This window comes from Lutra lutra, chromosome 6, assembly GCF_902655055.1.
Source record: "Lutra lutra chromosome 6, mLutLut1.2, whole genome shotgun sequence".
In the NCBI taxonomy this organism is placed as follows: domain Eukaryota; kingdom Metazoa; phylum Chordata; class Mammalia; order Carnivora; family Mustelidae; genus Lutra; species Lutra lutra.
In genome coordinates this window covers 108,239,147-108,383,325 of record NC_062283.1, presented here as the reverse complement: position 1 = coordinate 108,383,325, position 144,179 = coordinate 108,239,147, and positions in this window count along the sequence as shown.

Below are 144,179 nucleotides of genomic sequence, written 5' to 3'. Positions count from 1 at the left end.
ATTAACAAATATTAATAGATCCTTTAGAATTATCTACTTGCTATTTGGTTGTAGATATCCAAATCAGTTTCAGGTAGAATAAATGAGATTGTTTTATTTTTTAGTTCTTTATACAAGGCATTCAACTGTAATATTATTCTGAATTGTAATATGTCAAGTAAAAAAGCTCTTCCTGGCTGTCCCATTTTGAGCAAATCACAGTATCTGAGCCTTAATTTTTAATTTTTTGTTTAACCTAAGTGCCCACAATGTTTTAGGTAGAAGATTAGTTCTGGGGATACAGTAATACACAAGACAAAGTCCGGGCTCCCATGGAAGTTAAAATCTAGTGGAAAATGAGGAATAGAAAAATGAGAATAATACTATTTGCCCCATAGTGAAGCTTTGAGGATTAAAACTAGATAGTTAACATGAAACTGCTTTGTCAACTCTATAAAATTAATGAAATACTGGATATTATACTAGAGTTCAGGGTACTTTTAAGAATCCTGTGAGAGGAAGTATGAATGTATTTATACATAGTATACTTATTTTGAAGATGAAGCAGAGCAAATATGTGACCTCCCACAGGTCTGATCATAAGCTTTATAATTTAATTAAACATTATGCATTGCATTAAATTGCTCAATATTTGTTTGTGTTATGTAGCTATTTTAAAAGATGAAACTGAGCTTTGGAAAGATGATATAGTCTGCCCCAGGTCACACTCTTGAAGGGATACAACTGGGCTGGAGCCTAGATTTTTTAGCTCATAGATTCATGCTTTCTTACATTCTGTAAACACTGAACACTCTCGCCTATCCTATTGATCTTTATCTGTTCTTTTTAACATGCATATATTTCATTACTACGTATGCCTATGGGCCTCTATACTTTGCTGAGTTGACAGAACAGTCCTGCCCCAGGACCCAGAAGCAGGCTGGGTGCTGTCCACACACATTGGATCTTCACAGTTTGCCCAATGGGGGTAATAGTTTTGTAGTCCACCTCATGTTCATGTAGTAAAACATCAGTTGCTGTTCCTCATGTTTCAAAAATGTTCAGAACATTTTTGGAGCATCAGCTGTGTGCGGAAGTCTGACTTAGGTGCCTTTGAGAGAATAGAAAAGAAATGGTAAGACTGGGTCTCTGTTTCAAGGAACCCAGAGGCAGGGTATTCCTCAGCCTTCTTGCCGTGACCCCTCACACCAGAAATGCCCCAGGGAACAAGGTCTTATCATTTACTCTGGGTGGATCATGGCGCCAGAGGTAGTAGAACTGGCATGACACCATTCACATTAAGATCTGGATTAAGCTCCTTTAGAGAAAACAAACAAATGCCAAAAGAACAACAATAACAAACAAAAATAGGGCAGTGGGGCATAGTGTGTCTGTGTGTGTGTGAATATGTCTGCAATTGTGGTTAATCCCTCATTGTCTATCAAGGAGATGTGTCCAGAACAATCTGACCCAAGCTGTCTCCTATTTCCTAAGTCTCCCAGGAGACAGAAATCTCTGGAAACTTCCCAGGTTTCAGTGTTCAACAAGCTGAGTTCTTTCTGAAATCTATAACTACACCTCACATTAAGCACTCAGGTACATTTCTTTTTGTTCTGTTTATCATTTCCATATATTTATAAATCACATAACTATTATGCCAGTCAGTGAGCTCTCAGGAGGTAAAAAGGCTATAGAAAACAGTCAGGGTCCTTGCCTTCATAAAACTTAAGGATGTTTTTCTGGGGATGCCTGGGTGGCTCAGTTGGTTAAGCATCTGCCTTTGGCACAGGTCATGAGCCCAGGGTCCTGGGATTGAGTCCTGTTATCAGGCTCCCCACTCAGTGGGGAACCTGCTTCTCCTTCTACCTGCTGCTCCCCCTGCTTGTGTTCTCTCTAAATAAATAAATAAATAAATAAATAAATAAATAAAATCTTAAAAGAAAAATGTTTTCCTGTGTCAAGTATTTTGTAAGACTATTTTTTAGAAATTGCTTTCCCAAATTAACACATTAACTAAAGGAAAGATAGCAAGAGCTGTTACCATTACATCTACTCATTCATATGAGGACCACTGATGCAGAATATAGATGATTTTCTTATTTATTTGGACTTCAGATGCAGAGAAAGCTGAGGTATTTAGACTCTTTAGTTCGTGACACACTGTGTCTATCAGTCTTTGTGAAGCTTCTCTCTTGAAATACTACTTTTCCTCCATCATTCAGTCATTCATGAAATCTACTCTTATTCCCACCTTTCTACCATCAATAGCTGTTCTACCATATATATTCTTGGATATGAACCTATCCTGGAAGAATATAGAATGCTCTTTGCTGAAAGTAATAGGTTTTCAGTTAATACACGTTGTTACTTTATATATTTTTTCTTTTTTTTTTCATAATCAAGGTTACATTTTAACATCTATCCATGTTGTTGGATATCCCTGGAATTCAGTGCTCCTAGCTGCTACATAATATTTTATATTATTCATCCATCTTCTCCAATTTATTATTTCACCTCTTGATGAATGTACAGAGATTGCTCCTACCAACTTGTTACCACAAACAACAGTGTGATGTGTAGATCTTCATAAATGTCTTTCTGTGAACCTGTGAGAGTGTAGTAAGAGTATATCCAGGAAGAAGATAGTTGAGTCACCCGGCATTTGCATAGACATTTTACTGAGAACTGAATGGTGGTTCTAGTTTATGTTATACCACGGAGTATGAGCTTTCTTCAGCAGCATCCATACTTTTGCCAACACTATGTACTGTCTGATTGTATGGCTCTTGCAAATCTGTTCAGTGTAAAGTGGTAAATTTTGTTGTTTCTGGTGTGAATTTCTCTGATCAAATATGACATTCTGATATTTGTCAACCAGTCAGATTAGACTTCTGCCATTTTAGAATAATTTCTTGACTTTCTTATTAATGGGTAGAAGTTTCTTGCATATTCCAAATCGATCTTACGTGGGTTTAGAAGATACAATTATCTTTCCTCCATCTGTCAATGATTTCTGTTTTTTGTCTTAATTTTTATGTATTTTAGTATGTTGATTTTTTTTCCCTAATGATTTATTTTTTGAGGATTTTGTTTTAATAGCCTTTCTTCTTACCAAGATAAGCATTTATTCTATATTATCTGCCATTTTTTTCATGGTCTTTTCTTCCACATTTGTTTTTAATTTGGTTAGAGTTCACCATTAATTACCAAAGATGCAATTTTACTTTCCTCCACATAGTAAGCCAGTTTCCACAAAAGCACATAGTGAATCATCCACTCTTTGTGATGCCACATCCATTATACAGAAAGTTGAATTATATATTTGAGTTATTTATTGAGTTTAATTTTGTATTAATCTGTTTTTGTGCCAATAGTATATTTATGATAATGACTTTAAAGGTGTTTTAATATCTGGTAGGATGGATCTCTTTTTTTGCCTCAAATATTCACTATAAGTTTTAAAATCACTTTGTCAAGTTTGCCTGCAAAAAAACCTAGCCATGACTTTTTATTTTAAAGCTGCATTGAGATATAATTGACATACAATAGCTGCACATATTTAAAGTATAAAGTTGGATCAAGGGTTTGTATATAGGGTTGTATATAATCGTGACCCCAATCAAAATAATAAATGTATCCATCTTTCCTCAGCATTTCTTTGTATGCCATTATCATCACTTTCCTGCTCCCTACTACCCCTCCAACTTTCAGGCAATCACTGATCTGTTTTCTATCCCTATCAGTTAGTTTGTGTTTTTTAGAGTTTTAGAAAAATGGAAAAGGAGAAAAAATGTAAAAGAAGTCCAGTACGTACTCTTGTTTTGATGGGCTCTATCACTTAGCAAAATTATTTTGGAATTTCTCCTCATTGTGTGTATTAGTAGTTCATTCCTTTTTTATTGCTGGGTAGTATTCATTTGTATAGATATACCACCAGCTGAAGAACAACCACCTGTTGAAAAATATCTCCACTGTTTTAAGTTTTGGCTTTTATAAGTAAAGTCTTTTTGAGGACATAGGCTTTAATTTCTCTTGGGTAAAAAACTAGAGTGGAATGCTTAGGTCATATGGTGGATGTATGTGTAAATTTCTTAAAAACTGCCAGACAGATGGAAAAAGTGTTACTCGATTTTACATTCCCACCAGCAGTGTATGGAAATGACTTTGATTTTGCAACAAAACTTTATATTAAGTCAGAAAAAATTAACTGATCTGACTGTTCAATCAACTCACCTTTGAACATCTTTTCTTCCCTCCTGGATTTCTTTTATGTCCTTGAACAGAGTTTATATATTTTTTACTGTAAATAATTTAAATTTTCTAGCCATTTTAGGAGTTTTGTTGCATAATATGATACTTTCTTGTTGGCTATTGCTGACATAAAGATAAATTTTTTAAATTGACCTCATAACTGGCAACATTACTGAACCCTAATGTTAATTATATGCCTATTGATTTTGTTTGGAGTCCTGTGTAGGACTCTACATCTACATCTACAAATACCTATTATAACTTCTTTGTCTTATTGTATTTGTGAAGACTTCTTTTGTTTTTATATTTTTGGTAAATAATAACAGGCCATCTTGACTTATTCTTGGCTTTCATGGCAGTATTTCTAAAACTTCCCCTCTTGCTTTTGTAATTCGATCTACTTTTGGGGGGTAGATTGTCTTTGTTATGTTAAAAACATTCCCATCTATTCCTATTTTTGAGTTACCTTTAAAAAGAAACTATAAATATATGCTGAGCTTTATTGAATATTTTCTGTATTTATTAAAATAATGATATGATTTCCTGTTTTTTTCCCAGGGATAAGCCAAATACCGGGATAAATTTTCTCATGTTAAACCTTGAATCCTTAGAATTATTTTTAATGTTCTATTGGATTTAGTTACATAATATTTTATTTAGAATTCTTATACCTAAGTTCACAAGTAAAGTGAGCCTATATTTTCTTGATTTGCTTTTATCTTATTTTAGAGTTAAGATTTACTTTTGCAATACATTTCATTCAAATTTCTAAGGTTAAATCAGGCAGAGTTCCTTTTTTTTTCCACAATAACTTGTATAAAATAGGGATTTTCTGTATCTTTCTCTTTTTTAAAGATTTATTTATTTATTCCAGAGAGAGAAAGCAAGTGTGCATGTGGGGGAGGGTGGGAGAGGCAGAGGGAGAAGGAGAGAAAAACTCAACCAGACTCTGCTCTCCAAGGTGGAGATGGATTCTACCACTGTGAAATCACAACTTGAGCCAAAACCAAGAGTCAGGTCACCCAACCAAATGTGCCACCCAGCTTCTCTGGGAGTTTCTTAAAAGTTTAACAGAACTCGTCTTTTAAAATAACTAAGCTTGGTTCAACTAGAGGTGGGAAAATACAGTTTTTAAAATCATTTTATGTTTGTAGAGATTATGTGGCTTTCAATATTTTAAATTTCTTTTTGTGCTAATTATGATAGTTTGTTTTTGCAGAAATGTATCCCATTTTGTCTGTCCTTTCATATTTATTAGCATAGGTTCATTTAGAACATTCTTTTGTGATTTTAAAAATCCCTATAGTTATCTCTCTTTTTTTTGTATGAACTTGTTTATTTATAGATTTTTCTATTGCCATTGGTCAGTCTTACCAGAATTTTATCATTTTGATCTTTGTAAGAGCCAATTTTAGTTTTATTAATCTTTTGTTCTTGTTGATTATTCCATTAGTTACTATTATTTCTGTTTTGTGTTCTTCCTTCTTGTTTTTTCTTGGGAATTAGGATGGCTTCTTTTGGAGGGGGTGGCCTACTCTGTTGTTCTTTTACTAGGTTCTGTGTTGATGTTTGAACTTACTGTTTTGAGTTTTAGTTTATGATAAAAGCTTTCGATTATTTAAGTTTCCTGTGTCTCACAAGTTTTGATATATAGTGCTTTCTTGTCCTTCAGTTCTCCATTTTACATATTTTCCTTGAAAAGTCCTTTTTAACCTAAGATTTATGTTGTAGTTTTTCTCCCCACATAAGTTTCTAGCTTATTTTGGTGATCTCTTGTTATTGATTTCTGATTTTGTTGCATTAGTGTCAAAGAATACATTCTGTTTGAACTGTATGAAATTAATTCTGCATAATTGATTTAGGCTTTACATATTTCCTAGTACAATCTTGTGGAATGTTTTATTCTCAGAAAGAATATATTTTAACTTCTGGGAAAAGTGGCAGAGTAGGAGGACCACAAGCTCACCCTGTCCCACAGATACAACTAGTTAACCTGCAGTTGGTGGGTGTGGTGTTGGCCAGCTTTGCACTGGTGTTCTAGGGGAGGGGACCTGCGGCTGCTGGGACTGAGGCAGGCCAGGCTGGAAGGGGCGTGATGTAAGTAAGTTAAAAGTGAATACTGGTGCATGGGTGACCATATTTATGCTGAGAGTCAGGGAGTGAAATGGCACCTGCCAGTTCCTTTTCCCGGAGGAGTCTCCCAGGTAAATCTGTCCCTCTGGGACACATTCTGCAATTAGTAAATAACTCTTTCTTCTATATGTCCCAGGCATTTTTCAAGCTGCTGCTTCTGTACTATATATATATATATATATATATATATATATATATATATAGTCTATTTGATGTGCTGTCTTTTTAAGGGTGTGGACTCAGTTTCTTTTTGCCCCCTGATATTTAAAGTTTGAGGCTTTAAGCCCTGCTGGTTGTAAGAACTCACAAAATTTGCCCCCTCTGGTTATCAAAGCCAAATACTCTCGTGGTTTGCCTTCCCTGTGTGGGCTCCCCAATGTGAGGGTTTATTTCTTTCCCCTCTCTGTGCCTGTGGCTCCCACCTGCAGATGGCCCACAAGTCTGATTACCTCCCCACTGTGTCTCTGCCCTTCCCATCCTCTTTGATGTGGCCTCTTCTCTACATTAAATTGTGGAGTTTGTTCTGCCAGTCTTTGAGGTTATTTACACTGATGTGTTATCCAGTGCCACTGCAGTCACTGAGACCAGTCACTTCCCACAAAGGGCATGCCCACCTATATGTGCTTTGCAGAACATCTCTGGCGGCCTTGGCCTTGGCAGCTCTGTGTCCCTTGTGCAAGAGGACTGGTACACACAAATTGCAGGCACTGCACACCCTACCAGTGCAGGCCTTGCAGAGTGGCCCCAGCCAGCCCTGTCTTGGTAGTGGAGGCATATCTCCCTCTGGCAAAGGAACAGTACCACCTTGTTAAAAATGCATGACCTGCCCACTGCTTTTAAGAGCAGGAGACATAACTGATTTTTCTAACAGACATAAACAGACACAGAGAATTAGATAAAGTGAGGAAACAGAAAAATATGTCTCAAATGAAAGAACAGGACAAAATCACAGTACAAGACCTAAATGAAATGAATATAAGTAATATGCCTGATAGAGAGTTTAAAGTAATGATAGTGAAGATACTCACTGGATCCAAGAAAAGGGTGAAGGACATCAGTGAAACCTTAACAAAGAGATAGAACACACAAAAAAGAGCCAATTAGAGATAAATAACACAATAAATGTAACTAAAGACACACTAGATAGAATAAAGGGCAGGCTAGTGGAAGCAGAAGAATAAATAGAAACCTGGAAAACAGAGTAATGGAAAGTAATCAAGATGAGCAGGTGAGAGAAAAAAATTATGCAGAATGAGGATTGACTTAGGGAACTCAGTGACTTTATCAAGTGTAATAACATTCACATTATAAGGATCTTAAAAGAAGAGAGAGAAAATGGGACAGAAGAGTTATTTGAAGAAATAATAGTTTAAAACTTTCTGATCTGGGGTAAGAAACAGATATGCAGATCCAGGAGGCACAGAGTTCCCCCTCTCCCCCAAATTCAACCCAAGAAGGTCTACACCAATACACATAGTAATTAGAAAGGCAAAAAGTAGTGATAGAGAGAATTTTAAAAGAAAGAAAAGAAAAGAAGTCAATTATATATAAAGGAAACCCCCTAAGACTATCAGCAGATTTTTCAGCAGAAACATTGCAGGTCTGAAGAGAGTGGCATGATATATTCAAAGTGCTGAAAGGAAAAAAAAAAATCTGCAGCCAAGAATACTCTATCTAGCAAGGCTGTCATTCAAGATAGAAGGAGAGAGAGTTTCCCAGACAAACAAAAGCTGAAGGAGTTCATGACCACTAAACCAGCCCTATAAGAAATGTTAAAGGGGGTTCTTCGAGTGGGAAGGAAAGACCATAAGTAAGAGTTTAAAAAAAAAAAAAAAAAAAGGTAAGAAGCACAAAAGCAATAAAAATAGGTATATCTATAAAAATCAGTCAAGAGATTCACAAAATAAAAAGATGTAAAGTATGACACCTTATACCAAAAGCACAGGTAGGGGAGCAAGGAGTGAAGAATGTACTCAAACTTAAGCAGCCATCAACATAGACTACTATATGCAGAAGATGTTATATATAAACATAATGGTAACCACAAATAAAAAAAAGTAATAATATCCAAAAAAATAAAAAGAAAGGAATTAAGTATATCACTAAAGAAATCCAACTTATGGTAAGAGAAGAGGGCAAAGGAAGAAAGGAACAGAGAAGATCTACAAAAACAAAAATAACAAAATGACAATAAATATATACCTGTCAATAATTACTTTGAATGTAAATGAATGAAATACTCCAATCAAAAGACATAGGGTGACAGAATGGGTGAAACAAAAAACAAAAAACAAAACAAAAAAAACAAGACCTATCTATATGTTGCTTACCAGAGATTCATTTCAGATCTAAAGTTACATGCAGATTAACAGTAAGAGGATGGGGGCGCCTGGCTGGCTCAGTGGGTTAAAGCCTCTGCCTTCGGCTCAGGTCATGATCCCAGGGTCCTGGGATCGAGCCCCACATTGGGCTCTCTGCTCAGCGGGGAGCCTGCTTCCCTTCCTCTCTCTCTGCCTGCCTCTCTGCCTACTTGTGATCTCTGTCAAATAAATAAAATCTTTAAAAAAAAATAAAAATAAAAGTAAGAGGATGAAAGAATATTTATCATGAAGGATGTGAAAAGAAAGCCAGGGTAGCAATACTTCTATCCGACAAAATAGACTTTAAAACAAAAACTGTTAACAAGAGACAAAGAAGGACTCTATATAATAATAAGGGACACAATCCAAAAAGAAGACATAATAATTGTAAATATCTATGCATATATCATGGGAGCACCCAAATACATAACACAGTTAATAACAAATATAAAAGAACAAATCAACAGTAATAAAGTAATAATAGGAGACTTTAACACCCCACTTACATTAGTGGACAGATCATCTAAACAAAAAACCAACAAGGAAGCCATGGCTTTAAATGACATACTGGATCAGATGGATTTAATAAATATATTCAGAATATTCCATCCTAAAACAGGAGAATACACATTCTTTTCAAGTGTACGTGGAACATTCTCCAGAAGCAGTCAATATTAAGGCATAAAACAAGTCTCAACAAATTAAAAAAGATTGAAGTTATGCTGTGCATCTTTTCTGACCACAATGCAATGAAACTAGAAATGAACCACAAGGAAGAATATGGGAAGAGCACAATACATGGAGGCAAAACAATATGCTACAAAACAATGAATGGGTCAACCAAGAAATCAAAGAGATCGAAACATACACGGAGATGAATTAAAATGAAAATATGACAGTCTAGAATCTTTTGGATACAGCAAGAACGGTTGTAACAAGGAGGTTTATACAAATACAGCCCTACCTGGAGAAGCAATAAAAATCTCCAATTAACAGCCTAAAGTTAAACCTAAAGGAGCTAGAAAAAGAACAAACAAAACCCCAAACCAGCAGAAGGAAGGAAACAATAAAGATTAGAGTAGAAACAAATGATATAAAAACATTTTCCTAGGTATGTCCCCTGAGGCAAGGGAAATAAAAGCAAACATAAAGTATTAGGACTACATCAAAATAAAAATCTTCTGCACAGGGAAGGAAACAATCAATGAAACTAAAAGGCAGCCTACTGAATGGGAGAAGATATTTGCATATGACTTTTCTGATAAAGGGTTAGTATCGAAAATGTATAAAGAACTAATATGCCTCAACACCTACAAAAGAAATAACCCAATTAAAAAAAAGGGTAGAAGGGGTGCCTGGGTGGCTCAGTGGGTTAAAGCCTCTGCCTTCGGCTCGGGTCACGATCTCAGGGTCCTGGGATCAAGCCCCGCATCGGGCTCTCTGCTCCGCAGGGAGCCTGCTTCCTCCCCTCTCTCTCTGCCTGCCTCTCTGCCTTCTTGTGATCTCTCTCTGTCAAATAAATAAAATCTTAAAAAAAAAAAAGGGTAGAAGAAGACTTGAACAGACATTTCTCTGAAGACATACAGATGGCCAACAGATATATGAAAAGATGCTCAACATCACTCATTCTCAGGGAAATGCAAATCAAAACTACAGTGAGATATCACTTCACACCTATCAGAATGGTTAAAATCAAAACATCAGAGACAGTTGTTGTGGAGAAAGAGGAATCTCTTCTCTGTTGATGGGAATGTAAATCGATGCAGCCACTGTGGAACCAAATACAGTTTCCACAAAAAATTAAAAATAGCACTATTCTTGATCCAGTAATCACACTACTGGGTACTAATCCAAGAATACAAAAATAATAATTTGAAGAGATACAGGCACCCTCTGTTTATAGCAGCATAAGTTATGATAGCCAATTTATGGAAGCGACATAAATTAACATAAATAGACATCTATCAATAAATGGATAAAGAAGATGTGGTATGTATATATACAATGTAATATTATTCAGCCATAAGAAAGAATGAAATCTTGCTGTTTGTAATGACATGGATGGACCTGGAAGGTGTGATGCTAAGCGAAATAAGCCAGTGAGAGAAAGACAGATACCATATGATTTCACTCATATTGGAATTAAGAAATCAAACAAATGAACAAAGGCAGAAAAAGAGAAAACAAAAACCAAACTCTTTAGTTACCAGAGGTGAGGTGGATATAGGGGATTGGGGAAAGGGGAAGAGGGTTAAGAGTATATTTATCTTGATGAGCACTGAACTAATGTATGGAATTGCTGAATTGCTATATTATACCCCTGAAACTAATATTACACTGTATGTTAACACTGAAATTAAAATAAAATTAAATTTAAAAAGAAATATGTTTCTCTGTTTATTAGCTGTTTAACCTATTGGTAATGCTACTTGTATCTCATTTTCTTTATTTGCTTGATCTATCACATTCTTTTTTTTTTCACATTCCATTTTTTATTTAAATTTTATTTTTTATAAACATATATTTTTATCCCCAGGGGTACAGGTCTGCGAATCGCCAGGTTTACACACTTCACAGCACTCACCATAGCACATACCCTCCCCAATATCCATAACGCCACCCCCCCTCTCCCAAACCCCCTCCCCCCATCAACCCTCAGTGTGTTTTGTGAGATTAAGAGTCACTTATGGTTTGTCTCCCTCCCAATCCCATCTTGTTACATTTATTCTTCTCCTACCCCCTTAACCCCCCCTGTTGCATCTCCTATCCCTCATATCAGGGAGATCATATGATAGTTGTCTTTCTCCAATTGACTGATTTCGCTAAACATGATACCCTCTAGTTCCATCCACGTCGTCACAAATGGCAAGATTTCATTTCTTTTGATGGCTGCATAGTATTCCATTGTGTATATATACCACATCTTCTTTATCCATTCGTCTGTAGATGGACATCTAGGTTCTTTCCATAGTTTGGCTATTGTAGACATTGCTGCTATAAACATTCGGGTGCACGTGCCCCTTCGGATCACTACGTTTGTATCTTTAGGGTAAATACCCAGCAGTGCAATTGCAGGGTCATAGGGTAGTTCTATTTTCAACATTTTGAGGAACCTCCATGCTGTTTTCCAGAGTGGTTGCACCAGCTTGCATTCCCACCAACAGTGTAGGAGGGTTCCCCTTTCTCCGCATCCTCGCCAGCATCTGTCATTTCCTGACTTGTTAATTTTAGCCATTCTGACTAGTGTGAGGTGATATCTCATGGTGGTTTTGATTTGTATTTCCCTGATGCCGAGTGATGTGGAGCACTTTTTCATGTGTCTGTTGGCCATCTGGATGTCTTCTTTGCAGAAATGTCTGTTCATGTCCTCTGCCCATTTCTTGATTGGATTATTTGTTCTTTGGGTGTTCAGTTTGCTAAGTTCTTTGTAGATTTTGGACACTAGCCCTTTATCTGATATGTCATTTGCAAATATCTTCTCCCATTCTGTCAGTTGTCTTTTGGTTTTGTTAACTGTTTCCTTTGCTGTGCAAAAGCTTTTGATCTTGATAAAATCCCAATAGTTCATTTTTGCCCTTGCTTCCCTTGCCTTTGGTGATGTTCCTAGGAAGATGTTGCTGTGGCTGAGGTCGAAGAGGTTGCTGCCTGCGTTCTCCTCAAGGATTTTGATGGATTCCTTTCTCACATTGAGATCCTTCATCCATTTTGAGTCTATTTTCGTGTGTGGTGTAAGGAAATGATCCAATTTCATTTTTCTGCATGTGGCTGTCCACTTTTCCCAACACCATTTGTTGAAGAGGCTGTCTTTTTTCCATTGGGCATTCCTTCCTGCTTTGTTGAAGATGAGTTGACCATAGAGTTGAGGGTCTATTTCTCGGCTCTCTATTCTGTTCCATTGATCTATGTGTCTGTTTTTGTGCCAGTACCATGCTGTCTTGATGATGACAGCTTTGTAATAGAGCTTGAAGTCTGGAATTGTGATGCCACCAACTTTGGCTTTCTTTTTCAATATTCCTTTGGCTATTCGAGGTCTTTTCTGGTTCCATATAAATTTTAGGATTATTTGTTCCATTTCTTTGAAAAAAATGGATGGTACTTTGATAGGAATTGCATTAAATGTGTAGATTTCTTTAGGTAGCATAGACATTTTCACAATATTTATTCTTCCAATCCAGGAGCATGGAACATTTTTCCATTTCTTTGTGTCTTCCTCAATTTCTTTCATGAGTACTCTATACTTTTCTGTGTAAATATTCTTAGTCTCTTTGGTTAGGTTTATTCCTAGGTATCTTGTAGTTTTGGGTGCAATTGTAAATGGGATGGACTCCTTAATTTCTCTTTCTTCTGTCTTGTTGTTGGTGTAGAGAAATGCAACTGATTTCTGTGCATTGATTTTATATCCTGACACTTTACTGAATTCCTGTACAAGTTCTAGCAGTTTTGGAGTGGAGTCTTTTGGGTTTTCCACATATAGTATCATATCATCTGCAAAGAGTGATAGTTTGACTTCTTCTTTGCCGATTTGGATGCCTTTAATTGCCTTTTGTTGTCTGATTGCTGAGGCTAGGACTTCTAGTACTATGTTGAATAGCAGTGGTGATAACGGACATCCCTGCCGTGTTCCTGACCTTAGCGGAAAAGCCTTCAGTTTTTCTCCATTGAGAGTGATATTTGTGGTGGGTTTTTCATAGATGGCTTTGATAATATTGAGGTATGTGCCGTCTATCCCTACACTTTGAAGAGTTTTGATCAGGAAGGGATGCTGTACTTTGTCAAATGCTTTTTCAGCATCTATGGAGAGTATCATATGGTTCTTGTTCTTTCTTTTATTAATGTGTTGTATCACATTTATTGATTTGCGGATGTCGAACCAGCCTTGCAGCCCTGGAATAAATCCCACTTGGTCGTGGTGAATAATACTTTTAATGTACTGTTGAATCCTATTGGCTAGTATTTTGGCGAGAATTTTTGCATCTGTGTTCATCAAGGATATTGGTCTGTAGTTCTCTTTTTTAATGGGATCCTTGTCTGGTTTTGGGATCAAGGTGATGCTGGCCTCATAAAATGAGTTTGGAAGTTTTCCTTCCATTTCTATTTTTTGGAACAGTTTCAGGAGAATAGGAATTAGTTCTTCTTTAAATGTTTGGTAGAATTCCCCCGGGAAGCCATCTGGCCCTGGGCTTTTGTTTGTTTGGAGATTTTTGATGACTGTTTCAACCTCCTTACTGGTTATGGGTCTGTTCAGGCTTTCTATTTCTTCCTGGTTCAGTTGTGGTAGTTTATATGTCTCTAGGAATGCATCCATTTCTTCCAGATTGTCAAATTTGTTGGCGTAGAGTTGCTCATAGTATGTTCTTATAATTGTCTGTATTTCTTTGGTGTTCGTTGTGATCTCTCCTCTTTCATTCATGATTTTATTTATTTGGGTCCTTTCTCTTTTCTTTTTGATAAGTCTGGCCAGGGGTTTATCAATCTTATTAATTCTTTCAAAGAACTAGCTCCTAGTTTTGTTGATTTGTTCTATTGTTTTTTTGGTTTCTATTTCATTGATTTCTGCTCTGATCTTTATGATTTCTCTTCTCCTGCTGGGTTTAGGGTTTCTTTCTTGTTCTTTCTCCAGCTCCTTTAGGTGTAGGGTTAGGTTGTGTACCTGAGACCTTTCTTGTTTCTTGAGAAAGGCTTGTACCGCTATATATTTTCCTCTCAGGACTGCCTTTGTTGTGTCCCACAGATTCTGAACTGTTGTGTTTTCATTATCATTTGTTTCCATAAATTTTTTCAATTCTTCTTTGATTTCCTGGTTGACCCATTCATTCTTTAGAAGGATGCTGTTTAGTCTCCATGTATTTGGGCTCTTTCCAAATTTCCTCTTGTGATTGAGTTCTAGCTTTAGAGCATTGTGGTCTGAAAATATGCAGGGAATGATCCCAATCTTTTGATACCGGTTGAGACTTGATTTAGGACCAAGAATGTGATCTATTCTGGAGAATGTTCCATGTGCACTAGAGAAGAATGTGTATTCTCTTGCTTTGGGATGAAATGTTCTGAATATATCTGTGATGTCCATCTGGTCCAGTGTGTCATTTAAGGCCTTGATTTCCTTGTTGATCTTTTGCTTGGATGATCTGTCCATTTCAGTGAGGGGAGTGTTAAAATCCCCTACTATTATTGTATTCTTGTCGATGTGTTTCTTTTATTTTGTTATTAATTGGTTTATATAGTTGGCTGCTCCCACGTTAGGGGCATAGATATTTAAAATTGTTAGATCTTCTTGTTGGACAGTTCCTTTGAGTATGATATAGTGTCCTTCCTCATCTCTTATTATAGTCTTTGGCTTAAAATCTAATTGATCTGATATAAGGATTGCCACTCCTGCTTTCTTCTGATGTCCATTAGCATGGTAAATTCTTTTCCACCCCCTCACTTTAAACCTGGAGGTGTCTTCGGGTGTAAGATGAGTTTCTTGTAGGCAACATATAGATGGTTTTTGTTTTTTTATCCATTCTGATACCCTGTGTCTTTTGATTGGGGCATTTAGCCCATTAACATTCAGGGTAAGTATTGAGAGATATGAATTTAGTGCCATTGTATTGCCTGTAAGGTGACTGTTATTGTATATTGTCTCTGTTTCTTTCTGATCTACTACTTTGAGGGTCTCTCTTTGCTTAGAGGACCCCTTTCAATATTTCCTGTAGAGCTGGTTTGGTATTTGCAAATTCTTTCAGTTTTTGTTTGTCCTGGAAGCTTTTAATCTCTCCGTCTATTTTCAATGATAGCCTAGCTGGATATAGTATTCTTGGCTGCATGTTTTTCTCATTTAGTACTCTGAATATATCATGCCAGCTCTTTCTGGCCTGCCAGGTCTCTGTGGATAAGTCTGCTGCCAATCTAATATTTTTACCATTGTACGTTACAGACTTCTTTTCCCGGGCTGCTTTCAGGATCTTTTCTTTGTCACTAAGACTTGTCAATTTTACTATTAGGTGACGGGGTGAAGACCTATTCTTATTGATTTTGAGGGGGGTTCTCTGAACCTCCTGGATTTTGATGCTTGTTCCCTTTGCAATATTGGGGAAATTCTCTCCAATAATTCTCTCCAATATACCTTCTGCTCCCCTCTCTGTTTCCTCTTCTTCTGGAATCCCAATTATTCTAATGTTGTTTCGTCTTATGGTGTCACTTATCTCTCGAATTCTCCCCTCGTGGTCCAGTAGCTGTTTGTCCCTCTTTTGCTCAGCTTCTTTATTCTCTGTCATTTGGTCTTCTATATCGCTAATTCTTTCTTCTGCCTCATTTATCCTAGCAGTGAGAGCCTCCATTTTTGATTGTACCTCATTAATAGCTTTTTTGATTTCAACTTGGTTAGATTTTAGTTCTTTTGTTTCTCCAGAAAGGGCTTTTATATCTCCCGAGAGGGTTGCTTTAATATCTTCCATGCCTTTTTCAAGCCCGGCTAGAACCTTGAGAATCGTCATTCTGAACTCTATATCAGACATGTTACCAATGTCTGTATTGATTAGGTCCCTAGCCTTTGGTACTGCTTCTTGTTCTTTTTTTTGTTGTGAATTTTTCCGCCTTGTCATTTTGTCCAGATAAGAGTATATGAAGGAGCAAGTAAAATACTAAAAGGGTGGCAACAACCCCAGGAAAATATGCTTTAGCCAAATCAGAAGAGATCCCAAATCGTGAGGGGGTAGAAAGGGGATAAAAAGGGGTTCAGAAAGAAAAAAAAAAAGAACCTATTAAAAAAAGAAAGCCGATAAAGAAAAAATATAAAAAGGAAAAAAATATATATTTATTAGATAAACTATTCAAAAAACGTTAAAAAAGAAAACGGTAAAAGTTAAAAAAATTTAGCAGAAGAAGAGAAAAAAATTGAAAAGGAAAAAAAAAATTAAATTAACTGCAAGGCTAAAGAATCATGGGGAGAAAGCCATGAGTTCCATGCTTTGCTTTCCTCTCCTCTGGAATTCCGCCGCTCTCCTTGGATTTGAAACTGCACTCCTTGGTAAGTGAACTTGGTCCTGGCTGGGTTTCTCATTGATCTTCTGGGGGAGGGACCTGTTGTAGTGATTCTCAAGCGTCTTTTCCCCAGCGGAGTTGCACCACCGTTACCCGGGGCCGGGCTGAGTAATCCACTCGGGTTTGCTGGGTTTGCTTTCGGGAGCTTTTGTTCCCTGAGCGCTTTCCGTAGAGTTTTGGAAGACAGGAATGAAGATGGCGGCCTCCCGGTCTCTGGCCCGGAGGAGCCGAGAGTCCGGGGCCCCACTCCTCAGTGCGCCCTCAGAGAACAGCGCCCAATTACTCCCGCCACCCTGGCCTCCAGCCGCGCTCCGAGGTGACCGAGCCTGTGACCGGTTCAAGGTCACCCTGAGCTGAGAGTCACTCCTCGGCTCTGTCTCTGTAGCCGGCTTCCCCGTTCTAATACCTGTAAGCTCTGCGACACTGAGACACCCCCGATCCTTCTGTGACCCTGTGGGACCTGAGGCCGCGCTGACCCCGCCTGGGCTTCACCCCAGTTAAGCCTCTGGAATGATGTCCCTCAGTGGAACAGACTTTTAAAAGTCCTGATTTTGTGCTCCGTTGCTCCGCCGCTTGCCGGGAGCCGGCCCCTCCCCCCGCGGTCTATCTTCCCGTCGCTTTGGATTCACTTCTCCGCCAGTCCTACCTTGCAGAAAGTGGTTGATTTTCTGTTTCTAGAATTGCTGTTCTTCTTCTCTTCAATCTCCCGTTGGATTTGTAGGTGTTTGCAATCTTTAGATAAGCTATTTAGCTGATCTCCTGCTACCTGAAGTAGTCTCAGCCTGCTACTTCTCCGCCATCTTGACTCCTTCCCCCGATCTATCACATTCTGAGAGAGGTGTGTTAAACTTCTGAATCTCTAGATCCTTAATTAATTAATTTCCATGGTTCTGTCTCTTAAATACATACATATATGCTATCTTTTATATTTTATAACTATATTTTATATTACTGATTTTTTCTATATAATATATAATATCCTTTAGATTTTATGATTTTTATCATCTTAAATTCTGCTTTTTACATTAAAATAACACAACTTTTGGGGGGACTGATATTGTTCTTTAAGATTTATTATATTTGTTTAAATATTAGGAATTTCTCTATCTCATTTTTTTTACATATCAAGCTGCCTTTTCTGTTTTATTTAAAGATTTTGCTGTATTCTAATATACTATTTGATAATTTTTAAAATGTATATGCTTATGTTATGACAACCCCAATTAAAGTTTAGAGCATTTCTTTCATCCCAGAAAGTTCTCTCTTACTCCTTTGTAATCATCCATTTCCCAGCCTATCTCCCCCACTGCACTGCCCTCAGCAAACACTAGTATGACTGAAACCACTATAGATTGGTTTTGTGTGTTCTAGAACTTCAGATAAATGAAATCCTCTTTTCCCTGCTCTTGTACTGTTTTTTTTCTGCTCAGTGTAGTAGTTTTGAGATCTAGCCTATGGGCTTGTATTTTCCATTCTTTGCATGTATTCTATAGGAGAAAATTGTTGCCCCATGAAGATACATTTAAAAATTTTTAGGGGGCTCTGGGTGGCTCAGTTGGGTAAGCACCTGCTTTCAGCTCAGGTCATGATCCCAGGGTCCTGGTATTGAGCCCTGAATTGGCTCCCTGCTTAGTGGGGGTCCTCCCTCTCCCTCTGTGCTCTCTCTCTCTCAAGTAAATAAAAATAAATAAATGAATAAATGTTTTTAAATAGCCAGGATTTAATCAGTCAAATATACTAAATAAAGTAGGTGACAAACTGGTCAAATACTTATTTGGATGACAGCATATTTTGGGTCAAATATTTTCTAAATGGAACATGATATAGAAAGAGAACACAGATTTTATAACAAACAGACCTGATTTCTGATCCTAGTTCAAGTGCCTGATCTGAATGGCACAAGGCAGCTTGCTTAACCTCTGTTATCCAGGATAATAATACATACTGGCAAGGATATTGTTAGGTTAAATGAAGTAATATTTGGAAAGAACTTGACACATAGTTGGTATTAAAATGGTTTTATATTAAATTAATAAAATTACTTTAAAATTATACTAATGGTTATGTGTTTGTTAAATTTTTTAAAAAGATGTTTCATTAGTTTTAAGATGCATTGCCTCTAAAACTAGATTGTAAAAATATTTCCAAATAATAAGCCTTGAGAAATTGATTGGGATTAGTATATCAATTTCCTATGCATGAGTGTATATGTCTAACATACTGAAACTCAGTTTATTCTAAAAAGTTATTAGATACACTTATCTTGATGAACACTGAGAAATGTATAGAATTGTTGAATCATCACATTGCTTACCTGAAAGTAACATAATCCTATATGTTAATTATACCTAAAAAATAAAATAATTAGATATTTTTAAACTATTTTCCATGAGTTTAATTTGCTTAGCAAACCTTCTCCCCCAAATTTGCACTGGTAATTCTCAGCCTTGTCTTTGTCCAAATGATTACTGATGAGTGCATAGTAAATCATCAAGCTCTTACTGCTTTACTAAATTGGACTATCCACATGGAGCCATTTATTGTAGAAAGTGATGGTTCTTCTTTGGCAAAAGGGTTATTTAAAAATATATGAGATCTCTGTTGGAAAGCACAAGATTTCTACCTGGTGCCAGAAATCCTGATTGCTTTTTGTCCGTCTCCATACACTTACTCCCATCCCTTCAGGCCCCTACCTCTGTCATTTGGCTGGTTGTTTTGGTATAAATACCAAATACTCAGAGTGATAATTACAGTGGCTGACGTTTGTTGACCTCCTCCTACATGCCAGTTATTATTCAAAGAATACTTTCTATGTATCACTTCATTCACCCTATGGGGTAGGGGCTCCTAGTACCCCTAGTTTCCAGAAGAAACGACTGTGTCAGAGGAAGATGCGATAATTTATCCAAAATCAGACAATTTGCATCAGAGTCTACCTTTATAATAACAACATTTCTTGGGAGTTTACTACATGCTAGACATTAGGTGCATGCTATATGTTTACTCCTATCATCCCAACATGCCTGGGACACGAGTTTCATCATTTACCAAATGGTGGGACTGCAGCAGGGAGGGGTTGAACAACTTACCCACATTACGTGTGAGGAAGTGAGTGAACTGCACTCAGGTTGGTTGGAGAACCTGTGCTCTACTGGTCTTCAATCTTATCGTTCAACCAGACAAAAATATTCACCAGACACTTAGGGTGTGCACAGTTTTCTGGGTACCAGAGAGGAATGGTAGCTATGTTTTCTTTATTTGATGAAGTTACTGACTTGTCGGAGAAGTACAATGAAGACAGATGAAACCATTAGGGGAAAGGGAAAGGGGGTGCTAACCTCTTGGCTCTTGGCCTCTGACTAGAAGAAAGGGTTTAGAGAAAGAGGTGAATGTAGATTGGATGATTCTGTGACATCTCAATGAACTAGGTGTGGCTGAGGCTGGACCTTTAAGTATTATGAGTGATGAGGAGGAAGGAGGAGAGAGAACATTCTGGAATGTGGAATAACCTATGAACTCTCCATAAACAATCTGTTTCTCATTTCAGGGTTAAAGCTCATTTATCTTGGCATTTTTCCTCATTAGGGAAAAAAAAATAAGCCTTTCAATATATTGCTCTATAGTCCTTTCTAATAAGATGAAATGAATGCTGTACAGTTTTTCAAAAATCTTCCAATTCTTCATTCCATCAGAGTGAAAATGTTTCATGTCCTATGACATTAACTAGAAAAGCTAATTTCCTTTCCCTTTAATTTTGGCAATACTTTCCTTTACATAAATAACGACAGGAAGAATAAAAATTCCTTTTGACACTTCAAATGTAAATTTGATTAAAATGACATCTCTTTATGCACACAGTACATTTATGTGTTTTGGATCAAACACCTTTTTTTGGAAGAATGGAAGAGAATTAGCAGGTTGCTTTAATGGAGAGTCATCTGTTTTTAAAAGCTTATAATAGAAGATGGTTTTTCCTTTAATAATGCTTAACCGGAAGACAGATTAATAATATATTCACTGAGCATGTCCTAAACTGAAGTAATGATCTTACTCCTCAAACCTGTTCCTTCTCCTCTGCACCCTACCTCAGGTAGTCCCATCTCCAATTTCTATCTCCTGAAGGTGAATCTGTTCTCCTCCCTTATTGTCCACACGCAGCAACCACTTGGGTCAGATAATTTTCTCAGATCGTGTCACATATCTCTGATAGGCCTACAGGGCCTGACAGATCAAATAAAACAGGTCAAAGAGGATGTGGCCAGGTGGAGAGGGCACTGTCTACTGTCTAAAGAGAGCCTGTGCTTCTTACTGCAGGGCAGTGTTGTGATAAGGGAATGTGGCTCAGGACTGCAGATCTAGGATTTCTAAAAGAGGAGTTGGAAATTTCAATTTTATGTGAAGTGTCTGGATTGTAAGATCTTGGCGATGAATTCAGGCAAAACAAAATTACATTGTATAATTCAAACAAAACATTTATGACAAGATTGGATTTGCAAGCTGCCAGTTTGTGATGTTTTTGCCTAATACTATCCTTGTTCTCCATTCTCACTGTTCCCGTTCCAATTTAGGTCTGTCCCGTCTTTTGTCTAAAATACTACAACAGCTTTCTAACGGTTCTCCTTGACTTGCATCCTATTCCCACTAAATCATCCTTCATCCTGGCTCCGGAGTAGAAATTTTAAAATACACAGTTGATTGTATCACTCCACTGTTAAAGGAAAAGAGAGCAAAACAAAGCCCGTTTGATGATTGCTAGTGCCCCTTGGATTAATTCTAGACTTTCTGGCCTGTCTGGACTTTCTGGGCCCAACATTATATGGACCCTCCCAACCTTCTTGTGTTCTGACCTTGTGGTTTTCCCAGCCATGGCCTTGGTTCCAGCACACTCGTGATTCTCAAAAGTCCATGTAAATTGCTTTTGTATATTGCACATGTTGGTCCCTTGGCAGAGAATATTCCTCTCAGGTCCTGCTTATCCTGCTCAACTCAGTTTTCTCTGTGAAGCACAGTTCAGGGTATAGTGTTTGCTCAAAAAAATGAGTGAGTGACCAGCCAATAATGTCTCCAGACTAGCTCCATATCAACTATCACCACTCTACTAAAAATTAGTCTTTTCATTTTTGTTCATACTGTTAGTTTAACACCTGTCACTCTTGTTTTGGTTAGAGGTACAGTGTGCATGTCTATTTCCTGTATTGAATTGTGGCTTTTCTCTATTCACAGATAGTAGCACAGACTTGACATATGATAATCAGCAAAGAAATACTGAAGAGTACTGAGGTCTGGTTTATGTTCTAAGAGTTCACTAGCATCTCTGTGAAGAATGGACTATAGGGGAGAAAGGTGGAAGTAGAAAGACTGAGTACAAGGATGTTGTGATGAGACCTGGGACTAACTTGGGCAAAGGTGGTAGGATTGAAGAGGGCAAGCAGTGATCAGAATCAAACTATCTGTTAGAAGTGGAGCTAACTGAACTAGTTGATGAAGTGGAAATAAGATGTGGAAAGCAAGGCAGGGGGTATCAAGGATAACCCCTGGCTTTTGGCCTGAGCAACTAGGTGGATGATGGTATCATTTATCAATATGGAGAAGACTTGGGGACAGTGAATTAGGGGAGAAGGATGAGACTGAATGCTCTATTTGGTCCATGTTAAGTATACAGTGAAAATCAGACAACCAGAGTTGTCAAGTAGCAGTTAGATATACGAATCTAGAGTTTAAGAGATTTGTTGAGCCAGAGATAGGATTTTGAGAATCACCAGTTTAGAAGTACTATTGAAAGGCATGGACAGGTAAGAATGCCCAGGGAAAGAATTATAGAGAGAAGATGGTAGAGGAGAGACCCAAGCAGCATTCCCAGATTGAGTTAAGAGAAAGGAGGAAAGCCAGCAGTCACAGTCTTATGGGCTATAACACAAAATATTTTGGGTAGGATGGACTGATGAACTATATCCAATACTGTCTAGAGGCTAAGGAATGATAAACTGATGTTGATTTTGGCATGTTATAGTTTATTTATGACTTTGATAAACGCATTTCTACTGAAAGAATAAAACCCCAAGTGGACTGGGTTAAGGAAAGACCAAGAGATGAGGAAGCTGGGCTCTGCTTAGAAAAGAAAAAAAAAATTTTTGGAAAAATATTTAAGTTTAAACACATTCAGATACTCTGTCCCATCTACTGTCAAAACATCTCACTATTCACAGAACTCTGTAAGTAGGAATTTGTCGTTATTTGTTTCATTTACTCAATATTTTACTTCCCCTACAAAACTTGTCTGTTGGTAGACCCAGCCTTGTAGAGCATACATCTTAGCTCATTTCCAAAAGGACTGACAACAAAAGCTTAAGACACAAACATAATTTTGAAACTTTTTGAATTATTTTGTTCCTAATAATACATGAGGAATTGCTGATACATAAACTTCAGAATGACAGTTTTATGAAATACCTTACATAGTTAAACTTAAGCAATGAATATTTTTGTCACTCTGGTGTTTTTTTTCCGAGTTTATCTTTATTCTGGTTTCTCTGTTCTTTTCTTGGCGGCATTGTTTATATCGTAAGATACAGACATGGCATGACCTTTGACCCTCCAACCAGATAGTTGCCATTTTGATCTGCCAATCAAACTCAAGGGTCTGCCCTGAAAGTTGAGACAATCGATCATAGTTTGGACACTTGAGCAGTGTCAACTAATTTTAGTCTCCAAGGCTGGGATGATGTGAGTGGTGACTGGCAAGGCACTTGTCCAGGGCCCAGCAAGGGTTACAACTGTCCTTATGGTTAGCAACTGCACAAATAGGAACAGGCTGAGTTTGTGAACCTAGTTTCAACAAATTATTTGAAGTATGAGGCTATCTCCTATCTGTATTTATTATTCCAGCTCTTGGCATAACGAGGATGAAAAGCTCTGTTTACTTTAAGCTTTTCCCATTAAAGGATCAGTGATGCTTTCACTTCCTCACTCTGTGTGTACATAACCAGTCCTATGCCTTGTCCAAGACACTACCCAAACAGAACCCCCCAAACAACCCTCCGCCCCCCACAACATGAGGTCTGTACAAAGAGCAAGTCTCCTTGGCTTTCCTCTTTCTCCTCCACTAAATTTGGGGGGAGGGGATAGGGAAGGAATGAGTGAAACCCTACCTTGAAATTGGAATAAATACATTAAAAAACAAATATAGGAAGTGAAAGTTTTAGAGCCTTGGCAAGTCTTTCCCCTCTCTTGTGAAATGCTTCTTTTGTGAAGGAGCCCACCCAGGGCTTTAGACAATACAATGGGAATGTGTGTCCAGGAATCTTTGCAAAGGTTCTGATTGGGAATGAGAAAGCCTATTTGCTGCCTTTTAGTTGCCTTATATATTGGACACTGGCACAGAGGATGATATGCAAAGAGATATATTCAGGTTTTATTGCCTTTTTTTGTTTGGCATGCTCCCGCCTGACTGCTATTGACTTGAGAAATGTCGACATGTCAAGATTTTATTGGGTCCGTAGCTGCCAGGAAAGCAGCTTCCCAGTTTTTCAGACTTTGTGACTACACTCTCAGTAGTTTAGTCATAACCCACAATTTTTTTCAGGGTCTCTATGTGAGTGGGTGTCGCTGATGACAGTGATGTCCCTTTTTCAGTCTATTCTCATCTGAGACTGGCCGACTTTCATACCTGACTGAAGCAATAAATAAATAAACTCAAGGTATTAAGAACACAAAAGAAGAAATTTTTAAAGATTTTCTTTATTTATTTGAGAGAAAGAAGGAGCGGGAGTGTGGGGCGGGGAGAGACAGAGGGAGAGGAAGAAGCAGGCTCACTACCGAGCATGGAGCCTGACCCAGGGCTTGATCCCAGGACCCTGGGATCATGACATGAGGCAAAAACAAGAGTCACACACTTAACAGTCTGAGCTGCCCAGGCACCCCTCCCTCCAGTCTTGATGTCATCCTTTGATCCTTTGTCTTGGAGGGAGCTTTCAGCTGGTTTTCAGGTCTTTTTCAGAGGGAACTCTTCCATATATTTAGCTGTTGATTTGTGTGCCCATGGGAGGAGGTGAGTTTAGGATGGTCCTGTGCTATCATCTTGAACTATCTCTGAAAGCATTTCTCTACTCTCTTCCAGTGACTAGAGTTTCTTTTCATGAAGTCTGATGCTATTCCATGTCCCCTCTTTTGTATGTAAACTGATTTTTGTTTGTGTATTTTTGTCTCTGTTTAGTTTTGCTTTTTTTTTTTTTTAATGATTTTATTTATTTATTTGACAGAGAGAGCGAGAGAGGGAATACAGACAGGGTGAGTGGGAAAGGGAGAAGCAGGCTTCCTGCTGATCAGGGAGCCTGATGTGGGCCTGGATCCTAGGACCCTGGGATCATGACCTGAGCTGAAGGCAGAAGCTTAATGACTAAGCCACCCAGGCACCTAGCTTTGCTTTGTTTTGTTTCTTTGGTACTTTTTTAGTGTCTTCCCCCAATGCCTAGATGATGCAGTATTTCATGGAGATATGCTTGAATATAGTTCTTTCTCATAATTGTCCAGGACATTTGGGAGATCCTTTTTTTTTTTTTTTTTTTTTAAAGATTTTCTTTATTTATTTGACAGAGAGAGAAATCACAAGTAGGCAGAGAGGCAGGCAGAGAGAGAAGGGGAAGCAGGCTCGCCATTGAGCAGAGAGCCCGATGTGGGGCTCAATCCCAGGACCCTGGGATCATGACCTGAGCTGAAGGCAGAGGCTTTAACCCACTGAGCCACCCAGGCGCCCCGGGAGATCCTTTTAAATCTAGAGATTGCATTCTTTATTTTGAAACAGTTTTCTTAAAATTTTTTTTGAATATTTACTTTTCTCTAGTTTTGGTGTGTTTGTCCTTTCTGGAACTCCTATTCCTTACACACTGACCACCTTGTAAATAAAATGTCTAATTTTCATATCTTTTGCTCCCTGTTTTCCATCTCTTTGTCTTTTTGTCTAATTTGGGGATATTTCCTCAATTTTACTTTTCATCTTTTTGGTTGAAATCTTTATTTTAATGTGTTTTACATTTCAGTGAGTTTATTCTTGTCTGAATGGCCCTCATTATTTTTCATTAACTTTCTATTGTTTCATGGCTACATTAGTTTATCTTATTGACAAATATTACTATTTTACAGTGGTCTCAGCTCTGTCCATTGAACCAATTAACCTGTTTTCATTTCTGTCTCTGACTTCAGCTTCTGTAGAAACGTTGCACCTCCAATTCCTGGGCTTGTCCCAGTTCAGTGGCATGAACTACTTACGTCTTCATGGCTTCCTCCCCTGTAAGCATGTAGGTTTCTGAGTTCTCTACGCTGTGAAATCCATTTTCACTCTTCTTTCAGATTTCCTTCTTCAGTTTTTGTGGATGTCTTTGTTTGCTTTCATTTTTTCTGATATTTTCTTTCTTTCTCTGATATCTTCCCTGAGGGTTATAAGTTATCTGTGTTTCATCTATTTATTGTTTTACTATCATTTTATTAGAATTTCAGAAGGGAATAAAGATAAACATATGTGTTCAGTCTGTTATGTTTAACCTGAAGACTATAGTATTTTTCAAAAGACATTTTTTAAAAATTCAGGACATTTATTAGATGCCTACTATATGCAAAACTCTTGTTGGGAGCTGCTACTTAAATTTTTAACACTTACAATATATTTTAGTCTTCAATAAAACAAATCCCCCAAGTATTTCTGCTAAGCAATAAATACATTGAATAAATGACTTTTGGGGGGCATGTTTGGATACATTGAATGAATATTGAATGTTTGGAAAGAAAAAATTAAACAGTATTAAGTTACAAAATGTTCACAAATCAGATTACTTTTCTTCCAACAGAGAGCTTTATCCTTTTAGGTTTCATTCTTGTAACTGTACGTGTGTGTGTGCAAGTGTGTGTCCCTGTGCAAGCGTGTGAATGTGTATGTGTGTGGGTATGGGTATTTCTATATGAGAGTGTGTATGTAAGTCTGTGAGCATGTGTGTGTGATGTGTATGTATTTGTGTGACAGTGTGTACGTATATATCCTGTGTGTGTGTTTATAGCACAAATAGAAAACTTTGCCGGTGATTCTAACAACAAGGTCCCTGTAATCCCTCCATGCTCCTGTTTCTCTGCTTATAAACCTGGAATGACTATTTGTCTTGTAGATATTGAAATGCATCATAGTATAAAACACTTGGAAATAGCTCTGTTAGACCTAAAGTAAACTGTTGTCTATAAAAGTGGGATTAATGAAACATTAGAAGCGAAGGTGTTTTCACTCGTGAGGCTTATGTTCCACTCAGGCAGGATTATTGGGTCTGGATTTGTTCTTGCTCCAGGAATTATACTGCTTTTCCATCTGAGAACCTGGTCGCCAGTTAAAGAATTATGCTGATGAGCTACCCCGGGGTTGCCTTTGTTCTTTGCCCCGAGGGCGGGTGGCAAAAGGAAAGCAGCTCATCCTTTATCCTTCCTACTAGGGAGAGCATTATAAAAATTAAATAAAAGCAGATAAATAAACTTCCATTACAACTTTGCTGGGCAACATCAGGAGCGTTCACAGAACTAACCAGCTATCTGGTCTGTGTTCAGAGATAAAAATAAAAGACTTCTTTCAACCTGATATCCTAAGGTTTTAGATAGCAAATATGGCATCCTTCAGTCTGGAGTAAAGAAACACTTACTTCATTCAGCAGTTAAGCGAGCTGTTATCTGGCCCTCATTATATCTGTGATTTACAAGGACTGTGCAGTCCAGTGTTGCCCACGTCATCGACCACCAATATAAAATGCAGCAAATGGGATTTTTATCTTTCAGCACGCCTTGGAGTTGCTGCACAAGATACACTTCTCGGTCTGCATATAATCAATCTAACGTAAACCATTATCTCTGCACAAAAGACTAAGCTGAAATTTCCTATGCTCAGGATCAGGCTTAAATGTGCCTGACGTTCACAGCTCCCTGGATTCCTCACACAACCCTGGGCCATGCTATGTGCCTCGTGGAGACAGAGCCGCTCTGAATGTGAGAACAAAAAGGACACTATCTCAGGAGGAGTTTGTTGACAGGCCAGGGAGTGAACATTTCACCAAAAATCAAAGGGTGATTTGTTCCCAAGCTTTCAAATTAACTGGTAAATGCTGGCATATCAGGAGTGGGATTACTCTCAAAGTTCAAGCCCAAGGTCATTACTTTTTGTTTCTTGCAATTAAAAAGATATACATGTGTATAGTATATATGTAAAGATAATGTATATAAAGATATACAGATAATGTATATAAAGATAAACATTATCTTTACTTGTTAGCAATATTATTTAGAGATTCTGAAAGATAGTTGAATTCAAGTGTCTTAGAAAAAATAGTAAGCGCGGTATGTTTTCAGTAACAACCAGAATAGTGGGCAATTTACAATACCATTTTGGCTTTGTATATCTTTACATATTATTTTGCTTTTTATAGTTCTTCTCAAAAACCTGTCCTTGGGTAAATGTTCAATACATATTCTCACCTTTAATTCTAAGTGCTCTTTTGTCCTTTGAATCACTGAGCTCATTTTCCCCTGAGGTAAGGAGCTTTGATAATTACACCAACAACATCCATTGGGTCTGAAGCTCCTAGCCTTCACCAGCACTCACTTTGTAATGAGTGAATAAACATGTTCATTTCAACAGTAAAGGGCACGTGAGGACTGTGGTTCCAGAAGGTGTCTGGGAAGCCAGGCCACATATTAGATGCCTCTTCAGGCAGTTAACTTGCCCATAAACTGCTGGGACAGGACCTGTAGTGTCACAAATCCACTCTCATAAACACAAGAAAATCCAGAAAGGTGTGCATGTGGATAAAACTTGAAAAATGAAATTATTGAGTGTTTTTGGGAACTCAGTATGTGCCTTGTTTTGAGAAAAATTGACACACATGATTTTTAAGTCAATTTAATACATGTAAAATTGAAAGGAAGAGATTATTACCATAGTTTCTCTGTTTCATATATAGCATCTGGGTTAATGTTGATGCTATAAGCATTAGAAAAAGGATTGCTTTAAAGAAAGTAAAGGGAGTAGATGAAATATATCAAGTTCCTACAGATATCTGGAATGTTACGCCAAAGAATTCAACATAATTGAGATAATCAAATTGTCCAAGTAAAACACTTAACACCTGTAAAGACATACTTCTCATTTTTCTAATGATCTCAAGAAAGTAATTTTTCAAATAACCTTTGGCAATTCTGTGTCAATCCTATTGTCTCTGGGGCATGACAACAAGAAGAGACTCCATAGCCTGGACAAGTCCTCTTTGGCATTTGTTTTCCATAGCCTGGAGTCTTCACTGACCATTCTGAGTTAGTAAAAGTGCCACAATATTTATTCCCAAATAGCTAAACTGGTTCTGGCCAGCTTCTATTTTAGGAAATTGCACATTGCCAACATAAAGAGTTCCCCACATCATTTCTGTTATAAAGCTATTCTTCATTTCCTGCCCTGTGGTGGAACTGTGCTTTCTCTCTCTCTCTCTCTCTTTCTTTCTTTCTTTCTTTCTTTCTTCCTTCCTTTCTTCCTTCCTTCCTTCCTTCCTTCCTTCCTTCCTAAACCCATAAAACAGGCTATCTTATAGTGAGGAAGAGGAAGTAATTATTTCATTATTTAGATGCCATTTTTTCAGACAGTAAACTGCCTTATCCATTTGAGTATTTTCCAAGAACCAACATTCTTAAACTTACCTTTTAGCTGTCTCGGAGATATTCCAGACACGTCATTTATTGGTTATAATAAAACTCAAGGCTTTGACACAATTCTTTTCCTATAAAAATAAAGGTATGTGGTAAAAGAAGACATACAGGAACAGCAAATATGTAGATCAAAAGCATACAGAAATGTCTCTTTCCCTTTCCATCCCATTACAGGCATCACAGCAATGCCAGCATTTGCTAGGAAACCATTATGGCAGGGATGCTTAATAGGACCAACTTGACTGCAGCTCAGTTTGATTATTGAACTCCTGGTCCATATTGTATAGATAGAGAGAATGAACAATAATTTCTGCTCCAGCTCCAGTGAAGACCAGCCACTGTGTATCTGTGCACTCCTCTGACTGTGAAAACACAGTGGGCAGACTAATGGGAAGCAAGCAGAGAACATCAAACTGAGGCAAAAGGCAAGCAGCTTTTATCCTGGGTTCAATATTTGCAAACCTGTCTGCAACGCTTAATGTGTTCTCAGTATTTCTGAGGGCCCAGCAAGACAACAAACAAAGGTCCATATGCCATATGTTCCACTTTTTTATTTTCAGGAATAAGGGCCGATAAAGAGGACAACAACAGTTTGCTGAGTGAATAAGTAATCACACAATAGCTTAAGGGAAGTTGAGGCAGGGGTAAGGCATTCTAGTCAATAGCAACATGAGGTTATGAGAAGACTGGCTTTCAAGTTGCAGAAGGTTTACAATGGGAAGATTAGAGAGAGAAGTTTTCTTTCCAAAACAAAAAGAAATAAAATGTGGATTCTTACTCAACCCCACACACTGGGGATTCTCAGCCACTCCTCGTACCCCAAGGCTCAGTTGGATCTTCCTGCGGGTTCAGGGATTTTAGGTGTTCATTTCACTACAGTTAAATTCCCAAAACGGAGAGCCTCGTAAGTTCTGAAAGGCCTCTAGTGGAGTGTTGTGTGGATGGCAGGTAAAGCAACTCCTATTAGTAATTGCTGACCATGGTCATGAAAGGTCTCACTTTGACAGAGGACTTTCACAGCATTTCTTAATTCAGCAAATATTAACAATGGGGACAGTGACTATTGAGTTTTAAAAAGTATATTATATTTGTACCAAGTTGGTCATTTTCAAGAGAAAAATTTTTTTTTCTTTTCGTTATTGTTCAATTTTATATTTGTCCTTGTGTGTTATGATTTCCCTAGGCTGGGTTCCTTTGGTCGCTCTCCTCATTGCCCAACAGTATGTGTTAATATAAAGTTATGCATTGAAAAAATAATTTTCACCACAGACCCACCAGGCAATACCATAAGCAAGAAAACATTAGTGTTCACATGGCAACGAAGAACCATTATGCTTTCAAATATATATTTTTGGACTTACCAAATAATTTTTTTTCCTTTCTTTTATAAAGACCTTAAAATAAATAACTAGAATAAAGCTAAGGCCTGTTGTGAACATTGAGAATATCCATGCTTCCCAGGAGTTTTTTCAGTGTCTTTTGGGAAGTAATTGCTGTACACAAATGCAAGTAAAACTTCAGATCACAAGCAGGATTTTATTACACAAGGAGAGAAAAGTGTTGTTATTTAATTTTTCCAAGTTTGCCCAATGGTGTCTTGTTACAGGGCATCTGGTTATTTCTGTCATTGCATTCCACATTTCTGATGGATGACTTAACACATGTCTACTTTGAACATTTCAGACTTGAAAAAGTAAACTCTACAGTGAGTTACCCACCGCCTCCTCATTCATCACTGGAGTAGGCAGTTGTGTTTCCCAGTATCATCTCCTTAAGAGTACTGCCAGACTCTGGAATATAGTGTGGAACTGGAGGGGGGGAAAAAAAGACCAGATAACAAAGGTCTTGTATAAGGGGTCAGTTGACAATTCACCTTAAATAATCTTGTTACTTTAATACGTCACACTCAAAGTGTACAAATTTAGAGGAGGAATGTGATGAGAAGAAGTGGAAGAAGAAGGAGGAGGGGAAAAAGGGGAAGGGGAGAAGAAGAAGAAGAGGGGGAAGAAGGAGGAGGAGGAACAGGAAATATTAGCTCTGACTTGCATTTAAAAATTGCAATACCGTACGTGATTTATTTTGGTGTGGACTGATACTTGTTCTTAATTTGGGACCAAGAGTAAATAGAGAAAAATCATGAGAGTCACATATACTCATCCAGGATGTGAAGGTAAGTGGGGAATTAGGGAATGATGATTAAAGAGTAGGAAGAGAAAACAACTTTGGGGAAATAAGGAAAATATTAGAAAGGAAAAGTACGTCTTGAATTCTTTACCAATATTAATGATAGGTAGTATTTTTTTGAGGGTCAAGTATAAATGCTTTTCAGGTAATATTTTATTTAATCCTCACAACTCTTGAATTATTATCTCTCTTTTAGAAATAAGAAACCCCAGGGAGATTGGGTGACTCACTTGGACCACCACAGTTAGCAAGTGATGGGGATGAAGGAGCACTCACATGGTTGAGTGATGGTGGCTCCACCCTCAACCACCACATGACCCCACCATCTTCATGCTCCTTAGAAAAAAGTCGATTTTCCTGAGTGAAATGCTCTACTAAAAAAGTGCTCTTGAGTGTGATCGTTTACGCCACACATGGGGTAAATCCTAAAGTCACTCTTTTAGAGCTGGACCTAATGTCTTGATCAGGACAAAGAATGGCTTCTACATAGACAACCAGTCTCCTCTGCTCTTCAGTCCTGGCAAGGGGATGTGACAGTCATTGTTTGCAATCTTCAGAGCTTTCAAAAGAAATGTTTGTGTCACCTCCAAAGGACAGAGGCCACTTGTCGTGGGGAAAAGTCAGAAGATTTCATGTGATGCAGATTCTTTTCCATAAAAAAAAATAAAACCCACCACCACCACCAAAAATCAGTACTTTAACAATCTTGAAGTCATAGATTTAAAACTTTTTTTTTAAAGATTTTATTTATTTATTTGACAGACAGAAATCACAAGTAGGCAGAGAGGCAGGCAGAGAGAGAGGGAGAGGCAGGCTCCCCGCTGAGCAGAGAGCCCGATGCGGGGCTCGATCCCAGGACCCTGAGATCATGACCCGAACCGAAGGCAGAGACTTTAACCCACTGAGCCACCCAGGTGCCCCTAGATTTAAAACTTTTTATACAAAAAAGGGACATTGAGTTTTCTTCTCTTTGTAGTAGCCCCTCCCACCTCTCCTTGCTTGAATCATAATATAGCTGGGTATTTTCCATGGAGTGAATCAAAAACTATTAAGGACTATTTCATCTTGATCCATTTTATCCTCATCCCGAGGGACTTTTGCAGTTGGTGAGTGTGGAAACTGTATACATACACTCACAAACCCACATTCGACTTTTCTCCATATTTTATAAAAGTCTCTCTTAGGACAATCTTGTCAAGGAAATTAACATATTAAACTCCCACCTCTCATCTTTCACTGTGCCTCTTCTCCATTTCCATTCATATTTTAAAGGTAAGGAAGTGAAGCAATAAAATAAACTCCCAAGAATCTCCCATTGACTTTGTTTAAATCTTGCCTCTGCCCCTCCTCACTCTGAGATCATGGGAAACTTTCTGAACATTCGTTTTCTTACTGGCTACGTGGGGCTGTTGTGAAGAGTAGTTAAGAAAACGTAAAGAAATGAATAGGAAATGTATAGAATATGTATAGAATGTGTATAGAAATGTATAGAAAAACCTGTACATGTGTATACCCTGCACAGAGAAGGTGCTTAATGAATGATGGTCCATTATTATAAGGAAGTTAGGGACCAAATTGCATTTAGACCTCAACACTTCCCCATATGCAGGTTCCAGCTAAATTCCACAAGGCTTGGTTTCCTAAACAAAGCGAAATCTTAAGGGAAATGGGTTAATGACAAGTCTTCAACAGTGCTGCCGTGTTAAAATTTCTTTCTTCCTACATCTTTTTCCATTTTATCCTTGACCAGCACCACCTCCCAAGTGATGAGTAGGTAACACATGATCTATGGAAGAGCAGGCTCTCCCTTTCTCTGGAGGAGCTGAGAAAAAGTCGGTGTTTTCAGAAAGGGTAATTAATATTGAGACACAGCCTCTGCTTCAATCACCTGCCTATCAATCAACTTTTGCGAGGCCAGAGTTCAATTAATTGATGACACCCTGGAGACACCCAAAGCAGTTAACAAGTCTCTAGAACTTTGTGAATAAACAAGCTGCAAGATCCGATCTCCCATAAATTCTCATTGTGGGGTTCTGTCTCCTAATTTATCCTTCTATGCCAAATACCCCTCTGTTAATAAATACTTGGTAAGAAGAGCCCATAGAAGCTAAGTACTGAAAGGTCACAGCATATCAAAATGAAACATGAGGACATAGTACTTTTTAATCTATGACCATCAGCAGATAACATTTTGTTTTAAATCCTATAACACAAAATTCATTTTTAAGAGAAAGCCTGTCTTATTGGGGAAGTTGCCTAAAGTAGTCCCCTTCTCACATCCATGCATTGTAGCGCGTCGGCAACTTAGGGTTTATGTCCCTCGGTGTGATTTGCTGGAAAGTTGTGCCACAATGAGCCATGGCTCTCTATGACAGCCTCAGGAGGAGAGAAGTTGTCCAGAGGATAAGAGAGATGCTGGGTAGTTAAACCAGGAGGCCATTAGACCGCAGTGACCCCAATATGTTAGTAGTCTACATAAGCAAACTGAAACCTAAGCCAGTCAGTGCCCAGAATCCGGGGAAAATGAAACTTAAAAATAACCAATCACAAAGCACCAACTAGGCTTTCCCAAATAGGACAACTGCTCAAGCTATACTGAGTCAAATGCCTATGCTTTCTTTCTGGAATCTTCTCTATAAAAATCTTGCCCCAAGCTCCTGTAGGAGGAGCACTCCTCACCACTCCTTGTTTAGCACTGCCCAATTAGAATGGATGGTTTGTGCAAACTCCTCAAAATTGTTACGTGTGTTAGTTTATCTTTCAGTAGTTCATTTATGCCACTTGGTAAGGGGAGGAAAGCTGGGTAAACCAGTACTCTTCTCTGGCCTTTGACTCAGAGGCTGAATGTAAAGCACCTTGGCTGGGACCCTCTTTTCATTAGTCTTTCTGGGAACTTCCAGGGTGTCTAGAGGTTATGCTCTTTTTAGGAAAGAAAGGACAAAAATGATAGCTGTAGCTGATGGAGACATTGAAGGTGTTAATTATGGAGGAAGAGGACTTATTATCTAGGGACAAATTCTGATTTGCTTCTTTCTTTTCCATCATACAGCTGGTCTTCAAACAATGCAGAGGTTAGGGGCGCTGACTCCAGTGCAGTCAAAAATCCACGTGTATCTTCTAACCCCCGAAAGACTTAACTACCAATAGCCTACTATTGACCAGAAGCCTTACTGATAATGTAAACTGTTGATAAACACTTACTTTGCATGTTATATATATTATACACTGTATTCTTACAATTAAGTAAGCTAGAGAAAAGTCATTAAGAAAATCAAAAGAAAGAGAAAATTCACTTACAGTACTGTCTTGTATTTATAAAAAGAAATCTGCATGGAAGTGGCACCACATGGTTCAAACCCATGCTGTTCAAGGGTCAGCTCTACTGACCGGCATTTCCAGGTGGTAGCTTCCATGAGACCCCCCACAGTCACCACATACGCTGGATAGGATCAACTCCATTTCTGTCTCTGGGGGAAAACTGGGGAGCTTTTTTGTTTATCCCTTTCCTTTTTGCAACCTGCAGCATAGCTTTCAACCTACTGCTTTTCCAGTCTCATAAATATTTTGTTTATTAGCCCATGTGATGTTTGCCTGTCTGACCCTTACCTATGATGTAAGTCCCTTGAGGTTAGGGTTAATGTCTTTTCTATTCTGGATTTAACCAAGCGTTCATAGCCATAAATAGGGGCGTACTATCAGTTTGTCTTGTGGCCCTTTTAGGGTTTCCTTCTAGGTAACATATTTTTACTCTCCAATTTGTATTTCAATTCTGTGCCTGGTTTTAGGAAAGAATACTTTCCATAGAGTGATCTAGTCTGTCATCAGTTTTTGGAGGCACACTGTCATGTAAACAAAATCAATTTTTCTAATCCCCAATAAAGTAAACTCAAGCACAAAAAAGTTCAATGTGCTTCAGCTTACACCGAAATACATAAATATTTCTGTGTCTCATAAGAAACAACACTAGGCATATTGTGAGCCATTTGGATTTGGCATCATTCATTTTAGTGTTAGTGTTTCATTTAGAGGCAGATTCCAGAAAAAAATAGAACCATGACAAGACACCTTTTATAAATCAAAGCCATGAAGTCACGAAACTATGGCGTTGTGAAATCCAGAAAGAGGTCAATGGGGAGGGCTGAGCCATACGCTGACTTTAATAACATAACAAGGGCATCTCAGGCTTCCAGCCCATGTTCCTCTCCTGGGTGCTCCCTGAACAGTGCTTCAGGATCAAGGTGAGACCCATTAATTTCATTTGTAATCTTTAGAATATGCATTTTGTGAGTTTGACCAAAATAAATTTCTGCCATTTTTCTTCATTAGAAATCGTGAAAATGTTTAATGTAACCAGACTCATCTCACATAACAACTACCAGTTAACCTTTTACTAAAACAATTTTTGAAAGGTCATGCCACTTTTTATTTTTCAGTCAATTTTTTTTCTCAATATAACAACTCCTTCACTCCAAAGCCCACTAAATAAACGTTGTTAGAAGAAGTCATGTATTGACATAATTTCAGGCAAAGACTTATTCACTGATTTGCTTGGCAACAGCAGGTTCTAATAAGAGGATCTATCATATGGAACAAATTTGAATTGTGTGCCCTGAGTGGATGAACCCAAAATATTTTGCTTTGTCAACATCCATCAAATGAGAGGGACAGAAAGGTAGTATCTTCTAGGATTCTCCCATTCATGGTGCATGTGAGCTATTTCCATGTTTTTCAAAGCCTTCATGTGCTCAGTATTTATTTTGTTCTAAAGATGTGTTTCAGTTCTATAACTTCTTTTAGTGCAGTGTGGTAGTTTGTTGCAATAATGGCATCCAACTTGTTAGAACTTCCTTTTGCCCACAACTTTAGGTAGTCTCCTTCATTTGCAAATCACCTGTGCATTGGGCCTTTTTGGCTACTCTTTGGAATCCTGAGACCATATTGTAAAGAAAAAAACTCAGGCTAGCTTCCTGGAGAATGAAAGACCCATGGGCAGAGATGAGCCATCTTAGTAGAGAAGTTCTAGGCCAATGATCCCCCAAATGTGGTCCCCAGACCAACAGCAAGGCATTACCTGAGAACTTGTTCTAAATGTGAATTCTGCAACTTTACCCCAGTCCCACTGAATTGGAAACTCTGAGTGGGAGGCTCAGTGGTCTGTGTTTTAATGTGCTATCTATGTTATCCTAGTACATGCTCAAGTTTGAGAACCATCCTCTAGACCAACAAGCTCGCCCACTGCCAAACACATGAATGAGGCTGTGCTAGACTAGGGTCAGCAAGGAACACCGCCTCAACGATTTGATCACTTGTTGTATGTGGCTGCTTTTACACCACAGCAGTGAACTGAGTAGTTGTGACAGGGAGAACAGCTTGCAAAGCCTACAAATTCACATCTGGCTCTATATAGATAAAGTTTGCCCACCACTATTCTAGACCAACAAGTTCCGGCTGAGTCACTAGTTAGCAACAGGGATCAGCCAAGCTAGTGTGGACCAAAAACACAACCCAGTTAAACCCACAGAGTCATGAGAAATAATAAGTGTTATTTTAAGTCCTTGAAGTTTGGAGTGTTTTTGTCTGCATTAAAATGTGTAAGATACCAATGAGTGCAAAAAAACATTGCCTCTGAAAGGTGAGAGCTGACTCTCACCACCTCGCAGAAAATGACAGTCTTGCATTTAGTTTCCAGCCTTCCCACCTATAATCAAGCTTTCTCTTTTTACTTTGGCGAGTACAATAAATCTTCATTTCACTACATTTATGATCAAACAGTACTTATTTGCTTATAAATTATTGTTCTTTATAGAAACAGTTCATCATTAATTTGATATATTTTATTATCTGCAAAAATCCTTTGGTACCTTGCACTGGAATGGAGCATATCATTTTTCCCATTAAAATTAATGGAAATATTTTTTATAATTTAATGACTTTTCACTTATCAGCAGGGTTTGCAGAAATGAATTAAAAAATTAAAAATATAAAATCTAGAAAGAAATATGTTAGTGGTTATATTTGTGCAATGGGATCTTCTACATTTTTATTTTATGTATGTTTGTACTTTTCTTTATTTTCCCATTTAAAAAATAATGAATACATGTCATTTTAAAGCTAGGACCACCCCCTGTCCTAAACAACAGATATTACTCAATTGTATTTTTTTTTTTTTACTTAGACTGAGTTGTGTCATGTGTTCCAAAATATTACATATACAATTCTACATGAGTAATGCTGCTGGGTTTTACCTTTGCTGCTTTATTAGTTATTGAGCATGGGACAAAGCCTAATTTGAGACATAAAATAGGTAATCCCAAGTTAATTTCACCAGAAAGGACTGCCTCTTTGATTTGGCAACTATATATGGAAGGTGAATGAGACCCCACTCTAGGGAGAAATTGAAAAGAAAACATATTCTTTGGTTGGTAGTGTTCTTCAGCTTCTATGAAAATGGAAAAGGAAGAGATGGGTTTTAATGAGGATAGGAAGGTCATAGCAAAGTACATGTGGTGGGGGAGGGAAAGACAGGTTCAAGAGCATTGCTGATGTAGGGGTGAAAATTTGCCTTTTCTGTTATCCTTTTAAACCTAGATTAGATTACTGTCCACCTGGTACTGTTTAGATGAAGGGCCCGCCAGAGGCTGAGGGATGGACAAAATAACCTATCGAAACTTCCGACCTTGCAATTTTGTGAAAGTATACCAGGAGTATGAGCTTTCACAAGTAAATTTTCTCCATTTGTTTCAACTTCAGTGTACTGACTCTGGATTATTCGGGAAGTGTGTGAGAATCTGGCTCTGGGTGGATTCCTCCTCATGGGCAGATTCCTGCAGAGTATTTATTTAACAAGACAGTTTCTATGTGCAAGTATTACTGGATAGCTTGCTGATTGCATCAGCCAGCCTGGCTCAAACGGAGTCATGAACCTAATCAGATGGCATCTCCTTGTTTCAGAAGCCCAAGGCGGACCTTGTAAATTCAGGAAAGCAGGAGATGGGGTATATGATGTTTAGTGCTGGAAGTTACAGGAAAACACATTCCCCAACACGTTTGAAAGGTGTGGAAGTGAAAAAGATTTTTTCAAATAAATTATATTTTCAAATAAATTAGGAAAAATTGAAGTAATTTGTTCAGAGACCTTTAAGATAAAGCCAGCTTTCTGCTTTGGTAAGGTTATAAGATTTTTATGAGGCAGAAGATCTCATCAGTTTGCTAGTACTCCAGATGGGGATCCTTGGGCCTGATTCAGAGAGAAATGCCTGGAAAGGGTCCAAATTCCAAGCTGGGGAAATAGCAGGAATTGCTTTCTCCTGACTATGTTCAGTGTTTTTAGTATAAATCACTTATCAGCCAGAGGTCCTTGTAACTTATGTACTAAGGTATTTTTTGTGTGTGGAAAAAAAGGTATCAGGGGGTCAGGGGCAAACGAACTCACATCTTTCATAAAGCTCTGGTATTCAAAGCTCTTTTGGACACAATTACCAATGATTGGCACCACCCAAGATGAGGTGAACAAGCAAGTCTATTAGAGCTAATGGTCTTACCTCCTCAGAGCTGAGGTGGCAGCTGCCACTCACATACAAAATCCCATATTGCTACAATATCCCCTGAGTTATCACTATGTAGGAAAACAAATTCTAAGCTGGAAAGTTTTGGCTTGATTAACAGTATTATTTTGGGGCTTCATATTAATGTGAAATTACCTGGAACTATTCCTAAAACACCCTGGATCCCCTCCTTCTCCTTTTGGAACTGATGTTTCTCAGGATTTCTTTTTGGCAGCCACTTACCCAGAGCTCTTTGCGCCAGCAAGGGAAGCCAGTCTCTTGATTTTTCTGACCTACAAACAAAGCTTCTCTCTGAAACTTTTTCAACTCTTCCTAAGAATTTAGGCCCGTCAGTAGAGTGTCTGGTGATGAACTTTATAAATCTCATCAAACATAATAGAAGGGTGAGTAAATCAGTGTTAGCAGGTACGTGGGAGACTCAGCCAGATGCCTCTTGGAAACCAGTGGCTGTGGTTATGTGTCTCTAACTGAAGTAGCGTCAGATCTCAAGAGTGGCTAAGAGGGAAGGCAGAAAGCAGGTGGGCATCTGATCTCAGGCTTGGTGTCCAGGAAGTGCCTCCATGGTGGTGCTGCACTGCTCTGAAGGTCTCAGCTCATCAGTCCTGGCATCCTGGCAGGTATTAATCCGCTCAGGCAAAAACAGTCCCCACTGCCAAACCCCAGAGAGCTGTCTCTTTTGCATCGCATGCTGAAGAATTTACTGTAGTAGACTTTGTAGGAACACTGTTCTGTGAGCTATAAAGAATATTAGACATTATTTCAGATGAAGGGGAAAACAGAGGCTCTAAGAAAATGGAAGTTCATGCAAACAATAGGGCTAGTTCTATAAGTAACTCCAATTCCAGTGCTCTTTGTCTAAATGTATACAGCCTTCATCATGGGTGCAAAGTAGAAATATGTCCTGGGTAGACATGAGATCTTAGCGTCATAGAAATTATTAGGTGACTACTATGTGCAAGGCACATTGTTAACAGAAAGTTGCAAGAAGCAGTCTGAAGTCTCAGGGGATTGTTTGCTGCAGCTCTTCAAAAAATGCTGATGGAATTTTGACCAGGATGGCATTGAAAGTATAGATTGCTCTGGGCAATATAGACATTTTAACAGTGTTTATTCTTCTGATTCATGAACATGGCATGCTTTTCCATCTTTTTGTGTCTTCTTCAATTTCTTTCATAAGTGTTCTATAGTTCCTTGAGTACAGATCCTTTACCTCTTTGGTTAGGTTAATTCCCAGGTATCTTATGGTTCTTGGTGCTATGGTAAATGGAATTGATTCTCTGATTTCCCTTTCTATAGTTTCATTGTTAGTGTATAAGAAAGCAACTGATTTCTGTACATTGATTTTGTATCCTGCCACGTTACTGAATGGCTGTATGAGTTCTCGGGGGTGGAGTCTTTTGGGTTTTCCATATAAAGTATTATGCCATCTGTGAAGAGAGAGAGTTTGACTTCTTCTTTGCCAATTTGAATACCTTTTATTTCTTTTTGTTGTCCGATAGCTGTTGCTAGGACTTCTAGTACTATGTTGAACAAGAGTGGTGAGAGTGGACATCCTTGTCATGTTCCTGATCTCAAACGGAAGGCTTTGAGTTTTTCCCCATTGATGTTGATATTCACTGTGGGTTTTTCATAGATAGATTTTATGAAGTTGAGGAAAGTCTCAGGGGGAGGGTCTAAAGATTGATGGTTAATAGCAGTAGAAGTTTGAAGGGAAGATGGAATTGGACAAGACTGGAGAATCGGTGACCTCTTATATGTGAGGACATGTTATTCTCAAGTAGAGAGAGCGTGCTTTGACCTTGAGTCACAAAGGCACCCTTAAGAGCCTTATGGTTTTTGCTTTTTGTTTTAGTCTTGACTTTAATTTTAAGAAAAATCCCTTCTGTAGACTATGATGACCGACAGAGTGATTATGGATCCATTTATTTGTAACTCGTTGGGTTTGCCAATTTATATTCAAGTGGCTTTAGAATAGGAAAACAGAACAAAGGAGCTATATAGGAGTCAAATCACATAAAATCTGTCATAAGAATATTCAAGTTTATTGGCTTGTGCAGTTAGTTTCCTCCATTTTTAATGACTTAATAATTCTTTGGATGCACTGTGTTTTCTATTTTTATTCCCAGTGACGTACTGTACTATAGTGGACTATAAATCTCATCTAGACTCAGTCAAGGGTGGTTCTATATGAATGGATTGGTTACTTGTTACAAAATAAAAGTGGCTATTTTATATAAAGAGGAACCATTTACGATACTCCTCTCTGCCAGGGCTGCCAACTACGGCTGAGTAGACTGCACACTGGGCAAGAGCACAGGCATCTCTGGAGAGGCACAATACTGCAACCCTATCTGCCACTCATAAATTTGAAGTAGCTCTATCGACTCCTAATTAGTAAACACATCATGATAAACCACAGAGCGGTCTTCCCAGACTATCCCTTTTTTCTTATCTGCTTTAACCTATATGAGTTATACAGAATGACTGGGACAAGACAAAATGTTACTCTGTACAAGTGGGTGAGTTAGGATTTGACCAGGGAAGCAAGACAGCTCTGAATGACATAGAATAGGGGGTTTATTTCAAAGTTTAGATGTCACGCAAAGATGACAGCTGGGGAAGAATTCTCTAGAAGATATGCCGCCGTATCTGGTGTGGCCTTAAAGTCTCTGAAGGCCAGCGGGGCCAGCTGTTGGAATAAAAAGCTACATATGAAATGAAGAAGAGTAAAGACAAACTGGAACGTGTGGGGACAAACTGGAAGCTACCTACACATATTGGAACCAGCATTTGTCTCTCACTATGTCCAGCCTCTACGCCTGGAAGACTTGAAGAAGCAGCCAGTGCTTTTGCCATGAGCTTCATTTGCAGCAGGCCAAGAACCTGGAGAAACTGGAGGAGGGGATCCAGTGGGAGGAGCTGCGGGCCTGGCTGCTGTTTCATGACAAAATTAGCAAGCCCATGGGTGACAACAGGTGTGAGCTATCAAAACTGGTGCCCTATACCCACCTCCAGACTGTAACACCTGCCTTATTTTTGTCTTCTAAACTCATGCAAAATTTCTCTTGAGCTCTTCTTAATCAGGAGCCATAAAGGAGGGAAATTTTGAGAAACACAGTTCCAGCTCAGCTAAGTTGACCCATTACAAAACCGCAACAGATCTGAAAATTCTTGAAAAGACAGTGAGTCACTTTATATGTTTTGGTAGAGAAGTTAAGACTAGGTGATACACATAAAAATGTATAAATGTGCTATTCTCTCTAAATGAGTCAGTCATAGTGAAAGAATAATTGATTTGAGTAGACATAGTTAATGGTATTTTTTATTTTTAAAAGTGTCATTCCACTCACCTCCAAATAGAGCCAAAGCTTCTATTCCTTACATTCATAATTCTGTCTTAAAATGAGATCATGAAAGAGAGCTCAGCAATTCATTTGGGCCACAACTTTGTCACCTGCACTGAGCTGGATTACACTCCATTCATTTGTTGAGCAAACATTTTTCCACATTCTGAGATGATCGAATCATCCCTGACATATGAGTTAATCAGTACAGTACTGTTGGAGATCTGCTCAGGCTGAAATGCAGCACCAAGTATAATAGGAGTGTCTGAGAGAGCTGCTCTGGACAGATGAATCTGAACTTAAATCAAGCATTGATTGAGAAACAGTATGTTTATTTCGAGAGGACCCTAACAGGCAAGTCAGTGTGGCTATAATGTGTGTGAACTTGAAATTCCCACTAATTTCAGCCTCCTCTAACTGACTTCAGAATTATACCCAAAAAGGGAGAAATATTTATCAACTCCACTGGAAAAAGCAAAGGAAATAAAGAACATTTGTACTTTCCTTATAGTCACTAACCAGTACAAAGGAAGGGAAGTTGATATTTACCTATTTGGAAGTCAGAGTTGATGTTTTGAATCAGATCATTCCTGAAAGTGATAATCAGAAAAATTGCAAAACGATTGTGATAAAAATATAATACAGGTAAGACCAGCTGACCATTTTAAACCAAGACTCACATAGTATTATTGCCTAATTTGGGGACCATCTCAGATCTAGAGTCTGGCACCTGGCTTTGCAATTTGAAGGTCTAGATTTTGTTATTTCTGTGGTAGTGATCAGGCTCCAAGGAATTGATTTAGGTCACAAAGACACAGAAGATTGATTCATAAAGCTAATAAGTTATAAATCTAAAGATTTCTTAATAATCTTCAAATGAGAGTAAATGGAGTTGGGTTTCTTTAGAGATATTTGTGTCGAAATAGATGAAATACACTTCTTTACTCTAAGAATATTTGTTTTTATCTAAAAAGTATGATGGGTCCTCCTCCTCCCATCTCCCAATTTTTCTTCTCAGTTGGGAGTCCCAGAAGAGAATTATGTTGTATGGAGCCTCTTGATTCTGTCCGAGGATGGTAGTAGGGTTCTGCTCTGCTTGTGGGCTCAAGTACCTGGCAATAAATTGGATATGAAGCCATTTTTATTGGATGATTCAGAATGCGGAGAAAGTAGTAGGAGTTTGAAGAGAGTGGGTAAGTTTTTAAATAGGCATTATGAAGGAGAATGAGCTGGCCAGGAATAGTGGTGGGAGGATGGCTGAGGAGAGCCAGTGGTCATGAACTTGTCCATCCTCCTTAAGAACTACTACATCTGTCCACAGTTGTCTAGAGAAGGCTGGTGGTTGGACTCATCCAGGGTTGGGCTTTGCCAGGCAAGCAGACAGAGGGGGAGAAAGGCTGGTTGAGTGCCCTGGTCCCCATCTCAGATAAAAATTTATCTGCCCTGTTCTGAAGAGTTAATTATCAGCATCTCAATAAACCTTGAATGTAAAAATGAGGCATCTTTTTTTTTACCCCTAACCCCTGGACAAACCTTAAGTGTCTTTTCCTAAAGTACAAAATAATGGAAACTAAAAGCAAAGATTTCCTGCTGAACTTTAAGACTACTTGTTTCCAAGATATTTGGATTTTGGAGAAAAATGTTTATATGCAATGCTGTGTAGTAGTTCTAGACTCTTTGTGACTTACACTTTTTTTAAAAATCTGAATATTTTGGGGCACCTGTGAGTTAAAGCCTCTGCCTTCGGCTCAGTTCCTGATCCCAGAGTCCTGGGATTGAGCCCCATGTCGGGCTCTCTGCTCAGCAGGCAACCTGCTTCCCTTCCTCTCTCTCTGCCTGCCTCTCTGCCTACTAGTGATCTTTGTCTGTCAAATAAATAAATAAATAATCTTAAAAAAATATTTGAAGATTTTATATCCATGTAAAAATTTACAAGAATCTACAAATCATTTCAATGATAAAGTCCAGATTAAGAACTCATTAGACACTTTAATGATATCAGTTAGTATTTTTGCCCTCTTACATTATTGCCCTTTGAACAGCATGTTGATTTTATTTTGGGGAATAGCTCCTCTACCCTTTTGGGGCCTCTTGGTGGAGAATCAATACAAGGTACTTTGTCTTCTAACCAAGATGGAGTCACACGGTCCAAGCTAAACCAATCAGATTTTTTCTTTCCGGATGCTCGATTACTAACTAATTTACAAAGATGACAGACAAAGAGGTTGGTAGATGAAATGGCTGGAAAACATTCATTTCTGACAATCAGTAAAGGAAATGTATCCATATGAGATGGTTAAGTATTTCCTTTTGACTAAATGCCAGAGCCATCTGTACTAGCTCTAGTTCTTATCCTATTTCTGAGCCTTATCATATGGACTTTTAAAACTCTTGTGGGGTGCCTGGGTGGTTCAGTGAGTTAAACATCTGCCTTCAGCTCAGGTCCTGATCTCAGGATCCTGGGATGGGGATCCCACCGCTGTGGTCAGGCTTCCTGCTCAGTGGGAAGTCTGTTTCTCCCTCTCTTTGCCCCTCTCCCAGTTCTTCTCCCCCCTCCCTCCTGCTCAAGCTTGCTCTCTCTCCATTTCTCTCTCTCTCTCAAATAAATAAATAAAATCTTAAAAAAAAAAAACCAACCGACCTCAGCCGCAGCAACATCTTCCTAGGAACATCGCCAAAAGCAAGGGAAGCAAGGGCAAAAATGAACTATTGGGATTTTATCAAGATCAAAAGCTTTTGCACAGCAAAGGAAACAGTGAATAAAACCAAAAGACAACTGACAGAATGGGAGAAGATATTTGCAAATGACATATCAGATAAAGGGCTAGTGTCCAAAATCTATAAAGAACTTAGCAAACTCAACACCCAAAGAACAAATAATCCAATCAAGAAATGGGCAGAGGACATGAACAGACATTTCTGCAAAGAAGACATCCAGATGGCCAACAGACACATGAAAAAGTGCTCCACATCACTCGGCATCAGGGAAATACAAATCAAAACCACCATGAGATATCACCTCACACCAGTCAGAATGGCTAAAATTAACAAGTCAGGAAATGACAGATGCTGGCGAGGATGCGGAGAAAGGGGAACCCTCCTACACTGTTGGTGGGAATGCAAGCTGGTGCAACCACTCTGGAAAACAGCATGGAGGTTCCTCAAAATGTTGAAAATAGAACTACCCTATGACCCAGCAATTGCACTGCTGGGTATTTACCCAAAAGATACAAACGTAGTGATCCGAAGGGGCACGTGCACCCGAATGTTTATAGCAGCAATGTCTACAATAGCCAAACTATGGAAAGAACCTAGATGTCCATCAACAGACGAATGGATAAAGAAGATGTGGTATATATACACAATGGAATACTATGCAGCCATCAAAAGAAATGAAATCTTGCCATTTGTGACGACGTGGATGGAACTAGAGGGTATCATGCTTAGCGAAATCAGTCAATTGGAGAAAGACAACTATCATATGATCTCCCTGATATGAGGGATAGGAGATGCAACATGGGGGGTTAAGGGGGTAGGAGAAGAGTAAATGAAACAAGATGGAATTGGGAGGGAGACAAACCATAAGTGACTCAATCTCACAAAACACACTGAGGGTTGATGGGGGGAGGGGGGTTGGGAGGGGGGTGGGATTATGGACACTGGGGAGGGTATGTGCTATGGTGAGTGCTGTGAAGTGTGTAAACCAGGTGATTCACAGACCTGTACCCCTGGGGATAAAAATATATGTTTATAAAAAAAAAAAAACCAAAAACAAAACTCTTTTGTGAACTACCCACTATCTCTCCAGAAAACATATTTTTTTATGTTAGTCAAATTTTTTTATTATTGCTTGCCAATTAAAAATCCTAAGAGTATCAAGCCTAGTTCAAAATTCTGTACCTCAGCAATGTAACTTTGACAGGACAGGATTATGATGATCAATATTCCCTAGAGGAATGATTTCTGATTTAGTTGTGACATGTAGCAAGAGACTCTTAATTATAGGAAACAAACAGATTTGCTGGGGGCGGGGATGAAGGGATGGGGTAACTGGGTGATGGACACATCACCTTAAGGAAGGCACGCAATGTAATGAGCACTGGGTATTATTTAAGACTGATGAATTACAGACCTGTACCCCTGAAACAAATAACACATTATATGTTAATTTATGAATTTAAAGATTTTTAAAAATGTATTTACTTGACAGAGAGAGAGATCACAAGTAAGCAGAGAGGTAGGCAGAGAGGAGGGTGGCATGCAGGCTCCCTGCTGAGCAGAGAGCCCGATGCCGGGCTCAGTCCCAGGACCCTGAGATCATGACCTGAGCCAAAGGCAGTGGCTTAACCCACTGAGCCATCCAGGCACCCCTAATTTATGAATTTAAATAAAAAGGGGGAAAAAAGAGCCATCTACTAAGTCTCAATCTGTGTATTCCTCTTGCAAAAGTGCAGGCACATTCCTTGGTGTCCTAGCCCCCAAACAACAGTTTTCCCAATTTTATTTTATATTTTAACTTGATATAAATATTTAAGGATTCAAATGTAAGATTTGTCAAGGATTCTGATAAGGTTCCAACCGTGGAAAAGCTGGATGGGAGGACTTTTTTTCTACAAGCAGAGGATAAACTTTCGCTACATCACCAGCCGATGATAACTAAATCATGAATTGTTAATATTTCTTATGTTGGAGTCTTTAAACTAGACTCAAGGCCCAGTTTATTAAACTTACTAGCTCTGAGTTGTTATGGTACACAAGCCTGGAATGTCAAGAAGGTAAAGTTGGTGAAAACATAGACTTCTTTAATTTCATTAGTTGTCTTCCATGAAGCTTCCTGGCTTAACAATTACTAAAGGATCATTAGAAGGTTGAAATGAAGTATGACTATTTCATGAATGAACAACATCTCTTGGGTTACCAGAATAACAAGTCTCTTGGGAAGACAAAAAGAGACTAGAAACATAAGTAAACAAGATCCTGAGCACACCCATACTTATAAAATATCATCAAATTAATTTGATCTTAGTAATTAACCTGTCAGGTATAGCTCCTACAGGACAGACTCAAAGTTAGTCTACCTTACATTAAAAAATGACTGCCCTTTATCTTTCCCAAATTACAAAACCAAACATTGGGTGGATTACCCACTAAGGGCTATGCCAAATAAACCACAGTCTGTATGACTGTGAAGAACAAGTAGACATTTGATATTTTAAGTTTCATGAATGATCCAGTTGAATATGTGTCTTTTATCAGGAACCACCTTGATCTTTTTCCTTTTATAAGCATATGGGACATAAATAATAAAACTAGTTCAAAAGATCCTACTTTTAAGCTCTTCTGTTCCTAGAGTTGGTTAAAAATCTTCTTATGTGTGCATTTCCTCTTCGCAATTTCCAAATCTGTTCATGACCCTGCAAAGATTTTTGTGTTGGTTACTTTCTGAGGATGTGAAGGAGAGTAGCTAAATCTCATCAGGAAATTAAGTCTTACCAAAAGATGGGTAACTTCTGAGAAATCCAGTCTATCATGCTATTTTCTTATATGTTCCTATCATGGAAAGTAACACCTTCTGATCTGTCCCTAATATGTAATGAATGTTTCAATGACGTTTTTGTTGAGGATGGGAGAGGAGAAAGTTTGAAAAAAAAAAAAATGCCTGTTATATAATTCCTGAAATAAGAAAATTAGCTTTAAGTAGTAAGAATTATGAATCAGAAACAATCCTTCCTTTCCTTATTTGACAAACAATTATTGAGTGCCTGCCCTGTACCAAGCAGTCCCTTTAGCAAAGGAACTCAACAAGTAAGAAGTAAATGGGCAATTAAAATGCAGTATGGGAAGTTGTGCTAGGGGAAAGGATCCTAAGGCCTCTCAGAGAAGGACAGGACTCAGGTGCTCATAGCTAGGACATGGAAGATTCAATCAAGTAGGGGCCTTCTTAATTCAACTTAAGGGAAAATGAAGGGAGCACATATTACAAAGCTGCAAAGATGAGGCTCAAGGGGAATGTCTAGAGAGGGAGCAAAGGATGGGCATTAAAGTAAAAAAAGCAGTGAAAGCAAAGAGGACAAATAGCAGTTCTCAAGTTTACTATGCAGGAGAATCTGGGAAATTTCATTGAAAAGGCAGCTTTTTGGGTCCCTCTTCCAAATATTCTGATGTAATAGATCTGGAGCAAAGTCAGAGAAGCTGCATTTTCTTAATTTAATAAGTTTAAAAAAAAAGATTTACTTATTTGCAAGAGAGAGATACTGGGGGGAGAGACAGATGGACAGGGAGAGAGAGAATCTCAAGGGGACTCCCTGCTGAGCACAGAGCCCGATGTGGGGCTCCATCTCCAGACCCTGAGATCTTGACTTGAGCCAAAATGAAGAGTCTGACTCTCATCCGACTCTGCCATCCAGGTGCCCCCAGGAAAACTGCATTTTTAAGAAATATCCCAAAGGATTCCAATTCAGGTGATGGCTTCTGACTTCACTTTGAAAAACACTTTTTGTTGTTAGAAGTTCTCTCTGAGATTGGTCTCATCCAGCTCACTATCTGGATCTTCCCGTGATCATATTTATGCATCTTCCCTAGCATGGAAATGGATGGGCATTTCACAAATTTCTTCTAAAAAGATGTTTTCATTAAAAAAGAAATCTTCCAATAAGCATAATATCCTCCAGTCCCATCCATGTTGATGCAGAAGGTGGGTATTCCTCCTCTCTGATGGCTGCATAATATCCCATTGTATATATGGACCATATCTTCTTTATCCATTCGTCTGTTGAAAAGCATCTTGGTTCCTTCCACATTTTGGCAATTGAGGACATTGCTGCTATGAACACTGGGGTACATTTGGCCCTTCTTACACTTCATCTGTACCTTTGAGGTAAATACCCAGTGGAGCAATTCCTGGGTCATAGGGTAGCTCTATTTTTAACTTCTTGAGGAAACTCCACACTGTTTTCCAAAGTGGCTGCACCAGCTTGCATTCCCACCAGCAGTGTAAGAGGGTTCCCCTTTCTCCACAACCTCTCCAACATTTGTTGTTTCTTGCCTTGTCGATTTTTACCCTTTGTAAAACTGAAGTTGTTAGCATGTGTGAATACGACCTTTTTGAAAGGATAGAAAGAAATCCACTTGCTCAGTTCATGACCCCCCCCCAAAAAAAAAGAAAAAAAAAAAAGAAATCTTCCAACATTTTGAAGACATGCTGCGTCGATGGCTGAGGCTGCCGGCCCTGTCCTTGGAGAGCAGGCTGCACCCACCAGTCTCAGTGGAGCCCAGATGTGCACGGCTCTCTGGGCAATGTGGATGCATCAGCGGGACAGCAAGTGTGACTTTTGTTTGAGAGAGTCCATTTCTTAGCCCACATGTCCTCATGCCCAAGTACCTTCAGTGACCCCTCCGAAGCATGTGAAAATCTCTCTGTAAGCAAAGTGGGCCAGTGTCCTGGCTTTGATTGAAAATAGGACTAATGGAAGGCATCTTGTAAAGCAGTAGCTCCCCTCAGCAAAGCTAGACCCTAAAGTATGATTTATAGTAATGTCACTCTCTTCTGTAGTTTACAGACCTCTTTCGCTAAACAGCGAGTTAAACATGTCTTATTAACACTGGCAATTTTAGCACTTCCTTCCTCATGTTGTCATAGCAACTTCTCTAAGGTTTCTTGTTAGGGAATAAGCAGAAGATATTGACAGACTGCAGAATCTTGCTGCAAGCTTTCCCAGGACTTCCCACTAATTACTCTGGTTGAGTAAACTTGGTGAAGCTGAAGATTCAAACACATTTTCAAACATACTGCTTTTAAAATGTGTTTTGAATGAATCAGATCTGTATTCCAAGAGGCTTTATTTGAAAAAAATTATGAGCCATTATAAACACACACACATATGTATGAGAATTATATAATAAATCCTTTTAGCCCCATTACACAAATTCAGGAGTATCAACATTTTTCCACTTCTGTTTCTTTTGACTTTTTTTGTTTGTTTGTTTTGCTAAAGAATTTTAAAACAAATTCCACATCCAGTGTTGTTTCTTCCTTTCTTATGATGAGTATACTTCAAAAATGGGCATTTTCCTACCTAACTACAGTGTTATTATCACCTTTAGTAACAATAATTTGATGCTGTCTAGTTCCTGATCCACAATTAAATTTCATGAAATGTCTCAAAATGCCTTTTTCCAATTGCTTGGTTTAAATCAAGATCATAATGAGATCCACAAATTAACAGCTTCATTTTAGAAAATGATTCTAGAATTGGGTTTATGAAAGTAGCCAATGGAATCATAAGGTTTTATTTCACTGGAACAAGCAGGGACTACATAGATTTGACTTTTTTTTTTTTTTTTTTTTTTTTTTTTTTGTCACCCACTTCCTCTTTCCTCCACAAATTTTGGGACCAAGAAAGGCAACTTATTTATCTCATGTCATCTTGCATTTCATGTCCATGAGGCTTAATTTTAAAGACAGGGACAATATAAAGTTAAACTAAGCCACCTTCACAGAGACCTTCTGATCCTTACTTGCCCTTTTTATGATGACAGTGGAGGGAGTCAGGGCGGAATTGGTTGTGCGCTTTGCATCCTTTGAGGAAGCTTAGCAGCGATTCCCCATACCTTCTCCTTGAACTACATTTCTGCAAGTTAGGGCAATTACTGATGTTCTCTTTGTTAGGCTATGCTCTAGAAAACCCAAGACCTGTCATCCAATTTAGATTCTCTAGTTAAGGCCAATGTCAGAGTGACACAGACAACATCTGGGGGTCCGTTATCCCTGATTCAAATAGTAACTCTTTCTTCACCAATTAGACTAGCAAATTACTCAGTGTTTTTGGGCTTCAATGTCCACATCTGTAAAATGGGTATAGCGATGCCTATAGGAGAGGTTAATTCAGGAGAATCACATGAGATAACCCACTTCATAGCAGGACCCACTTCAATGAATACTGAACACTTCGATGCTACTTCCTTCTTCTTCTCCCCTTCCTTCATAAACTGCTAAAGAAATAGAAAGTCTTTGGCAACATATTACAAAACATGTTTTGTGAGCTGTAACCTACTTTAGAGTACTTTTCTTGGAGGCATTTCTCTTCACTAGTTCCTTCCCCTGGTAAAGTTACCCTAACTTGGCAAAACTGACATGTAAATGGGACGGCTGTTCCTGGTTTGAGGAGATAATAAATGTAGACGTGTGGATGGTTTAGAGACAATTTACATGCTGGTTTAGCAGACAAGCCTCCAGAGGCCTCTTTATATCCATACTGGCCAACTGCAGCTTAATCTGACAAGGATAATGTGCAGAATGTAAATATTACCATTTGTTCCATGTCATCTCAGATCAGACACTAATTTGCAAATGTAATTTATCATGTCTAAAGAAAACCAAAATGACAGCTCTTACCAGTATTTGGTATTTTTGTGTTAACAATAGTTCATTTATGATTGTTATTGTTTCAGGCAGAAAATATGTCTCAATATGTTCTGCTGACAATGTGGGCTTTTATATCACAAACCTCTTCCAGCCTTTTCCATCCTCTCCCTCGTTGCATGCGATTACCCATGCCGGTCTTTTGATTGTGTGCTCCTCTTTGCCACACTTTTCACGTCACTGAAGAAAATATTCTGAGAATACTCCAAGTTCTGGGATCTATTTTGGAAATAGAGTGGGTGGTTGATGTGAAGACTGAGAGCGACATTTGCTCCAAAGTGTATTTTGTCTGTTTTCACGTGGGGATTCCATCCCAAAGGAGATACCAAAAGCAGCAGAATTAGTGCCCAAAGCCACATAACAGATGAATTTGGGTTGGCCAGTTTGTGACTCTCGACCTCAAGGACTCTTCACCCAGTGGGTTGACCAAGAAGCCACAATATCCAAATTGTGTGGTTTCTATGGACGGCAGAATACGACATCTATCCCCAAAGCGAAGCCATCTCTTGGTACAAAAGAAGAGGGTTTGCTATGCTTTTTATATCGCACAAGTTCCCATTAGTTGACAATTTGTTATTCCTTCTTCTCCCTCTTCCAGAATTCTCAAGTGTTGGCAGAAGATTCTATTTTGGCAAGCTGATGAGCCCTTTTATCTTTGTACCACCATTCATTGTCCAGCAAGCTGTAGAAAGATCAATATGTCCTTGCGTGACTGCTGGTTGAGTTAGTTGGATGCCAGGAAAAAGGGAGGGCAGCAAATTGCCACTGACCCTGGCATTCTGCATTTCAGAGAGGAGGCCTGCCAATCCCTGTAAAACGTTCATGACATCTCAGAGGAACTACAGGATCTTTCTGCCTCACTTCTCACATGGAAAAATAGGAAGATTTGAGTATCCCCAGATGGGAGGAATAGGTTTTTGTTTATCTTTCCCTGAAAACAATGTTCTGCTGCTGTAGAATTGACACCGGGTCCTGTGCTTCTCCCGATGGCGAATGGCACCAGAGATAAGAATAGAAAATGTCTGGGAGGGGCCGGGGGCCCACAGATAACACTTCTGACATCTTGATTGGAAAAGCTCGTACAGCTGCTTTGATTCAGTACAGCTAAATTTCTAAAGATTTCCTTGACCTTTACTTAAACTGTTTCTCAGACAGACTATTTTTGTTATCCCCTGATGAGCTATAAGGAGCTTATAAATTAATCACAGTGTGAATAAATCATTAAAAAGTGCAAGATAACTGATGAAGAGTTCTGAGCTGAGAATTATCACCTGGTTGATGGCAACAATGGAGACATTGTTCGAGGGGCCAGAAGCTGGATTTTGTATATTTTGTGCTCGTTCTTTAACTGCTGTGGGCTGTGGTTGCTTTAGGCATGCACTTGGAAGACTCGCTGGTATTAGCACAACTCGAGTGCGGCTTCTGGGAGTCCCTGCACAAAAAGGCTTAGCTTTGGAGTGGGCTCAGTTTTTTTTGGTTGTGTTTTTTTTTTTTTTTCCCTGAACGTCAGTGTTCATGGGGGCTTTCCTCAAAGCCTTGCAGTGGTTTTTTGAAATGAAGTAGACATCACCACTACCACTGCCACCAGTGAACAAATACAAAAAAACCTCCACCTAACTCCACTGGTCAGAAGACCCAGGCGGTAAGATGTAGATTACAATGAAATAGAGAAAGATTACAATGTTACATTTCTCCCAAACATAACTGAGATTCAGTCTCCGTTAGCCTTAGATGGGGAGTTTAGTATAACAGATATAATCCCAAATCCACTGAAGAGTATTTGGGATTTGTGCAATTGATTATGTATTCAACTTCACTTTACTGTTAAAAGAAGTATGTTACATAGTCTTCCTGACTCGCAGTTATTTGTTAGACGTATATTACTTTCCGTTATGTAACAATAAAACAAAACTCAGACCTCCAGACTGTGAATTTTGCAATCCTCCATCATTTTACAAGATTCCAATTATTTTGCATTTCAGACACTGCTGCCATAGCTTCGTAATCCCCACAACAACTCAATAGTGAGTGTCTGTGCCTCAGTTTCTTTATCTGTAAAATGGACATAAAAATTGATCTACCTGATAAGATTGAGCTTTAACTGAGCATTGGTATAGCACAGCATGGTAAGCACTGTCTATGTAAGTGATTTTTAGTATTATTTATTCTTTACCCAGCATTATTGCCAGGTTGGGGGGTGGGATGCCGATATTAAAAATCATAAGTGCGGATCAAGACCTGGAACCAGGTGACTATCATAAGATGAAGAGCAACGCGTGGGAGTGGGAAGTTATCTGGAGTTGGTGTATTTAGGAAAGGCCCCGGGAGGAAAGATGCAAGCCTATCTCAGGGATAGGCTGGGTTGAAAGGGCAAGAACGGTGACACTTCAGACCTGGTAGCACAGGATCAAAGGCTTTTGTCAAAGCTGAAAGTGTCATTCTTAGGGTCAGAGTGCAGCCTTCACTGAGTGGAGAGCGCTTTGGGGGTGGGAGTGTGGGTCAGGCTGGGAAGTTCAGGGAGAGAAGATTCTTTGGATAGGCATGTTGTGAGACTTTGTGTGCCAGATTGAGGAATTTTGGATTTAAGCCTAAAGGTGGTGAAGAGCTATTTGAAAATTTTGAGCAAAGACAGTAACCAGATAATAGCAGTCCTTAAGGAAAGCTATGGTGTGGAACGAGACCCTAGAAAAAATTGCAAAGATGGACACATAAGTCAGGCCACAAAGGGATGAGGGTTTAGATTTTAGAAATAATGTTTTGGTGTTAATAATGACCTATTTTCATGGTAGCCTGGCTGGCTTGGTCTGTAGAGCATGTGACTCATCTTCTTCTTCTTTTTTTTTTAAGATTTTATTTATTTATTTATTTATTTATTTATTTATTTATTTTAGAGAAAGAGAGAGAGCATGCATGAGAAAGCACAAGTGAGGGGAGAGAGAGAATCTCAAGCAGATTCCTCTCTGAGCACAGGGTCCAAAGCGGGGCTCCATCTCATGATCCTGAAATCATGACCTAAGCCAAAATCAAGAGTCAGATGCTTAACCAACTGAGCCAACCAGGTGCCCCAGCAGAGCATGTGACTCTTGATCTTCAGGTCATGACTTCAAGCCCCATGGTGGACATAGAGCTTAGTCAAAAAAAAAAAAAAAAAAAAAAAGAAGAAGAAGAAGAATTAAAACTAGTAACCTATTTTCTAAAAATCCCTTAGGCAGATGTCTTTGAGGCCACCCTGTAAGTTAGATAAATTATCACTCGCATCTTAAAGGTGAAGAACTTCAGGTAGAGAGAGTTGAAATGACAAAGTCATCCTTAAGACTTGTTTATTGAATATTTATCAAGTACTTGCCATGTTTCAGGTGCCAGTGATGAAATAGAATCAAGAATACTTACAAACTCCAAGAAAAGTTAGGGTGACTGTAAACAATGGGTATTGGGGAAATGCTTATAGACAGAGTGAATAAAAGAATGAATGGATATACCAGTGCTTGGGAGCAATACCATACTAAAAATACCAAAGCATGCCTTTAGGCTTCTAATTCAATAAGAAAGCACACTCTGTTGATTCTAGCCAGTTCAAACTAGCATAGGTCCAGTATACCTGAATAGCTACTTGGAGAGTATATTCGTTTTCTATTGTTATCTGAACACATTACCACAAACTTTGTGGTTCAAAAGAACACCCATGTATTATCTCATAGTTTCATAGATCAGAAGTCTGATGATATAGATCTCATAGTGCAAAAACTAGGTGGTACCAGAACTGTATTCCTTTCTGGAAGCTCCAGGGAAGAATCAGTTTCCTTGCTCATTCAGGTCATTGGCAGAGTTGAATTCCTGTGATTGTAGGACTGGGAATCTATAACCAGCAGGTCAGCTGAGGTCCATGCCCAGTTTCTAGAGGCTGGGCATTCCCTGACTTGTAACCCCTTTCCTTCTTCTTCAAAGATGGTGTGGTGGGTTGAGTCCTCCTCACACTTGGAATCTACCCTGCTTCTTCTTGCTTCACATCTCATTGACTGACTCTCTGGCTGATAACTCAGGATAATCTCCTTATTTTAAGGTCATTTGATGAGCAACCTTAATCACATCTGCTAAGTCCCTTTTGACTATCACTTGATATATTCACAGGTTTGGGGGGTTAGGGTTGAGACATATTTGGGGGGCCATTATTCTTACTTCCACAGAGTAGAATGAAACATAACATTTAATAGTTAAGATTAGGAGTTAGATACTTCTTTCATTAAGAATTGCTAAAGGGGGGGGACGCCTGGGTGGCTCAGTTGCTTGGGCGGCTGCCTTCGGCTCAGGTCATGATCCTGGTGTTCTGGGATCAAGTCCTGCGTCGGGCTCCTTGCTCAGCGGGGAGCCTGCTTCTCCCTCTGCCTCTGCCTGCCTCTCTGTCTGTCTGTGCTTGCTCGTGCTCTCTCTCTCTAACAAATAAATAGATAAAATCTTAAAAAAAAAAAAAAAAGAATTGCTAAAGGGGGGCGCCTGGGTGGCTCAGTGGGTTAAGGCCTCTGGCTTCGGCTCAGGTCATGATCCCAGGGTCCAGGGATCGAGCCCCACATCAGGCTCTCTGCTCAGCAGGGAGCCTGCTTCCTCCTCTCTTTCTGCCTGCTTCTCTGCCTGCTTGTGATCTCTGTCTGTCAAATAAATAAAATCTTTGAAAAAAAAAAAAAGAATTGCTAAAGGAATGTTTCCTGACCTTATCTATTTATCCCCTCTGTATACTATATCATATTTGAGGGAGAAAAAAAAGACAGAAGCACATATTGCCAAAAATACTACTTTATTTAAATATTGAGGTTTTATGGGCCAGGCAGAATGCCCTTTGTGTGTAAGGAAATTTTCAAGTTCAAGTGATACATTTGTTCATCTCAGATAATATCTTCTGCTAAATTCATGGAATTATACTGGCTACTGTGGGAATATACAAAAAAGTCTTTACTCTCAAGTTGATGATGTGGTAGATGTGATTAATTGTGCAAATAAATTACTACAGCATAAAGAAGCTCCTCCTACTATGTGTTACTGAAAATAGAAAATAAAGGATGGAGAAATTATCTTTCACCTGAGAAATGAGGGATTAATTCATGGCATTTGGGCATTGAGGAATAGGTTAGATTACAACAGCAAAGGAAAGAGGGGTTTTGTTGGCATAAATTTGGTTAAATAAAGTTCAGACCTGGGAGTCTATTGTGTGTCTTTAAGTACTTAGAATTCTTTTGGACTGACAAAAGGGTAGATAAAATGGCTTACTGGTATAAAAAATAAAGTGCTAAGCAGATTGGGAAAAAAATACTACAGAGTGTCACAATTGTCATAAATGAAACTTTGGACTTTTTTGCCATAGAGAATAGGGAGGCACCAAATGCATCTGAGCAGAGGAAGGACAAGGCATCAGGAAGAGAACTGTGTCCCTAGCAAGTACAATGGAGGGGAATAAGAGCCAGGCAGTGGGGAGAGCTGCCAGAAAGCACTTAGAATAGGACAGTAGGGAGTCAACAAATGATTCCCTACTTAGAATGGAGATAATATGAATTTATAAAAAGACAAAAGGAGAGGGACATGTAGGACCTAGAACAAAAAGCCATGTGGCAGCCATTAGAGGAGAACCATAGTGAGGGAAAGGTTAAGTCCAGGAGAGTTCTAAGGTTTTAGAGCCAGGGGCGGGAGGCTCTAGGAGAATAGATGTGCCATGAACAGAAAGACAGAAGTCAAGAAGGAAAGGAGTTTGGGGGGGAGGCAAAGATGGTGAGATTGTTTTTGACCTCTGAAGCCTGAGAAGCTGGAATGAAATTCAAGTGGAGATGCTCAGTGTAAGGGAAAGTCCCAGCAGAGAAGGGATGAGAGCCCAGGAGCAGAAGAATGTCTATAGTGATGGGGCGAGAACAAATTGATGATCAAAGATGGAGGAGATTCCCCGTGAGCACAATAGCATGGATGGATTTCAGAAACAAATCATAATCTAAGAGGCTAGGAAGGCTCCAATGAGAAAAGCAGACATTGTGGGCTATTTTCTACCTCCATTCTATATTTATGTCTCCCCTTGTCTACAGGCACCTTTGGAAAGGAGAGAGTCAAAGTGTAAGACCAATTTAAAAACCAATTTTTTTGTTGTTTTTACTGGGAAAGCATTCTAAGACCAGAACAGGACTTAACAAGAGGGGAAAAACCTATATGGAATACTGACAATGTTATGGCAAAGTGTTTAAAGCCTAGTTAGGTGAGATGGGAGATTTTAACTTCTTAATTTTATTGACCTTTCAAAAAAATCATCTGAAACATCCAAAAAGCATAAGTTCATGTTTTGCCCCAGACTAGAAATTCCAGCAGTAGGAACCCTATGCATGGGAATCTCCAGTGTATAGCCTATTGTGAAATAAATTAAATTGTCCCTAACGTTTCTCATAAGGGCAAAATGTCCAGCCCTGGATGTTAACTGACAAGGCTGTGGATTTGCCCATAGCATCAGAGCCTAGAGGACAGGGAAAGCATTTTCCTAATTACTACAGGGAGACCAGAGGGACCGCCTGAGTGAGCAGGCTTCAGGCGGTTCACTGGTATTGGGCAGCTGAGCTCTCTCCTGGAATTAGTGAGTGCAAAAGGAATGTGCTGGGAGCCCCCATCTACTGTTTATCTGGGAGGGCCCCACAGATAGGGAGCTTGACAGTGAAATTCTAACCCTGAAAACTAATGAGATGCCAGCGTTTCCCTGCCTTGCTGGGACTGCTGGGGTATCTCGTCTTACTTCATAGGGGAGTGACTGGTATTTGAGCACTGATAACAGCAATCTCGGTGTTGGGGCTGAGTCAGGAGGACATTCCAGAAAAGCAAATGGCTGAGAAAATAGCCAGCGTGCACGAGGACAGAGGTTCAGGACCTCATGCCAGTTGCCATTGAGCAGGCAGGGGAACAAGGCACCAAGTGGGGACAACAGGAACCCTTCCTGGAGGAAGACCAAATGCTCAAAATCTTATGTTAAATAGGATCAGGGAAAAGAAGAAGGAAATATGTTTGGTCTCTGGCCTACCATCACACTAAACTTTACCGAGGGATTTTTCATGTCACTGGTGGGCTGCTGGAGCACAGAGCCTGGGCTACGGAAATCCTGTCTGAATAAATTCGCCTCTTGACCAAAAAAAAAAAAAATTATATATTACCCTAAGCTTTCTATGAACACTGTCTGTATTCTTTGTTGACTTCTCACATGCGGTTGTGTTTCTCTAGTGTGCAAAAAAAGATTCTCTGTAGAAAACTTCACACTGACCGATTCTTAATTAGACCAACATAATGAATTTTAAAAGCTGCTTATGTGTTCCCCTTGGGCTAGATTGAACCGAAATCTGTGTGGGAGGGAACACCAAGACAGAAGACAGTGTGGGTTGTATTAAAAAACAACAAGTATAATATTTGGTGAATGAGTTTCTAAATTCTACCTCCGTGGGTCATCTTTGGAAGAATTTTAAAGAAGTTATATACACTCGTTAGACCAGCATTAAGGGATGCAGTAACACTGTGTACACAGAGACTAGAGGTTGGGTAAGACATGGTGCCTGCACTCAGTGGGTTTTGAGTTGAGCAGGTGGGACCACATCCCACATCTGAGCCGTGTCTCAGAGCCTGAACAGATTTTTAACTTTGTGTCATCGTAAATATCTTAATGATGGAAAGTCAGCTTTAGCAATGTTAGGTATGTTACATACAATGTTACATATGTTACAAATGTTACATATATTACATAAATGTTACCAGGCTTTCATATTTATTATCTTTCTGAGGAATACTAACACTTCTGATGACAACCCACTGTTCTTAGACAAAATGTACAACTGGTTTGGGATTTCCCAAAGGCTGCACCTCTCCTGCTTTTAAAGGTCTCCCCTGCTAGACCCGAGAAGAGAGAGAGGGGAGGGAGGGCAGGAGAGGGAGAAAGAAACTCAAGCGGACTCCACACTGAGCATGGAGCTTGACATGGGGCTTGATCTCACAACCCTGGGATCAGACCTGAGCCCAAATCGAGTCAGACGCTTAACCTACTGAGTCACCCAAGAGCCCCAGGCTTGCTGTGTTCCAGTTCTTGTGACTTGAGCATTGAGTCATAACTGCTTTGCTTAATCATTTTCCAGAATTTTTCACCTTCTTTTGCTTTTTGGCTGAAAGTGTCTGAATTTCACTGGCAGAGGGCTTGGCAAATGTCAAACACCCATGTGTTACATAAGCAGTGGCTGGGTTCATGGTGCTTTGTTCTCCAAACTATCTCACAGAGGCAGAAGACGTTGTTTTTAATATGCCAGACCACTTAAGTTCAGAGGCCATGCTGTTCTCCTGGGAGATTTATAATAAAGACAAAGAAGTGGAGTCGAATTCCTTCTTTATAGCCAAGCAGTTACATTTTTATTATACCGGTCAATTTTCTCATATGTCAATCTTGTTCAAATCCATAGTTTGTGCTGAATTTCTTGAAGTCTGCACCCATTTCTCAGAGAGGCTTGGTGAACATTCCTTTGTTTGCTCTAAAGTTCAAACCCAAAGCCAGACATGGTTTACCCACCTGTCAGGCTCAGCACCTTGCTAGTTCTTTATGTCTCCCCATGTCACTTTACACCCACCAACACAGAGATTTCTTAGGCAATTACTCCCTTTCTAGGACTAGATTTGATTAGAAATGCTTGTACTCAAAGAAACTAAAGATGGAGCTTTGGTTTCCCAGAAGTGGAAAGGATGTTAAAGATGCCTTGGTCTGTACTCACAACATTCCCTGTATCAAATGTATTTATAATGTTTTCTTCTCAAAAATATGCAAAGCAGATATTACATGTTTTTACCCGCCTTACCAAAGAAAATGAGAATTTTATTTAAGTGAGAAAAAAAGATAGGAATATTCAAATTGTGAAGAGGGGAAAACACATTTTGATTATGGATTGGTGGACCACTGAATTAATTTTTTAAAAAACTATGGTAATAATTGCTGTTGTGTATTAAGCATTTACCCTCTGCAAAGTATCATGCTAAGGACTTTGTGAGCATGTCATTCCTGGATTCTATGTGTTTTATGTCATTTAATTCTGACAATGATCAAGAACTAGGTAGCATTATATTTTCATTCTACAGATGAGGACATTGGATATTGAGAGAAGACATGACCAAGTAAATAGGAGAGCTGCCTTTGAACCAAGACCCATCCAGCTCTGGAGCCTGCCCTCTCACACCCTAGTCTGGCAGTTTTAGAAGCAAATTGCTTAGAAACCATAGAGCAATATATGTGAATAATTAAGGATATGTGCTTTTTGGTCAAAATGAGTTTAAAAACTTACTTGTGGGTAGGGAACCTTATTATTAAAGACATTGTCAGACCATTTCTTCCCTTTGCAACTGGGGAAGTGTCTGAGAAATAAACATTTCTTTTTATCCCACAATTGGATGCTTTTCTTATCTTTTCAAAAAGTGTAAATTCCTGTTTCTCTGAGCCGGAGAAAGGAATAGTCTTAGGTTGTTTTGGCTGCTAGGCTTTAGGTGACCCCGCAGAGCTGTGATAATAGCAGAAGATCCCCGGTAAGCTTCCTGCTCCATGTACTGTGAAGGCAACCTCAGTCTCCTTCCCCACTAGGTCTACTGTTTTGCCTGGGAGCATAGCTGGAGCTCCTTCCAGAAGTGCAGTACTGGAGTATCCCATTCTCTTTGATTCTAGCTTCCATAGGAGGCTCTTTGTTTGAAATAAACACATTTCTGAAGAGTTGACTATTATTTCATCTTATTGATTCACATTTGAAAAGTAGTGTGTTGATGTACTGTTTCCATCTGTCTTCTTAACATTTTAAATCATAAAATTGCAAGGAATTTAGTATCCATGAATATTAAGGTATTTAAATTAATTCAAGACATTAAAGCCAAGGAATGCTATGGTGATGGCTTTTATGTGACCATTTGTGAAATGAATAACCTCTAATATTTTTAAAGCTGATTGTTTACTGTTTTCTTAAAACAGAATGCATCTGTATTAGACCACCAGGCAATCTATTAACTAATAAATATTCATATACCAATTGTAAAGTTGGACACTTACTCATCCTTCTCAGTGCTCAGTTTCCTCATGGTAAGGAAGTAGGACACTTAAGTCACCAGATTGTTGAGAGGGTTCGATATACGATAATGTGGTCAATACTGGCCAGTGATTGGAGCTTGATAAGTGGTGGTTCTTAATAGCAATCAGTTAAAATCCAGAAAGCTCTGCCTGAGAGTACACAGCTCTTTGATTTTGTTCTCAATTCCAGCACCTACTATCTCCGTGACCCCTGCTACCTCATCTCTAAAATGGAAGTGACAATTTGCTTGTCTACAATTTAAAGGACTGGACCAAAATATCTTCCTATGTTTGTTGTAAGTCTCATATTAACCTACAAGAAAAGATTTCATTCGAATAGCTTAACTTAGAAACTAGTACAAACCAGTTGCTTGACTAAATCCAGTACTTGTTTCTAATCAGTCTGTATTGTCCTGTAGTTCTCACCACCATTACAGACAAACGGGATGGGCTGGTTTCACACATGCATGCTCATACACAGGGATAATCCTCTTCTGTTTTTTGTCAGTGGTGTTTTTTCTAAGGCCTTCGTTCCTTTCAAATTCATCATATTTCTTTCTCTCTTACCTTTTCAGTCTTCTTTTTCACCAAGAAGACTAACTTAAAAAATGAGTTCAGCATCTCAGCAGATTGTGGAATTGTGATTAATTCCATGCCCTTACTCATTTATTAGAAGCCCCGATTTCTCTCTCGTCATCCTTTTCCTCCTGATAGATTTGCCCTCCTAATACTCTTTAACCCTTTGGGCTTACCTTATCTCCTTTGGCTCTTTCTTTTCTCTTATCTCTATCCTGTTAGCCTTAACTGATGTAATTTGTTTTCCTTGGGTGTCCTCCTCTTCTGTAAAGATGTGAACACTCACTCTGAATATTTCTCACCTCTTGCATTAGTCTTCGTCACGCGTTTCATGAAAGTTCATAGCCAAGTCCAGGCTTTTCTCATAGTTCTGGATTTTCATTCCTCTTTGCAGAGTGTCATATTATACTCAACAAAACAGACTCCAGTGAATTTGTTTTAGATGCTGTTTCTCATTTTCTGATATGAAATTGGTCTTGATATAAGATTTTGCCTGAGCAGTTCTGAGCAATATTCTGTCCTGTGGCTTGGGCTGTACCCTATTGAGCTGGCTGGAATTAGGACCTATTGTGTGCATAGTTTCTGGTCTACCTTCAGTCTGGTTTTGGGCAAGTCGCTATGTCTCTGTAGTCTTCAGTGAAGTGCCAGATTGGATATGTCATGATTTTCCAGATTCAGAGTCCTAAACATCCTTGAAGACAACAGTTGGATCGTAAGTGCAAGCCTGAGCTTTATTTGTAAGACTGCATAGGTAATCTTGTTTCCTTGCTTCAGGTTAGAAATTATTTCAAGTCATTGTGGAGTGGAGATCTTGGATCAGAAGCTCAGACTATATATATATGTATGTGTCTCAGATGAAAAACATTGACAAATATAGGTAATTATATTTAACATATCCAGTTAAGTTGAAAAATTTTTTTCCAAACCCATGGCCCATGGTGAGATGAGGGGGAGGAGATAAATGAAATGTTGACTGCAGGAACATTTGGGAACCGCTGGGATGGATGGTCCCAGAGGTCTCTGCTAGTTCTTTGGTTTCATGAGTACATGGCTCATTTGGGGCAGGCTGGAATTTATCTGAGGAGGAAGCTGTCAACTCTCAGGATCTTGACTCTGTAGTTGAGTGGTGGGATGGAAGGCAGGAGGTTTTGCTCTAAGAAAGGGTCAATTGTCATCCTCTCCTTTCACAACAGGCTTGACCTCATATAGGCTAGTGCAATCCCTGGGAATTTATTTAATACTCTAGAGTTAAATGTGAAGCAAATGTTGGTTCAAGCACATTTTTGACCTTGTCTTTTCTTTTGGTTTTCAAGCTACCAGGAAAACAACCCATGGAGAAAGTTTTCTCTCTGTAGGTCCTGTTGATTGGGGTGACAAGAATTTGATAAGTTACAAGGTAACCACATGAGTTACAAGCCTGGAATTCAGTGCCATGTGGTTTCTCAGGAAATCTCAAAATTATTGGGTAAAAACCTTTGACTCATCCATGGAACAAGATGTCATAGATCTTACAAAACTGCACGTATGAATCTTCTCATCTTGGAGTCTAAAAAAAAGATGGAGTGAAGATATTCCCCACCTTATTAATTGTTAAGAAACTGGAATAAATGATCAGATAACAATTAACTGGTGACCTGTTTATAACATATATTTGCAACATAAAGTCAAGATTCTAAATAATAACTATATGAAATAGAAAGTTGTATTAACATAAAAATGATAGAATGTTCTATGACATAATTTCCAAACATATCCCTGGTAATTAAAGAAAGTATATGTCAATGGTATAATGAGTAGAAACAGAAGTTAAAGGTAAAAAGGAAGATATTCATTTAAATACCTATTGCCATAACATAGAGGTTAGGACTAAGGAAGGTTAGTAGTAAGGAAGGCCCTGTAGAGAGAATGGCTGGGTACAAATCCTAGCTTCACAACTTATTCATTGCATGACTTTGGACAAGTTACTGATTCTGCTGTGCTTCAGTTTTCTCATATGGTAAAATGGGGAATATATTAGCAATAGTGCCCACTTCATAGATTTGTTAGATTAAGATATACGTACATAAAAATCACTTAGAATAGGACCTGGCACATAGTACACACTCAAGAAATATAGCTTGCTAAGTCTACGTACATTTTTGAACAATCCGAGAAACTACAAATCAGTGAAGAAATAAAATGTTTTGGGGAATAATTTTTAAAAATTAACTATTTCTGTGGGCAACACCAGCCTCCCCCAAGCAGTCATATTTGAAAATTATTGATTGAACAACCAATATTTTGTGAGATCGGCCAACACATGTGAGTTAATATAGAAAGATTTTATTATTGAACCAAATTTATGTGGAATCATTTAGCTCTTGCGACAAGAGCAACATATGAAAGCCAACATATGACACACATTATGAAATACCAATAATCAGAGTAAAACCAAAACTTAATGCTATGAACCAAAAACACACCAACCTGAGAATGTATATAGATATCCATGTTTTCGTGTGCAGATATACTTTTCCTACAACGACTTTGTAGACTGTGAATAAAACTGTGTTTTGTTTATTTGTTTTTTTTTTAAGTTTTCTTTATTTAAGTAATCTCTACACCCAATGTGGGGCTCGAACCCACAACCCTAAGATCAAGAGTCATGTGCTCTTCCACTGAGCCAGGCAGGTGCCCTGAATATAACTGTTTTAATTTGAGGCACACTGTGATGATCACCATCTTCCTAGCTAATCATATAAATGGACTTACTGGTTATTATGGCTTAGTGCCTGGAGTTACAATTTGCCCTGCATGTTTCCATGGCTGTTTTGGACTCCTAAAAACAGTGTGCCTCAAATCATAATGATCTCCATTTAAGGTTTATATCTGACAAACAGGTAATAGTCGTCCATTCCTTCATTCAATATGGGAACATTGGCTATGCATCAGGCACGTGGGAATATGGTAATATATTTGTAAATAGGAAAGACATTCCTTGCCCTTATGGGTCTTATAGTTAAAGTGGAAGACAGACATATCAAAATTTTATAAGCAATAAGATAATTATAATGCAGACATACGTTGGGATGGAAAAGTCCAGGTGTTATGATGTTTCTGTTCATAGAGGTGGGGAAAGACTTGATGAAGTGACTACATTGAGCCCTGAGGGAGAATGAGAAGTTAGTGAGGTGAAGGGCGCAGAGCAGGGGCAGGGCAGAGGAGAAAAGAGCACTTGAGGAACGGGAACAGCATGCGTGAAGGTGCTGACGTGAGGACCACAGACCCATTCTGGCTGTCATGTAGCCAGTTGGGAGAGTACTCAAAGTGGGGCCTTGAGAGCATGTTAAGAATTGTAAATAGTTCGAGGGGTGCCTGGGTGGCTCAGTCTGTTAAGTGTCAGACTCTTGATTTTACCTCAGGTCAAGAGCTCAGGGTCGTGAGACCGAGCCCCCAATTAGGCTCTATGCTGGACAAGAAGCCTACTTAAGAGTCTCTCTCTCCCTTTCCCCTTCCTTCTCTCCTTCCTCCTCTCTGTCCCACCCTGTCTCTAAGAAAAAAGATGTTATATATTAAAAAAAAAGAATTTTAAATGGTTCTAGAAGCAATGTCAGCTATGATGAGTTCTAAGTTGAGCTGGTCATTATCAGGTTAATGATTTCTAGAGGTTGCCTTCGCTGTTGAAGACAGATTAGAGGCCATGGTAAGAAATGAAGTAGGGAGGGGAGCCTGGATGACTCAGTGGGTTAAAGCCTCTGCCTTCGGCTCAGGTCATGATCCCAGGGTCTTGGGACCAAGCCCGCATCAGGCTTTCTGCTCATCAGCGAGCCTGCTTCCTTCTCTCTCTCTGCCTGCCTCTCTGCCAACTTGTGATCTCGTCTGTCAAATAAATAAATAAAATCTTTAAAAAAAAAATAAATGAAGTAGGGAGAAAAGTAAAGAGGCTATCTCTACAGACCAAGAACAAGACTTTGGGGAGTGACTGGATATAAACAGCAAGGGACGTGTGAGGTATACCCAGCTTTCTTTGCAAGAGTCTGAGTGGATGGTGTTGCCACTTACTGAGATGGTTGGAAGGCTTGGAGGGTTCCATGTACACGTGCTGGCCAGAAGCGCGCGTGGAGCTGCAGGGTGGACAGATCTCCACAGAGGCTGATGACTGGCCACATAGTATGAAGTCTGAAATGTCCACTTGGAGTCATTACTTAGAAAGTACTAAAGGCCTTGATCAGAGAAGTTTTACTGGAAACGGTGGTTTGACAAAATTGACAAGGTATGGTAATTGAAGTTAATTATGACTTTATTGTTTGCGGAAGGATTTGGGATGAGACCCAATTTTTAAAGAGTAAGAAAGGAAAACTCAATTCTCCTTTCTATAGTTGCCCATTTTCAAAGACAGGAGTCAATGCTCATATTTCTTATCTCTTCTTTGTGACACCTTTTCATCCCAACCACTTTATTTCGCGGGTAACTCTGAACTTTAAAGGTGAGGCCTACAATGATTTAAACTGCATTCTAATGTTTTATTCCCTGTTACATTGCTATATAATTGCTGCTTTGCTGCTTATGTGGAAGTTATGCCTTCCAGATTTGAGGGCCAGGTTATTGGCTTCCGTCTCTTTACTGGGGTTTCAAACTCAAATACAGGGCCAGGCACGTACCTAAGTGGTTTAAGTAAGCACAGTCAGGGAAGTCGTGGGAACCGTGAGGCTAGCTAGCACTTTCATAGCCATCTAAAGGGTCAGCCGATTCTCAGTCTAGGCCATCTGCCCACACCACGCTGGGACAAAGGCCTCCCTCATATTGCCAGATCTCTCCATTTTAAAAAGAGCCAGATACTCGCATTTTCGCATGACCTCTCTGATTTTTAAGATCGTTGCAACTAAATATATATTTTTTAAACCCTCACAGCCGGAAAAAGAAACAAAAAGAAGGAAAAGCCTCATCTGCTGGAGTGATTTGGCCTAAGGTCAGTCCGTTGGCTCACCCTCTTTGTTATTTTCGTACAGCATCTCATTTATTGCTCTAAAGAGAGGTTACTCACCAGAGCAGTCATCCCACACTCTGCCAGTGGGGAACGTTCAGCGCCCCATCTCTTAAAATGTTCGAAGTTTTTGATAACTGTGTAAAACAAACCTCATCACATTCCTCCATAATCAGGAATTTTTACTCTGTTGAAAACACCTCGGGGATGATGAAACCTAAATGCCCTCGCAATCCACTGCTCTTGGGACTGACTGTCAAAAGGAGGCCCACCTGACTGCTCCTGCTCAGCAACACTCAGCAGTGTGGGTCTCAGCCCGGCCTCCCGGAGTCCCCGGTCCAGGGAACAGGACCCCTTTTCTGCCCCTCGCCGCCCCCCCGCCCGCCCGCGGGGCCACACTGGGTGTTGAGGCACTTTCTTCCAAAAGCCCGTAAAACAAATACTGTTTGGTTTTTTTTTCCATAATGTTTTCAGACTGAAAAAGAAATTGCACAGTGCAATTCTTGCTTTAGGCCATTTTGGAAAAATTATTTTCACCTCTTCCCCGCCCCTCCGCAACAGGTTCTGGTTTTGGTACCCTTCACGTTAGGAAAGCGCCGATAAAACTGTGTATCTTACAACCCACCAGCACTTGACGGGTACTCCAGAGGGTCACCGACTAAATAGGTGTTTGATTAAATGGGTGTCTGAAAACCTTGGAAGCCTTTGAAAGATAGTGTCAGAGGGCTGGCCTTGGGCTTCCAGGGAAGCTGTTGTAACAGGCGGTGTCCTTTCCCCTTTCATCAGCTTACGTTAATGGCGTGATAGCATTTCTTGAAGTTCATTTAGGGGAACGACTGGAGGGAGGTTTTGAACCAAATCAAGGATGTTTTTCCTCCCTTTCTGAGGTGATGTCTTTAGAACTGGCTAATTAGAGAGCAGAGCAACAAAGGGATGCTTGAGTCATTGTCTCCAAAGCTAGTAAAACTAAACTCTGAAGAAAAAATATTTTTTTGGAAATGCTCACAACTTAGTCACTCTGTTAAAACACAATTGACATAACCTCTTTTCCTTTCAGGCCTCTCCTGAAACAACAGTTAAAGGCATGAGTCAAGCTGAAGGCTCATTCTCCCCGGTTTGTTGGGCATAATGGGGTAATTGCCCAGACTGTCATTAAACTGTTTCCATTTTGATGATTGATTCTAAAAGTCTCGAGGTGGCTCCAGAACTTCTTTGGACAAGTCTTTGAATCATCTGTCCATCCAAAGCACAATTTCGCCAACAACAGTGATTTATTTTTAAAAAGGGAAGCGACGATTTTCCTATTGAACAAAAAAATCTCAGCCTGGAATTAAAAGACCTGGGCTGGAAATCTGGTCTTACTCTTTTTTAGCTGGGTATCCTTGGGCTCCTTATCTAGCCTTTTTGAGTCTGTTTTCTTACTTATGTAATGACTCATATAATTTCTGACAGGATTGCTGAGAATTAAATGAGGCAATCAGGGCTTGGCCCAAATCAGGTGTTCAATAAATGCATATTCACTGATTCGTTCATTTATATGCCAAACAAATGGTATTTCTCAGGGTACCTTGGCACTCTTCGATATTAATGAGTAACGTCAGCTAGAGGAAGAAAGATGATTCTCCGTACTTGGATTTCTCCCACTTGAATACATTTCCATCGTCTTGTAAGGAATGTCCTTCCGCGAGATTCATCCTCCCTTCCTCAAGGCTCCATGCTTCTGCCTTCCATTTGCTCTAAATATTTATTTATTTTTTTTTAATTCATCTTAAAAGCACTGATACATGTCAAATTAGTTTTTATATTCCCTGGAGATGTATTATCTTCAAGCAGATACTCTCATTTTTAGGGACGTCTTTGCACCAGAATGCCGGTTGGAGGGTCTTCCACTCCCCTGACCAAGCCTGTCTTAGGAATGAGTTGCGCCGTCGTCCGTGGAACCTGGCCGGGTGGGCAGCTGTCCAAGCCATACTCAAAGAGGCTGGTTTATTTTCTCTGAGAGATTTTCAGGGATGCTGGGGACACACTCTTCTTCTAGAGTGTACTCAAATGTTTCATTTTCCTGCGTGGCACAAATTATTTCTTTCGTAAGTTAGATGGTGGTTCTAAACCTCTCCTCATTGCTGAGTATTCAATTTAACTCCTATTGTTTGATCACATTTAGTTGAATTTAAATACACTGGATTCCTAGACTTACTTTTCTACTGATCTTTTCTATCTCAATCTATTCTTATTTGGTGCCTTGTGTTTCACTCTCTGATTGAAAGTCACCCTTCTGTGGCCCTGTTTTCTTCTCTGTTCCCTTGCCCCTATCTAAGGGGAGACATGGGCCAGGGTGCCTCTGTTAGCATCTGAAGTAGTGACAGTACAGGGTGCTTTATTGCCTCTAGTTGTCACTCTGCAAGACTTGTTTTGCTTGTGTTGAACTCAGAAATCAGATTTTGAGGTGACGATCGTGAGCTTTAGAGTTGCTTATGGGTTTTTTGATCTTCAAAATCTCCTCTTAATTTTATTTTCATTATTTTCAAAATTCCTGGAGACTTTCACCCATGGATCTCAATTCTATATAACTTTTGTTGGTGGAAAAGATCTGGAAAATGAATACGAAACAGGGACTATTTTAAAAGTTAGGTTTTTGTTTTTGTTTTTGTTTTTTTAAGTAGAGGAAAAGAAGGAATATTTCTGCTTAAATTTCAGGACTCATTTCCATCCAGGGATTCTCTACTGTATGATGACATGTTAAAGACACATCACAGATAAATCCAAGCACCACCCATGGAGGAAGAGGAGAAAGAATTGAACTACATGTTTTCACCTCTTTCTCTCTATCCTGTTAAAAGAACCTACCTATAATTTCTACAGTACTTGGGGGATAATTTTCTTTATCTTTACTTTCAGAACATGACAGAAGTAATACGGTGCTAAAAACAAAACAAAACAAAACAAAACATTTTGCTATCAATAACTATGTAACCTTTTGGTAACCACAGAAGTGTATGAACATTTCTTGAGAACCAGTTATGTACAAGGCACTGAACAGTGGAGAACACAAAGATAAACCCTGTCTTCAAGGAACTTATGGTGTTTGGGGGCAGATATAAATATATAAATAATATATAAAACTCCCTTCCAAAGCAATTGGTTACACACACATGGGTAACACACACCATCTGAATTCTATGAAGGTTGCAGTGGGAGGGATATAAGAGTGTTGCCCCTGGTTGGAGAGGTTATTCTAAACTTCTTTTATTTTTTCTTTAATTTGACACAGAGATAGAGAGTACAAGTAGGCAGAGCACCAGGCAGAGGGAGAGGGAACAGGTAGCCTGAGCTGAGCAGGTAGCCTGTTGTGCGGCTCCATCCCAGGACCCCGGGATCATGACCTGAGCTGAAGGTAGTCGCCCAACCGACTGAACCTCCCAGACACCCCAGGTCTCAAGTCTGTTCTGAGGGCAAAGAGATCTGAGGATGGGTAAGAATTGGATGGGCAGAGATAAATAGATATTCCAGATGAATTAATAAAATCATCTGGGTAGAAATGAATAACTGAATAAAGAACAAAATGGATAATTTTTAAGAGCTAAGAAAATGAATTTTATATAAATGCTGTGAGAGAGTTTAGTGTTGCTGCTATGATATAAAATTTAAAATTTCCATGGAACTTATACTTAACCATGATGAAAAGAGTTCATACTACAAAATGCACAAATACAAACAAATGTCGGATGATGCAATCCAGACGATCAATCCAGGCTTCAACTGCTTGTGGTCTTTGGACAAGAAGAAGTGTTCAGAGTCCATGTACAAACCTCTGAAATTCAGCCAAATTCTTTTGAAAATCCTTGCTATCTCTAGTTTCTGGGGTTGAAGGAATTTTTGATTCTGGACATTTTAATCACAAGATAATTTTGCTCCTATCCATGGCCCCTACTGGGTAAAAGCTGACAAATCCTGAGGGAGATATAGCTGGTGAGAGAGGATCTGTGTCATCCTTGACAGTTTTCTTTTAAACTGAGAGTACTTCTCTGCCAAGATAGCCAGGCAACAATTCCATGGAATAATGCCCAGTGCCTACAAACTGATTGGCATTGCAAGGGCTAACATTCATTGGAATCATCACAACCATTCATTGAAGGCTGCCTAAGTGCTGGGCACTGTGCTAGCACCTTGCATGCACCATTGTGTTTGCTCTTCCTGGTGATACTAGGAAGCTGCAGCCATGTTCATTTTACATATTAAAAAACGAAGGATGAAAAAGGCTAAGAAAACTGTGCAGGATCTGAACAGATTCACATTCAGATTGAAACCCTCAAAGCGTGTGTTCTCTCCATTTGGGATTGGAATGATGCGAAATAGTTCATTAATTTAGAGAGATACTCACACCCACGAGAGGAGAAGGTCTTGTTGTTGAGCACACAAACAAATCAACCGATAAATTAAAGGCACAGCCCTTTCATTTTCTTTCTGTAATGCTTCGTAAAATTCTCGTCAGGAGTCTCTTTGAGAGAGGTATGTAGAGCTCTTGGCCCTACTAACAAAACGTACTTGGTGTCTGCTGAGGCTGGGAATTCCAGTGCTATGTTAAGTAACAGTGCTGAGAATGGACATCCCTGTCTTGTTCCTGACCTTGGGGGAAAGCTCTGTTTCTCCCCACTGACATGGTATTAGCTGTGGGTCTTTCGTATATGGCCTTTATGACATTGAGGTATGTTTCCTCCACCCCTACTGTGTTGAGAGTTTTTATCATGAATGAAAGCTGTACTTTGTCAACTGCTTTTTCTGCATTTATTGAGAGGACCATGTGGTTCTTATCCTTTCTTTTATTAATGTGATGTATCACATTGATTGATTAGTGGATGTTGAGCCAATCTTGCAACCCAGGAATAAATCCCAGTTGATAGAGGTGAATGATTCTTTCAGTGTACTCTTGGATCCGATTTGCTAGATTTTTGTTGAGAACTTTTGCATCCACGTTCACCAGAGATATTGGTCTATAACTCCCCATTTTAGTGGGATCTTTTGTTTTGGAGTCAAGGTAATGGACCTTATAGAATGAGTTTGGAAGTTTTCCTTCCATTTCTATTTTTTGGAATAGCTTGAGAAGAATAGGTATTAACTCTTCTTTAAATGTTTGATAGAACTCCCCCTGGGAAGCCCTCTGGCCCTGGACTTTTGTTTGTTGGGAGATTTTTGATTATGGATTCAATTTCTTTACTGGTTATTGGTCTGTTCAAGGATTCTATTTTTTTTCTGTTTCAGTTTTGGTAGTTTATATGTTTTTAGGAATTCATTTCTTCCAGATAAAGATGTGATAATATACATATCACACACACACACATTGAAATATTACTCAGCCAGAAAAAAGAATGAAATATTGCCCTTTGAGGCAATATGGATTAACTTGAGAGTATTATGCTAAGCGAAATAAGCAGTCAGAGAAAGACAAATGCCATATGATTTCACTTTTATGTGGAAGTTAAGAAAACAAATGTGTGTGGGCGGGGGGAGAGAAGGACAAACCATAAAATATTCTTAACTATAGAGAGCAAACTGAGGGTTGCCAGAAGGGATGTGAGCAGGGGCTGGGCTAAATGAGTGATAGGGATTAAGGAGGGCACTTGTGGTGAGCACTGGATGTTGTATGTAAGTAATGAGTCACTTAATTCTACTAGTATTACACTGCATATTATCTAACTAAAATTTAAATAAAAACTTGAAGCAACAACAACAAAAAAAGATTTAAAAAATGTACTTAGGAAATGCTACCACAGGGCAAGATGTGAGACCTTGCCTTAGGGGATGAGTTAGCTTGCTTTCTCTGCTAGTGTTTGCAAGTAACACCTGAGAAAAGTAGCCATACCTACCCCCGGAGGTCTGCCAAATTCCCTGGGCAGGTTAGCAGATTGGCTGTTTTATTTGCAAACATTTTAATTCAAGGAGATTTATTTTCTAAACCTTTTCAATAACTATCCCAGAAGTCTAAGATAAGGGAGAAGAAAAGGAGGGAGAAAAGGAGGAAGATGAGGAGGAGGAGGAGGAGGAGGAAGAAAACAAAGTCAGTTGCTTGGGGTCATCTGAGGATTTTTGAAATTCCTTGGTTTTGTTGATGCATATTTTCCATGCAGTTCTTTTTCCAGTTATAATGTCTCAGTTGTTAAGAAAGAAATTTGCAATAAAATGTTAATTTTCCTCTGACATTTCTCAACCCAAAAAATGTCTCCAGGGATGTAAAAAACAGTGCCCTACTTATATCATCATCAGTCATGTCACATGCTGTTTCTTAAATGATCTCTTAATAGATTTATTAAATTTAAGCATAAGATGTTAAATGTAATTCATCCAACTGATGAATCCTAGTTTTCAGCTCAATGCATTGATGATAGTGTATAGGAGACAAACAAAGACAATGCTGGATTCTAAGGCTTTTACTTGGGCTGGAGCCTTAAACTTTTCTGCAGTAACAATTCTTCTCTTCAAATGACACATAGTCATATATAGCTGTTGATGTTTCCTTACATTTTAAACAATAAATTCATGCTTATGTCATTGATGTAGACCAATACCATGTCTGAGTATTTGGCTGCGGATGCAATGCATTTGATGCATTTGTGGGGAAAAGTAAACATTGTGTCTGTCACTCTGCACTTCCCAGGATGACAGCTCAATGCCCAGAAAATGCCCTGTGTTCATTTCTGTATTTGAACTTGTCATACAGAAGTCACATTGCCACATGTAGGGCTTCAACACTTCCCACTTTAACCAAATATTGAAATAAAACATATTTGCATTCAGAGTTCTCTAAATTAATAAAAATATTCGTGTATAAAAACCAGTAACTAAGTTAAGACTGGTAGGTCATTACTAAATTCAATAGAAAATTACCCAACTAGCTGAGAGAATTAGAGAAAAGTACTAGCTCTTCTAAGATCTATAGAAATAGCACTTGACTATCCAAAGACCAGAACTGAGGTATTCCATATGAAATATATTTTTCTAAAAAAGAATTGAGAAAAATAAGATATGCTTCCACATCAATAATTATTTCACATTTAAATGTGCATTTAACGGGTATGCTAGCTCTTTGGCCAAGATCAGGAAATTGTGGGTTACAAGTAAAGCATGTGTTGGATGAACAAACTAAAACCACCAAAAGGTATTTCCATGGACTTGAAAAATATTTTTGAGGGGAACATTAAAAAATATAGCTCATTTGGACCAGATCCTTTTGATTTTCAGTTTCCTTTTTTTCCAAGTCATGGAATAAATTCTTTGATGGAACATACCAGGTTTGCACAGGCTAATGAAAAAGCCACATATACTTTTTTCTTTTCTTTTCTTTTTTTTAAAATTTGAGGCAAAACTCCTGGTTATGTTGTTCAAAGAAGACAAGAGCCTTGCAATTAGGTTCATTAATGTAAGTTAGGATCTGGTTTCCTTTACTCGTGGCTTCTAGAGGAAGATCGAACTCTATCCTCTTCTAGTAAAAATATCAGTTTATAATGAAAACATAACTCTTTGATGTATTTCTTTGTAGGATTTGCTTTCAGAAATTTTTGATGCTTTGCTCTATCTTCTCCTATTAGTGCTTTTATCTAACCCCAAAAACTCACCCTCCAAAGCAGACACTCTGAAGTCCCACTGGGCTCCCATCAGTCCAGTAGAGAGGGCTGACATGACATATTAGTCTTAAATCCAAAACATATGTTTGGAAAATGCCTAGTTTCCTGGTAATAATTAAGAATGCTACTTGGCAGATTGGCAGCCACATAAAACAATCGTTAGTAAATCCTATATTTATTATGTTCCCATTTTATGGAAATGAAACTCATATTACAAATATGTATAGGAAACTGAACCCAAAATGATCACAGGTAGAATCAATTATGATGAAGATGAAAAGAACATCGATAGTTTCTTCTAATTCACTTTGCTTATCCCAAAAAGGTCTCTGCCAAAAGGAGCCACATCAAAACATTTAAAATTTTCTTCCTATTAACTTTTAAAACCATCTTGGATAAATTCCCTCATCAGTACCCATTTGTCAGTGTGGCTCACTGAAGAGTTCTGGTGTACAACTAATTGAGATAAGATCTGTGGTCATGGGAGATTTTTCCTTCGTAAATGTTGGGGAAAGAATTCCAGACCTATAAAAAGCCACTTCAGGTTTTTTATGAATACGTGCTTATGTTATATTGTATTGTATTGTATTATCTATATATTATACACACACATACACATACATATTTAGGGATACTTTGCTCTAAGAACACACATGTCTAGCTACGTTTTTTATTAAAGTTCTGAAGTAATTCTGAACTAGATGGAAAACATCCACTGCCTCAGACATCCCACATGTAATGTTGCGTTTTCCTTTGGGACCATTGGACCTCCTTATAATCTGGCAAGTAAAGAGTTAATGGTTCAGGACTCTGCTCCATTCTCCTTTCTGTTCAGTGGATACCTGTGTTGTACTGGTTGTTACATATCTTGAAAACCACTTCTGCACGCAAGAATTGCCTCATATGCGTGACCTAGTCACACAAGAAGTAAGGAGACCCTCTCATCTGAACAGCAACACAGTCTTGGTGATGTGGAAACCACATGGTCAAGAAGGCTATGAAACCAGCCAAGTGACAGCAAGTGGTCAGACACACCCACATTACTTAGTAATTAGTGAAAACCCTACACAATGCCTTGACGTTTCTCCCCTAAAGATATAGATAAATGCAGACTGTATCTAAAAGCAGCAGAAAGCTTCCACCTCAGAAGCTGTTGGAAAAGTGAGGAAGACCATGAGGTGTATGTGGCATGCTTTCCCATGATGCATCTTTCACCTATAAAAGTGAAAAAGCAAAAGTTTCCATTCTCCATTTGACTGGTTCCATGTGAAATAAGCCAGTCCATCTAAGCAATAACATTTACTTTGTTTTTTAAATTGCTGACTCTATGAAAGAAAATTCTCTTTGTTACAAAGTTCAAATTCCAAATAAAACTGAGATGGGGAATTCAAAAGAGTCTCTAGAGAAATTTTTAAAATTAGAATCATCTTAGAAATATGCTAGGGACTAAATATGACATGAATTTTTTTCCTTTAATCTTTAGCTCGTATTTTTATCTTCTCATTTGGTAATATTTTCAATTTAACTTTAGAGCACTTTTAGCCTTTTAAATAGTAGCTTGTACATTGGTAAATAGCACTAGTTTTACTCTTTCATTCTACATATATTTATTGATTATGCTTAGGGTTTTTACTTGACTTTGGTAGGATAGCGTTCCAACTCTAGACATAAGTGCACTTTAATAAGAAATCAATAATTAAATTTAACAACCATATATTGTGCTTAGTATTTCATCACATCATAAGTATTCATTAATTCAATTGAGTTAAAGTGGTTTGCCATTTACTAATGTTTTCTAAGCAACGCTGTGTGAGTTCTTTTTTCCCCTGTTGTGAGTTCTTTTTTTTTTTTAAGATTTTATTTACTTGTGAGAGATAAAAAGAGAGAGTGAGTGAGCATGAGTTGGGGGAGGGGCAGAGGGCAGGCAGACTCCTCGCTAAGCATGGATCCTGTTGGGGAATTTATTCCCAGGCCCCTGAGATCATGACCTGAGACAAAATCAAGAGTTGGTCGCTCAACAAATTAAGCCACCCAGGAGCCCCACCCGTTTGTGAGTTCTAATCATGATTTGGAGGTTCCAAGGGAAATTCATTGATAATTATATTGATTGCAGTGAATAATGGTGGTGGCATAATCTTGTGGTTAAACACAGAAACTCTGAAGGTGAAAGACAAACAAGCAAAATAAGTTAGGTATACTCCTGACTTTGCCACTTACTAATGCTAGGACCATGTGCAAACTATTTTAACCTTTCTATGCCTCAGTTTCCTTAGTTGTAAAATGGGGAATTAAAGGATTAACTAGAATGATGCATGTGTCTGACCCAAATAAATAAATGGTAGTAGTGGTAATAGTGGTACATTATTATCATGAACTATGAAGACAGCTCTTCTGAGAGTTAGGATAGGAAGTTTCTTATCAGATCAGATAGCAATTGAGTCTCATATCCATAATACTACCTCAACACTGGAAAATGTTCATCAGCTCAGAAAAAATATTAATTTTGATTCTCTCTTTTAATCATCACCTCATCACCCTGTTGGTGAAGGAGGGATTCTTGCCCTAGGGTTATGGGGACGGCCAAACGCACATTGCCTGACACTGGACAGATGAGATCCACAGCAGTTTGTTAGCCACAAAGACTCAAACCTCAGGGCGAGAGGACATTACATGTCATGAAGGGTCACATGAGGGATGTACTCAGGTACAGAGTGATAAACCAAGGGCTGCAGATGTTTCAAGAGGGTGAAGGATCTTGTTCCCACAGGAGAAAATGATTGGCTTGTTTGAATAATCCCTCAAACTGGCAGGAAATTGAGGCCCACTACTCAGAATAGGCAGGCACTGTGCCTGGTCCCCCAGGTAAGGAGGGTCATATATCTGGGCGATCTCATCCACAGGAACAGAGTGCGGAGGTGAATTTGCCATTAGGCCTGAGGATTGCACCAGATAGCAGGGCAACACATAATACTGGGTTTTAAAAGAGGCCTCATATTATATGTCTTCTCCATGCTGTCTTTATTTGGGAAAAAAAAAAAAAAAAGTCTGAGAGACCATTTAATTGACTAAGGACTGCTAGGTACGAGAGTTTTAAGATCTGCTGAGATCATTCCTCCAGGTGTTGCTCTGTATCATTAGTGGGATATCATCTGTGGCTATAACAACACGCTTCAGAGTGAAATGGGCACTTTGGCCACTCTCCAGATATTTTGGGACTGGGTAAGATAGCTGGGTGAGAGAATCCAGGTCCACAGATACACAAATACTTTAATTCTGTGCTGATTAATTCAGATGACCCATCTACCAGGGTAATTATATGGTGATATGACCAATATTGATACCACTTTGTGGTTTAGAGACTAGGCTGCCAAATAATAGTGTTCTCCTTTATCTACCCAGGATTCTACTTCATGTGGCTGCCCAACCAGCTATTTCTAGATGGCAGAAGAACAAACAGCTAATTGTTTTCTCCATTTTGGTATCTCATTGCTCTAAAATATGCTTTCCCATAGGGAATAGGCTCTGCTTCAGTGAGTCAAAGGTTAGGTTTCCTCATTATCCTATTATTTAGGGAGACATCCAAGAATAACCATTCTTTTCCTTGTGACCAGCACAGCATCAAAACACTTCTTTTATCAAATATTTCCATTTTTAAAGTTTGAAATGTTTTGAATGGCCAAGATGTCATTAGATATTCATTTTTCTTGTGTCAGTATTGTTTCTCTTGGGTATATGAATATGGGGACATTTTGATTTTTGTCCCAGAACTCTTGAAAACACAGTGTTTAAATCTTAAGTACAGAAATTTAAATTCTCCAACCCTCAGCAGTTAGCCTTGAAGCCTCTGTCAAGGGATGAACCCAGAGCAGCTTGATGGGTCCGGGCAAGTGTTTATAGTCAGCACCTCATAATTCAAAAGCCTAGAGGTTATTCTCTTTCTGTTTTTTTTTTTTAATTCCTCATGATGTAAGGGCTTTAGTGTTTTACATTTTCATTAGTATCTCCATCACTGATTTTGTAGAAGATATGACAGAAGAAAGAATTTTGAACCATTAATTTCACTATTTTAGCAACTCTGGTAAAATATAAAAAGAGAAAATGTAAAATAAATAATGGCATTGGATTATTGTGGAACTCACTTATACCTTCTTACCCTCCCCATATCATAAACATCTGATAGAACTGGCTTAATGAAGTGGCATCATTACAGAATATACATGTGGCATAGAGGAAGAGGAAAGAATGTACATAGCAATTTATTCAATTGTTTATATTAACTGATACTAAAACAAATCAGAAACTAGGTTTTACCATCTACTATATACACAACATCAAAACATAGGTGATCAGCTCTGTAGTTATGTATCATTTCACCTAACTTCAAAAATTTTAGGGTTTTCTGACTAGTTTTTTTTTTTTTTGGTTTTCTGACTAGTTATACAACCTAATTAATTTCTTTGAATCTCAATTATATTCCAAATGACAGTCTGTAAGATACTATGAATTAATGAATAAGCAACCCAAAGAGCGTGTCTTAAGAACTTAAATATTAAGAGCTAAACTAAATAAATTTTAAAATTTTAGAATATAGAATGTAATCCTTGCTTCAATCATGAATTAACTTTAATTAAAGAAGAAAAATAATTGGGAGTATTTACAACAGAAAGGATTTAATGTAGAATTTGATAACCTAGGTGATGGAGAATCTGATCATTTAAACAGGGGTGGTGAGGTAATCAAATTTTAGCAATTGCAAGATGTCATTACCATTCATAGGCTGAAGACATTCAGGAAGGAAGGGGTATTTTTTTTTTTAAGATTTTTATTTATTTATTTATTTGACAGAGAGAGATCACAAGTAGACAGAGAGGCAGGCAGAGAGAGAGAGAGAGAGAGAGGGAAGCAGGCTCCCTGCTGAGCAGAGAGCCCGATGCGGGACTCAATCCCAGGACCCTGAGATCATGACCTGAGCCGAAGGCAGCGGCCTAACCCACTGAGCCACCCAGGCTCCCAGGAAGGGGTATTAATGATGCTGATAGCAGAGCTGGCATTTGCAGAGTTGCCACCAGATTCTGTAAAAAAGAAGGATTTTGAATTTTTCTTTCTGTTGTCCAGTCTGTGGCTATGCTTCTCATTGGCCAAAACGTTTTGGAAACCAGTTCATATGACTTTAGGAATATGTCTTGCAGGGACAGTAGTGTAATTCCCCTACTCCATCTCCCTTCACCTCCCAATCCTGCAATCTAGAGCAGAGAAGGAGAAGCATAGCAAATGGCTGTGGTGGCATTACAGCCTATAGCTGTTGTTGGCACAACTCCCATATTTTTCTATAGATTCTAAGCAATCAAGAATGCTTTCACCAACATGTAAAAGTGCCTAATTATGAGCTCATTGTTATGAAAAAATATATGGAGTCAGCTATGCAAATCCTTCTAGAAATACTTGGGAAATATTTTGCAAACTCAGTTATCTTAAAGAAGATATTGTGACCAAGTCATGTCATATGCTGGGAACTTGTTACAAGTTATTATACCTTATTATTATTATACCTTATAATAATGTTATGTTATATTATGTTAGTGGTTAGGAAAGGAGGATATTATATAAATGCTATGAAGCTTTTTGTTTTATAGAGCTCAACTACTTTAATAAAAATAATAAATGTAATGGTTTTTCTTTATTAAACATGTGTGTGTGCTGACCATGATCCAATGCTTCTGAAATGTTGGAAATTCACTGTTGTTTCTCTCTAAAACCTACAGTTGTACTTTACAGATGATCTATTTACCATCTTTTTATTTATTGAGAGTTTAGTTTGTTGAGATCCTTTAAAGTCCTTTTTATTGGACCTCAACTGCTTGGAACATTTCTTTAGGTCCAGCATTTGATGTCCTTTTACTCAGCTTCTTCTCTTAACTGTAGAAGGATATTGCTGTGATGTGGGAAGTTCAAGCAGGTAATTTAAAATTAAAGCTTATTTGGAACTCATGACATATTTAGGATTTCAGGATATGCAAATGTGCTACTCTACAGTATTCTTTCCACTACTTAGGACATACCAGATTTCCACACATACACAGAAATGCTCTACCATGAGACAGAGTTAGCAGATGCCACAAACAGAAGAATCGTAACTCCAAAGATTGTTTGGTTCATTTAAAATGTAAGATGAAATCAGGATTCATAAATATCTCTGTGTTAAAAGTTTTGTTTAACTTAAATATACATTCATTCGCCAATCTCCACATGGAGAGTTAGGGCCTTTGGGTTGAGCTGAATGGAGTTCTCGTGGTTTTACTCCTAGATACTTTACAATAATACTTTATCTAGACTCCCAGTCTCCCAGTCAAAGCTCTTATTTATAGCTGAGTGAAACCTAAAGACAATTACAAATTCTTTGAGGGCAGAAGGATTTTAGATTTTTTAATAAGTTTTCCATTTCTTTAATAGTTACTTGTACTTACCTAATTTTTGCAATTTCCTTTTATCAGATCTTTCAAAGATTTAAATTAGTTTTCAGAAAATAAACAACTTTCTCTTCACATCCATGTTTCAATAATTTACTGATATTTAGTTTACTTATATACATGATAAAATATGAGGGATAACAGGTTTAGTAGTGAACACAATAGACTCATGGTGAGCATACAAATTAATTGGTGGGAAGGAACATGCAAGAGCACACTAGAGGTTATATAGCATTGGCCACAAATATTCAGTGAGCTCTGTGGTTTGAATAAGTATGGCTTAAAAAATGAATGGAGACACAGTTAAGTTAGTGAGTTCCCTAAAAAGGCTTAATGAAAGTTAATAAATAAATAAAGCTTCTATGTAGACATACAAGAAGACAGAAACCATAAGGCAAGAATGAATGTTATGAAAAACGAATATTATGAAAAATGTTACTGAAATATAAGCTTTAGTATTTAAAATCAAAACTCACTATAGTTCAAGGCATTAGGAATTAGTGTATTCAAGGTATTAAAGATTAGACACAACTATAGAGAGAACTGATGACCTGAGAAATAGACAAGAGAAATTATTCAGAGTGTACGGAGTAAAAGGGATGGAAAATATGAAAGAGGAGATAAAAGATTTGAGGATAGAATAATAAGGTCCAAACATACACCTATTTAAGGTTTCTAAAAAGAGAAAATTATAAAAATAAGGAGAGAGAATATTTGAAGGAATGAAAGAGTGGAGGTTTGCCAAAGTGAGAGAAGACATGAGTCTTCAACACAATGTGTTATACTGAGTCTTGAGCCAGGCAAATACAAACGAATTTATATCTATAATAATAATAAATTTAATGAATATGGAACACAAAGAGAATAATCTTAAAAACTGTCAGTGATAAAAATTAATTACATACAAGGGAATATGACTGACTAACAGCTATCTTCTCATGAACAACAGTAGATGCTAGAGCCCAGTGGAATAATATCTTAATAATGTGGAGGGAAAAAAAGAGTCAGCCTACCTGGTAAACCATTATTTAGGCAAAGGATGACAAAGGTAACTTTAAACAGATTAAAAAGACTATTTATAGGACTATGCTAAGGTAATTAGTAAAATATATACTTTTCTAAGAAGATAATTTTTAAGCCTCCTCTCTTACCCCCTAAAAATGTGGAAAGGGAGAAGCAACAATGAGCAATGAACCTGGAAAGTATATGGGTAAATTTAAGTAAGCATCGAGTATTACTAATAAGAAGAGTAACAAAAAATAATGACCGGGATTCAGTGGGCAGAATAATGCCATCTCCCCCTCTTCTCACAATCCCCTAAACCCAGGAACCTATAAATATATTCTCCTACATAGTATAAGGGAGTTTGCTGGTATAATTAAAATTAAGGTCCTTGAAGTGAGGAGATTGCCTTAGATTATTTATGTGGGCCTGACCTAATAATATGAATCATTAAAAGTTGAGATCTTTGCTGAGGTGCCATGAGAGAAATAGATGCATCGGTAGTAGAAGAGTCACAGAGAGATGCAATGTGAGAAAGTCATAACCTGCCATAGATGCCATAGATGAAGGAGGAAGGAAGACAGAAGCCAAGGAATATGGTGGCCTCTAGAAGCTAGAAAAGATAAGGAAACAGATTCTCTCCTAGAACCTCAAGAAGGGAATTAAGCCCTGCTAATCCCTTTATTTTAGCCAGTGAGACTTGTGTTGAGTTTCTGATTTATAGAACTGAAAGATAATAAAATTGCATTGTTTGAAGCTGCTAAGTTTGTGATAATTGGTTATAAAAACAATAGAAAATGAATATGGGGATAAAAAAGTAGAACTAAAAGCAACAACAAGAAGAAACAGAGGCAGGGAATAGAAGAATTCAAATATTCTAAATATCTTACAATATTTGTGAAGATTATCAAGATACTGAATAATGTTAGGTTTTGTTGAGTGAAGTGGGCAAGTTAAAAATTTAAGTAAATACCTGATTAGGTACTCAGATTGGTCCTCGCATAGGGGGAAAACCTAAAACTTCTATGTGAAATAATTAAATGTTGTTTTCTTAAAAGTATCAGAAAGCTGAAAATATAATCAAGATTCATGAGGCCAAAAATTGAATCCCAGAGATAAGGGGAGTCTTGAACCAGCTTTGCTTTGAGATGATCTCTCAAACCTCAGGGACTTGCACTTTTATTTTCATTAATTTATACAATGTGGTTTAAAAGACATAGCCCAGGTCTTCTCAAGGGGGGAGCCTACTAGGAGATCCTCTGCTCTTAAGTCTTGGACTTTTAAAAGGCTCCCTTCATGGTGAAATGGTGAACAAAAAAATAAATCTCTCTACCCTGCCACATTCAGAGAAAGTTGTTTCATTCCTGTATAAAGCAAGGGGGGGGATAAAATTCATCTGGGATTTGTGTTAATAACATGCTCCTCAAATGAATTTTCAGCCCATATTCATATCACCTGGGTGATTAAAACAACAACCTTCAAGCTGTAAATTTAACGTGGTCCCACACATTCAAGTAATAGTGACTGATGGAACCATGTAGAAGCATAATTAAATCTTACCTGCCAGACTGAATCTTAGTCCTGGGTTGCAAAGATTGCCACAAATAATTGTTTAAAGAAAATGAGTAGCTCCTGGTCAAAAATAACTAAGCAGACAGTTAGGTAAGGCATCATGGGTACACACAGGCAGAAGACACAGATGATAGAAAGAGAGCTGCAAAGACTTTAGACATTGGTATTTTCAGCTACAAATTATAAAATAGCAAATCTTGAACTGAGGGAATAGGAGACTACCAAAACTAACTAGGCAGCTTTGAATAAATTATAGCAGAGTGAGGCCTGAAGAGCAACCAGAGGGGTTTAACTCCCAGCGTTCTGTAGCAAAGACATGGAGAGTAGTACACATTCACTAGCTTGCGCCAGAGCTTTGTCAACTGCTATAAATCACAGTAAAATCCACAGGGAGTGTGGTTATCTTGACATTCCGTAGAACTTCACACTGGTCACCATAATTGATGACATCACAGTAACTGGATATTCTAAGCAACAGGAACCATAAAGCATCTCATAACATATCTAACAAAGGATGTTCAAGACCTTTATTGAGAAAATAATAAAAAATTATTGTAAGACTTAAAGAAATAAATAGAGCAGTATACCAGGAAGAATCTATATTACAAATACATCAACCTTTCCATATTTTATCAATAAATTAATGTAATTCCTATCAAAATTCCAGAAGGGATTTTTGGGAAACCAAAAAGTTTACCTTAAAATTTATATGGAAAAATAAAGGACACAGAATATCCAATAAAGGCTGAAAAAAAAGGTCAGGAATTACACTACCAGGAAATAATTGAAACAGTGTGGTATTGATATACAGAAAGACAAATAAGCCAATGGGCTGAGAGAGAACTGAGAAACAGACCCATCCATTTATAGAAACTCATTTTGTGATGGATCTGGCATTACAAAGGAATAAAAAAAGATGGACTATTTAATAAATTTTATAGGGACAACTGGCCTTTGACAAAGGAAAATGTAAGTTGGATCCTAAATTCACAGCATACCTAAAAATTAATCTAGGTGGATAAAAGATATATATGTGAAAAACAAAACTTGAACATCTTTAGAGAAACAACACACAAGAGTATCTTTAGGACATTGGATAGGAAGAAATTACTTAAATAAGACACAAAAATTAGAAGCAAGAATAGAAGAGACTAGTTTAAATGACTACATTAAAATAAAAGTTCTATATCACAAAAACCACAATAAATGGAAAGATAAGTAATAGATTGGGAAAATAGAAGAACATAAAGGCAAAATATTAATGTCAAGAATATATAAAAGTTCTTCATAATCAACTTTTGGAAGTTGGAAATTGGTCAAATATATATTTCAGGACAATTCACACACACAAAAATACAAATGGCTAATAATATCAGAATAGATAGTCAACCTCAGAAGTAATCGGGAAAATGCTAAATAAAATAAGGCATCACTTCATACTTACCAGACTGGCAAAAATGTAAAATTCTGAGTACAAGTGGTGAGGGGATAGAGAAATAGAAAATCTCTGGGATGTGTATATTGGCATAACTGTGGAGAATAATTTGTTGATATCAATAAAGAATATGGTGTACACACTCTACAGCCCAACCATTTTTCTCCAGGCTGTATATCCTAGACAACTCCCTTCCTGTGTAAGGAGACACATTCAAGCCACTTGAAGTGTATGTTTACAAGTATGACTATTCTTACGGACCCTTGAGGAATATTAATATAGAAGATTACCATCTTCATCATCATGATTATCATCCTAAATCTGGACTTTATTCACAGAAATTCCCATAGCACTGAGTATAGTGAGACAAATATAACCTTTATCTAGGAGGACATGAAAACTGGCAAGTACATACACACACACACGCACAAACACATATAATCTATAAAAGCATTTGACAAACTCATAAACTACTTATGTAATGAACTCCTAATTATCAGTGGTAATGGGATACAAACCTGGTACCATCCTGAGGGCGATTATTATAAGACCCAGACCTTATTTTAGCCAATAATTTCAACCTTCTTCCTTGTCAATTTTTCTGAACCTTTTATTTATTGAAAACTCTGTTGAGGTTATTACTCTGGTCAGTCTATGGTGAAAGACTGGAAAAACCAACAAAGAGCTGAAAAATTTGAGGTCATCATTTTCTTTGTCTAAGTACTTAGCCACTTTCTGGTGAAGGAGTAAGGAGGGAGCTATTGTTCACACAATGTGGTCAGTTCCCAATTCTCTAGTGAAGAAAAACAACACCAAGTCTTATTTACTTTGCTGTGTCCATCAGCTTTCTCTTTTTGCAGATCTTCTGAGTGAAGAATTGAGCTTTTTAGTAATATTACTGAATTGGAAAGGAAGGTGAACGAGTTGAACAATGATTATGAGGTCATGTTCATTAGCTATCAACCTATGTGGTCCTTTCCAAAAGCTATGCAGAGTGGTTTGTAGTTTTGGTAACATTGGATCAGAAAAGTTTCCCAAAAGCTCCAAACTTAAATACTGGACACTTGTGTGGGGAATCCATGAACTTACAGCTCTGCAAATGTGCATAACCACCAGTAGAAATATGTAGAGATTAAATCAATGATTCTCTTCAGCACACAATTTCAGGTCTCCAAAGATCTTCCATTCATCCTAGATTCTCCCAACACTGTATTAGCTGATTGCTGGGACTGTATTATTAAAGGCTCGTTTTTATGGTGGAAGAGTTCCTTCGTGGACAAAATGTTAAAACTCTCCAGGAAGTGAATGCATTAAGCATCAGTCCTTTAAATCATAATGGGAATGAGACTACAGGGCCACCTCTACCTTTTGTTTACAAATAATCAATTTTAAGGTCTTTAAAACTAGCTATCATATGTATTCAACAATTTCATTATTTGGAAGAGATCTGGGAGAAAATTCTTGTTAGGTTTTTATTTTGTATATCCAGACCTCAGGTAATATTTCCATGTTTGAATCTGGCCTCCATACTGGAAATACTAAATAAGAAATGAAAGTGTATATTTATGTGCTTAGTCCCTGGTTTGTGTACTCATATGTTCATCTATTTATAGCAATTAAAGATCATAACAATTACATTTAGTAGAGAAAGGTGTCTTTGTTGCCTTTTAGTAAAAGTTTGATTACATAGAATATGTGACACTTATTTTAGATAAATTTTATTTTCCCAATTAGCTTAAGATTAATCCAAAATCTATGGGATACAGCAAAGGCAGTCCTAAGGGGGAAATACATAGCCATCCAAGCCTCCCTCAAAAAAATTGAAAAATCCAGAACACACCAGCTGTCTCTACACCTTAAAGAAATGGAGAATCAACAACAAATCAAACCAACTCCACACATAAGAAGGGAAATAATCAAGATTAGAGCTGAGATCAATGAGGTAGAAACCAGAGATACAGTAGAACGTATCAATAAAACTAGAAGCTGTTTTTTTTAAAGAATCAATAAGATCGATAAACCATTGGCCACACTAATCCAAAAGAAAAGAGAGAAAGCCCAAATTCATAAAATTATGAATGAAAAGGGAGAGATCACAACTAACACCAAGGAAGTAGAAACAATCATCAGAAGTTATTATCAACAGTTATATGCCAATAAGCTAAGCAACCTAGATGAAATGGATGCATTCCTGGAGAACTATAAACTCCCAAAATTTAACCAGGAAGAAATGGACAACCTGAATAGACCGATATCTACTAACAAGATTGAAGCAGTGATCAAAAACCTCCCAAAAAACAAGAGCCCAGGACCTGATGGATTCCCTGGGGAATTCTACCAAACTTTCAAAGAAGAAATAACACCTATTCTCCTGAAGCTGTTTCAAAAAATTGAAGCAGAAGGAAAACTTCCAGACTCTTTCTATGAAGCCAGCATTACCCTGATCCCCAAACCAGGCAAAGACCCTACTAAAAAGGAGAATTTCAGATCAACATCACTGATGAATATGGATGCTAAGATTCTCAACAAGATCCTAGCAAACAGGATCCAACAGCATATTAAAAAGATTATCCACCATGACCAGGTGGGATTCGTTCCTGGGCTACAAGGATGGTTCAACATTCGCAAATCAATCAATGTGATAGAACAAATCAATAAGAGAAGAGAGAAGAACCACATGGTCCTCTCAATTGATGCAGAAAAACATTTGACAAAATCCAGCATCCGTTCCTGATTAAAACGCTTTGAAGTATAGGGATAGAGGGAACATTTCTGAACTTCATAAAATCTATCTATGAAAGACCCACAGCAAATATCATCCTCAATGGGAAAAAGCTTGCAGCCTTTCCATTGAGATCAGGAACACGACAAGGATGCCCACTCTCACCACTCTTGTTCAACATAGTATTAGAAGTCCTAGCAACAGCAATCAGACAACAAAGAGAAATAAAAAGTATCCAAATTGGCAATGAAGAAGTCAAACTCTCTCTCTTCGCAGATGACATGATTCTTTATATGGAAAACCCAAAAGACTCCACCCCCAAACTACTAGAACTCATACAGCAATTCAGTAACGTGGCAGGATACAAAGTCAATGTACAGAAATCAGTGGCTTTCTTATACACTAACAATGAAAATACAGAAAGGGAAATTAGAGAATTGATTCCACTTACTATATCATCAAGAACCATAAGATACCTGGGAATAAACCTAACCAAAGAGGTAAAGGATCTGTACTCGAGGAACTACAGAACACTCATGAAAGAGATTGAAGAAGACACAAAAAGATGGAAGAACATTCCATGTTCTTGGATCGGAAGAATAAACATTGTTAAAATATCTATACTGCCTAGAGCCATCTATACTTTTAATGCCATTCTGATCAAAATTCCACTGGTATTTTTCAAAGAGCTGGAGCAAATAATCCAGAAATTTGTATGGAACTAGAAGAGACCCCGAATCGCTAAGGAAATGTTGAAAAACAAAAATAAAACTGGGGGCATCACATTACCTGATTTGAAGTTTTACTACAAAGCTGTGATCACCAAGACAGCATGGTACTGTCATAAAAACACACACATAGACCAGTGGAACAAACAGAGTAGAGAGCCCAGATATGGACCCTCAATTCTACGGTCAAATAATCTTAGACAAAACAGGAAAAAATATACAGTGGAAAAAAGACAGTCTCTTCAATAAATGGTGCTGGGAAAACTGGACAGCTATATGTAGAAGAATGAAACTTGACCATTCTCTTACACCATACACAAAAATAAACTCAAAATGGATAAAAGACCTCAACGTGAGACAGGAATCCATCAGAATCCTAGAGGAGAACATAGGCAGTAATCTCTTCGATATCAGCCACAGCAACTTCTTTCAAGATATGTCTCCAAAGGCAAAGGAAACAAAAGCGAAAATGAATTTTTGGGACTTCACCAAAATCAAAAGCTTCTGCACAGCAAAGGAAACAATCAACAAAACAAAGAGGCAACCCATGGAATGGGAGAAGATATTTGCAAATGACAGTACAGACAAAAGGTTGATATCCAGGATCTATAAAGAACTCCTCAAATTCAACACATACAAAACAGACAATCATATAAAAAAATGTGCAGAAGATATGAACAGACACTTCTCCAATGAAGACATACAAATGGCTATCAGACACATGAAAAAATGTTCATCATCACTAGCCATCAGGGAGATTCAAATTAAAACCACATTGAGATATCACCTTACACCAGTTAGAATGGCCAAAATTAGCAAGACAGGAAACAACACGTGCTGGAGGGGATGTGGAGAAAGGGGAACCCTCTTACACTGTTGGTGGGAATGCAAGTTGGTGCATCCACTTTGGAGAACAGTGTGGAGATTCCTCAAGAAATTAAAAATAGAGTTTCCCTATGACCCTGCAATTGCACTACTGGGTATTTACCCCAAAGATACAGATGTAGTGAAAAGAAGGGCCATCTGTACCCCAATGTTTATAGCAGCAATGGCCATGGTTCTTGAAAAGAACCAAGATGCCCTTCAACAGACGAATGGATAAGGAAGATGTGGTCCATATACACTATGGAGTATTATGCCTCCATCAGAAAGGATGAATACCCAACTTTTGTAGCAACATGGACGGGACTGGAAGAGATTATGCTGAGTGAAATAAGCCAAGCAGAGAGAGTCAATTATCATATGGTTTCACTTATTTGTGGAGCATAACAAATAGCATGGAGGACAAGGGGAGTTAGAGAGGAGAAGGGAGTTGAGGGAAATTGGAAGGGGAGGGGAACCATGAGAGACTATGGACTCTGAAAACAATCTGAGGGTTTTGAAGGGGCGGGGGGTGGGAGGTTGGGGGAACCAGGTGGTGGGTATTGGAGAGGGCACGGATTGCATGGAGCACTGGGTGTGGTTCAAAAACAAGGAATACTGTTATGCTAAAAAAGAATAAAAATAAATAAAAATAAAAATAAATAAAATCTTAAAAAAATAAAACAATGATGGTTAGAATTTTGCAGTACTAGTTTATGTTATCCCAGTCTTTTCTCATGGGCATATGTGGTTTTAACATAGTTATAATCAAAATGTAAATAAAAACTTTATACTGATTTTTTTACTGAAACTTATAAGAACAACTTTTCATGTTTTATATGGGCTTTGTATCTGTAATTTTAATTAACACTGAAATATTACACTGACTTATCTGTGGTTGAACATATTATGTTTAAATGCTAATTTTTTATTTTTAAATGGTGCTGTTTTTAATCTTCATGAATGTAGCATTTTTAAAAATCTAAGATAGATTACAAGAAATAAAATTCTGAGTCAGAGAATGTGAGCATTTTTAGAAAATCTTAATACACACTGTCAACTTGCCTCACAGAAATTTTTTTATCAGTTTATACAGGTGCAGTATTGCACCAGAATTACCATTATCTTAACAGAGTTCACTAAATATAGTTTAATCTTTTTTCTGGTCACTATTATGAATACCAGTGATATGTGTAGGCACAAAGAGTTAAAAGGTTGTGAATATCTCAAGATAGTCTGGAACTTGATAAAAGACTTGGTGATGGAAACCAGTTTTTCTTTTCTTTTCCTCCTCTCCTTTCCTTTTCATGAGGAGGAGGGGTAGTACCTTTTCTTTTTCTTATTAAGCTGGAGCGCATTCCATATGAATGACTTCTGGTCGATCTATTAAAGACATGACTTGGTACAAAACTAAAAAGTCAAAGCCAAAGCAAACTCCCTTTAGATTTGACTTTCATCCTCTAGAAAATCAAACTGTGTCCTTCCTTGTTACTATCAATGTGTTTTGATTTGTGGGCATCATTAAAAATAAAATCTATGCTTACTAAGCATAGATTACTAAGCAACTCTATTGGGCGGCAGGCAGCTCTCCGACAGCTTGCACTCAGATCTTGGTTTGGAGATGGAGCCAGACCTTAACTATATTTCTCAGTATGGTGCCATCATCATGTTATAGCAGAACTTTTGCTACATGGCCCTGGTCTTTGTAAGGATAACACATGCCCTTAGGGGCTTCTGACTACGAATTGGGACTTTTCCTCCTGATCTTCAGAGTTTCTTTTGTCCTTTGAATATTGGATTCCATTATCTCTACTTTCTAACCCTTTCCTGGAGAAATGCTTGCTGTCCTTTTTTTTTTTTTTTCATAATCCACAGGCTGCTGCCTTCACCCACCTACTCCCCTATCTTCAAACCCAGTTCCATCACTTACTAATGGCATAACTTTATACAAATTACTTAATTTCTGGCTTAGATTTCCCAATGTATACAATAGAAATAATATTCCTTATCACATAGGGTTGTTTGTGAGTGCAGAAGGTGTGAGTTTCATTCAAGAAATGAATGCAAGAAATCTAACTTTATTTGCTATAGTGTACTTTGATTTTTGCCTCCAATTTTTGCATGGCCTGGGGTGAATTTTAACCCTCTTATCATTGGACCCACTCACATAGAATTGGGAAAGATTGCACGTTGCTTGGAAAATGGGAAAGACAGTATGGACCATAGTCTTCAGAGTTGCAAGAGTATCATGGACATCTGGGTCTAAGCCAACAGGGATGACTGGAACACACTAGCATTCTACTCTTGTGCCAACTCTAGAATGTAGTCATCTTTGACAAGGCCAGGAACCCAGTTCCTGTGGTCATCCTAGATGCACTTCAGAGCTATTCCTCTGTTTTGGGTTCTTTTGCCCTGGAGAAGAGCCCTTAATCTTTCTTGCTTGGGAATCGTAGACCTCTCCCTCCGCCTGAACTGTTGTGAGTGTGTGTGTGTGTGTGTGTGTGTGTGTGTGTGTGTGTGTGTCTATAATGTTCAATTGCTATTTTGCCTGGGGGAAGACTTTCACCAAATTTTTTTGAAACCATAGCTAAAAGAATAGTAAGAAAAATGTTTAGCTTTTTAAAAAAAAAAATTCTAGAGTCTTGTTGGCTGCCTCTGCTTTCTGCTCTTCCCTGAAGAAATAACACACAGAGCTTGTTAACTTTATGAATGAGTGAAAGTAGACACACCAAAAACAAAGAGAAAAAATCATCCAATTATCAGTAATCTCAAAATATTATCTAGCCAAATGGGGGTTTAATGAGAGTTCTCCTTCTCCCGTGCCTTCTCTCTATATTGCCTTTTTTTTTTTTTATGTCTTCAATTTCCTGCCTGTTACAGGTAAAATATGGTAGTGGGAGGAGCAGAGTGACCTTTTATAACCCTCACAACCCAATCATAATGCACCTTTTCATATGAGTAATGAACTGACCAGTCACAGTGTGTCTGGATTTTTGGCTCCTTTCTGCTCTCACTTATTAGTTACTGAAAATTCAGAACTGTTTCATAAGAAATATTTGCTCATTTTTCTGGCTACTTCTGGACCTGGGATTGTTTTAGAAGCCTAAAGGTCCTGGAAATCTAGACACTGGGAAGCTGGGGTTTTCTGTGTTAAACCTCTCCTTTCTCCTTTTTTTATTTTTTTTTCAGGATGAATTGACCAAAAGGTTCAATGTAGTACACCACTTTTACTCTGTGGGCACTTAACAATTACTTGTTGACTAACTGGCAACAATTCCTGGTCTACTTGTGGGAAAATGGAGGGGTAAAATAAATTAGTCAGGCCACCATGCTTCCTCAGTCACCCGAGGGAAGAGTTATTAGTGGCTACACACAGTAACTGAAAATAGACATCTGGTCAGGAAAACCTGAAGAAAGAGGGACTACTGGGGCCACTTTCAGTAAACACTTACACAAGATATTTCAGTAATATGTGAAGGGAGTGTTTGAGGTAAGTTTTCTTTGGAAACCATTAGAAAAAGCCCTTATTACCAACAGAGAGGTCATTGAAATGGGAATTACTAGTTTAAAATATGATGTCAGAGAGCTTTCTCTTTTCCAACTCAGAACTCTTTCTGCTCTAACAAATGGGAGGCTGCTCCCATTGTTTTAAGGAATTCAAAGCAATATTCAGGGAATAATAGTCAATACTTATTTTTTTGTCTGACAACATTGATGCTGTTATACTTCAGTACAAATTAAACTACAGCTAAATATAAGCTTATGATGAATTTCTCTTAGAGTCTAGACTTTCCATTATTTTGGAAGAATAGGTGAACATATGTTCCTTTATATGCGTGCATACTTATGGTTTCTGGAGAGAAAGCCTTTTTCTAAGACGAGGATCTTGCCCTGATGCCTTTAGCCAACATTTGGGGTTCCAGCCAAAAATCTCAGGAAAGCTGACAGCCTGGTTTATCCCTGTAGAGTATTAGTCACCCTATAAAACTTTAGAAGTATTTATATCGGCTATACAAAAACACCTCTTCTATCTGAGGGAAAGTCAGCCCTTTTCACTTAAAAAAAAAAAAAAAAACCAAAACACCAAAGTCAAGCTATAGAGATATAAACTGCCATGTATGAAAGATCACCTTTAAAATCATCTATAAATGCTGGACCTCCTGATTTCCACATGCATGTATAGCTCATGAATGACGTGCACTTTATTTCAGTTTATTTTAGCTTGTACAACAACCAGAGGAGCTGTTCTGGGGTCACCAGCTGCCTTCTGCTCTCTCCAGCTGATCAGTAGTACTGAACAAACGAGGAGGGACGGGAAGAATGGAAGGGACGTCACCTGGAGGAGGGGAGAGCAGTGTGACTAAAATCTGCACATTTCTACGGTTGGAGGAAATGTTTTATGCCAATGCATGTTTTATGTCAATCAAACATATAAAAGTTACTGTGGCTGCATAAGGCCATAAAGATGCACTTTTAAACTCTTAAAAATAAGGTACCATAATTACATCTTATAGAACTGTGTGTCCCATGAGTCTCTTTGCTATTTTTAAGATACCCATGGTGAATTGAGGTAAAGCAAGGGGGAGGGAATGGGGAGAGAAACCCTTTAAGTTCTGTGTGCAGAAAAATGCAAAAGCTGTCCAGATTTGCATGGAGGATCTCTCTCTCTTTCTCTCTGATTTATTAACTTTAATAACTGTGGGATCTCTCTCCACTTTGGTTTTGAGAACTGAAGTCATTATAGTTCAAGAATATTTTTTTCCCCTGAAGTAATCTCTGGTGGTGTCAGTCATCTGGGAAAGTGGAACAGCTTTCTTTCTTTTTCTTTCTTGCTTTCTTTTAACCCTTAACTAACATCCTAGCCATGTCTACTTGGAAGTTGAACTGGTATACATTCACTGCAATGGTGCCTGCTCAGCAGTAATAAACTTAGATGTCAGAAATGTTTGTAGTTGAAATTCCTAGTGTTCTTGAACAACACTAAGGGGCTCATTTTGGAGAAAGAGCCCCAGGTGCAGTGGAGCTGAGCAGAGATCCAGAGATGGGATCAGTCAGCCCTGGAGCCTCTGTTGCTTAAGGGGTAGCCCATCTGGAGGTGGGACAGTGTCCTCTTTCTGAGCCAGAGAGATTCCATGCCTGCCTCTCTCTGAGCTGTGCTTCTTGGCTCTATGCCCATGTTGAGTTTGCCCAAAGCTTTGCTGGGCAAGAATAATGGCCTAGACTCAGGAGTTTATGAATTATGAAGAAAGCATTGGCTTTGCTTCTAACTACTGATGTCCACCAGATACTTTCCTCAGTTAGTGTCATTTTATCTTCTGTAAAACAACTAAATTAGATGAGATGATTACAAAACAACTTGGAACAAATCTTCAGGTTCCAGTTGAAGACAAGTGTGTGGGAAAGCCCAGTGGTGGCTGGGGATGGAATGCGCTATGTGATTTCAAGTGTATGTATCTCAGTGGAGCAGAACTCTCTCTCTGAGCATTAGCAAATAAGGTTAAACAACACAGTTACCTGTCCCATCAGAGAAGGTGTGCATATGGGACAACACTGGTTTGATCCTACTGTCATCAAAGAAAGGCCTTGAAAGTTATGATTCATCTCCATCATGAGAAATTTCCACAAGTCGGGACGCCTGGGTGGCTCAGTTGGTTAAGCGGCTGCTTTCGGCTCAGGTCATGATCCCAGGGTCCTGGGATCGAGTCCCACATCGGGCTCCTTGCTCAGCAGGGAGCCTGCTTCTCCCTCTGCCTCTGCCTGCCACTCTATCTGCCCGTGCTCACTCTTGCTCTCATTCTCTCTCTGACAAATAAATAAATAAAAATCTTTAAAAAAAAAAAAAGAAATTTCCACAAGTGAATTGGATCTCACTTGTGTAGACAGAAAGAAAATGAAACAGTAAGAGCGGAAACATCCATTTAAATTCAAGAATTAGGGGCGCCTGGGTGGCTCAGTGGGTTAAGCTGCTGCCTTCGGCTCAGGTCATGATCTCAGGGTCCTGGGATCGAGTCCCACATCGGGCTCTCTGCTCAGCAGGGAGCCTGCTTCCCTTCCTCTCTCTCTCTCTGCCTGCCTCTCTGCCTACTTGTGATCTCTCTCTGTCAAATAAATAAATAAAATCTTTAAAAAAAATAAATAAATTCAAGAATTAAGTAAACAGTCTTCTCTGAGTTCACCAGGGATGAAGACAACAAAGGACATATGAACAACTTAAAAAGTTAAGTGATGAAGTCCCTGCCATAAGTCCATCAGTGTCACCATCAGGAATCTAGTGGCATTTCTGGTCATTCTACCACCTCAATTGTATAAGAAGGGGCTCCTCAAAATCTGCTTGGTAATATCTAACAGTTTTTTTTTTTTTTAGTAGCTTGGAATCTTTTAAGTAAAGGATGATTTGTAATCAACTATAAAAATGTTTAAAAGAATTAAATACACAGTAGTAACATTTTGATGTTTAAAATATGTGCATATATTGAATCATTTGTATACTTGCAATATGTAAAAGAATTTTACCTGTCAAACAGGTCAGTGTTTAATATTTTCCATTTATAATGAATAATTGAGTAACTGCTTTGGGCTTGTGATTTTAAGTTGAAATTTTACTAAGTTTATATACAGTGTTATTAAACAGAAAGTAATTCTCATTGTTTCTAGAAATTTAAATCATTAAATATATGAGTTATGTCAGTACTTGGGGAAGTTTTCTTTGCTAAGTCAGATAATTGAATTCCCGTCCCAAAAAAGAAACCAGATATATTAAATGCACATAATGCATTTAATATATTTAAAGAAATTTTATTACCAACTTTATAAATTATTTAAAGTCTTTTAAAAGTGACTGCTGAACATTTATTGGACTTATAAATAAAATAATAAGATTGCAAGCTAAACTTAAAAACTCAAGGAAAAACTAGATTTTGGATTTATAACTTCAATAACCCAGATAATAATTTTAAAGCTAAAGAAAGCCTCATAAAAGGTTTTTTGAAGTGCACAAAACACATCCTGAAGAAAACTTCACATTTAACTATTATATAGCTTAAACTGATTTAAGTCTAATGCTGAATGTTTAACCTTGACTCAAAAAAACCACATATTTTGTGAGTCTATTCCATGCAAATTACATCTCTACTTTAAAATCTCAACCCCCTTCTTCCTTGCCCAAAGGCAGAATAGGCTGCATAGTTGTGATCTATATTAGCCAGGTAGCTGCTGTTGAAAAGTATATCCTTCTTGAGTCTCTGGTTTAAAATTTTAAAAAATTCCTCTTTTGCTGATATTTAGTGAGCAATTCTCTGGAACTGGAAGGGTGGGGAACTCAGGAACCCAAGTGGTTTTATCTTATGGCTAAGTCCTCAGTCACTTTGGGTCATACATGTCCAAAACGAAGGTGGAGAAGGGAACCTAAGAGATTGTTCAAGAGGCTATGAAAACCCAACCTGGAAGGGCACACGCCACTCCCACTCCCTTCCCACTGGCCAGAGTTAGTCACATGGTTAGGAAATGAACCTCTTTGTCCAGGAGGGAAAAGAAGTGGTTGGGTATACACATAGCATAGGCTCTGCCATACTTTACGGGTTAATTTGCTCCTCCAAAACAAATCCATGATATAAGTATGTCATTTTCATAGAAAATACTGATTGTGGTTTGGGTGGAAGGAGATATTTCCACAACAATGTATATAAATGAACTAAACAACTGGCAGTGAATTTTACCCACTTAAACCCTGAGGCTGTCAAGCTTTTAAATGTTGGTTCTGTTAACACAGTAACAAGTGCAGGGGAGACTTGGCAGTTAAGTGATGAACAGAGGCGTTCTTGAAAGGATCCCAGGCCACACTGGGTCATTTGGGATTTGGGTCCCCCTGAAATGTCCTCTTTAGTTGTCTGTATACCTTAAATTTAAAAAATCATTGCTGTGTTCTCTCTTCTTGTGCCCAGTATGTCCAGGCTTAATCACAGAATAGAGAAAGTAAAGATTTTCCCCAAATGCCAGTATATGTTTGGGAACTATTTTGCTTTTTTTTTTTTTTTAAAGATTTTTAAAATTTTATTTATTTATTTATTTATTTTTTAAACTTAAAAAAAATTAACATATAATGTATTATTTGTTTCAGGGGTACATGTCTGCGAATCATCACGGTTACACAATTCACAGCGCTCACCATAGCACATACTCTCCCCAATGTCCATCACCCAGCCACCCTATCCCTACCCACCCACCCACCAGAAACCCTCAGTTTGTTTCCTGAGATTAACTATTTTTTCTAATACATCATTTAGGACTGACCCAACAATTTCACTTCAATAGAAACTACTCCTTCGGAAACAAATAAAACACAAAAGAGGAAAAAACTTCACTACATATACAAAAGTATTCATTTATTATTTCTTTCAATAATAGTGTCTATGTCATGAATGATAAGTTATTTTAAGCCAAAGAAAAAACTTGCTTGATTTCCCCATTTTCTTAATAATAAGCATGTATTAAACAATTAACATTATATGTTAATTTGTGGAGCATAACAAATAGCATGGAGGACATGGGGAGTTAGGAGAAGGCATTTGGGGGAAATTGGAAGGGGAGGTGAACAATGAGAGACTATGGACTCTGAAAAACAATCTGAAGGGTTTGAAGATGTGGGGGGGTGGGAGGTTGGGGGAACCAGGTGGTGGGTATTAGAGAGGGCACGGACTGCATGGAGCACTGGATGTGGTACAAAAACAATGAATACTGTTATGCTGAAAATTAAAAAAAAAAACATATAATGTATTATTTACTTCAGGGGTACAAGTGTGTGAATCATCAGTCTTACACAATTCACAACACTCACCATAGCACATACCCTCCCCAATGTGCTATACTATTAAGCATTTACTTTGGGTCATGCATTTTCATGATTTCTGAACCAAATTAATGGTCTGGATAAATCAAACCCAATTCTACTTTTTGTCTGACTTACATCTAAACACTTTCTACATATAATTATATCTTGATTTATTCACTCGTTGTAAAATCATTTTCTTTGTGATTACTGAGTATCAAATCCTGTGAAAGGTTATTGCGATAACAAGGAAAGTAGTTCTTATTCATGAGAGGATTTATTTTGGACACCTCAAGACTAAGTGCTCAGAACTAAAATGCCCCAGCTACAGTCCCAAATTATCTGTTATTCTAAAAAGTTGGCTGGCACAATGGAGTAAAGATACTTGATTCCTAGTCCCAATTTGGGATACTTTAGGTACATTAACTTGGGGACTTGGTCTTAAACAATTTAATTCACTAAATTTTGTCTAAGAATATTCAAAATAGGCGGCAGGGGGCGCCTGGGTGGCTCAGTGGGTTAAGCCGCTGCCTTCAGCTCAGGTCATGATCTCAGGGTCCTGGGATCGAGCCCCGCGTCAGGCTCTCTGCTCAGCAGGGAGCCTGCTTTCCTCTCTCTCTGCCTGCCTCTCTGCCTACTTGTGATCTCTCTGTCAAATAAATAAAAATAAAAATCTTTTAAAAAAATAAAAAAATAAAATACCCTTTAAAAAAAAAAAGAGTTATTTGTGGTTGATACTTCAAAGTGTATTCTTTCCAGTATAATTTTAAAAATGAGAATCATTCTGCATTTATGGATATATCCCGGCAAACTAAAAAATTCTATTGAACAAGATGACAGTGTCCTCTGAAAAAACAATGATAAAGAATTATAAAAATTATGGACTAATTATTAGTCACTCCATTTTGCTGATTAGCACATTTTTGCCTAGGCTAATAATTTTGTTATGAACCTAAAGATAACAGGTTGGTGATATCACATTAAGATAGTGCAGTAAATTCAAGTGTTGGTTTATCTTTTGTGCTCCAAACACATAGCAATGATAGATGACCTTTGAAAAAGAAAATGAAAAATGAATAGTCAAGCTCAAAAATGACACCAGTAGCCCTGTGGACCAGAAACAGAACAATGTCCAAACATAGAGCAGATGAGCCATATGTCTGCTGGGTTCCAAGCAGCTTCCAGAAGCAAAGAATAATAACCAGGAGTCCAACCAGTATTGAGTAAAAGGGACTAAAACTGTTCCAAGGAAGAGGAGAACAGAGCCAAATCTATTTTGCATCTTTGAAATCCTTGATGATACAATACTTTCTCAAATTTATTAAAGAATATTGTGTTGATTTGATTCAGTATTTTTATCTTGATAGGGAGAAACAATTTTAGGGGCTTCTAGTTAACACTTCCTCCCAAAGAAGTCATTTCTATGCAGGTCTAGGAACCAATATGGGCACTCTACACATACCTGGGTATGTTTCATCCAGTTAGACATTCAGGCACTGAGAAAATATCCTTGGGGTGGGGTTCACGACCCTCTGGATAGACCTAGATGAACAATCCATGTTACTTCACTTCTATGACTGTTACACCATTGTGTGACTTCAAGCCCCTAAGAATTAGCAGCAATTCAGAGTCACTAGACGATTTTTTAAAAGAAATGTACCTTTTATTAGCTCATACCCTCCCCAATGTCCATCACCCAGCCACTATTTCCCTCACCCCATCCCCCAGAAGCCCTCAGTTTGTTTCCTGATATTAAGAGTCTTTTATGGTTTGTCCCCCTCCTTGATCCCATCTTGTTTCATTTTTCCCTCCCTTCCCCCCATGGGCCCCCTCCCTACCTCTCAAATTCCTCATATCAGAGTGATCATATGATAATTGTCTTTCTCTGATTGACTTATTTCACTTAGTGTAATACCCTCTAGTTCCATCCATGTCATTGCAAATGGCAAGATTTCGGTTTTCTAATGGCTGCATAGTATTCCATCATATATATATATAAAACCCACATCTTTATCCATTCATCTGTCGATGGACATCTAGGCTCTTTCTATAGTTTGGCTATTGTGGACATTGCTTCTATAAACATTCGGGTATACGTGCCCCTTCAGGTCACTAAATTTGTATCTTTAGGGTAAATACCCAGTAGTGTGATTGTTGGGTCATAGGGTAGCTCTATTTTCAACTTTTTGAGGAAAGTCCATACTGTTTTCCAGAGTGGCAGCACCAGCTTGCATTCCCACCAATGCTGTAGGAGGGTTCCCCTTTCTCCACATCCCCTCCAACATCTGTCATTCCCTGACTTGTTAATTTTAGCCATTCTGACCGGTGTGAGGTGGTATCTCATTGTGGTTTTGATTTGTATTTCCCTGATGCCAAGTGATGTTGAGCACTTTTTCATGTGTCCGTTGGCCATCTGGATGACTTCTTTGAGAAATGTCTCTTCATGTCTTCTTCCCATTTCTTGATTGGATTATTTGTTCTTTGGGTGTTGAGTTTGATAAGTTCTTTATAGGTTTTGGATACTAGCCATTATTAATTATTATTATTAATCCTTTATTAATAGAATGGCTATACTAGTAAATATCTTCTCCCATTCTATCTTCTTTTGGTTTTGTTGACTGTTTCCTTTGCTGTGTAAAAGCTTTTTATCCTGATGAAGTCCCAGTAGTTAATTTTTGCCCTTTCTTCCCTTGTCTTTGGAGATGTTTCTAGGAAGAATTTACTGTGGTTGAGGTCGAAGGGGTTGCTGCCTGTGTCAGAGTCCAATATTTACTGAAAGCTTGAAAATGTCTTCTATTCCAATGCAAATCACCCTGGTAAATAGTTAGAACTTGTTTTGAGAATGGAGAGGAGGAAGATTCATAATATCAACTTCTGGGAATGTAGCTGAGTCCTTCTGCAAGCAGACTGCCTTCCCCTTCATTCAAAAGTTTCTGGGTCTGTGAATTGACTTAGGTCTGTGATTTGACTCAGGTCTGAGAATTGAGTGAGATCGTGACTTTCTATTATGGTGATACAGATTCTTCACCAGACTTGAAGTCTTTATTACTTATTAATATTAAATAAGATTTCCATAGGCTGTCCACTTATCTCAATCATAGAGACATCATATCCAATTAACCCCTACCAAAGCTCTGTGTGAACCAAACTATTCCATTTGCTACTTCGGTCCTGCTTCCCATTATAGTAATCATGCACACCATGTTCTTGGTGATTAATTCCTGCTAACCTCACTGAAGAAAAGATCTAATTATCCCCAAAGAACTCAGGGGGACTTTTCCAATGTCAGCACCTGACACTATCATCCACGCTTGCCAAGAAGGCTCACTACAGAGCCTATCAAAAATGCCATCTCTCCTTTTTCTAGTGTTATCTTTAAGTTTTGGTGAAAGGACAGTCTGCTGAACCCACTAGAGAACAGAGTTATGGATGGGTGACCAGGTTGGTCTTAATAAGTCTCCAGGATTCTTGCCTACCTATGCTTACGTTTGTTTTTTTTTTTTCCTATAACTTATCAAGAAGTTGGAAGATTTCACCCTTTATTTCTTTAACAAGGGCCATCATTGATTTTAGGTTTCAGTGGACCAACCAAGAGATCTGTTAGAGTCTACATCTTAGAGCAGTGAAATATGGTGGGGGATCTTTAGGACAGTCAGCTTTCCCCTGTAAGAAAATTACTCCAGTGGGTGTCATTACTATTCTTTAGACAAGAGGAGGCTAATGACCTCAGACAGGAGAGGAAAAAGCTCTCCTAGTGAGAAGAAATGCTGGTGGGATTTGGTGATTCAAGTTACACAGTTTCACCAATATCTACCCAAATGTCCTAAAACCAGTCCTTAGAGTTCCCTTATATGTGGATCAATGCCCCAACTTTAAGAAGCATACCAAGGTTGTAAATTCATCAGTGTCACATTGGTCACCTGAGTATATGAGGTCATTAGAAATCTCAGCCATGGCACTATAAGAAATATGAATTCTTTCTCAGCAATTAAATAAGCTAACTAGTTTTCCTCCCTATGCTTTTAGTTTGTAAATTTAAATAACTAAATGTTTAAAAATATTTTGTGTGGTCATAAGTAAATAGGCAGTCCACTCCATAGTTCTACATTTTGTTTCATCCATAATATCCTATTAAAATGCTAAATGGTTTCTCAAATTCTTAACTTTAATAAGTTGACCCTGGAAATTACTGATGAAGGCTTTTAATGTAAGAGATTTATAACATACACACAAAAAGTACACAAATCACGAAGGATCATCTTGATAAATTTTTACAAAATGAACACACCTTTGTTATTAACACCTGGATTAAGAAACAGGACATTATCAAAATACCAGAAGCCCCACATACACTGTTTTAGTCAATAAAGAAAATAAAAACTAACTTGAATTTTAAATGTATATATTGGTTTTAGCTATTTTTAAACTCTGTGTATAAATTAAGTATGCACATTTTAAAATTAGCTTATTCCTAGAAAAAACCTGTATGATTTTTTATTTTTTATTTTTTATTTTTTTATTTGTCAGAGAGAGAGGGAGAGAGAGCGAGCACAGGCGGACAGAATGGCAGGCAGAGGCAGAGGGAGAAGCAGGCTCCCCGCCAAGCAAGGAGCCCGATGTGGGACTCGATCCCAGGACGCTGGGATCATGACCTGAGCCGAAGGCAGCTGCTTAACCAACAGAGCCACCCAGGCGTCCCGTTAATTTTTATTTATAGTTTTTGTACATATGTTCATAGGAAAGACTAGTTTCTATTTTTCCTATGTTTTATTGTTCTACTGAAGTTTTATCATCAAGATTATGCTGGACTTCTAAAATGAATTGGGAAATATACATCCTCTCTCTCTAATATCTGCAAGAATTTGGATCAGAATATGGTTATTTCTTCCTGAAATATCTGGAAGGATTCATTAGTGAAACAATTTGATCCTGGAGTTTTCTCTTGGTGACATTTTTGTCAACAGTTAAATTAGTTTAAAAGACATGGAGTGTATTAGTTTCCTGTGACTGCCTAATGAATTACCATACACTTTATGGCTTAAGAGAACAGAAATTTATTTTTTCACTGATCTTGGAGACCAGAAAGTCCAAAATCAATGTCATCATGGTCACATTTCCTCCAAAGACTCCAGTGGCCAATCCTTTCTTGTCTTTGTCATTGGGCTCAGATAATCCAGGATGACCTCATTTTGATATCCTAAACTTAATAATATATATAAAGACCTTTTTTCTAAATAAGTTATATCAATATGTTCCTTGTGGACATATCTGTTTGAGGGGCCATCACTCAACCTACTACATAGGGCTGTTAAGATTTCTTATTTATTCTTATAATTTTATATACTTGTCTCTTTATTCTTATAGTTTCAGTAAAGTATATTTTTCAAGAAAAATTTCCTTTTTTATAAAAGGGTTCAAAATATATTGGCATAAAGTTACTCATTATTACCTTCTTAATGTTTGTGAAGTCTGCACTGATGTTATCTTCTCATTCCTACTATTGGTAATTTATGTTTTCTCACCTTTTTTCTTCATTAATCTTGCCTGGGACTTATCAATTTTATTAATCTCTCAAAGAACCAAGTGCTGTGTTCACTGATTATCTCTTCAGAAATTTGCTTCCTATTTTATGGATTTCTATTCTTATCTATGGTTTCCTTTCTGGATATTTCCTTTTCCTTTTCTTTTTCTAACTTCATGAGATGAAGCATAAATCATTGATTTTAGTATTTTTAAATTTTCAAATTTCTGCTCTTAAGTCTATACATTTTCCTTAAAGAATTCATTTGATACCTCTCTCTAAGTTTTAATATAGTATATATTAATAATCTTTGACTTAAACTATTTTAAATTTGCATTGTAGTTTCTTTGTGGATCATGTGTTATTTAGATATACATCATTTAGTATTTGAGATATATGAGAATTATTGGTCTTTTCTTTGTTATTTATTTTTAGTGTGATTCCATTACATCCTAAGAACATATTCTGAATGATTTCTCTCAGGTAATTTTTCTAAAAGTCTTCATTTCCTTATTTCTTTTAGTACCTGCTTACCCCTGGAAAATTCTATTCTTTTTTGTCTGGAAATACATATTTTTTTAAAGGTTTTTTTTTTTTTGACAGAGAGAGAGATCACAAGTAGGTAGAGAGGCAGGCAGAGAGAGAGGGGGGGGAAGCAGTCTCCCACTGAGCAGAGAGTCCAATGCAGGGCTCAATCCCAGGACGCCAAGATCATGACCCGAGCAGAAGGCAGAGGCTCAACCCACTGAGCCACCCAGGCGCCCCTGGAAATATATATTTTAAAACATTTGTTTTTTTATTTGAAGGCGGAGGGGCAGAGGAAGAGGGAAAGAGAGTTTTAAGCAGATTCTGCAATCTGCATGGAGTCAACTTAGGGCTCGAGCCCATGACCCTGAGACCATGACCTGAGCCAAAACCAAGAGTCAGATGTTTAACCAATGACACCATCCAGACACCCCTGTCTGGAAATATTTTTATTTTACTTTCATTATAGAAGGATATTTGTTCTGGATATAGAATTCTAGGTTGGAGGTGCCTCCACTCCCCAGTATTTTAAGGGTATCATTTCATTACTTTCTATTTTCCTTTTTTTTAAGAAGTCAGTTCTCATTTATTGTTGCTCCTCTGAAGGTAATTTGGGTTTTTTCCTGGTTGCTTTTAAGTATATTCTCTTTGTCTTTGGTTTTCAGCAATCTTATTATGATGTATGTAATGTTATTTCATTTATATTTACCATTTGATTTATCTAGTTTGAGGTTCACTCAGTTTCTTGCACTTGTGCGTTAAGATATTACACAAGTTTTGGGAAATTATTGTTCATTATCTACTCAAATATTACTTTTTCTCTGGCCTCTCCATCCTTTCCTTTTAGAATTCCTATTATATGTATATTAGAGCTTTTCATCTTATCCCATACATCTGTACTATACTTTTTTGTGTTTTTCATTATTTTTTCTCTGTATGCTTTTATTTAAATTTTTTATTAAGCTTTCTTCCAGTTTACTAATCCTTTCTTCTGTTGTGCTAATCTGCTGCTAAACCCATCTAATGATATGTAAACTTGGACATTGTATTTTTCAGACCTAAAATGTCCATTTGATGTTTTGAATATAATATTTCTATTCCCTTGTTACTTTTATCTTTCTATCCATTTTATCTATGTTTTCTTATGTTTTCTGGAATACATTTATAGTAGTTATTTTGAAGTCTTGTCAAATAATACACTATTTGGATCATCTTTGGTTTGGTTTGGTTATTATTGTTTGTTTGTTTCTAATGTTATTGTTATTGTTTTTGTTTTGTTTTGTTTTGGGTTATGAGGTCTTCCCCTTCTCCCCCTCCTCCTCCTCCCCCTTCTTCCCCTTCTTCTTCTTCTTCTTCTTCTCCTCCTCCTCCTCCTTCTCCACCTCCTCCTCCACCTCTTCCTCCTCTTCCTCCTTCTCTTCCTTCTTCTTCCCCTTCTTCTCTTCTTCCTTCTTCTTCTTTCCCTCCTCTTCCTCTTCCTCCTTTTCTTTGAAAGTTTCTTAATTCTATTTAAATGCCAGCAGTATATAGGCAAAATTGTAGATGTTTCAGATAACTGAGTTGTTCTTCCTTCTGGCAGGTCTATCTATTTCCCATTATAAATCAGAGATTATGTAGGTCAGGGCTGGATTGTGAATATGGTAGTAGGCAGTCTACATTTGGTGTGCCCCTGGCCATTCTGAATTATCAACTAAGAGACTAAGGTCCTAAATTCTAATCCTTAACTTATAATACTGTTGAAAGCTCTGTCTGCTTTAGAGAGGTTTCCACTTTGACAAATGTCCTTAGAGGACCAATTGCTGTCAAGCTTGAGGTCCACCATTTTTTTCTGCTTTCTCTGTCCATGTATTAGGGTAGTATTGATCAGATTTAACCCACTCTTATATATTCTCCCTGTAACACTGGAGATTCTCCACATTTCTCTTTTGCCAACTGGCAACCTGTTAAATGCTTCTAACAGAGCCAATAGAGGGTGCTGTGAATCTAAGGAAGCAAGTGTTATGAATGAATCTAGAGATAATACTGAAGAAAAGACTTATTTATTCCTGTTTCCTTTATGGGAGCTTCCTGTTTGCTTCTGTTTCTTGTCAATGGCTCCCCAGGCTCACTTCATTCCAAATGTGACCATTCATTCAAGACATAGTAGTTAAATCCAGTTTGTAGTTTTTCCAACACTTGAAAGAACTAGCCTTTTTGTGCCCCCTTAGAGACATCAGAACTAGCCAGCTGGGACCATCTACTCGGAAGTTAGAGTTGCAGCCCCATGGAAGCCCTCCTTTGAATTCAGAGACATTACCAACTGAGCAGCACTTCTTTTTCAGAGGTCTGAATTTCAACATCTTGGGCCCCTCTACTCTAAACTTTTACATATAACTAATTCTAGCCTCTTGTGTTCATTCTCCTAAGTCTTAAGTGTGGTAGCACTTTCCTGCTACTGTTATCTCTCTCATATATTAGTGGGGTTTTTTGGTTTTGTTTTGTATTTACTATTTTAGATCTCCAATACATAGTATAAATATATATACTCTTTGTTAAAATAATTGTTATGATTTCTGTTTCCTGATTCTACTATGAATGATATAGAACATTTATTTATTTGCAAACAGCATGATTGTGTACTTAGAGAATCCCAAGAATCTGCAGAGAAGCTACCACAACAATTAAATGGATTTAACAGAGTCAAATTCAAGATATCAAAATCATTTTATTTTTATATACTAACAGTGAAAAAGTGGGGGGGGGGCGGGTGGGAGTAAAACAAGAAGCATACAGAAGTCTCAAAAAGCCTGAAATACTGAGGCACAAATTTAATGAATTATGGGAAAGCTTATACACTGGAAGTTATAAAACCTTGCTGAGAGAAATTAAAGACTTAATAAGTGGAGGGACACACTGTGGAAGTTTAAAAAGATGTCTGCAAGTTTTTGGTACTCCTCTTTTCAAGAGGTGGGTTCTCATTCTTCTTCCCTTGAGTATGGGCTGTACTTGTAAAAATAAAACCATGAAGGTACATAAGCCTTGGAGAAGAGTAGGATGGGGGTTCATGAAGGGTTGGTAATGTTTTGTTTTTTAATATGGCTGCTAGGTATGAATTATTCTGTTTTTGAAAAATCAGTACAATGTGTATTCATGATGTGCACTTTTTTGTGTGTACATTATACTTTCATAAAATGTAGAAATAAATATATAAAATAAAAACCTATGACAGTACACTTATAGGTGAAATAGAATACTTTGAAACAAGGATGCTCATTATCACTGCTTCTATTCAACGTCAGACTAGAAGTCCTTAGATGACACATTATATGGAGAGTAGTTATTAGCTCTAAAAGGAAAGAATCAAAGCTGTCATTATTTGTACACAATATGATTTCTTCCATATGTAGAAAATGCAAAATAATACCAGATAATCCATGAGCATGAAAAAATGGATTTAGAATTTTTATATATAGCAACAATTATGTAACAAAAATTATATATCATTTGTATATACAGACGTTTATTTTTTATTTATAAATATCATGTAGCAGTGTTGTTGAACAAAAATAAACAGGAATATTTATAATAATATCAAACCCCAAATACATGGGAGTAAATCTAATAAAAATGTGTAAGACCTCTACAAAGAAAATTATAAATATTATTAAGAGATTTTTTAAAAGATTTTATTTATTTATTTGACAGAGAGAGAGATAGCAAGAGAGAGAACATAAGCAGTGGGAGGGACAGAGGGAGAAGCAGGCTTTCCGCTGAGCAGGGAGCCCAATGCAGAGCCATCCAGTCTCCCCATTAAGAGATATTTTTCAAAGACCTTGATTTATGGAGGAATTCACCATGTATATGAATTTGAATACTAAATATTAGAAAGATATTAATTTTCCTAAAGTTAATCTTTATTTTTTTATGTGAAGACATTTTGCTTTTTTTTTTCAGGGTTCCAAAATTCATTGTTTATACACCACACCCAGTGTTCCATGCAATACTTGCCCTCCTTAATACCCACCACTAGGCTCACCCAACCCCCCACCACCCTCCCCTCCAAAACCCTCAGTTTGTTTCTCAGAGTCCACAGTCTCTTATAGTTTGTCTCCCCCCTCCGATTCCCCCCAACTCAATTCTCCTCTCCATTGGAAGACAAAGTTGATCTTTAGATTCAAGGCAATCCTAATCAAAATCTCAACAGGTCAGTGATGACTTGGATTTCTTGCTTTGAAAGTTAGTTATTTGATTATGGTGTCCACTGGCCTTAGCAAAAATGGTCTATACAGATTTTGAGTGGTTATACAAATATTGAGGAAGTGGGTTTTCCTGTTGCATGAGTGTTCATGGCTTCTGAGCTTAGGTCTACGTATTTCTCAGGTGGATGACTGGTCAGCTAATTTAACAACTTAGTGTAATTTATGATCAATGGATGAAAATTGCAAAGTAATTGTGTAAGAACACATGCTAATTACTAAAATGGGCAAATTAAATTCTACCATGGCTAGAATTAATTAATTCAAAAAGTTGAATTGTAAGTAGTCCCAATGGCTTGGCTTTTACTCATTAATGTATTATTTTCAGAATATACAAGATAATAATTATATTATGAGCCTATGACAAAGGAGGGAGGATGAAAACCTTTGGATTTTCACTGTATTGTATTCAAAGAAACTTTTTGAAAAAGACATCCTTAAAGAAAATGAAGGTGGCTCTGGATCACTTTGAACATTATGTTAATTATTAAAATACTAGTATGATTTTTTGGATTTAATTTTGATTTACATTATCATAAAACAGAAATGCATTTGAATGCTCTCCCTCACTCTGAGACTAAGAAAGAGGAAAAAGCCCTTCCCTTTCAAAGCAATTGAAAAAGCAATGATCTCCTCCTCCCCCTCATCTCTGGCATATTGTTTTATTATTCTCTCCTTCTGTTCTTCTCCATAGCCTTGCTTTCATGTTGCAAACAGGTTGATTTCTCTTTCATCCAAAAGCAAACAAAAAGTTTTCTATGAAGCATTAATTTCCTCTTGCTAAATACCTGTTTCTCTGTTTTCTTCTTCAGTCAAGCTTCTTCAGAAATACTATACCCTGCAAGTAAATGTATGTATATTTTCTAAGTGGCCATTAACCTTGCCGTTATAGAATCCTATCATTCCATAATTATTTAATATGATACTACATCCAGTTCTTATTTGTTTTTTTCCTTCCTCTTCAACCTTCATTTCGCCACTTCTTTCTCTTTGAAATTCTTTCTTCCCTAGTCATCGGCTACTCCATACTGCACTTGCTCCCACCTCTGTTTCATCTTGGTCTTCTTCACTTATTCTTCCTTCTTCACCTAAATGTAAGTATTCAGCAAGATTTATTTTTAATAATTTTCTTTTCTCAACCTCTGTCCCTTCCTGATTTCATTCATCCCCTCACCTTTAATTTTTACCGACAGGTAAAAATTGTGTTTTTACCATAGGCCCTTCCTTAAATTTCAACTGCTTATTAAAATTTTTTACCTAAATGTCCCATGAGCAGTTGAAATCAACATCTCAAACAACTCTCTATCTTCACATGTCCCCTACCTCTGTAACTATTTTATCCAATATTCTGTATCCTTGGTGATAATTTAACATCTACCTGGTCTCCCAAGCCTAAAATTCTAAGATATTTGCAATCTTAACTTTCTTCATCCCTGAACATATCCAATTAACCATCAAATCTTATCTATCCCATCTCTAAGGTATCTCTTGAAGGTAGTCCTTCCTGGTGACTTCCATTACCATTGTCTAAGTTCTGTGTCTTTCCATCTCTTATGTGAACCTTTGCGTTCGTATCTTGACCTTCCTATCTCTAATCTTGTCCCTGTCTAGCCCTTTCTTTATCTACTAGATGTACTGTCTTATTAGAATGGAAATCTGACCCTTCTCTGTTTTCAAGCCTCCTAGGGTTCTCTGCTACCCAAGCCCATGTTCCAACTCTTTCAAATGGCATTCAAGGCCCTTGCTGATCTGGCCCATGTATGTCTGTCCAGTGATCTCTAGTAATAATGAACTGCCTCTTCTTTGAATTTGCTATGTGGCTTCTTTCTTTGCCTTCATACATGCTATTTCTTCTTCCTACTGTGCTTTCCCCAACTTGTCTGATCTGATAGATTCCTATCTATACTTTATGACTGCTTCTAACAAAGTCAATCAGTAATTTCTTTGTTCTGTTTAGCATCTTTGTATTTCTAGTACTGCAGCTACCACAGAGGCTAGTGTCTGTCTCAAACACTACACTGCAGATTACTTGAGGACAGGAGTCATGACTCATAGTTTTTCTAGTATCTAGCATAGTGCTAGCACATAGTAGGTGCTCCATTTATTGAATTGAATTCATTCTGTGTAGATCTCTAGCAGAGGCATGGTAATTCTCGAAAGAACAGCAGATCAAATTGCCTGATTAATTCAGTAAAACCTTGTTGTCATGCAGTTTATGACAGCTGTACCAGCTTCTAAGGATACAAAATAAATGAGAAATCATAGTCCTTGCCCACTTGGAGCATAAAATCTGGGAATTATCAGTGTCTTCCTCTTCACCTTACTGTGACAATGGTTTCCTGCCCTCCAGGTCACTCTGCTTTCTCTCTTCCTTGTTTCTTGTGGTTTGTTTGAATTTTGTGCTAATCTAAATTCCTCACGAACACCTTCCATCACCTGCTCATTGATCCATGACCTGTTCTTTTGACTGAATTGCGTTTTAAAGGTCCCTGGCTTAACTTTGCTGGTCCTAATGCTGACTGCTATGAAATGACCCCCATCCCAAGTGACTATCATTCATGTTTTTCCAAAAAAAAAAAAAAATGTACCTACAGTGTTAACGCAAATAAGCCAATGTCATATTAGCAAATATGGTAAATTCAAGACCAGTAGACCAGAAATAACCTGCCTCTTGTTATCTTATGCGGTCATGTGCACCAAATTGGAATATTTCTTTCCTCAAAGGTGGGAACTGAGTCAGAGGCCATCTGTGTGGCCCTTGCTCGCCAGTCCTGAGTGACTAATAACTAATTTAGGCCAAATGTAATTATTCCCTGGTTAACAGTAGTTTTTCTGCACTTTCTTCAGTTGGCTCTGGAAACACACTGTTGAGTGTGATATATGACTCTTGGCACAGAATGAAATCTGAGCCGTGTGGAAGGACATAGACAGGGGAAGCTGCTCTGTGCCTTGCTAATGAATTTATGGGTTCAACACTCTTATCTGAAGTGCAGCAGAGAGGTGTTTTCAAAGAGCATGAGCAAAGAAAGAACAGGAGAAGCTTCACTTTTTTCCATTTTTGGAATCTTATCACCTCCCTCTGCACTGTAAAACAATTTATACTCCTCTAAGGGAAAGGGAACAGTGTGTTTGTTGAAGACAGTGCAGGACATAGGGGAGGGAGGTTACTCAGAGTGAACTGGACATTTTTTGGTTAAAACTTATAAGATCAAGCCAATTTGGAAGTATTTCAATATATTAGATATTTTTGTAAGTGAGGAAAGATCATTTAGCTATTCTGTAACCAAGTGACTACATTTATATATTGTTATGATCCTTCTGTATCTGTTTTGTATATGAATTTTATGAAATAATCAAAGTTTGTGGTTTTTTTTCCCTGAAAACAAAAATTAAGAGTGTTTCGATAGCATTCATTCCTGCACTGTAAGGGCATGGGAAGGAAAGGAAAAGGAAAGGAATTGAGAAGAGAAGAGAGGGAGGGAGAGAGTAAAGGAAGGAAAATAGAGGAAGACAAGGAAGGAAGGAGAGAGGGAAAGAGGGAGGGAGGGAGAGGAAAAGAGTGATTTTTACTTTGCATTTATTTTGTACCAAAGTTAAGCCAAATGGCATCTGTCTGCCTCCACCCCCCACCATAGACTTCTGCATTAGGATCATGGGCAGCCAGATCAATCTTTTCCTTCCTAGAGAATACCAGAAGCAGCCTTTCAGACTTCCAAATAGCGTGGGCTCAACCTCATCCTCATCCTTGCCCACATATCTGTTGGGCATACCCCCACAGAAACCTCAGCAAAAATAAAAATGACTGACGAGAATGAGAACCTGTCCTTTTTTTTTTTAAATAAAAGATTATAAGACATGCAAGTTTTCATTAAACCACCATAAACTGGTTAGAAGAATTCTAACGTGGGAATTGGAAGTTTTCCACACAATGTAACCACTGAAAATTACTTTCTACCTAAGATGAAATTGTTTTAAAACATGTTTTGAAACTTAGAACTTGCTTGTGTTAGTTCCCTCCAGCCCAGCACCAGGAGGGACACACTCGGAGTCAAATAGGCTGAGTTTATTGACTTGTTTCAGTGAGGGAGAACGCACACCACAGAGATGATGGGCATCTCAGTCAGAGGGTGTTAGAAATTATTAGAGGATTTGGGCTTGTGTTAAGTGATTTGTGGGAGAGTTCAAGGAGGCAGGGTTTTGCTCTGGATTGGATAATGTCAGTAAGTGGGGTAACCCTACAACTGAGTAGCTTAATAACTTCTACCTAATAGGAGGGAAGACTAGAGAAAGCAAAGCTATTGGTGAGAAAGCAGCAGTAAGTCTTACAGCCCAGAGAGGGGAACATATTCATGTCTTTGTCTATGTTCAGAGAAGACCAAGGGGTGCTCTCATTCTTGTTTCGATTCACCATGGATACTGGGTGCCTAGGCTGATGTGGATGTTTTGTGAAAGGCAAGACCTAGCTGGCAGTGCCAGGTCAGCTCCGGATGTCAGGGAGCCCTTTCTTCCTCCTCATCTGGAAGCTAGAATTCCCTTAAGTCAAGGCAAATGATGGAATTTTGGTTTATACTTTAGAAATCAAAATTAAAAGGAGCATTTGTCTCCATTTCCCAAAAACCTGTAAGGGAACCTCGTTTTCAAGTTCAAATGAATGTGAAATAAAGCAAAGAAGTTGGTCATTTTGAGATGTAGCTAATAAAAAAGATAAAAAGATAACATCATTATCTAGTTGTTCAAGACATTTGGCATATTTGCTTTTTTATATTATTATTACATTTTTTAACCTGTGATGATATATTCATAAGTTAGCCTGTCTTGGTATTTTTAAAATAAAGTTATTGAAAAAAGGCAGCGTTCTATATAAATTTTTTATATAAATCTTGTATCTAAAATAAGACATGAAATATATATGTTTATAAATATATATATCTACTGTAAACACAAGAAAATATTATTTAGTCTAAGAAATTTTAAATGAGATAGGTTTTATTATTATAACTCAGGATTCAGGATAGGTCTACCTTGTGAAGACTGGGTCAAAAATGAACAAAAAGTTGAGAACTTTGAAAATCAAAGGATTCTTGTCAATGATTCGAAAAAGCTGGTAACTAGAAAAACAGTTTTCCTTTGAACTTATCCTCAGAGTGCCCTTCTTTTTCAACTTCAATTTGCTAGCGTAGATTTGGCCTTCATTTTGTAAATATAAAAAAAAAAATGTTTGAAAGGTAGGTAGAGACTAGAATAGAGATAAGACCCAAACCATGAAAGCAAAGCAAACTGAAAAACCCAAGTGAATACTGTGAACACTCCCAGACTAAACTGATCGAGTGGGCGAGTTTGGAACATATTTGATATTACATTTAAAAGTGACATGTTACTTCTTAAATGTTTAAATTTGGGTTGGAAGGAGTTCCACAGAGATCCTTAAAATTACTTACGGCTTCACGGATAGAACAAATTGTTATTCCTGAGATTTTGCTAATGGACAGTTCAACAATATTTCCAAATGCTTTCTAAATAACTCAATTTTTGAACTTGGCAGAGTACCTCATCATTGTGGAGCAAGGAATTATTATTCCTTATCCATTGAAATCTTCCTTCATATGCCAATCACACAATTCCTTTGCAGTAAATGTATTCATCTTTGGCATCATTTGACTTCAAAAATAACATCAAACATGAACAATTTACCATATACCACTATTTCCACAAGAAGGCCATGGTCCTCCAACAAAAGGCAATTTGCCTGAGCAGGTTTAGGGGAAACTCTGACATTTAGTCTTTGAAAAAAAGATCACAAAGGGGAGGCTGACTCAAGTCAAGCCCAGTTACTTTTGGCACAAATCTCTAGCATGTTCCTTTCCCAGGCCTGAGTTGAAAATAAATGAGACATTGTGGTAGTCCCGGCAGGAAAACTATTTTCAAAATTTCTGCACACTGTACGAATCCTGCTAGCAAGGACAGTTGCGTGCACAATGATGTGTTAGTGGCATACCCATGAGTTATATGGGTATGATACTGTAAACCATCAGAATGCTCTGGCCTTCATTTTAGAGGAAAACTTGAAGCCATAGAGTAAACTGTTGCTGCTCTAGAAAATGGGAACACAGACATCTCTGTTCCCCAATATTTGAGAAAACACAAGTTAGTGGGGGCCAAGTGCCAACCTAAACTCAGATTGGCCAAATTTCCTCTGGAATCTTTCCTGGAGTCCAGGGATGGCACTTTCTAATCTTGTTATGATTCTAGAAAGTTCCTGTGTCTTTATAACCTGTAGCTATAGCTTTGTGGGGGTGATGGTAGTAGGGAAGCCCCTTGGGTGATGGAAGAAGTTGTATTTCAAGAATCATTCATGGTGCCTTTTGAAAAATCTGTGGTTATTTGAACACATAAAAAATGAAAGCCTTTTTTGAACAAGCACTTCCATCGGACCAGTTCCTCTTCTAAACACTTGATGAATGTGAAGCCATTTACTGTTCATAGCAACTCTGTATCTACTCATTTTGCAAATGGGGAAACTGAGGCCCAGGGAAGGCAAGTATTTTGCCCAAAGTTACACAATTCATAAATGTTGGAGTCTGAATTCAAACCCAGGTATTCTGATTCCAGAGCCTGGACCCATAACCATTCTGCTGCGCACACAGGCTTTCCCATTTGTACATGGTTTCCACATCAGGTGGCTAGGCTGGTCCAGAGCTAGAGTGCGTCAAGCACAACAGATGCATCCTTACCTTCTAAGTTAAATAAGTAATAAATATCCTGTTGAGAATGAAAAGTTGTGTCTTACCAGGGATTGCCTCCAATCCTCAGCAAATATTTCAGAAGGCTTTGTGATGTTCCCTTTCTTGCACCTTTCTTTGTGTTTTGGGTCAAATCAGGCACCAATTTGGGTTAAGTCATTTAGAGTGCCCCTAAAGATCTGTGCTCTGGATTCAAACAGCCAGATTTCATTTCCAGGTGAGGAAAAACCAGACTTGATGGAATTGGGAAGCACAAATAGAAACAGATAATCTGGAAGACTGTATTCCAAACAGTTTTGGTAGCTTGAAAGAATGGGATGATGCCGACATGTGGGAGACAGAAATTACAGACTGTTATGGTTGGTCTGTGTCATAGGTCCATACATGGTAGATTAGATTATTATATGACTGACATTTGACTGAGGAGTTTATCCAGTTAAATTTGGAATGAGGTACTGTTTATGACTGATAAGCATTTTTGTTATTATTTTTTAAATCCTCAGATATTTAGGTGTAATAGAACTAAGTTTTTAGAGTAAATGTTGAAAATTAGATTTTCATAACAAAAAAATCAAAGTCCATTTTATACATTTAATTAACTCCAAGGAAATTAGTTGAACGAGATGTTTATATTTTGTTTTTAAATTATGCTCTTAAGTATTTACTCTGAAAAGTTAAGTCTTGAGTATCATAGATCAGCCAGATAATGTTTTGAAAGTGTTGCCATGTGAAAGTTTTCTTCCAGAAAGTTTTCTTTCAGAGTTTCTTTAGAAACTCTGGTAGAGTTTCTGTGTGAATCCTAGGGCAGAGGTAGTGTTATTTTGTGATCTAAAAATAGAGGGCAACGGTGGTGGGGAAAATCTCCCCTCTCTTTTTGGTGCAGGTAAATGCTTTGGGCAGTGGCAGCGAAACTGGGTAAGTGGAGAGGTCATGGCTCAGAAGCCAAGAGAAGAAAGTTCTAGAGCATCATGTGCCTAAGTGCATAGTTTCTTCCTCCAGAAAACAACAAATGGCCCTTCTAGTTCTTTCTCTAGTCAACAAATAGCCCTGATAATCCTTTGAAAGTACATCTGACTGTATGATCCCTCTATATCAATATCCTAACTACTTTGGCTAATCTCCAAAATCTTTAAGAAGACCTCTGGGGCCCCAAATGATCTGACCTCTTTCCACCTTTCTGCTTCATTGCTCTTCATGTCATCCCTGCGCTCTATTCCAAGCCTGTCTGAGATCTCTCAATTTCTTGATTCAAGGATGTTCCCTCTTGTTTTAGGGAACTTCTCACTATTGCCTTTAATTTAAACCTTCTTCTATTTCTTTCATGCCTGACTTTCACCTCTATGAATGACTCAAATTTATAATTCTAGCTCTTATTTCTCCTTAGAACTTATGACTCATGTATCCAACTGCTGGATTAACTTCTGTACTTGAATGCTTTAAAATTATTTCAAACCCGGCCAGCCCTTCAACTCATGACCATTCCCTCTAAAGCTGGTCATTTACAATTATACAGATCTTGGAGAAAGTTCTCCTTTTCCTTCCATTATGTTAAGTCAGAAATTTAGGAGTCGTCTCATGCCTTCCTTTTCTCTTACTGCTTCTTCATATCCAATTTACCACCAATATGTATACCCTCACCCTCTAAATATTTCTTGAACTCGTTCCCTTCTATCCATCTGTCCACCGCCAGTGTAGTCTAAGCCAGAACTTTACTATACATCTGAATGAACCACCTGGGGAGCTTATTATAACTCTGATTCTGATTCAGCAGGTCTGCATTTCTAACAGGCTTCTAGGTGATGCCATGCCTTTGGTCTGCAAACATCTCTTTTGAATAGGAAGGCTCTAAGCCACCAGCTTTCCTATTTGGTACAAGTAACCCCTGCTGTTCACACTGCAGCCAGAGTCATCTTCAGCAAGTGTGAATCCTCAGAGGCTTCCCATTAGTGTTGGGACCAAGACCAAGAGCCATAAAGCTTTCTGTCAGTAGCCACTCCCTATCTCCCCAGCATCATCCTAGGCCAAGCCTACTCTTGCTTTCTGTCTTCTGGCCACTTTAGCATACTTCTGTTAAGTTTAACTACATGAAATGCCACTTCTATAAGTTAAAAACAATTGCACGCCAGCAATTTCTAATTGTTCAATCTAATAGTTTTTGAATGAGCTGAGCTCCTTCTCTACATACGACCTTTTCAAAAAGAAGACAGTCTCCATTCTTCCTCTCCACCCTGTCCTCTCCCACTCATTCTTCAGATCTCAGCCAAATGGTCCCTTCCTTGGGGAAGCCTTTCAGACCTACCTGACTAGGGCAGATCTCCTTCTAAGTGCATATTACACAATGTCTTTCTCCTTCTTTGCACTGAGCACACTTGCAATTTCAGATGTTCATGTGATTATTGTCTCCTTCCCTCACTCAAATGCAAGTTCTAGAGGTCAGGGACTATTTCTGTTTTGTTCATTATTATATCCCTAGTCTCCGACTCATTGTCAGCACAGAGTAGGCACTTCAATGTTTGCTTAGTTAGCAACTTAATTAAGGCAGGGGCAATGTAAGTATAGTCTACAGGTCTCCCTTGAATTCTAGGGTGGGTTTAATGTTCCAGGGAGAACGGTCAGGGGATCCAAGGAATTTGGGTCCTTCTGGAACTGTGATCCTTTTGTACTGGCTTCTCATGTTCCAAGTTGGTTTATCCCTGCAAAAGTAAATTCATCCAAACGAAATATAATGATCATCTACAGAAAGCATGGCCATTTTTGCATAGTGCTTTATAGTTGATAAAGCCCTTTCACACACATTATTTTATTTGGAAATCCCAATAATCCTGTTGCTGTAAATAGGCCAAGCATTATTATCCCATCTCTCTTTTGCAGACAGGCAACTGAGAATCCTAACTTTTAATTGTGTTAAAAAATTCACACAATTTCATCTCTGACCTTCTACTGCCAAACCTGGGTTCTTTCCATGACCGGTACCCCCTGAAAGTGAGATAAACTACACCTTCCTCCTAAAGCCTGCTTTGTAAGCAGGGGTGGAGCAATGTTGCCTTGACACTGGCAGTGGGATGAAAGTAGGTCATAAGAATTAAAAATCTGTTTGGGATTCTGTGGTTAATGGCTCATATATCTCATAACCATTTTATTTTTAGAACATCCTAGATTTTCCCACATTCCAAACTGTTAAGGACAAAGATTTTTTAAACATGATAATTCCTATACCGATTTATGCATGTTTTGTATAGTCATATGATTCTTTTCCTTTTGTAATAATATTTTGCATCATTCTCATTTAAAGTGACTGTTTCATAGGGGACTAATGACGGCCATGTTCCCAGACATTTTCCAAATGTTTTGCAGTCACAGTTGGGTGGACCTGCTAATTGTGTGAGTCAGCTCAGAGTCACTAATGATGGGCTTAGAGACCACAAGGAGCTTGAGTGGGAAGACACCATTCCCTAACCCACATCAGAGTGCCATTGTGAACCTTCAGCACTTAGATATAATGGAAATTTTGAATCTTCTCTCCTAAGGACATAAAGAGGCATTCAGCTTTTCTGATCATATAGAATTTTAAATAATATGATCATTAAAATCCCCATATAGTCATAGTTATTCAAGATAATTTCTTTCAAATGGGAACCTCTTTCTAATAAAGGGGGAAATCCACCAAATTATCTCAACTGGGTTACCTACTGTTCGAAGCCAATGTCAGGAAAGAGAGTCACTCCTACATTGGTGAAATTCTAGATCTTCAAGAAACTGAATTAAGAAAGCAGACATTTGGGACACCTGGGTGGCTCAGTAGGTTAAGCAGCTACCTTCAGCTCAAGTAATGATCCCAGGGTCCTGGGATCGAGTCCCACATTGGACTCCTTGCTCGGCAGAGAGCCTACTTATCTCTCTCCCTCTGCCTGCCACTCTGCCTGCTTGTGCTCTTTCTCTGTCAAATAAATAAATAAAATCTTAAAAAAAAAAAAAGGAAGCAGACATTTGATATCTGGAGATAAGAATGGATAAATCTCTGCTTCTTGGGGTAAAGTTTAAGAATGGAGCACCTTATAAGGATAAATTATCACTTTAGTAAGATATGGAAACATTGTGGAGGGGGAAGGTTAGGGAAACCTCTGAAGTCTACTTCCCTGTCATTATTTTTTTGCTCAAGGACCGTGGGACCCCAGGAGCCATAGTTCTCTTGACTGTGTTCAGCAGAGCTGAAAGCCTAATGAAACCTTCCCTAGGCAAGTACTCATCCCTGTTCATTCATTCCATTCCTCTTCTCCTGAGGGTCACATCTTTTGTTCCAGAAACCTCTGGCTGCTCAACTGAAAACAGGTGTACCTAAGGCAAAGGTACAAAAAGAAATTAGAAAATAGGCTCTCCAGTTTCTAGAAATATAGCTGTTTTGAGTGTTGGGGAGGCAATCACTCTGGATAGTTAAATGAGATTTTTTTTTTTTTAACATATCACTCTGGATATCTGTGGCCAAATAGATGCTGCCCAACCTACAGTCTAGTCTTTAGCATGATTTCAATGACTTAGAAATTCTTACTCTTGGGGCACCTGGGTGGCTCAGTGGGTTGAGCCTATGCCTTCGGCTTGGGTCATGATCTCAGGGTTCTGAGATCGAGCCCCACATTGGCCTCTCTGCTTGGCAGGGAGTCTGCTTCCCCCTCTCTCTCTGCCTCTCTACCTGCTTGTGATATCTCTCTCTCTGTCAAATAAATAAATTCATCATGTAGATCTCTGCTCAAAAAGTTTTAGTGGCTATGCTTTCCTTACAGAATAAAATCCATAGTCTTCCCTCTTAACATCAAAGTTTCCCCACCATTTAAGTCCATGCTGACATTCCAACATGATGACCCAGGACTTCCCAATGCAAATTCCTTGTCTACCTAAAAATCAATCTACTCACTGATGTATTTATTGATTTTTTCATTCATTCAACAGTTATTAAGCACCTATTATGGTCCAGGCATTATATTCCAGGCACTAAGGATTGTTTCTCTGAACAACATAGATGAAGTTTATGATCTTTTTTTAAAAAATATTTTATTTATTTATTTGAGAGATAGAGAGAGAGCACGAGAAGGTGTAGGGTCAGAGGGAGAAGCAAACTCTCCATTGAGCAGGGAGCCTGATATGGAATTCAATCCTGGGACTCCAGGATCATGACCTGAACCGAAGGCAGTCACTTAATCGACTGAGCCACCCAGGCACCCTGAAGTTCATGATCTTAAGGAGTTTAAACTCTAGTGGAGACAGGCAGACACTAGCCAAGCAAATAAGTGTTTAATGGGACAAGTGATGATAAAAGCTATGAAGATAAATAAAGCACTAAGGGAGATAGCTACCTGGACGTATTTTGCATGGGGTGGGGATGAGGGGTCATGGAAGTTTCTTATGAGGTGATACTTGAGCAGACACCGGAGAGAAGCTAGGCTGCTAGCCATGTGGAGAGACAGGTGAAGAGGGAATAGCATATGCCAAGACGGTGCTTTGGGGATGTGCTTGGTATATTGAAGGAGAGAAAGGAGGTCAATGTGGCTAGGATAGAGTAAACATGGTGGAAGTGATAGATGAGTGAAGAAATCATGAGGCTGAGCTCAGGTAGAACTGAGTAAGCTACAGTGAGGAGTTTGACTTTTCTGATGAAAGAAATAAAAAGTGATGATAGTGTTTGAACAAAGAAAGAACACAATCTAATGTTCTAAGAAGAACAGTGGTTCAGTGTGAAAGTAGTCTGCAAGGAGGTCAAGGGCAAAGTTAAAGAGACCAGTTAGGAGGTTATTGCAATCATCCTAGTGAGAGATGATGACAGCTGGGACTGGGACAGTGGCAAGAGGGATAATGAGAAGTGCTCAGATTCTGGATATATTTTGAAAGAGGAATGGGAAGGATTGATGATAGGTTAAATGCAGGATAAGAGAGGAAATGAGAGGGGCGCCTGGGTGGCTCAGTGGGTTAAAGCCGCTGCCTTCAGCTCAGGTCATGATCCCAGGGTCCTGGGATCGAGCCCCGCATCGGGCTCTCTGCTCGGCGGGGAGCCTGCTTCCCTTTCTCTCTCTCTGCCTGCCTCTCTGCCTACTTGTGATCTCTGTCTGTCAAATAAATAAATAAATAAATCTTAAAAAAAAAAAAAGGAGAGGAAATGAGAAGTTGGGCATGACTTTAAGATTTTTTATATGAGCAACTATAAGAACAGAATTTTCATTAAATGATTTGGGGAGCAGATTTTAGAGGAAAGAGCTGGGAAATCTCAAGTTAAATTTGAGGCATATCTTGTATAACTTGGACATGCTGCTTGACACACCAATGAACACGTTGAAGAAGCAAGTGGCTATCAAAGCCAGGAGAGTGCCCTGGGTAAGAGATAAAAATTGGGAAAATGTCACTATTCAAATAGTACTTAAATTGGTGGAAATGAATGACACCACGGAAGGTGTGAAGTTGTGTAAAGTGAAGAGAAGAGGTCTGGAGACCGAGCTTTTGGAAGTCGAAAAGAAAAAGAGGAAGTAGCCAACGAGACAGAGAAGGAGAAAACAAGCAAGAGGACAACTGCCTCCATTACTTCCTCCTTGCCTTAGCTCATGTCAGTCTCTCTACTGGAAATGCCTAGAAATATGTCCCTTTGTCCCTTCCTTTCATTCCCATCTTATCCACCCATCACACCCCAGCGCTTAATTCTGTGATTTTTGTGCTTCTCTTGTCTTGTGTTTTGACAGGCTAACTCTCATATTTATGTTTCAGTCTTTCTAGATGAGTTTTTCTTAATCAACCAATATATCTTTTCATCCCCAGTGCGGTCTTTGCTTTAATTTTATTAGTTAGATCCTCTCAAAGTGTGTCTAGGCAGGTCAGTCCTTCTGTCACCTCCCAGCCATCCCAGACCCCATAAAAATCATTGGTAGCCCCAGGCCAACAACAGATGACAAAAGAAACTAGGGGTTTTGGGGGTCTAGGATCCAGTTCTGAAGGGGCCTGAGCACCAGGACATTTGGTGTTTGTGGTCATTATGTTATGACACAAACTCAGTAGCACTTAGGATCATCAATGAAAACAAACCAATAGATACATGTGTTAAGTAAATTGTGACACAAGGAAATAGAAATGTACGGAGAATGCCTTTAAAGAGTTCACTCTCCGAAACAAGCAAATATTATCAGAAAAAAATATACAATTTAAATAAGAAAAAAAAGAAAAAGAAAAATTTAGGAGAGCAGTAGTAAAGACTTCAAATGTTAAAATTAGAATGATTAGTTTCACAAGCATCACATTATATAATTTTTATTTATTTTTCTAATTTAGAAAACATAAATTTAGGTATAAAATTTTCTTATGCTTTTAACACTGAGATAACTAAAAATTAAAAATTAAGTAAAACAAAACAATAAAAGCAGAAAATTGAAACTGTCAACATTAGTTTGGTGTATCTCATGATAATAGTGTGGTTTATATAAATTGCAGAGTACAGCTGAATGAAATGTTGTCTCCTCCAATGTGGGTATTTTAAATGTGACACGCCTAAAAAAAGTATATGATTAGTAATGAGTAAATTGTCATACTCCTTCTTCTTCTTCAAAAAAAGAATGATTAGTTTCAAGATACTGTGTGCAAATGGCATAAAGCTACATATATTGTTCCATAGTATCACATTAAAGCGTCTGGCGACAAAGAGAACAAAACATGACATCTTGTCTATCAAAATAAAAGATCACCCCAGAGTCAGGCCTGGCCTCGCACAAGGCCAACTCAGAGTCAGCAAGAGGCGAACACATGTGGGATGCATTGAAAACTGCCGCTGAAGGTCGCTCTGTGAAAATAAGGAGGGCGAGGGTGTCCCTCAGCTGACCAAGCACAGCTTTCTGGAGGCAAGGGGAGGTCTGGAAGTGGCAACACCCGAGGCTTGCTTCCTTTCTCTCCCTGGAGTCATGCCCTTGTTAGGGAGTTTAATTTGGGTTTGAACTAATAGATCCAAGAGATGATCCAAGAGAAAGAGATTTTTATACACTTGATCTCTGGCACATAAAGATAGTCCACGACATTATAATGACATTTTCTTCTGAGATTGGCACTTCAGAGAGAAGAATGATTTTGTCTTTGTTTTGTTTTGTTTTTAATTTTATTTTAATTTATTTACTTGACAGAGAGAGAGAGAGAGAGAGAGAGAGAGAGCACACAAGCGGGGGACAGCCACAGAGGGAGAAAGAGAAAGAAACAGGCTCCCCGCTTGAGGAGGGCTCGATCCCAGGACTCTGGGATCATGACCTGACTTGAATGCAGATGCTTAACTGACTGAGCCACCCAGGTGCCCCAGAAGAATGATTTAGAATCTGTTTTTGGTAACTGTAAATCATAGCACATAAACTCCCAGAAGATGGGAAGAGTGAAGTCTTTTTGTTAATCAAGAGCCTTGGTATTGCTATCTAAGTAGGGGCTTATAGGAAGCAAGGTGTCATTCAGCCAAGTCAGAGTACGCAAGGGCATAAGCTTCCAGTTATGGAATGGCTAAGTCACGGGAAGAAAAAGCAGGGCATAGATGATACGGTCAGTGATACCGCAATAGTGAGGTAATGGGGCAGATGATAGCTACACGTGTGGTGAGCATAGCATAACGTGTAAACTTGTCAAATCACTAAGTTGTACACCTGAAACTAATGTAGCATCGTATGTCAACTATACTCAAACAAACAAACAAAAAAGGTAAATACTACAAGAAGAGCATAAATTCAGTAAGTGGACGATCACATTGAGCCTTTAAGTAATGAAGGGCTTGTTTGTTGGGCTTAAAGCCAGTGACTTAAATGCCCTCTTTTATCAACATGCAGACTAAGGTTATCTAAATTTTTTTTCTTTTTTAATGAAAAGCTTTTAAAAATCAAAACCTATTGTTCGGAGGAGCTAATATTGTCTCATAGTTAATCTAGCTTGACTAAGTCATGAACAAAGCAGGTAAAGGTAAATTGAGAAATTAAAGCAAAATTTCTATTCAACGATGGTTGTGCAGGTCAAAGTATTAGTAAATAATCCTTTATGTGGGAAAGTTACAGAAAATAGACCATCATTACCAACCAATATTCCTATAAAACCAGATTTTAGACAATATTATCAAAATTTTAAGGCTTACAGCAAACTTCTGGAGTTAAAGAACTATTTATATCTGTTGCTGTAACATCTATTACATGGAATTATTACCTGTTTCTGAAAACCATGGAGGTTACTTTTTATTTTATTTAAATATATTAAATTGTCTACATCTTTCCTTTGTTCATTTGGTTCATTATATTCTGGAAATATCTGTTATTTATTTTCAGAGAAGCTCAGTCCCTTTCGTGAATGGAAATTTAAAGCATACACGGGATGCTTTTTAGTTAGTGAAAAATAAGAACCCAGTCTCAAAAGTGTTATCATTCTAATTTTGTAAATCTTCCTTTCTCTTGTTTGTGAGAGCTAGCTGCCGGATAAATCACTTTGCTTACTGGTAATGAATGCCATATTTTAGTTTCTTTTCTTGAAATTTTCTTATTTAAATAAGTCTCTGTCTTACAAGAGCATGTCATCAGTCAAATAATGCTATCACTTCTGAAAATATTTTCATTTTCTGACATGCACCGAGGTGCCATAAAGTAGTGTTGACAACTCCATCTCTAGCATTCCACAAATCTTATGGAGATATATCATCGGAAAACCACACAGTCTATATCCAGGGTTTGACAAAACTGAAACATGGCCTGCCAGCCATAGATAAGGTTTTGAAATGTTAGTCACTGAAAAGGTGATAACAGAAACAAGGATCAAACGCATGTACACTTTCACCTTTGGACGCCTGTGGTTTTAAGCAGTGCCACTTTGGTAAGAGATATTGCCATTTGGCCTCTTGGCCAAGCCGGTGACTATGCCGAGGGTGAACCACCATACAAGTGACCTGGGTTTGGACGTGCTGCTGGAGGATGCTGGAATGAAGACATGCCGTGAAGCCATATCACAACATCTCTAGCAAATTGGAGAACTAGGGACTCAGGGTTGGAGCAGCTTGACATGGATCTCAAGAGATCAAAGCAACATGACATCTTGTGGCTGACCATAGTGGCTTGAGTGGAAACTGGGGAACATTTCAGGACAAGTGGGATCACTCCTCTTCCTCCTTCTCCTTCTCCTTCCCCCTCTCTCCCTTCTTTTTTCCTTTAATCCCCAAGTGTTTTGGGATTTCAGGCCATTCTCAGTCTTATATGGAAAATTTCAATAGATAGGAGGAGACAAAATGAGACATGTCTCATTACATGAGACCTAGACATGAAATATTAAACCAAAAGATTTCTTTTAAGGACGCTTTTTAAAAATATAATCAGAGTGACCGCAAATACTACCTTTAAGACAGAATTTATAATCATTTACTTCTTAATGGTTCCTCCCCCATGCCATCCATTTTCAAACAAAGCTGAGTTTATGGCCATCATACAAGATTACATTCCCGCGCAGTTGCAGTATTTCTTCTGTAATGATTTATTTAAAAGGGCTTCACCATGATAGCTCTCCAACTTTGTTCCTTCCTGTATATCACTGTTCAGGGTCAAAAGCTGGGAAAAGGGCTGGTCCCTAAGGCCTAACATATTTCACCAGTGGAGACTCTGGCTTTTCACTTCTCTTTCTCTCCTCATCACTTTATGCTTAAAGAAGAACAGATGTGGAAACGTTTAGAAAAAGACTAATTGAATTTCACATAACACAATTTAGCATTGTTTGAGGAAGTACCTAAATCAACAGCACATTTTCCAAAGTCCCAGCCTCGCCTAATTAGAACACCAAACGTGTGACTAATTGGCCACACTTCCACCAAAGGCTCTGCTACAGATGAGCTGTCGTGCACTCCCCTCGCTGCAGCTGAGGCCGGAGGTTTGGCTGCAAGGTAAGGCGGTTGCTCCAAATGAGTTGTGCTGAGCCTATTGGGAAAGCTCGTTGATGGCAGAGAACAAATCCAGGCAAAGCAGGAGAGAAACTGGAATGTTTACACAGTGGCAGCACCCAGAGAATCACCAGGAGATTATCAGTACATAAATTAAGAGATACTTGGGACTCCATAATTGGGACCATTAATAGCCTGTTCTTTATCATTGTGGCTTTGTGGTCTTAGAGCTTGACATCTAATTAAAATATAATCTGATATCATCGGTGAAGGCTCCATTTGACCCAATGCCTTCCCACTGGCAGATCTGGTTTTCGCATGCAATGGGAGGGCTTCCTTCTTCCTCCTTTTAGTTCCTGATGGTGTACACGGGAGTGTGTGGGAAAGAAAGGGCATAATTAGAGCAGAGGGAGAGGATGATTCTGGGTTCAGTTAGATTGTAAAACCCAGAGAATTTTGCTTTAGGGAATCTCTTCCCCCATTTTCTCCTCCGAGGCATAAAACCCATGTGACTTTACTAGAAGTGACTTTAAAAGTCATTTAGTACAACTTTCACATTTTATAGATGAGGATTCTTAGGCCAAGAGAGGAGAAGTAATTTGCCTAGGGCCATACATCTCTTTGGTGGCAGACTTAGGATTAGGAACCCAGTCTTCTGACATCCCCCTCGATTTCTTGCTTTAGCTGAGGGTGAAAGACTAATGTTAGTGCAGGGTGTCCCAGTTATCTGTTAATGGTGGTATCTGTTCAAGCCCAATCATTTAAACCACAAAATAACCTATTAGGTATTCCTTTTCTAGAGGAAGTTTAGGCAATGTTCTAATTTGTTAGTGCAGATCCTGGCTTCTGGGTAATCGGCTATATAAAAGTCAGAATATTTGCTTCAATTAATAAATTGTCATTTTCTGTATGATGAGAAGTGATACTGAATTTATTCTTCTTTAACAGAAATGCTTTTCAGAAAGAATAGTATGTTTCTCTAGACTCCAGAGAAATGAAATGCTATTCATATTGATTTTGCATCTGTCTAATTGTTTTACACTCATTGAAAAGAGAAAACAATTTAGCTTTAAGATGTAAAACGTATTTAGAGAAATCGGTGTTCCACTGAGGTTTATTCATTGTCAATGTGTATTATGTTGGGGGAATGTTTAAACTTTCTTTTTGCTACACAGATTGTGACTTTTCTACTTCTTCCTTCAAGACTGGATGATGAAAGTCAGGGGATAAAAAGGTCAGGGGACAAAATTCCTCACAAGAAAATTATGCTTATTAAAAAAGACATAAATACTTCTTTGATCACCTACTACTTAGAATGATCCTTGCTCCTGTGTTTCTCCCTGAATAAAGACAGAGTTTAATATGCTTATTCAGAAGTGATCTTCAACTTCCACATGCCAATGAAAACAAAGTCCTAGAACTCCTCTTTCTCAAGTTTTAGAAAACTGGAAATGAAGTTAATAGAAGAAATCAAGTTCAGATGTTAACAAAATATTTCATGCATTAACAATCTTGGAAGTTCATTATTGATAAATAGCTTAGTTTAGATTAAAAAAAGTACTGTCCTGGAAATTGTTTTTTCTTGATGAGAGTGTATAAAGAGTGATGGATCATGACACCGACGGGTGACCGAGGGACTGACCAGATAATAAAATCAAGTGAAGGTATACTGACTTTCTAATAATAAAATAGGATTATCTGTGGAATAGTTTAATCAGCTGTGTGATGTGATCAAATAGGCTAAGAAGTGAATCTATCATTTCTGAGGAATCAGCCTTGGGAAAGTTCCTTCGACTCCATTTGCTTCAGACTTAAGCACAAATGAACAAATGGACTGTGGCATGATTGCGTGTCAGCATGGTGGGTTTTGGCCATTTCTCTTCTTCGCCTGTGTTCACCACAGCCAAATGGACTGTTGGGTGGTCAGAATTTGTCATGAAGATAGACAGCCACTGGGAAACAGTGCTGATGGGTCTTCTGGGCTGTGAGCCAGCGTTTTGCTTCGTGTACAGGAACACTCCGTGTCACCATATGTACCACGGTGCTATATATTTCCTTTCTTTCTTTCCTTAAATTTGTGTCCTTGAGATAACCGCAGGACATCTCAAAGTTAGGAAAGCACTTTGGCCTTTTAATAAAGACCATTTAAATGCAAGCATTTTTTGACATATTTCTCCAATAAGCAGAAGTGATCAGTGGCTCTCTTTAATGTTGACGAAGTGGGTTGATTTTTTTTTTTTAACATCTTAATTTTATTTTTTTCAGTGTTCCAAGATTCACTGTTTATGCACCACACCCTGTGCGCCATGCAATATGCTCCCTTCTTAAAACACACCAGAAGTGGGTTGATTTTAAAATCATTTATAGGCATTAAAGAAGCTGTCATTTATATTTAATAAACAATCCAAAATTACATCTTAAAGAAAGAAAGCCCTCCAAATTAATCATTGTGAAGTTGGTTCCTCAAATAATATCACGTAGGGATACCTGGGTGGCTCAGTCAGTTAAGTGGCTGTCTTTGGCTTAGGTCATGATCCCAGGGTCCTGGGCTCAAGCCCCACCTCAGGTTCCCTGCTCAGCAAGGAGTCTGTTTCTGCCTCTGCCTCTCCCACTCATGCTCACTTGCTCTCTCTCTTCTTCTCTCTCTCTCAAATAAGGAAATAAAATTTAAAAATATATGTCCTGTAAACCCTTCATATTTTGAATGAAGTATCTGGATTATATAATGATTTGAAGTGATACTAATGGACCAAACATACAGGTATAATAAAACACTTTTCTATACAGATAGACCCAAAGAGCAACAAATGGTCGGATGAAAATAGAGGAAAAATCTAGATTTTCTATCTATGAGATTCAGAACACCTGGACTCCTTTTTCTTGAAGTCTGTTTTCTCTCCCCACTTTTCTAACCCTTACCTATTCAATCTTGTGCCTTCTCTTATAATTCATTTCTTTTAAGGAATGCACACCTCTCTTTGTTGGAGTAATAAGAGAAAGACATCTCCTAGATATACAGTAATAGAAACACACATTTTTCCATGTTTCCTTCTACTCAGGCACATAAAAATTATATGTCATCTGAAAGTTTTATATCAAAGCAAAGTATTTTTAATTAAAGCTTGGGTCTCCTCTGGACTATGAAGACTCAACCAGACCAAGACTGCCACATCATTTTTCTCCTCATTATCACCTCGTTAAGATCCCAGAACATGCCTCAGAGGCAGGGGGTTGCTTAACAAGGTGATAATGAGGAGAAAATGTCTCCAGCCTATTTAGGGCACAGCCCATGCCAGGTCGGATGATGGCAGACCAGGTTGGACTAAAGCAGAACACACTTTAGTGGCTAAAATGTTGTTCTCTGAATGGGTTGGGCTATTTTAAGGTATACTGTGTTTTCTTTCCATTGTCACTGGCTTTAGTTAAGATGAAAAAAATGGAACTTTGGGCCCAAGACTTTGAGGTAGAGCAAGATCTTTCCTAATATTCACTCATCTTTTTATCTTTGGACCCATGAGCCTTGGTACATAGCCAGGCAATGCCATCCAGCAAAAAGACTATCTTCCCTAGTCTTCCATGAATCTAGATGTGTCATGTGACTATGTTTTGGTCAGTGATACTTAAATGGAATCATTCCAGGGCACCTGGATGGTTTAGTCTGTTGAGATTCCGATTCTTGGTTTTGGCTCAGTTCATGATATCAGGGACCTGGGATCAGCCCAGGTGGGGTTCTGCACTCACTGGAGAGTCTGCTTGGGATTCTTTCTTCCTCCATCTCTCTCTGCCCCTTCATCTCCCCTGCATGTGCGCTCTCTCTCTCTCTCACTCTCTCCAAAATAAATAGATAAATCTTTCAGAAAAATAAATAAATGGAAACACTTCTTCCTCCTTCTAGAAGTGTCTTAATTAGAAGGACTTGTCTTTACTTCACCTCTTTCCTCCTTTGTGTTGCCTAGAAACTAAATACGGTAACTAGAGCTCAGGCAACCATCTTGGGCAATGAGGTGGTAAAACATAAAGACAGAAGGAACTCAGACTTTGGTAACAATGTAGGCACTGTACCAGCCTAGGCAGCCTCCCTCTGGATTCTTTTACCTTAGAGAGAAATAAACTTTCCTCTTATTTAAGCCTGTAGTTTTTGTTGTTGGTAGTATTGCTATATAAGCTGAATCTAGCACTGTTATGGATATTAAAAAAGATTAATTTGTGTTTTTGTGATGCCATATATATGTCAAATCCAAAGTGAATGTCCTTTCATCCTCAATTTTTAGCTGTCACTCAAGTGAGAACCCTGGCAGCAATGGTGTGCTAAATCCAGTTTATACCAGCTCATTTGAGATGATTTCTACATGTTCAGAATTTTGAAAATCAGTTGTTAAAACAGCCATCATTAAAATTTTAACTATATAAAATTATAATTTAATAAATTTTGTTAAAGCAAAAGGTAACAAATACTTGAAAATCACCATTTCTTAGTGGTTTTACTCTTCCTTATGCTCTTGAATGTTTATAGCAGCAATGTCCACAATAGCCAAAATATGGAAAGGGCCCAGATGTCCATCAACAGATGAATGGATAAAGAAGATGCAGTGTATATATACAATGGAATATCACTTAGCCATCAAAAAGTATGAAATCTTGCCATTTGCAATGATGTGGATGGAGCTCGAGGGTATTATGCTAGGTGAAATAAGTCAGAGAAAGACAAGACAAGTACCATATGTACCAAGACAAGTACCATATGATTTCACTCATACATGGAGTTTAAGAAACAAAACAGATGAACATAGGGGAAGAGAAGGAAAAATAAAATAAGATGAAAACTGAGGAAGGCAAATGATAAGAGACTCTTAACTCTAGGAAACAAACTGAGGGTTGCTGGAGGGGTGGTGGGTGGAGGGATGGGGTAATTGAATGATGGGCATTAAGGAGGGCTCTTGAAGTAATGAGCACTGGGTGTAGTATGCAATTGATGAATACTAAATTCTACTTCCTGAAACTAATAGTGCAGTATGTGTTAATTAATTGAATTTAAATTTTAATAATTTTTTATAAGTTGAGAAGTTAATATGTAAATAAAACTTGAAAAAATAAAAAAAGAAAGAAATACTGCATAATGGGGTGATACTGTTCATTTCTTCCAACTTCCTGTTTAGCAACATAATGTAGGTGGCTTGAAATTAGCCATATTGGGAGCATTTTCACCATGGAAATTGGCAAATGCTAAAAATCAGGGCTTGGTGTTTGTTTTGTTGGTTTTCTAGGCTTAAGAACGTGATGGAGAAAATGTTAATAATGCAAGTTAAACTTAAGTGTGTTGTGTCTAGTGCTGAAGCTGAAAGGTTTTACTTTAAAGAGAATTATGTGGAGGTAAGAAATAGTTTCTGTCAGATTTAGTGAAAATAATTTTGTTGGGTAAAGAGCAGATTGGGATGCAATTTCGAGTGTCAGACCATGGTTGGGCTGCAACTATAGATTGGCCACAGATAAAAGAATTCAGCAAAAATTAATGAAAGCACTGTGAGAATTAATTAGCTGTATGGAACTTACAGGAAAGAACATTGCATATTTTATTATTTTTTAGGTATATACTATATATACTTTATATCAGTAAAATTTGTAATAAATGCATATACTCATATAAGCACGCCTTTTTTTCAGAGCCATTTTAAAAAAAAATTAGCTGTCCAAGACCCACCTAGTATTTATTTCTTCCCTTCCCTCATCCTACACATTCAACTAATTGCTAAATCCCCTAAACTTTAATTTAGAGATGTCCCTTGAGTCTATATATTTTTATCCAGTCTGTGGATAATGCTGTGTCTTCATTGTTTTTCTGGCCACTTAACCTCTTGTCTCCCTCCAGTTCATACTGCACATGCTATTGCCACAAGGGTTCATTGGCAGGGCATATGTACTATTGCTACTTCTCTGCTTAGTCTTTCCGGGGTTCTCAGTGGCTTACAGGTTAACACCTCCTCCTCTCAGCATGGTTCCTACTCCTGGCACATGCCTTCATTCTGAGCTCCTTGCTATTCTCTTTCTTTATTCCAATATCAAGACTCATACACAAGATGTGCCACACTGGATTGCAATCCTTTGTTTACAGACCTCTTCTTCATGTAGTAATAAGGATAATAGTTTGGCTATCTTGTATCCCAAGCACTTAGTACAAATGTCTAGCACAAGTTAGGGCCTCAAGAAATATTTGCTGATTAAATGGCACAAAGATCCACCTGGACTTCCAAAAAGTTCTTCAAAACACCCTTCCCATTTTACACTCCTTCCATTGGTGTATGAGGGTTCTAATTTTTCCACGTGCTTGTCAACACTTGTTACTGCTTGTCCCTTTCATTAGAGTCATTTTAGTGGTGTAAAGTGATATCTCATTGTGGTTTTGAATTGCATTTTCCTAATGTCTAATGATGTTGAACATCCATCTATTCATGTACTTTTCAGCTGTTTGTGTATCTTCTCTAAAGTTTCATTCTTTTGTGTGTGGATATCCAATGGATGGCACCATTCACTGAAGATATTCCCCATTGAATTGTCTCCACACCATTTTAGAAAATCAATTGACCATAAAAGTAAGGGTTGCTTTTTGACTTTCAGATCCCTTTTGTTTATCTGTATGTCTGTTCTTATGCTAGCACTAACCTGTCTTCATTCATTACTGTGGCTTTTGAAAGTGGGAAGGAAGTCCCCCAATTTGGTCTTCTTTTTCAAGATTGTTTTCACTATTCTGGGTCCCTTGAATTTCTATGTGAATTTTAGAATCAGCTTGTCAACTTATGCAAGAAGTTTATCTGAGATTATGATAAGGATTGTGTGAACCTTTAGAACAATTGGAAAGTGTTTTCATCTTAATCTCTTCCAGTCCCATCCATGTTGCTACAAAAGTTGGGTATTCATCCTTTCTGATGGAGGCATAATACTCCATAGTGTATATGGACCACATCTTCCTTATCCATTTGTCCGTTGAAGGGCATCTTGGTCTTTCCACAGTTTGGCGACCGTGGCCATTGCTGCTATAAACATTGGGGTACAGATGGCCCTTCTTTTCACTACATCTGTATCTTTGGGGTAAATACCCAGTAGTGCAATTGCAGGGTCATAGGGAAACTCTATTTTTAATTTCTTGAGGAATCTCCACACTGTTCTCCAAAGTGGCTGCACGAACTTGCATTCCCACCAACAGTGTAAGAGGGTTCCCCTTTCTCCACATCCCCTCCAGCACATGTTGTTTCCTGTCTTGCTAATTTTGGCCATTCTAACTGGTGTAAGGTGGTATCTCAATGTGGTTTTAATTCGAATCTCCCTGATGGCTAATGATGATGAACATTTTTTTCATGTGTCTGATAGCAATTTGTATGTCTTCATTGGAGAAGTGTCTGTTCATATCTTCTGCACATTTTTTTATATGATTATCTGTTTTGTGTGTGTTGAGTTTGAGGAGTTCTTTATAGATCCTGGATATCAACCTTTTGTCTGTACTGTCATTTGCAAATATCTTCTCCCATTCCGTGGGTTGCCTCTTTGTTTTGTTGACTGTTTCCTTTGCTGTGCAGAAGCTTTTGATTTTGATGAAGTCCCAAAGTTCATTTTTGCTTTTGTTTCCTTTGCCTTTGGAAACATATCGAAAGAAGTTGCTGTGGCTGATATCCAAGAGATTACTGCCTATGTTCTCCTCTAGGATTCTGATGGATTCCTGTCTCATGTTGAGGTCTTTTATCCATTTTGAGTTTATCTTTGTGTACGGTGTAAGAGAAGGTCATTTCATTCTTCTACATATAGCTGTCCAGTTTTCCCAGCACCATTTATTGAAGAGATTGTCTTTTTTCCACTGTATATTTTTTTCCTGTTTTGTCGAAGATTATTTGACCATAGAGTTGAGGGTCTATATCTGGGCTCTCTACTCTGTTCCACTGGTCTATGTGTCTGTTTTTATGACAGTACCATGCTGTCTTGGTGATCACACCTTTGTAGTAAAGCTTGAAATCAGGTAACGTGATGCCCCCAGTTTTATTTTTGTTTTTCAACATTTCCTTAGTGATTCGGGGTCTCTTCGGATTCCATACAAATTTCTGGATTATTTGCTCCAGCTCTTTGAAAAATACCAGTGGAATTTTGATCAGAATGGCATTAAAAGTATAGATGGCTCTAGGCAGTATAGACATTTTAACAATGTTTATTCTTCCAATCCAAGAGCATGGAATGGTCTTCCATCTTTTTGTGTCTTCTTCAATTTCTTTCATGAGTGTTCTGTAGTTCCTTGAGTACAGATCCTTTACCTCTTTGGTTAGGTTTATCCCCAGGTGTCTTATAGTTCTTGGTGCTATAGTAAATGGAATCGATTCTCTAATTTCCCTTTCTGTATTTTCATTGTTAGTGTATAAGAAAGCCACTGATTTCTGTACATTGACTTTGTATCCTACCCGTTACTGAATTGCTGTATGAGTTCATCTTAGTAATATTAAATCTTCTGACCTAGGAACATGGGATGTATTTCCATTTATTTAAATCTTCTTTAATTTCTTTCAACAATGTTTTATAGATTTCAGTGTAGAAATATTACACTTCTTTTGTTAAATTTGTTTCTAAATATTTTATTCTTTTTGACATAATAATAAATGGAATTGTTTTCTTAATTTCATTTTTGGATTGTTTATTAGTAATGTAGTGAAATGCAGCTGATTTTTCTATATTGATCTTTCTTTCTGCAGTCTTGCTAAACTTGCTAATTAAGGTTTTTTCAGATTTGTCATGATTTTCTATATTCAACATCATATCATCATATCATCTGAGAACAGATCTAGTTTTACATCATCCTTTGTAATCTAGATGCCTTTTATATATTTCTCTTGCCTAATTTCCCTGGCTAAATCCTCAATATAAAACTTAAAAGAAGTGGTGAGTTCAGAAGACACCTTTGTCTTGTTCCTCATCTCATGGGAAAGCGTTCAAAGCATTCTTTCATCATTAAGTATGTTATAAATAAGGACATTTTTAAGATGCCTTTTAGGAGTTTGAGGACATTCCTTTTCTTACCTTGTTTGTTTAGTGATTTTTAATCATGAAAGAGTGTTGGATTTGTCAAATGCTCTTTCTGTATCTACTGAAATTATTTATGGTTTTTGTCCTTTGTTCTATTAATATGGTGTATTACATTAACTGATTTTAATATGCTGTACTAACTTGGATTCATGTGACATGTTTCTGGAACCAGTTTGCAAATATTTTGTTGAGGATTTTTGGATTTATATTCATAAGGAGTGTTGTCTTTCCTATGATATCTTAGTCTGATTTTGGGGATCAGGGTAATACTAGCCTCACAGAATGTATGGGGAATTGTTTTCCTCTATTCAATTTTTTGGAAGAGTTTGGAAGGATTGTATTAATTTTTCCTTAAATGATTTTTAGAATTCACCACTGAAGCCATCTGAACCTGGGCTTTCCTTTGTTGAGATGTTTAAACTATTTATTCAATCTCTCTACTGTTATATGCATTCAGATTTCTATTTCTTTTTGAGTCAGTTTCAACAATTTGCATTTTTCTAAGAAGTTATGCATTTCATCTAGGCTATCTAATTTGTTGGCATACATTCGTTCATATCATTCCCATAGTAACCCCTTTTCTTTCTGTAAAGTTGGTGGTGATGTCCTCTCATTCCTGATTTAACTGATTCTTCTGTCTTTTGGTCAGTCTAGCTAAAAGTATACCTTGTTTTTGTTTTTGTTTTTGTTTTTTTAATCTGTTAAAGAACTAACCTTTGATTTACTTAAAGTTTTTATATTCTGTGTTTCATTTGCTTCTAATACAAACTTTATTATTTCCTTTATTATGCTTGCTTTGGGTTTTTTCTTCTTCTTTTCTGACCTTATAAGGTGGAAGTCTAGGTTACTCATTTGAGACTTTCTTTTTTAATATAGACATTTACTTGTAACTTTCCCCCTGAGCATTGCTTTATCTGCATCCCATAAGTTTTGGCTTATTGTGTCTTTGTTTTAAATTACCTCAAAGTATTTTCTAATTTCCCTTGTGACTTCTTCTTTGACCCATGGGTTGTTAGGGAATGTGTTGTTTACTTTACATGTATTTATAAATTTCTTTCTGTTATTGATTTCTAATTTCATATCACTGTAGCTGGAGAACATGTATTGTATAACTTCAATACTGTTAAATTTATTGAGGCTTTTTAAGAGCCTAACATATGGGCTAGCCTAGAGAATGTTCATACATATTTAAGAAATATATGTATTCTCTTATTACTGGATGGAGTGTTCTATAAATGTCTGTTAGGTCTCTTGTTTATAGTGTTGAAGTCTTTTATTTCCTTCTTGATATTCTGACTAGTTGTTCTGTCACTATTGAAACTGAGGTGTTGATGTTTCCAACAATTATTTGGGAATTATCTGTTTCTCCCTTAAACTCTGACAGTTTTTTCTTCATGTATTTGGGGCTTTCTTTTTTCCTAGTGTATATAGCTTATCATTTTTATATCTTCCTAATGAATTGACCCTTTTATTATTATTAAATGTCCTTCTATATGTCTAGTAACTTTTTTTGTTTTAAAGACTATTTTTCAGAAATCAGTACAGACATTTCAGCTCTTTTATTATTGTTATTTACATATTACATCTATTTTCATTTTTTAAGTTTCAGTCTATTTATATCTTTGAATCTGAAGTATGGAAAAATATGCTAGAATCTTTTTCTTCTCTTCAGCTTTATTAAGGTATAATTGGCAAATATATAATATTAATTGTAATGTGTATTATATAATAGATATCATAATACATATATACACACACACATATATATGATGATTTGAATTTGAATCTAAGTATGGAAAAATAGAGTAGAATCTTTCTTTTCAGGTTTATTAAGGTATAATTGGCAAATATATAATTTTAATTGCTATATATACTATAACATATAATAGTATATATAACATCTCTATACACAGACATATATATGGTGATTTGATAAGCATATACACTGTGAAAGGATTTCCCCATCAAGTCAATTAACACCCATCAGCTTATACACATATATATGTTTTTTGTTTTTTGGTTTTTTTTTTGGTGAGGACATTTAAGTTCTCTCAGAGCAAATTTAAATTATATAATTCAGTGTTATCAACTATAGTCAGTGTATTATCATTAGATCTTCAGAACTTATTCATCTTAAATTGTAAGTTTGTACCATTTTATTAATCTCTACCTACTTCTTCCATTCCCTATCCCCTGCAAACCACTTTTCTAATCTGTTTCTGTGAGTCTGACTTTTTAAGGAAAAAAAAAAAGATTCTACATAATTGTGATACTAAGCAGTATATTTGTGTTTCTCTGTCTGGCTTATTTCACTTAGCATAATGCCCTCCAGATTCGTTCATGTTGTCACAAGTGACAGGATTTTCCTTTTTTTTAAGCCTGAATAACATTCTGTTGTGTATGTATATATACACACAGCATTTTCTCTCTTTTCCCTTCCCCCCCTCCCTTTCTTTTTCTTTCTTTCTTTTCCTTCCTTCCTTCCCTTTTCTTTTTCCTTCCTTCCTTCCTTCCTTCCTTCCTTCCTTCCTTCCTTCCTTCCTTTCTCTCATTAGATTACTGGCTTATTGCAAAGGATACCAAAAGGAATCAAATACTAGATAAGTAAATACATAAGGTGAGGTCCCAAACAAAAGAAAGCTAAGCAAATAGGCCTCTTTCACAGAAAGTCTGGGTGCCTCAGTCTGTTGCTTCTTCATCCTGCTGTGAGTACGGTAATCACCTAAGAACTCTTTCTCTGTTTGTTACAGTCCTTAAGACTTGCAAGTAGTAACCCTGCTGGCCACTAGACCCAGGCTATCTAGAGGTGTCCCCTGGGTGTCAGTTGCAAAAATCAGGGTCCTAGACAAGTGTACAAGCTCCTTTCTGGGAGACACCTGTGACTTAGTGTGAGCAAAGGGAGAGCATAAAGATGGTATCCATTGGCCTCTCTTTTGAGGAAGTATTTAAGAAAGCCTCTAGATGTATGTTAAATTAGTTGCCTGCCCCTCAGGTGGATGTTTTAAAATAAGCAAATAAGCCTCTTTCACAGAAAGTTGGGATGCTTTTCTGTTGGTGATCTCTGCACTGGGTCCTGGGATGGCTAAGTCTATGTGAGTGAGCCCTTTAAGAACTGTTTCTCAGCTCACTAGAGCCTAATGGGCCTCATTGGATTCCAGTCCCATTGGCTTTAAAAGTTAGCTATTTTAGAAGTTAGTCTCTCAGATGCAGGTCTTGAAAGTTAGGATGTCAGAAGTAGGGTTCAAACCTTTAACTCCTCAAGGAAAATTTCTGGGTTGTGAATTCCTTCCTGATTCTGGGTTGCTGTGTAAGGAGTGTGGTTTATGATAAGACTGCGTCTCAGCCTCTCCTACCCACTTTGATGTGGATTTTTCTTGTTTGCCCAATGTGCAGGATTCAGACCGCTAGTTCTTGGAGGTCCCTCCCAAGAAGAAATTGTTATGTACATAGCTATAGATTAGGTGTGTCCATGGGAGGAGTTAAGTTTAAGATCTCCCTACTTTGCCATCTTGAACCAGAACCCTAATGTTATTATTTTTTTTATAGGACTGGATTTACATCTGCTATGTTGCCTTTGATCTTCTGTGTGTTTCAATCTTTTTTCTCCTCTTTATTCCTCCTTTATTGCTTTCTTTTGTTTTATATGGATATTTTCAAGTGTAACATTTATTTCTTTTAGTGAATGTTCAGCTTTATTTCTTGAATTCTTAATTCTTGTTCTAGGGCTTATAATATATAATTTATTAGATTGTATTTCAGATTTATATTGCCTTAGTTCCAGTGAAATATAGAAACTTATCTCCCCTATAGCTATATTCCCTCCTTCCCCCAGTTTTTGTGCTATTATTATGCCTATTATGTTTACATATGTTATAGATGCAATAATACATTGATATAATTATTATTTTATATAGTCTAATGTCTCTTAAAACACCTGAGAGAAAAAAAGAACACATATATATTCATTAAGTTTACTGTATTAACTTTCTTATTTACTTGTCCTGGTTCTCTTTGTTTCTTCCTGTGGATTAGAGTTACCATCTAATACCATTCCCTTGGCATAATGTTCTCGTCTTCCTCCTTTGTGTCATTATTGCCAAATATATGACATGTCTATGTGCTATAGTACCAGTGATACAATTATATGCATATTGTTTTATAGGATTATGTTTTAGAAAAGAAGAAAAGAAATATGCAATTATGTTTTCATAATCATCTACATAATTATTATTACTGATACTTATGGTTTTTTTTTATGTGAATTTCTATCGTCACTTGCTTTCAGCTTGAAGAACTTCACTTAGTATTTCTTGTAAGGAGGTCTGCTAGCAATAAATTCTCTCGGTTTTGTTTATCTTGGAAAATTTTTATTTCACTTTATTTTTTTTTTAAGATTTTTTTTTTTTTTTTTTTTTTTTTTACAGAGAGATCACAAGCAGGCAGAGAGGCAGGCAGAGAGAGAGGAGGAAGCAGGCTCCCCGAGAGAGCAGAGAGCCCGATGCGGGGCTCGATCCCAGGACTCCGAGATCATGACCTGAGCCGAAGGCAGCGGCTTAACCCACTGAGCCACCCAGGCGCCCCTCACTTTATTTTTTTAAAAGTAGTTTGCTTTATATAAGATTCTTAGCTGACAATCTTTTTCTTTCGGCACTCTGAATATGTCATTCCACTTCCTTCTATTTGCATTGTTTTTATAGATAAGTCAGCTGTTATTCTTATTGAGTTCTCCCACATGTGATATGTCATTTTTCTCTTGTTCCTTTCAAGAAGTTCTTTTTAGTTTAACTTTAAACATTTTTGTACTATGAAGCGGTTAGGTGTATAGCTTCTTTCTTTTATCCTGTTTGAAGTTCATTGAGCTTCTCAGTTTTGTAGATCAATAGGAAGTTTTCAGCCCTCTTTTTTAAAAATAATTTTTGTGTCCCTTTCTCTCTCTCCTTTTTTGGTACTCCCATCTCAAGTATATGATGCGTCTAATGGTGTTCCATGTTTTTCTGAGGTTCTCTTCATTTTTATTCATTCTCTTTTCTTTTTGTTTTACTTTACTTAATCTCTATTGACTTATCTTCAAGGTTGCTTATTGATTTTTTTTTGCCAGCTTAAATATATAGTTGAATCCCACTAGTAAATAATTCATTTTAATATTGCACTTTTTATTTCCAGATTTCCATTTTATTCTTTTTTATAATTTCTATTTTTATTGCTATTCTCTATTTTATAAGACATTATAATCATATTTTGCTTTTCTTCTTTATTATTTACTTTTATTCTTTAATCATGATTTTATTTAGTTCTTTAAATACTAGTAATAGCTGCTTTGATTTTTTTTTCTGTTACATTTATTACATGGACCTCTTTAAAATTAGTTTCTATTACCTGTTTTCTGTTTTTCCTGTATAAGGATCACAATTTTCTGCTTTTTTTTTAATGTCTCATAATTTTTGTTAAAAAGTTGTATGGGTCAGCTGGTTAAGTGGCATACTCTTGAATTTGGGTCATGTCATCTCAGGATTCTGGGATCAAACTCCACATTGGGCTCCCTGCTCAGTGGGGAGTCTGCTTGAGGATTCTTTCTCTCCCTCCACCCCTCTCCTGGCTCACAAACTCCCTCTCTCTCTCTTTTTTTTTTAAAGATTTTATTTATTTATTTTACAGATAGAGATCACAAGTAGGCAGAGAGGCAGGCAGAGAAAGAGAGGAGGAAGCAGGCTCCCTGCTGAGCAGAGAGCCCGATGTGGGGCTCAATCCCAGGACCCTGGGACCATGACCCGAGCTGAAGGCAGAGGCTTTAACCCACCGAGCCACCCAGGTGCCCCAAACTCTCTCTCTTAATCTCTCAAATAAATAAATAAATGAATAATCTTTTTTTTTTTTTTTCAAACTGGGCATTTTAAATCTTTTATTACATCAACTCTGGATACTGATTCTCCCCTTGCCTCCCTTTCCAGGACCATTGTTGTTTCCTTGGTCATTGATATGGACTAAATATTCATATGTTGAAACCTAATCCTCAGTGTAATAGTGTTTGGAGGTGGCGCCTTTGAGAGGTGATCAGGTTATGAGGATGGCACTGTAGTGAATGATATTAATGCCCTTCTAAAAGAAAACCCTAATAAAAGCTACTTCACCCCTTTTCCATGTGAGGACACAATAAGAATATGGCCATCTGTGAACCAGAAGGTAGATTCTCAGCAGATACTGCATCTGTGAGTGACACATTTTTAGACTTTTTAGCCTCCAGAGCTCTGATAGATAAATTTCTGTTGTTTATAAACCACCTGGTCTATAAGGTATTTTTGTTATAGCAACCCAGATAGACTAAGATAGTAATTTTTGTTGTTTGTTTAGTGACTTAACTAAATAACCTGTGAAGTCTATTTCTCCTGCAGTGTGCAGCCTGTTATTTCCCTGCTCAGATTTTTAAAAAAAAAATCTTTCTTTTTATCTTTTAGCTTAACTACTGAGTGGTTGCCCCTGGAATAAGCCACTTATTGGTCAAAGATCATACTTAAGCCCCTTAGCCAGTTAGATTTATCATTATATATGTGTGTGTTTGTGGCTTGGAGATTTCTATTACAGTTCAGGGGTTTCCACTGTTGTTCTCCATATAGCCACAGATTAGTAGTTTAGGTTTCCCCATTCTTATCATTTCTGAAAGTATGGAACTTTGGTCATACATACAATGTTCCAGATTGCCAGAGATAACTATAATTTTTTTTTTTTAATAATCCTGGTTTCTAAGGGGTTGCAGCTGGGTCAGAGTAGCTCATCATTCAGTCAGTTGTTGGTCAGAAGTTGTGTTTAAACTCCTGTGCCAGTGAGGCTTTGGTTGGGGCTGTGGATGGGGCTGTGTGAGGCTTGCTCCTGTGTGAGTGTAGTCTAACACATGCATGCAGTCTTCCTGATACTCATAGTGGATTGTAAACCCAGGAGAATTCTTGGCTCTTCCTATCCCTGGTCCTCTCTATTAAATTTCTAACTGTGCTGCCATTTACCTATATCAAGGAGTTACCAACCTCTATTTCATTGCTCACACAAAAATACCTGTTGTTTTAACTCCTTAGGCATGGAGTTCTCCATGCTGTATTCCAAATAAGACTCATTCCCTCAGGCAGAATTCTAGAGCTCTTTGTCCTTATGGCCTTTCTTTCTTCCTTTCTTCCTGGGCAGAACTCATGTGCTGTGCATAAAATAGATCTTCTTTCCCCCAAGGGACAACATTGGGTGAAGGAGAGGAGATGCTATCCTTTTTAGTTGCACCTACCTGGCATAAAGCTTCTACAATGTGGGGCTGGGGTAAGGGATGAGAAACACCAGCATCCTAACCTTACCAAACTGAATCCTAGCTCCAGACTGGAAGTGAGAGGGAGGCATGTTTTTGGCAATACCTGTCTGGAGTGGAGTGTCTGAGCTTTAGTAACAAGCTGGGGAGGGGTAAGGAAGTGGATCATGGATCAAATGCCACAGACTCTGGCTTCTCTTATTGAGAAATTGAGTAGAACTTCTTGATGTATGCCCTTTGGACAATTTCTAGAGACTTTAAATCCTTTTTTTAAAAAAAGTGAGTTACGCTAAGTTAGGTTTTGTGGGGAAAGGTGTCCTCTGAATTCTGTTTTCTGTCATTTTGGAAGTCTCATCCAAATCATTGTTTTCTTAAACCACTAAGTTTGCTGTTGGTTATTTATGTAGCAATAGATAACTGAACAAGACTCAAAAGCTAGATAGAACTAGGTGGAAATCCCAGCTCTACTGCTGAGTGATTCTGGACAAGTTTCTTGAACCTCTGTTTCCCTCTTTATAAAATGAGATAATTCTTACTGTTTATGGTTGTGAGAAATGAGATAATGTTTGTAAAGTCGTTGGACAGCGCCTAGCACAAAGTAATTACTTAATGAATGACAAGTAACAGGTATTTAAACTAACAAGGGGTATATAAACTCATAAGGAAGATAAATGCAGACAACTGACAATAAGTTAGTTGCTAGGCCTGCAGAATTGTTCCTTGTGTTCTGATTCCGAGAGCTGAAGAACTAGACCTGAAAGACTTTTGTTTCCTAAGAACAGAATGGTTGCAAATGAATAATATTAACAAAGGAAAGTTTTCAGAGAGAGAAGAGTAGATGCAGAACTTTTGGAAACAGCTTCAACCAGGGGACAGAAATAAGTAGAGGAATCCTAAAATGAGAACAAAAGGAGTACTCAGAGAATTTCAAGAGTCAAGGGAATACAGACACACTGAAACCTAAGGAATAAAAAACATTGATAATGTGCTCATATGAGGGAAAATGAGTGATGATAAAAGATTACTAGGGCCTTTCAAAGGAGCACTTTATATAGAGGGGTGGTGGTGGGAGCCAAATTGCTATGAGTCAGCGGGG